General features: G+C 34.8%; 5 protein-coding genes across 9 annotated transcripts in view; 3 read left to right on the top strand and 2 right to left on the bottom strand.

The window, feature by feature from the left end:
- Window positions 1–17,476, top strand: part of LOC143402371 (amine sulfotransferase-like) — a 17,921-nt gene extending 445 nt beyond the window's left edge. The window contains exons 2-6 of the mRNA XM_076859809.2: window positions 733–941; window positions 4,131–4,257; window positions 5,125–5,219; window positions 7,521–7,707; window positions 15,806–17,476. Coding sequence (XP_076715924.1) covers window positions 733–941; window positions 4,131–4,257; window positions 5,125–5,219; window positions 7,521–7,707; window positions 15,806–15,927 — 740 coding nt within the window. The 3' untranslated portion in view covers window positions 15,928–17,476. The remainder of the gene's footprint in view (window positions 1–732; window positions 942–4,130; window positions 4,258–5,124; window positions 5,220–7,520; window positions 7,708–15,805) is intronic.
- A 20,151-nt stretch (window positions 17,477–37,627) lies between these two features.
- On the top strand, window positions 37,628–51,705 carry LOC143402368 (radial spoke head protein 4 homolog A-like). Of its 2 annotated transcripts, XM_076859807.2 has the most exons (6): window positions 37,628–38,298; window positions 42,730–42,964; window positions 46,052–46,792; window positions 47,939–48,086; window positions 48,780–48,897; window positions 50,305–51,705. In XM_076859807.2, the coding sequence occupies exons 1-6, from the start codon at window positions 37,628–37,630 to the stop codon at window positions 50,528–50,530; spliced, it is 2,139 nt and encodes a 712-aa protein (XP_076715922.2). In that variant the 3' UTR covers window positions 50,531–51,705. The 2 variants fall into 2 exon arrangements, with proteins under 2 accessions (XP_076715922.2, XP_076715923.2); XM_076859808.2 differs by lacking the exon at window positions 47,939–48,086 and having other exon boundaries at window positions 50,305–50,405.
- Window positions 51,706–53,467: 1,762 nt separating this feature from the next.
- On the bottom strand, window positions 53,468–75,352 carry LOC143401180 (zinc finger-containing ubiquitin peptidase 1-like). Of its 3 annotated transcripts, none has more exons than XM_076858318.2 (10): window positions 75,059–75,352; window positions 72,101–72,675; window positions 65,467–65,577; window positions 62,457–62,578; window positions 60,845–61,013; window positions 58,416–58,604; window positions 57,961–58,126; window positions 56,432–56,583; window positions 55,078–55,298; window positions 53,468–53,637 (listed from the first exon to the last, which is right to left on the bottom strand). In XM_076858318.2, exons 2-10 carry the CDS (start codon window positions 72,660–72,662, stop codon window positions 53,590–53,592), a joined length of 1,740 nt encoding a protein of 579 aa, XP_076714433.2. In that variant the 5' UTR covers window positions 72,663–72,675; window positions 75,059–75,352; the 3' UTR covers window positions 53,468–53,589. The 3 variants fall into 3 exon arrangements, with proteins under 3 accessions (XP_076714433.2, XP_076714432.2, XP_076714434.2); XM_076858317.2 differs by having other exon boundaries at window positions 75,063–75,352; XM_076858319.2 differs by lacking the exon at window positions 58,416–58,604 and having other exon boundaries at window positions 75,063–75,352.
- A 4,177-nt stretch (window positions 75,353–79,529) lies between these two features.
- Window positions 79,530–119,066, top strand: Kpna5 (karyopherin subunit alpha 5). Of its 2 annotated transcripts, XM_076859805.2 has the most exons (14): window positions 79,530–79,670; window positions 85,447–85,580; window positions 86,746–86,847; window positions 86,972–87,071; window positions 91,389–91,483; window positions 94,902–95,033; window positions 97,134–97,222; window positions 101,814–101,913; window positions 105,350–105,513; window positions 107,730–107,808; window positions 109,685–109,810; window positions 110,542–110,669; window positions 113,825–114,003; window positions 115,474–119,066. In XM_076859805.2, the coding sequence occupies exons 1-14, from the start codon at window positions 79,667–79,669 to the stop codon at window positions 115,659–115,661; spliced, it is 1,620 nt and encodes a 539-aa protein (XP_076715920.1). In that variant the 5' UTR covers window positions 79,530–79,666; the 3' UTR covers window positions 115,662–119,066. The 2 variants fall into 2 exon arrangements, with proteins under 2 accessions (XP_076715920.1, XP_076715921.1); XM_076859806.2 differs by lacking the exon at window positions 101,814–101,913 and having other exon boundaries at window positions 105,391–105,513.
- Window positions 119,067–119,229: 163 nt separating this feature from the next.
- Fam162b (family with sequence similarity 162 member B) lies at window positions 119,230–131,987 on the bottom strand. The gene is made up of 5 exons (XM_077109725.1): window positions 131,969–131,987; window positions 126,824–127,216; window positions 126,560–126,668; window positions 123,482–123,590; window positions 119,230–121,594 (listed from the first exon to the last, which is right to left on the bottom strand). The coding sequence occupies exons 1-5, from the start codon at window positions 131,985–131,987 to the stop codon at window positions 121,496–121,498; spliced, it is 729 nt and encodes a 242-aa protein (XP_076965840.1). The 3' UTR covers window positions 119,230–121,495.
- Window positions 131,988–144,179: the final 12,192 nt, after the last annotated feature.

Genomic DNA, 144,179 nt, shown 5'->3' with positions numbered 1-144,179 from the left:
GACATAAGAATATTTCATAGCCTTAAATGGTAATAAAAAGGGGGTAAGTAACTGAACATGCTATAATTTTGTTAATTTGTCTAAACTTCTAAAAGGTAAAGTTTTAAGAAAGAAGTTGCAGTCATATTTAAAAGTTACCATTTTTAATATGCATGTGAGGAGAAAAAGCATTCTTAAATGCTATTTACTAAAGAGCACAGAAGTACTAACAAAGACAGAAGTACCTATAAAATGTAGTAAAACAGAACTCGATATTATAATTTATTTTATGAAAATCTAGAATAAATGAAATCAAAGGATCTAAACAGAAAGAAATGGCAGAGTGGGAAGTGCTTATTTCCCTGATGTGATCAACTCAGTCTCTGTACGTATGTGGAAATATCACACCCTACATCATCCATTGGTAGAATTATTACAAGTAAATAATAAAAAAAAAGACCTTGCATGGAATACAGGAAAAAAAGAGAACGTCAAGAATTAATCCAGGTCATCACTGTCACAGAATCAGAACAATCACAACTCCTTAAGTGAGAAAGGAACTAAGACTACTTGATTTTATCTTTACTAACTTTAATATAGACAAAAAGCAAACCAAATTGGGCAAACTCATTAGCATATTTGGAGTGTTTTAAAGAAAAAAAGCTCAAGTGATTTCATGATGCATGAGATTACTGTTGATATTTATTATTTCAACTCCTTCAGGTTTGAAAACAAGATGATTTATCTTTACAGGAACCATCTGGACACAGCAGATTCTATCCTTGATTTATTTTGAGGGACATTGTAACAGAACTGAAAACATCACAACAACCCTTAGAGCTCCCTTCCTTGAATACAATAATCAAAAGGTGGACCATACCAAAAGACCATCTCCTCGCTTCTTCACTTCCCATCTACAGTATAATTTAGTACCCAAAGATCTGAAGAATAAAAAAGCTAAAGTATGTCATACAGATTAATTAACCATTTTTGGGACAGAAAAAATAAATCCCCTTATCCACATACTTTCAAATGTTATAATTATTCCTTGCTTAGGATGTTGTCTTGCACATTATATGAAGTTATAAATATATGCATACTCTTGAGCAATTGCACATATAATTTGCAGTATAATTCTATAGTTTATCGCAAAATGTCTTTCACATTGGCCATAAAATTCTTTTTTATGGTTTCATAGGATTTTATTTTACGGTTCACAGTATTTAATGTGTATTTAATCAACAAGGTAAGTTGCAGCAAATGTGTATATTATATTTTAATAAACATTCTTATGAAGATTCACATGTTTTTATTCTTGTGCCATGTTTCATTGAAGATGGAATTTTCAGATTAAAATAGCCAACTATTTTAAGTGTTGGCAGTCATTACCTTCTTTTCTTCTATAATGTATCAATTTACTCTTTAGTAAATAGCATTTGAGAATACTTTTTCTCCTCACATGCATATTAAAATTGGTAATCATCAAATATGACTAATATACTAGAATAAAAATCATTTGTTCTTGAGTACATTGCAAACCTTTTGATTTTAATGAGATTACCTTTTATATTTTCATAGGACTTTAAATAACCTTTAAATATCCATTGGCCCATTTTTCTCTAATTTGTCTTATTTACTGTTTTGTGGAACAATTTCCATAAGGCAGTGTTTTCCCAATCAATGGATTACCTTTAAAAATTGTTGAAAGCTTTTATGTAACTGATCTGTTAACGTTACTTTCATGACTTGTAGCTTTGGTGCTTTAGTAAGGAAACACTTTCCCACTGCAAAGATTATGCAAATACTCTCAAGATTTTACCTTATGAACTTCATTTTTTTTGTTCTTATTTATGATTATAAGTTATATTTCATACAGCACATGATGAAGCACACAAATATTGCATGATATTTATCCAACAGTTTTACCAATTTATCTAACACAATTTCTTGAAAGATTTGCTTTAAAAAATTTCCACTATTTTGAAATCTACATATTGACATACTAAATCTCTATTGTTCCTCTCTTCCTACTGTCCATTCTTCATTCCAAAAATAGATACTTCTGTTTGATATGTGATAATTCTTCGTTGGTTTACATATTTTAACTAATAATGCAAATTATCTCGTCCACCTTAAAAAATATTTTAAACCCACAATGATTTTTAAATGTGGATTTTTAATTTAATAGAAACAGGGATTAGTTCTGAGCCAGCTAGCATTATAATATTCCAGCATTCGTCCATCTTCATTCTGTGGCTCTATTTTATCAAGTCTACTTTCATGTCTTCTGTATGTACCTTATCTTGTTCTCAGTGTATTTTTACCCACTTTGTGTAGATCTTAAATGACTGAGAAAAGTATAGCATATTTTCCCATGATCTTATCAATTTACTCCAATTCTATGGTTTCATATTTCATTTATTCTAGAATGATGAAAATTTTATATTCTCTCCTGTTTAGAGTTTTCAGAATACAAGGTGTTTTCAATTTCACTGAGTTTCTATCCTCTGAAGAAGTTATTTCTTTTAGGAATCATAATTTAGTATTTCCTACTTTGTGATTAATGCTTTCATTTTAATTATCCTTTTCATGTTTTGTTTGCATTTCTCTTTCTACTTCTTAAATTAAATATTTAGTATATCTACTTCCAAATATATATTTTTTAATTTGAACATTTTAAAAGGATACATATCCTTTTTAGTATAGGTATAGATACAATTTTGTTAATGCTTTAGATACTCTGTCATATCAGCTTTATTTTTCTAATTGATTCCAGCTCTTTTGATTTTTTTTTTATTTGAAAGAGTTTATATAATTATCTATCAATAGATAATGGTACTTAAAGAGTTCTGATTTTGGGCTAGTCATGGTGCAGGAAGATTGTGGGTTTCAAGCCAGCCTCAGCAAAAAGTGAGATGCTAAGCAGCTCAGTGAGATCCTGTCTCTAAATAAAATATAAAAATAGGGCTTGGGATGTGACTCAGTGGCCGAGTGCTCCTGAGTTCAATCCCAGTACAGAGTTCTAATTTTAGGGACTTATTATTGTCAATAATACAATCAGTTTTTTCATATGTAACGTGTTCCACAAGTACATAAGAAAAAGAGATAACTTCTGTGTGCAGCTGGGTGCAGTGGTGCACTCCTATAATTTCAGAGCCTCAGGAGGCTGAGATAAGAGGTTCCCAAATACAAGCCATCCTCAGCAATTTAGTGAGGCCATGAGCAACTCAGTGAGACTCTTTCAAAATAAAATATAATATTTTATCCCTTGTTCTGTTTTGTTTCTCCCCTCCCTGGGGTTTTTGCCACATGCTTTTGTTTGTTCTATATTTTTAATGCTATTTTCACTACTGCATAGTTTTACAAGTTGTGTTGGTAGTTCTATCAGATCTCTACTTTCTCTTCATTGAATAATTAGGTTACTCTAATATTCTGCTATAACTACATGCTGCTAAGAATGTTCTTGAGTGTGTAACCTGGGCACATCTGCAGCAGCTTCCCTAGATTATACATCCAAGAAAGGAACTGCAAAGCCACAATGCAAGGATGTTCAACTTTATGGAGTGAGGCTGTATATTGTTAAGAAAGCATGTGTATCCAGTCATACTGATATCAGTAATGGATGCATTTTTGGTTTCTTATTTTATCCCTAGTAATTTTACATATCAGACTTTTAATTTTTTATCAATATGATAGTTGTAATCTCAAACTAATTTTAATTTGCATGTCCATACTCAGTTATGAGATTAAACATGTTTTTTTTAAACAGAGGTTTAAACTTTATTTTCTCTTTTCACTTTTTCCAGTGCTACACATCAAATATTAGATAATATCAAGGATGTTCAATTAATACAGTCTATGTAAACTAATTTAAAATATTTAACATATTTATAAATAATTAATTCCACTTTTTAGAAATTTGTCTTACATTCTTGCACACATGTGAACCATCATATAAATGATGGTATTAATTGAATTGAATTGAATTAATACCAAAAAGAATAAATTTGTAACCACCTAAATTTCCAAGACTAGCAGACTATATATGAAAATAATTATGATTCAATACGGTAATAAAATATTATGTAGCTGTTAAAAATTTGTAATAATAACCAAGGATTGCTAAAATTATTTTGTACTTCTCCTTGCAGGTTCTTTATGTCTACAGAAATCCTAAAGATATTTTGGTTTCTTTTTTTTATTTTACAAATTGGCTAGCTATATTAGAACCTTCAGATACACTTGACCATTTCATGGAAAAGTTTCTAGATGGAAAAGGTAACTAAGACTTTACTTATCAAGCAACATGTTTATGAAACAATGCTGCCAAAGGCCAAATTCCCTAATTTAGGAAACATGTTTTAGAGAGACAGGGAAGGACAATTGTAGACCATGGATGTTTGTGAGTAATTACTATTGTACATCAACTTAACCACACATGGCTTTTTTATCCTTGCCAGGACCATTGGGGATTGTCAAATTTGTGAAGCCAATTGTTTAGGAAATATTTTAACCAGACAATAAGAGGTGTAAGAATATTCTAGCAAGTTCATCTAACTAAAAATGTAGGTAGAGTCACACATTCCTGAATTGTTAAGAATCAGGAGGAGTTTCTGTGCTATGTCACGGACCTGTGGTAGGCTGTCAGGGAAGCTATGGAATTTTCACTCCACTTCTGAGGAGGATCAATAGATAAGAGAGTTGTGGAGAGTGGCATCAGGATCTCTCTCCTAAAGATTGTGGTCAGGTTCTGTATCATTGTAGATGGCTAATGTTATTATCCAGAGATCTTAAGGAATGGAAAAAATGAAAACATGTTTTCAGTGAAGGAAGCAGGTAAGAAATTTACCTTAAAAAATTTATCTTCAAACTTAGACCCTTGGGTTTTATTTCTGTATTATTGCTTTCTTTCAATATATACAACAGTTTTGCATAGGGAGGTTTCTATGAAAATCATGTGATTGTTTCCCAATACAGTACCCATTTAAAAACAGTAATATAGATGTCAGTTGGTAGGAAATTTTTATTTCTGAATAGCGATTGCTATTCAGAAGAAGAAGGAGGAGGAGGAGGCGGAGAAAATATAGTCTGCTGTTCAATAAGTGCAACATCTTCATCTATTTTTTCACTTCTTTTTTTCCACAGTGGAAGCAAACTGTTGGTTTGATCACATACGAGGCTGGTATGAACACAGAAATGACTTCAATATTATGTTCACGTGCTATGAAGATATGAAGAAGGTAAAATAAGAAGGCTATTTAAAAATATATGTATATATTCTCCTAAGCCCTTTCTTCTCTTGGTTTCTTCAAAACACATTCTTCTAGTCATTTTCATACCTAACTATTCTTTAGGCTTTTAATAGTGCAGAGAAGAGGGTGGCGTTCCTAATTTCCTGCCTGTCCCTTATTAATAGGTCTTCCTCAGGGCTGTGTTCTCACTATCCACAGTCATTATCCACAGTCACATTGCTATATCCACCACATATGGCAATGAAGGCATCTGACCCGTTTTGTCCTTCCATGATGTATCTTTCTGAATGTCCCTAGTTCCCAGTTCTGTATTTTTCTTTTAATTGGGTTTAACTTTCTAGGAAATTTATTCACTAATATCTCCATTTCAATTAATGAGCTTAGGTCTATTTTAAGTCTGAAATCCGATAGAATTAATCCATCTTTCCTATGAACAGCTATTGCATATAGTATTTCTAGTTTGTTTTTATCCCCATTGCACTTTTTAATTGTGGTAAAATATCCATAGCTAAAATATACCATTTTAACTATCTTTTCAAAGTTATTTCACATGATCTTTATTTTATTTTTATTTTTATTTTTTTGGTTGTTTGGTTGGTTGATTTGGTTTGGTTGCTACTGGGGATTGAACCCAGGGGTTCTCTACCACTGAGTAACATTTCCTGCACTTTTTGATAATGGATTTCAGTATGGCATGTTCATGTATACATATAACATATTTTGATCAATTCCAAACTCCCCCATATGCTCCCTTATTTCTCTTCTCAACTCCCTGACTCCTTTCTTCTTCTCTTCTACATTCATGCCTTCTTTTTTCCCTCTAAATCCCACATAAGACAGAAAAAAATGTGATACTTCTATTTCTGAGTCTGGCTTAGTTTGCTTAAAATGATGATCTCCAGTTCTATTTGTTTTTCTGAAAATGACGTTATTTTGTTCTTTAAGAATGTATAGTATTCCATTCTGTACATATGCCACATTTTTTCTTTATTCATTTATATGCTGATGGATATAATGCTTTATTTCAATATATAGAACAGTTTTGCATAGGAAGGTTTCTATGAAAATGAATAGCTGTTTTTCTATGTTGAATATTGTGACTCTTGCTGCTATGAACATGAACATGCATGTATCACTGCCGCAGTCTGGCTGCAGCAAAATAACCGGGGGATGATGAGCAACTTGTGTACATTGATACAGCAGGAGAGGGAGCAGTTTATTGTAGGACAGGAGGGGTATATATACATTCCACACAGCTTATCTTAATTAACATAAACTAGATACAGCAGTCAACCAATAAGGAATCTCCACACTTAATGGCTTGCTGGTGTTACTTCACAAACCACTCCCTCTGGCAAAATGCCAGGCGCCATCCTGACTTGTTTATAGACCTTAACATATCACTATATGCTAACTTTAATGCTTTTGGATAAATTCAAAGGAGTTGTAGAGCTGGGTCATATGGTAATTCCATTTTTAGTGTTTTGATGAACTTCCATACTGATTTTCATAATATCTGTACCAATTTGCAGTCCCACCAACAGTACATAAGGGTTCATTTCCCCTCTCACATTCTTACTAGCATTTATTGGGATTTTTTGTTTGTTTGTTTGTTTTGGTTTTGTTGGTACTAGGGATTAAACCCAGGGGTACTCTACCACTGAGTTATACTTCCTGCACTTTAAAAATTGTTTTTTTATATTGGGACAGGGTCTCACTAAGTTGGTGAGGCTGGCGTTGAACTTACCATCCTCCTTCCTCAATCTCCTGTGTTACTGGTACATTCTGAGTGGAGTGAAATGGAATTTCAGTGTGGCTTTGATAAAGGGATAAAGATATTGAACATTTTTAATGTAATGGTTGGCCATTTGTACTTCTTTTTGAAATGTCTGTTTGGTTCATTTGCTGATTTATTGAATGTGTTGTTTGGGTGGGGATTATTGTTCTTTGTGACTGTGTGTGTGTGTTATTTTTAATTCTTTATATTTTCTGAATCTTAATTATCTGTCAGAAGGGTAGCTGCCAATGATGTTTTCTCCTTCTGTTGGCTCTCTCTTCAGGCTGCTAATTGTTACCACTGCTGTGCATAAGCTTTTTAATTTGATGCAACACCATTTGTCTAATTTTGCTTTTATATCTTGAACTTTAGGATTCCTATTTAAGAAGTCATTGACAGTGCCTGCAAGTTGGAATTTTTCATCTATACTTGATTGTGTTGTGTGTTTACCTGTATGTAACTCATGTATCCTTCAAATACTGAATATTCTTTCATAACTATGACTCTTCCAGGACCTCAGAAGTTCAGTGCTTAAAATCTGCAATTTTCTTGAAAAATCACTGAGTGAAGAAGATTTGGATTCTGTTGTGAGACAGGCTGAATTTCAAAACATGAAGTGTAATCCACTAGCAAATTATAAAGACATTATAAAACATAAGGTTGGAATTAGAAATGATAAGGGAAATTTCCTGCGCAAAGGTAATTCTCAGGGGTTTATAGTAGCAAAAATATTGAGAGTTCTTTTGGGTCTTTGTAACCTATGAGAAAAAATCAGTGCTTCCAATATGTCTCTTCCAGTGATAATGATATTTGAGGACAGAGAAGATCAATCATCCTAACTGAAAGTAGACCTGGAGTATTTTTCAGGGAACCTAGCTGTGTTTTAGTATGCAGTCTGACAATTTAACTTGTTTAACAAATATTTCCTTCTTTTCTTATAGGTCACATGACCTACTCTTTTTAAATTTTGTTATTGTCTTATGTGAAAGCAATGGATATATTAAACCAGTAGAACAATAACCTTTTTTTCTTTATTTCTTCTAAATATTCCAAGTAAACTTAATGCATGTTTTCTTAAGGGAGAGGATGTTTGGAATATTATTTCCTAAAAGTCAGAGTGCTTCCTCACAAAAAAAGTAGTGCAATATCTTCATAGTATTGTCTGCTATGAATTTAATTACTTCAAAAAATAATTAAGATCTCTATTTTCGTATAATCTATTATATGCCAGGAGTTGTTAAGAATAGATATATTTCCCTCTTAATTGATATTCTTTAAGTTCACAGTTTTTAATTTAAACATTTAACTTACTACATTCTAAACCATAATTTGGCTTTTATTTTAATTCATATTTTATTTTGTAGCATTCATAATTTAACAATATTGTGATAAATGTTGATTTGTAAGTAATTATTTAAGTATTTTATATAAATTAACTTAGATATTTAGTTTTTATATTTTTAAAATTAATTAACTAATTTGTTATATATGACAACAGAATGCATTACAGTTCATATTACAAATACAGAGCTCAATTTTTCATACCTTGAGTGGTATAAAAAGTATATTCACACCATTCATGTCTTTATACATGTACTTAGTTAGGGTAATGATGTCCATCTCATTCCACCATCTTTCCTACCCCCATGCCCTCTCTCTTTCCCTCCCACCCCTTTTCCCTATGTAGAATTTGTTTAATCCTTCCTTGCTCCCCCTCCCAACCCAACTATGAATCAGCCTCCTTAAAATCAGAGAAAACATTCAGCATTTGTTTTGGCGGGGATTAGCTAACTTCACCTAGCATTACATTCTCCAACTCCATCCATTTACTTACAAATGCCATGATTTTGTTCTCTTTTTTTGTTGAACAATATTTCGTTGTGTAGACATACTACATTTTCTTTATCCATTGATCTACTGAAGGGCACCTCTCCTTTGGTTTCACAGTTTAGCTATTGTGAATTGTACTGCTATAAATATTGATGTGGCTGTGTCCGTGTAGTATACTGTTTTTAAGTCCTTTGAGTGTAGTTGAGGAATGGGATAACTGGGTCAAAAGGTGGTTCCATTCCCAGTTTTCCAAGGAATCTTCAAACTGCTTTCCATATTTGCTACACCAATTTGCAGTCCCACCAGCAATGTATAAGTGTGCCTTTTCCCCAACATCCTCACCCAACACTTATTGTTGTTTGTATGTATTCTTTTCTTTAGAACCAAAAGAGGCTTTTAATGCTGAAAAATACAATAACTGAAATTTTAAATGTTTTTATTAGTTGCTCAAGACAATACAATGATCTTGACATATCATATATTTGATTCAAATGGGGTATGAATTCTCATTTTTCCATGTGTACAGATTGCAGGATCACATTGGTTATACAGCCACGTTTATACATACAGCCATACTAGTGTCTGTTGTATTCTGCTGCCCTTCCTATCTCCCCCTCCGCTCTCCTCCCCTCTCATCACCTCTCTCTACCCCATCTACTGTGACATATTTCTCTCTCTTTCTTTTTTCTTTCCCCTCATACCATCATACATGTATTTTGTATAACAATGAGGGTCTTCTTCCATCTTCCTTTCAATTCCATTTCTCCCTCCCATTCCCTCCCATCTCTTATCCCTGTTTAGTGGTAATCTTCTTCTCATGCTCTTCCTCCCTACTCTGTTTTGAGTCACTCCCCTTATATCAAAGAAGACATTCGGCATTTGTTTTTTAGGCATTGATTAACTTCACTTAGCGTAATCTGCTCTAATGCCATCCATTTCCCTGCAAATGCCACAATTTTGTTATTTTTTAGTGCTGAGTAATATTCCATTGTGTATAAATGCCACATTTTTTTATCCATTCATCTATTGAAGGGCATCTAGGTTGGTTACACAGTCTAGATATTGTGAATTGTGCTGCTATGAACATTGATGTAGCTGTGTCACTGTAGTATGCTCTTTTAAGGTCTTTTGGGTATAGTCCAAGAAGAGGAATAGCTGGGTCAAATGGTGGTTCCATTCCCAGCTTTCCAAGGAATCTCCATACTGCTTTCCAAATTGGCTGAACCATTTTGCAGTCCCACCATCAATGTACAGTGTACCCTTTTCCCCACATCCTCGCCAGCACTTGTTATTGTTTGACTTCATAATGGCTGCCATTCTTACTGGAGTGAGATGATATCTTAGAGTGATCTTAATTTGCATTTCTCTGATTGATAGAGATGATGAGCATTTTTTCATGTATTTGTTGATTGATTGTATATCCTCTTCTGAGAAGTGTCTGTTCAGGTCCTTGGCCCATTTGTTGATTGGGTTATCTGTTTTTTTGCTATTTAATTTTTTGAGTTCTTTGTATACTCTTGAGATTAGAGCTCAATCTGAAGTGTGAGGGGTAAAAATTTGTTCCTACGATGTAGGCTCCCTATTTACCTCACTTATTATATCTCTTGCTGAGAAAAACCTTTTTAGTTTGAATACGTCCCATTTGTTGATTCTTGATTTTAACTCTTGTGCTATAGGTGTCCTATTAAGGAATTTGGAGCCCGATCCCATGAGATGGAGATTAGGGCCAACTTTTTCTTCTATTAGACGCAAAGTCTCTGGTTTGATTCCTAGCTCCTTGATCCATTTTGAGTTAACTTTTGTGCATGGTGAGAGAAAGGGATTCAATTTCATTTTGTTGCATATGGATTTCCAGTTTTCCCAGCACCATTTGTTGAAGATGCTATCCTTTCTCCTTTGCATGCTTTTAGCATCTTTGTCTAATATAAGGTAGTTGTAATTTTGTGGATTGGTCTCTTCATCCTCTATTCTGTACCATTGGTCTACCCGCCTGTTTTGGTACCAGTACCATGTTGTTTTTGTTACTATTGCTCTGTAGTATAGTTTAAAATCTGATATTACTATACCACCTGTTTTACTCTTCCTGCTTAGAATTTCTTTAGCTATTCTGGGTCTTTTGTTTTTCCAGATGAATTTCATGATTGCTTTTTCTATTTCTGTGAGGAATGCTGTTGGAATTTTGATTGGCATTGCATTAAACCTATAAAGTACTTTTGGAAATATGGCCATTTTAATGATATTAATTCTTCCTGTCCATGAACAAGGTATATCTTTCCATCTTTTAAGGTCTTCTTCTGTTTCTCTCTTTAGGGTTCTGTAGTTTTCATTGTATAGGTCTTTTTCCTCTTTTGTTAGGTTGATTCCCAAGTATTTTTTTTTTTGAGGATATTGTGAATGGGGTGGTTGTCCTCATTTCCATTTCAGAGGATTTGTCACTGATATACAGGAATGCCTTTGATTTATGGGTGTTGATTTTACATCCTGCCACTTTGCTGAATTCATTTACTAGTTCTAGAAGTTTCCTGGTAGAATCTTTTGGGTCTTCTAGGTATAGGATCATGTCATCTGCAAATTTAAGTTCTTCTTTTCCTATATTTATGCCTTTAATTTTTTTCGTCTAATTTCTCTGGCCAGTGTTTCGAGAAATATGTTGAATAGAAGTGGTGAGAGAAGGCATCCTTGTCTTGTCCAGATTTTAGAGGGAATGCCTTCAATTTTTCTCTATTTAGAATAATGTTTGCCTGAGACTTAGCATAAATAGCTTTTACAATGTTGAGGTAAGTTCCTGTTATCCCTCGTTTTTCTAGTGTTTTGAATATAAAGGGATGCTGTACTTTGTCAAATGCTTTTTCTGCGTCTATTGAGATGATCATATGGTTCTTGTCTTTAAGTCTATTGATGTGGTGAATTACATTTATTGATTTCCGTATATTGAACCAGTCTTGCATCCCAGGTATGAATCCTACTTGATCTTGGTGCATGATCTTTTTGATATGTTTTTGTATCCAATTTGCCAGAATTTTATTGAGGATTTTTGCATCTAGGTTCATTAGAGATATTGGTCTGTAGTTTTCTTTCTTTGAAGTGTCTTTGTCTGTTTTAGGAATCAGGGTGATGTTGGCCTCATAGAATGAAGTTGGAAGTACTCCCTCTTTTGCTTTTTCCTGAAATAGCTTGAAAATATTGGTATTAGTTCTTCTTTAAAAGTTTTGTAAAACTCTACTGTATACCCATCTGGTCCTGAGCTTTTCTTGGTTAGTAGTCTTTTGATGTCTTCTTCTATTTCCTCAATTGATATTGGTTTGTTTAAGTTGTGTATATCCTCCTGACTCAATCTGGGCAGATCATATGACTTAAGAAATTTATCGATGCCCTCACTATCTTCTATTTTATTGTAGTATAAAGTTTCAAAATAATTTCTAATTATCTTCTGTATTTCTCTAGTGTCTATTGTGATATTGCCTTTTTCATCCCATATGCTAGTAATTTGAGTTCTCTCTCTTCTTCTCTTTGTTAGCATGGCTAAGGGTCTGTCAATCTTATTTATTTTTTCAAAGAACCAACTTTTAGTTTTGTCAATTTTTTAATTGTTTCTTTTGTTTCAATTTCATTAATTTCAGCTCTGATTTTAATAATTTCTTGCCTTCTATTACATTTGCTGTTGTTTTGATCTTCTTTTTCTAGGGCTTTGAAATGAAGTATGAGATCATTTATTTGTTGGCTTTTTCTTTTTTTGAGGAATGAACTCCAAGCAATGAATTTTCCTCTTAGAACTGCTTTCATTGTGTCCCATAGATTCTGATATGTTGTGTCTGTGTTTTCATTTATATCTAAGAATTTTTAAATTTCCTCCTTGATGTCTTCTGTAACCCATTGATCATTCAATAACATATTGTTCATTCTCCAAGTGATGCAGGATTTTTCCTTCCTTCTTTTATCATTGATTTCCAGTTTCATTCCATTATGATCAGATAAGATGCATAGTATTATCTCTACTCCTTTATAATTGCTAAGAGTTTTCCTATGGCATAATATATGGTCTATTTTTGCGCAGGATCCATTTGCTGCTGAGAATAAAAGTATATCGCTTGATGATGGTTGATATAGTCTATATATGTCGGTTAAGCCTAGGTTATTAATTGTGTTATTGAGTTCTATAGTTTCTTTATTCAACTTTTGTTTTGAAGATCCTACAGTGGTGAGAGAGGTGTGTTGAAGTCACCCATAATTATTGTGTTGTTGTCTATTTGTATCTTGAACTTGAGGAGAGTTTGTTTTATGAACGTAGCAGCACCATTGTTTGGGGCATATATATTGATAATTGTTATGTCTTTTTGTTGAATGGTTCTCTTTAACAGTATATAGTGTCCTTCTTTATCCCTTTTGATTAACTTAGGCTTGAAGTCCATTTTATTTGATAAGAGTATGGCCACCCCTGCTTGCTTCCGAGGTCCATGTGAGTGGTATGATTTTTCCCAACCTTTCACCTTCAGTCTGTGTATGTCTTTTCCTATCAGATGAGTCTCCTGAAGGCAGCATATTGTTGGATCTGTTTTTTTTTTAATCCAGGTTACTAGCCTATGTCGCTTAATTGGTGAGTTTAAGCCATTAACGTTTAGGGTTACTATTGATATATGGTTTGTACTTTCAGTCATGTTTGTTTATTTATTTATTTATTTTAAAATTTGGTTTGTTTTTCCTCTTTGATTAGTTTTTCCCCCTTTGCTGAGGTACTTCCCACTGTTGGTTTTGGTTGTTGTTTTTCATTTCCTCTTTGTGTAGTGTTTTGCCCAAAATGCTTGGCTGTGCTGGTTTTCTGGCTGCAAATTCTTTTAACTTTTGTTTATCATGGAAGGTTTTTATTTTGTTGTCAAACCTGAAGCTTAATTTTGCTGGATACAATATTCTTGGTTTGCACCCATTATCTTTCATCATTTGAAATATGTTGTTCCAGGATCTTCTCGCTTTCAGCGTCTGTGATGAAAAATCAGCCGTTAACCTAATTGGTTTACCCCTAAATGTAATCTTCCTCCTTTCTCTTGTAGCTTTTAATATTCTCTCCTTGTTCTGTATGTTGGATATCTTCATAATAATGTGTATTGGTGTTGGTCTGTTGTGATTTTGTACATTTGGCATCCTGTAGGCTTCTAGGTTTTGGACATCTGTTTCATTTTTCATGTCTGGAAAGTTTTCTAAAATTTTTTCATTTAACAGATTGCTCATTCCTTTGGTTTGGACCTCTATACCTTCCTCTATCCCAATGACTCTTAAGTTTGTTTTTTTTTATAATATCCCATATCCCTTGAATGTTTTGCTCATGGTTTCTTACCAGCCTTTCTGAGTTGACTAGACTCTTTTCGAGATAATATATTTTTGTCTTCATTGTCTGATGTTCTGACTTCTACTTGGTGTACTCTACTGGTGACACTCTCATTTGAGTTTTTAATTTGGTTTATAATTTCCTTCATTTCTAGGATTTCTGTTTGTTTTTTGTATAACTTCTATCTCCCTGTAGAGTTGTTCTTTTGCTTCTTGAATTTGTTTATGTAATTCTTTGTCAAAGTGATCTTTCATTGTTTGCATTTGCTGTCTAATGACCTCTTTAAGATTCCATTCCATCTGAATCAAGTATGCCTTGAATTCTTTATCTGACCATTTCTCTGATGCCTCTAGCATCTCCTATAAATTTAAGCTCTCCTGCATTGTTTGTGTTCCTTTTCTTCCTTACTTTTTCATGACGCTCACATTTCTTTCCAGCTCTGTTAGACTGATGTGTTACTATTTTCTCCTATAAATTTGTTTTGGTTTTGTATAGCGCCAAGATCTCTCCTTTGTGATGGGAGAAAATGTCTAGAGATGTTGAGTTTAATTGTAATTTAAAGTAAATTCATTAGTTTCATAAAAGGCATATGGATTCTGATGATGTATAGAGAACTGAGGTTTGGTCTTAGACTTTATGTTTAGGTCAGATGATGTGATTGTATGGAGGTTAGTATATCTTAGCTACCTTGGAAGATTGCTCTACTGAAGGGGGGATATTAACAGGAGAATAGACAGGAGTATTTGGGGGTATCTAGGGACTTAGGAGTACTATAGACAGCCTCGGAACATTCACCTATTTGCATTTAGTGGATTACACATAATAAAAGTCGTAATTCTTGGGAGGAAAGGCAGGGGAAGGGGAAGGAAGAAATCAATAAAGTTTCTTCATGATAAACAAAAATGAAAGTTTGTGAACACAATAGCCTAATTGAGGTTTATCAACTTGTGCCCGTATCTCTTCTATCTCTGGGCACCTGGCGTTTGAACTCAAAGCCAGGAACCAATAAATGCTGTGAGCTGCACAGAATCCCCTTTGAACAGAGCATCACCAGTGACTAAGCAATCTCTATTGGTGCCTTCCCACCAAGAGTTCTCAGAAAGACATACCTCTGCCTTGGGATAAGTCAAAGAAACCTGTAATAATAATGGTTTTTATCTTCTATCAAGCTAAACTGCAATAGTGGTACGTCTGTAGCCTAAGTGACATTGACTTCTTTAGTTGATGATCATTGGGTTTCCATTTTTATAATGTAAAAATGAAGAAATATGTATCTTATAGGTTTTCATTGAGAATCATATTACATTAGATAATGGTAGCTTGCTAAGTATGATGTCTGTCATATAGTCAAAATATTTTTTTAAATCCTAATATACTCATATCTTTTAGATTTTTTTCTTCCTAAAGAATGGATAAGATTAAGTGGTGAAAGTCTAATATGGGGAACTGAAATTTAAATTTACTCAACTGTTGTGTTCCTAAAGGTCTTTTTAAATTCATTCCTAAGGAATGATAAGGTATCCAACCCCATGGAGAAGTTAAAAATTTATCTTGGATTGGAGAAGAGATTAAGATGGATTGGGATAACCTTTGCCATGAGAGTGTTCCTTATTCATAAGTGTTCTCTTTATGTGTTTATTCCATTAGGTACCATTGGAGATTGGAAACATCATTTGACTGTGGCACAGAATGAAAGATTTGATAGAATATTCAAGAGGAACATGAGAGACTTTCCACTGAAGTTCATCTGGGATATTAATGAGGAGTAGAATTGTAACCAAGTGTAAAATAATTATATAAAAATGTATTAATCAGAGGGTGAAATTTAACTTATACACTAACTTTCTACCTATCATTTAATTATTAATTCTAAAGCTATTGAATAGAATGAGTAAACTATGCTTAGATTAGTTGCCTTTAATTTGATGAATGCTTTGACATATCAAAGCTTAAATTGATTTGGGAGGTAGGCTACCTGGATCACCTGCTTTAAAACAGGAAAATAAGAAGCATAAAATGTGACTTGTTTCTGAAAGTCTTCAGGGAGTATTTGGTAGTGTGTATTTTTTCATTATAATGAAGTTAAGGATCAACTAAACATTAACAAGTCTATCTCTCACCCACATCCCACGTGGGCAGTAGAAATGGGTTTCCTCAGTGGAATGGGCTGGCTCTGGAATAAAGGCTGAGGAAAATAGATTGATGAAAAAAACTACAGAACACAGGAAATATTTTTTAAAGAGCAAGGACAGGATGGGCTAGCCCATCATACCCATTGAGCTTCCACACTAAAAAGAGCAAAATGGAACTCTTGATTGCTTTATTTATATTGGGAAACTTCAAAGGCTTTCCATGGAATGTTCTTTGCTGAAAAAAGTACAAGGTGGGCTATACAGTTTCTAACAGATTATGATCATTTGCAGAGCTACTGAGGGATCTTCCTGGTAGACTGGAGATAAAGATCATGTGCCTTTATCATGTGCCAGTTCCCAAGGAAAAACTGGAATCTCCCTGGCTTTCATACTGGGTGAAGACCCGCAAATAATTCATGGGTGGCTTCCTGCATCCATTGTTCTTGCAATTAAGCTTCAATTCTTTGGTTTCAAAAGTTTTGTGAGGTCTAGGGTTGTGGCTCAGTGGTAGAGCACTTGTCTCAAACATGTGAGGCACTAGATTTGATCCCCAGCACCACATAAAAATAAATAAGGTATTGTGTCCACATAAATCTAAAAATATTTGTTTTTTAAAAAATTTTTGTGAATATTGAAATGTAATAGTAAGCATAATATTTGAAGAAGTCATGCTGCAATCCATGCAGCAACAACAAAGGTTCTCAAGTAAGGGCAATGGGAGACAAAGAAAAACACAGACTTTTTTAAGCAAAGCTGGGGCCAGGTGGGACACTGCCCTCTGATGAAGGAACTAGCTCAGAACTAGCTCAGCATGTTTATTTATCAGGTCTCATTATCAGGAAGTCAAACCACAGAAGTTCTGTAATTGTTCAAGGCTTTTGAGTTATCAAATGGCTTCTGTGTGCACTAAAACATCACAGAGCTAGAAACAGTTTTATAACTATCCTGCTGTACCTAGAATACCTATTTCACTGGAACATCTGATAACTCTTAGTGTCAGAGCCAGATATCAAAGCCGTGCACATCCTTGCCTTTTGGCAAGGAATGTTTCCCAGGTCTGACTTTTGCCACAGAAATAGCCAATAACCGGGGCTCATCCACTCCTCAAAGTGGACTAGTTATTTACTGGTTCAGCCATTATGTATTTGGATGAAAACAAAGGTTATAACCATAGTGTATCATTCATTAAATCTATGCAACATAAAATTTAATAAATATTTAAGATAAACTTATTTTAAATACCTAGAAAATTACTTGTGAGTGTGTTTATAATTCTCAAAATAAACATAAAGCATAAAAGCAGTAAAAGAAACCAAAAAGGAAAAGTTTAATGAATTTAAAATCACAAACATTTAAGAGTAGCACCATTCATAACGGACACCAAAGGGGAACAAACTGTGTTACTCTGCTGTGCCCCTCCCCTGACTCAGGCAATGGCAAGGCCCTACTGAGGTGGATGGTGCAAGGCGTCCATCCTCTGGAGGAGCGCAGTATGTTTCTGGGAATGGGCTGGTATGTTTTTGTTTTCCTTTAATAAGTATAGTTGAGACTTTTCATATGACCATTAAGTATGAAGGAAAAAACATGACTTTCCCAATTAATGCAACTACTTCTAAAGAATAAATCTGTTTGCTCTAAATGCAATGATTCATCTGTGGAACGTAAATTGTTAATGTTTAATGGAAAACCCCCTGTAGGAAAAATGGTCAAGGAAGTTTTTGAGAAATTATATTAAAATCTAGAGAAGAAGAATTAATGTTAAGAAGACAGATTAGCGCTTAGTACTGGGCAACTTGTTCTTGTTCCTGTGCACAATGGTTTGTGCTCTTGCTCTTGTTTGATTAAAATTAGTAGCCTCTCTTCTCAAGTTAACCACTTGCCATAACCGTGGCACCAATTCTAGTCAGTAAGTCAAGAAAGAATAGTCAAGGTATAGGACAATAGTCTGGGACATTTGTAACTATTATTAAAAGCTAACTAAGCAGAAACAGCTCAAAGCAAAACGCGAATTGAAAGTAAAAATGCTTGCTTATGCCTAAGCCAAGATACATTCTTCTTATCTAATTGTAACTATGTAATATTTTGTTTCTTTGAATAATAATTCCTGTTTTGTAACCACAAAGTACTGTGAGCCTGCCAAAATGAAAAGTATATATAATTAACTTCACAAGTAAATTTTGGGATTCAGCACCTTCACTTTTGTGTCTGTGTTGTTTCTCCACCTCCCTTTCTCCGACTCCTCACCATCCGTTTGTCTCCTGAAATACCCTGTTGGAGCTGGACTCTGACATTACTCAGATTTACAATATTGAAGAAAAAAAAAAAAAACAGGGCTGGGGATGTGGCTCAAGCCGTAGCCCAGGTTCGATCCTCAGCACCACATACCAACAAAGATGTTGTGTCCGCTGAAAACTAAAATAAATAAATAAATATTAAAGAATTCATTCTCTCTCTCTCTCTCTCTCTCTCTCTCTCTCTCTCTCTCACTAAAAAAAAAGAAAAGAAAAAAATAAGAAAAAAAAGACCTTAGATAATCAACCCATAAAAAAGAAAGTTTTATTTTAGTCCATGATTTCAATGGTTTCAGTCATGATGTCTTAGCCCAGTGCTTATGGACCTGTGTCGAGGCATTACATTATGGTGGGGAACATGTAGAGCAAAGTTGTTCATCTCAAGGCAGTTGGAAAGTATACAGAGAAGAAGAGGAAGAGGCCAGGGTCCTAATATTCCCCTCAAGTACAAGCCACCATGACCTAACTTTAGTGCACTAGGCCCTACATCTTAAAAGTGCCACTATCTCTGAATATCATTAAGGGATGGGGAATAAGCCTTGAAACATTAGTCCCTGGTGGACACTTATCAAAGCCATTAAACAATGCAACATCTGTGTATACTCCAAAAAAGTAAATTATCACATTTCAAATGATGAAACTAAATATCGGTAATGATGAGTGAATTACAAATACTTGGAAGACATTAAAGAATTACAGAAACATATATTCAGTAGAAGAAAACCCTGACACAAATTTCAAGTTTCATTACATAAGACTCAAAAACACATGAAACTAATCTATGGTTTCAGAAGTCAAGAGAATATTTACCTTTAGGGGACAGTGGGGTAACTAGACAGATAAATAAGAGAACTCCTGAAATGTTAGGAATATTCTTTTCCCTGCTCAGTGCTAGACATTTTATGATTATTCACCTAACTTCATAGGTATGATTTGTGTGTTTTTCTGTATTTTTGTAATACTTTTATAACATTTACAAAATAATTCATAATTATGAAAATTTCTAAAAAATAGGAAAAGACTTTCCAATCATTAAGTGGTCAAAACATTAATTCATAGTTGGTAAAGTTTAAAAACTGGAATATTCAATGTTGAAGAGAGTGGAGGGAAATAAATATTCTCATATATTTTTGTGGATATGAAAATCACTTCATTGCTTTAGAACAAAAGCAAAAGTATCAAATAACCATATTCTATGATCCTGTGATTTCATTTCTCAGAAACTTCTAAACTACTATTTCATTAACTCAATTTTCTGTAATAATAATTTTTCTTTCACTACATTTTTTATTGTTTCAGCTATAGAATACTTTTACATATCCAATACAATTAGATTACTTTTAATTTGGAGATAAAACATCTACTTATATCTCCATGGAGAACTGTCACCAGCTGGCCAGGCTGGCAACAAAAAACCACACAAACACAGAAGTACCTTTTGGGGTTGTCAGAGGCGGCTCTGAGACTTCAGTTCCTATGTTGGAGGGAAATGGGAGAAAGGGAGGCAAGAGGCAAGAGATTGAGCACACCTGAAACCCCCCTATTTATTGAGGAAAAGCCTTTCATAGAATATTCCACCCAAATAAGACAAGGGATTGGGTGGAGGCTTGCGTGGTGATGTCTTGTGGTCCCCCAGGTTGATTGACATCTTGGGAAGCCACACCCATCTCAGGTGCTGTGTTGGATCACAGGCAGAGCAAGAGGAAAGTCATACCTGCCGTGGCACAGCCCAAGAAGCACAGAACGCCTGTCCAGTCCCCTCATAGGCTCAAATGCACATAGCTCATACATACAGTCCATGGATGGCTCGCTATAGGGAACATAAATCTTTCATTTTTGAAACTCCTAGTACAGCTTTCTTAGTCAAATACTTTGTTAAAAAAGGAATAATTTATTTCTAACTAGCTTATGTTAAAACATGGTAGCTCATTAAAATGATTTATAGAATATTAGAAAAGGATTTTTCTTGAACTTATAAAGAACTTGAACCAGGCAGTAAGAAACAATCAGTCATTCACATAGTTTTCAGCTGTTGCTTTCCTTGTCTATTGGCCCTTACAAAATGAGGCTTGATGAAACTTATCAAGACATACCTCCGATAGTGAGTACTCTCAGGTAGGACCAGACCACTGCTTCAGGCAGGAGGATGAACCCATGGGAATTTCATCTTGAACTACTCCGGGAGTTAAAACTCCACTTTTTGGCCTGTTTCTCATTCATCTCAGTACAAAGAGGTTTGTATTGATCTAACTCAAGCCACAGCATTAGGGCTCCAGTGCACAGTCTGCTTTACGTGAGCTATGTAAGCATCAATCATCTGATGGTCAAATCAGTGCATGATCGTCATCTGCTTTGGTTTGGCCTCAGTCTGCATTAATGTCAATATTTCAAGAGCATGTTTATTTTTCTTTTAGGTAATGAGGAACCCTCTGTCTTTCCAGATAGCACTATTGGCTTATACAATCATGACAACATATTGTGAGTGTAAATGTTTGAGTGTAAATGTTTACCTTCTTTTCTTGGAAAGTCGGAGAATTCTTGATCATTCTTGTTCTGGCAGTTCTGGGAATTGAACCCAGTGACTCAGAAGCACCAGGTAAGCAATTTACCACTGATCTACCTCCTCAGTCCCAGTCTGAGAGCTCTTGGTGGAGCAATTAGCTTGACTTTCTAGACTGATGTTCCCGGTGGAAATGCCTCAGCTTCCAATGCCTATTGCTCTGCGGTCACTGCATCTAGTCATCCACTGGCCATTGTCCATGAAGCTGCTCCAATTGATAAAGACGTCTTTACACAGCAAAGGAAAGAAACAGTCACATGAAAGAGAGCATAGAGAAGGGCATAAAATCTTTACCACCTGCACCTCAGATAGAGCATTAATCTCCAAGATATACAAATAACTCAGAAAACTTAACACCAAGAAAACAAATCAATCAATCAATCGATCAAAAACAAACCCAATCAATAAATGGGCAAAGAAACTGAACAGGCAGTTCACAGAAAAAGAAATATGATCGGTCAACAAATATATGAAAAAATACTCCACATCTCTAACAATTAGAGAAATGCAAATTAAAAATATCAAGATTCCATCTCACTCCAGTCACAATTGCAACTATCAAGAATACAAGCAACAGTAAATGTTGGCGAGGATGTGAGGAAAAAGGGTCACACATACACTGCTGGTGGGACTGCAAATTGATGCAGCCAAAATGGAAAGCAGTATAGAGATTCCTGGGAAAACTTGGAATGGAACCACCATTTGACCCAGCTATCCCACTCCTCAGCTTATACCCAAAGGACTTAAAAACAGCATACCACAGTGACACAGCCACATCAATGTTTATTGCAGCACAATTTACAATAGCCAAATTGTGGAACTGACCTAGATGCCCTTCAATAGATGAATGGGTAAAGAAATGTGATATGTCTACACAATGGAATATTACTCAATCATAAAGAAGAATAAATTATGGCATGTGTGGGTAAATGGATGGAACTGGAAAATATCATGCTGAGTGAAATAAGCCAGTCCCATAAAAACAAAGTTCAATTGTTCTCTCTGATATGTGGATGCTAATCCATCACAAGGGAGGGTAATGAGGGGATGTATAGAAATTCTTTGGATTAGACAAACGGGAATGAAAGGAATGGACAGGAGATGGGACTAGGAAAGACAGTAGAATGAATCAGATATAATTTTCCTATACTCCTATATGGATACAGGATCAGTATAAATCCACATCCTATTCAACCACAAGAATGGGATGAAAATTGTAATGGGTTGCAACCCATGTATGTACAATATGTCAAAATACACCCTACTGTCATGTGTATCTAAAACCCACAAATAAAAAATGCAAAAAAAACCCAAATTAATTGCTCTCCTTTCCCCTTAACAAAAACACATCATCATAACTTATAACTCTCCTTGTAAATACATGAAAATACATGGATTTTCCTTGGTATACATGGTTGTTTCTCTTATAATCTTAGTACTTTAAATTACAGATATAATTTTTAATCCTTAGTAACCATAATTTCCAGTGAAAATTAGGGAGTAATCATGAACTATCTTACTGGTGTTCTGAACATAGGATAAATTACATCATTTATTTTCTTAATATACTCTGAAGAATTTTTTGCTGCATGCAGAATGAAACCACATTCCTAAGGAAAGCATTTATCCTTGTGTAAACTACGGCAAGTAAAGCTGTGCCTAACACTCCCGTGTCTTACCGGACTTGTCTTCAAGTTCACCACACACGAGCTATACTAGTACTTAATTCTCTTCAGGTGTCCCTGCTATTTTTCAACCATGTCTTTGGCAGTAGGTGTTCCCTCTGCTTGAAGTGGCATTCTCCTAGATAGGTGCTTGGTTCTTTCTCTCTAACCTAACTCAGAACTCAATTTAAATATCTCTTAGGTTTCTTATTTCCCTGATAGCACATGTAAAATATAACTCCCAGTAACTCTGTTTGGAAAGGTCTTAAATAGCTTAAAAATATCAAACCATCTAAGTATTCCACTTTTTCTTTCTTTCCTGTTTTTCATTCTTACATTATAATTATACATAATAAAGGGATTTTTCATTATATATTTGTACATGCACATGATATAACAATTCACTTGGTTCAATATCATTTTTGTTTACCCTCTCCCTCCCCTTCTCCCTCCCTCTGGTCCCTTTTCTCTCCTTAGTGGCCTCCCTTCTATTTTCATAAAATCTCCACTAACTTTTCTTTTGCTTCTTCCTCTCTAGTTTATACATCTGAGACAAAACATATGGCCCTTGGCTGTCTGAGTTTGGCATATTTCACTTAACATAATGTTCTCAAGTTCCATCCATTTTCCTAAAAATGACATAATTTCTTTTTTTGGATTGAATAGAACTCAATTTGGGATATATACCACATTTTCCTTATCTATTCATTCATTGATGGATATTTAGGCTGGTTCTACAGATTGATTATTGTGAATTGTGCTACTATAAATGTGGATATGCATTTATAACTATAGTATGAAGACGTTAATGCTTTAGGGTAAATACTAAGTGGTGGTATAGCTGGGTCATATGGTGATTCCATTCCTAGACATTTGAGGAAACTCCATACCAATTTCCATAGTGATCATACTAATTTACTATACAACCAACAATGTAAAAATGTTCCTTTTCCTATACATTCTCACAAGTATTTATTCGCTTGTATTCTTTCTGGCTGCCATTCTAACCAGAGACGAAATCTCGGTCTGCCTTTGATTTGCAGTTCCCCGGATTGCTAAAAATGTTAACATTTTTTCATGTATTTGTTGGTCACTTGAACTACTTCTTTCTTTTGAGAAATGTCTGTTTTGTTCATTTTTGCCCATTTATTAATTGGGTTATTTGGTTTTCAGTGGGTGGTTGTGTTCAGATTTTTGAGTTCTTTATATATCCTGGATATTAATCCTCTGTCACAAGAGTAACTAGCAAATATTTTCTCCCATTATGTACATTCTATTGTCACATTTGTGATTGCTTCTGTGGCCATGCAGAAGCTTTTTATTTGATGCCAGCCCATTTATTAATTCTTGGTATTATTTCTTTTTGATATTTATTTTTTTAGTTGTAGGTGGACACAATATCTTTATTTCATTTTTATGTGGTGCTGAGGTTTGAACCCAGAGCCTCACGTGTGCTAGGCAAGCGCTTTACCACTGGGCCACAAACCCAGCCGCTTGGTATTATTTCTTGAGCTTTAGGAGTTCTATTTAAGAAATTGTTGCCTGAACCTATATGTTGGAACAGTGAACCTATGTTTTCTTCTATGAGTTGCATAGTTCCTGGTCAATTCTTAGGTCTTTATTACATTTTGGGTTCACTGTGTGAAGGATGGGAGATGAGGATCTAGTACTATTTTTCTATATATGAATGACCAGTTTTCTCAGTACCATTTGTTTAAAAGGGTATCTTTTATTCAATGTATTTTTTATTCTAATTTGTTATCTATGACAGCAGAATGCATTACACTTCATATTACACATATAGAACACAATGTTTTATATCTCTGGTTGTATACAAAGTATACTCACACCATTCATGTCTTTATACATGTACTTAGGGTAATGATGTCCATCTCATTCCACCGCCTTTTCTTTTTTTTTTTTTTTTATTGGTTGTTCAAAACATTGCAAAGCTCATGACATATCATCTTTCATACATTTGATTTAAGTGGGTTATGAACTCCCATTTTTACCCCAAATACAAGTTGCAGAATCACATTGGTTACACATCCACATTTTTACATAATGCCATATTAGTGACTGTTGTATTCTGCTGCCTTTCCTATCCCCTACTATCCCCCCTCCCCTTCCCTCCCATCGTCCCTCTCTATCCCATCTGCTGTTATTCAATTCTCTCCCTTGTTGTTTTTTTTTCTTTTTCCCCTTTCCACCGCCTTTTCTATCCCCATGCCCTCTCCCTTTACCTCCCATCCCTTTTCCCTATCTAGAATTTGTTTAATTCTTCCTTGCTCCCCTTCCCAACCCTACTATGAATCAGCCTCCTTAAAATCAGAGAAAACATTCAGCATTTGTTTTTGGGGGATTGGCTAACTTCACCTAGCGTTACGTTCTCCAATTCTATCTATTTACCTGCAAATGCCATGATTTTATTCTCTTTTATTGCTGAGTAATATTCCATTGTGTATAGATATCACATTTTCTTTGTCCATTGATCTACTGAGGGGAATCTTGGTTGGTTCCACAGTTTAGCTATTGTGAATTGTATTGCAATAAACATTGATGTGGCTGTGTCACTGTAGAATGATGTTTTTAAGTCCTCTGGGTATAGACTGAGGAGTAGGATAGCTCAGTCAAATGTGGTTCCATTCCAAGTTTTCCAAGGAATCTCCATACTGCTTTTTATATTGACTGTATCATTTTGCAATCCCACCAGCAATGTATGAGTGTGCCTTTTCCCCCACATCCTCACCAACACTTATTGTTGTTTCTATTCTTCATAGCTGCCATTCTGATTAGAGTGAGATGAAATCTTAGAGAAGTTTTGATTTGCATTTCTCTAATTGCTAGAGATGTTGAACATATTTTTCCATATATTTGTTGATTGATTGTATGTCCTCTTCTGAGAGCAGTTCCTTGTCCCATTTATTGATTGGGTTATTTGGTTTTTTGTTTTGTTTTGTTTTGTTTTTGGTGTTTAGCTTTTTGAGTTCTTTATATACCCTAGAGATATCTCTATCAGATGTGCAAGTTGTAAAAATTTGCTCCCCAGCTGTAGGCTCTCTATTCACCTCACTGATGGTTTCCTTTGCTGAGAAGAAGTTTTTTAGTTTGAATACATTCCACATATTAATTCTTGATTTTAATTCTTGCACTATAGGAGTCTTATTAAGGAAATAGGAGCCTAATCCAATATGATGGAGGTTTGGACCTACTTTTTCTTCTATTAGATGCAGGGTCTCTGGTTTAATTCCTAGGTCCTTGATCCACTTTGAGTTGAGTTGCATGGTGAAAAATAGGGGTTTAATTTCATTTTGTTGCACCTGGATTTCAGTTTTCCCAGTACAATTTGTTGAAGGGGCTATCTTTTCTCCAAGATATGTTTTTGGTGCCTTCAATGTATGTTTTGTCAAGGATCAGAAGGCTGTAAATGTGTGGGTTTGTCACTGTGTCATCTATCTGTATGATTGGTCTATATGTCTGTTTTTATGCCAGTATTATGTGTTTTTTGTTACTAGAACTTTATAGTATAATTTGAAATTAGGTGTTGTGATACTTCCAGCACTGCTTTTTGAATTATAACTGCTTGGGCTATTTGGGATCATTCATTTCTCAAAATAAATTTAGGACTATTTTTGTAATTCTGTGAAGAATGTCCTTGTTATTTTGATGGGAATTTCATTGAATCTGTATATTGTTTTTGGTAATATGGCAATATTAAGAATAATTCTGTCCATGAAAGTTCCTTCCACCTTCCAGTATCTTCTGTAGTTTTTTTTCATTATTGTTCTATAGTTTTCTTTGTAGAGGTCTTTTACCTCCTTGGTTAGATTTAATCCTAGATTTCTTTTGCCTTTTCCTTTATGTTTTTTGTGTGTATTGTGGGTGGCATTGTTTTCCTGATATCTCTCTCAGCAGATTCATTATTGGTGAATAGGAAATCTGTTGACATTTTGTGACCTATTATTTGCATAATTTGTTTATTAGCTCCAGAAGTCTCCTGGTGGAGCTTTCTTTTTTCTTTTTTCTTTTCTTTTTTTTTTTTTTTTTTTTTTTTGTTCTTCTAAGTATAGGATCAACATGATCTGCAAACAGTGGAAATTTAAATTTTGCCTTTCCTGTTATCCATTGTATTTCCCTTTCTTGCCATATTGTTCTGGCTAGAATTTCTAATTCTATATAGAATAGGAGTGGTAGGAGTGGATATCCTTAACTTATATTGGATTTTAAAGAAAATGTTTTTGGCTTTTCCCCATTCACTAAAAGGCTTTGGGTTTGTCATATATAGTGTATAGGATGTTATGGTAAGTTCCTCCTACCCCTCCTTCCTTTAGTGTTTTTATCATGAAAGGGAGTTGAACATTGTTGAAGATTTGTCTACATCTATGGAGATGATTTTGTGATTTATATCTTTAATCCTATTTATGAAGTGAATTACATTTAATTGATTTGCAAATATTAAACCATCCTTGTAACCTTGGGTTGAAATCAACTTGGTCAAGATATCTAATCTTCTCAATACATTGTTGAATATGATTTGCTAATATTTTATTGCAGATTTTTAAATATAATTTAATCAGTGATTTTGGTCTATGAGTTTTCTTTCTTTGGTATGCCCTTACTGGTTCTGGTATTAGGATGATACTAGCTACATAGAATAAATTTTATTTTTTTATATTTTATGGAATAACTTGAAGATTGTTGGCATTTTTTTTCTTCAAAGGTCTTGTGACAATCTAAAGCTGACAATCCATAGTATCTTGGGCTTTTTTCCCACTTTTTCTTGAATCAGTTTTGTAACATAATCTTTCCTATTAATTTAACAATTTTAACTAAATTTAAAACATATTAAAAATCAGTTTTCAATAACATCTTTTTTTTATTTTCTACTATATCTGTAGTTGAAGGTTCCTTTTTATTCATAGTATTATGTAGTTGGGTCTTTTAACCTTTTTATTGTTCAGTTATGTCACATATATTTTTAGGAATTTATTTCAACCTTTCAGAAATGGGACTTCTGATTATTTTAAATATTTGTTATCTATGTTATCAATTGTTGCTCTTTATTATTTCATCTAATTTCTCTGGTTTTATTCTGTTATTCCTCTAATTTTTAAAAAATTAGGTGTTTAACTCATTTACTATAAGACTTTTTACTTTTTTAAATGAACATTTTTTTAAAGCTATAAATAAGTTCAGCATTAGCTGCAGCTGCAAGTTTGACATGTAATTTATTGACATATATTCACTACTACATATGAAAAGAAATTATGATTTCTTTTTGAATATGTGGGTAATTTAAAACTTTTTTTAAAATAACTTTACTAAAGTATCTTTGAAAGCAGTATCTCATACTTGGTTTCCTCCACAATTACAGTAAATGTATGGTGCAAGCATCATGTCATCAACATGATGGTGACTAAGGTGGAGTCATAACATAGTGGGGAAATGGACCTAGGTGTGTATAGAAAGGGCCAAGGCAAGGACTGGCCTCACTTTATGACAACCATCCCTCCTGAGGCAGCATCAATCCATTCATGAATGGTGGACTCCCATGACTTTGTAGTTTGGATCTTGAATGACCACTGGGAGGTTCATGTATTCAAGACTAGGTCTCCAGACTGTGGTGCTATTGGGAGGGGGTGAATCTTCTGAGGATGAGGCCTAATGGAAAAAACATGATTTTGGGGCATGTGCTTGAAGGAGTTATTGGAACCCTGGCCTGCCTCTCTCTCTCTCTCTCTCTCTCTCTCTCTCTCTCTCTCTCTCTGTCTCTCTGTCTCTCTGTCTCTCTCTCTGTTTCTTTGTCACCAAGATGTGAATAGGCCTCCTCTAACATGCATTCCTACCATGATGCATTGTTGTGTCACAGACCCAAAGCAACATGGACTAAATCCTCTGAAATTGTGAGCCGAAACAAACTTTCCTCCTTTCAATTTGTTTTTCTTGGGTATGTTGTCATAGCAATAGAAAACTGACTAACACACCTTCTACTAGGCTCTATCTCTTAAACAAAATGGGACTAAGCCTAATACCATCATACTGAGGATCAAGAAGTAAGCATATGAACTTTTGAGGAAAAAATCCATATCCAAACCACAACAGAATTCTCCCCTAGAAGCGGCAGAGAGAACATGGCCCCACATGTCTACGCCTAAATTTCGACTTGTAGCCTCTAAATGTAATAAAGGATAAATTGTCACTGTTTTTTTCCTTGTCTTTTTTGGAACTGGGGATCAAACCCAGGGCTTTAAGAATGTGAGGCAAGTGCTTTGCCACTGAGCTGTATCCCAGCCCAATTTCTACTGTTTTAAGCCACTCGTTTTGTGGTACTAAGCTACAGAAATCCAAGGAAAATAATATTTTTGATAAAATATTTTCAATATTTTCCATGGCTTTTAATCACTTCCTGCTATTTTTCTATCCTTACTTCCATTTTGGCCATTCATATTTGCTCAGAAAAAAGGTTCATGTCATCAGTATATTATAGCTCAGTAAACAGGTATTGCAAAAGGTAGTCTCATTTAAACATCTCTGTAACTGTGGTCATATAGCATACTATTTCCTGTTTGTGTTTTTTTCATTTTAATGAGCTTACCAGGTTTTGTTCTTCACCTTTTCAGAAAAAAAAAGCAGAAGAATGTGGAACACTTGTATTTATTGTCATTCCAATTGTTAGACCATTTTCAAAATATTACTTTTAGTTCTTGTCTTTGTCAACATCATCCTCTTTTCCCATTCTCTAGCTTCTTCAGAAAAATACTTAGTTCATTGCTCCCATTCTTACATGTAAAAACTTAAAAGTTGCACATTTTAATTGAGACCATTCACCAGCAGGTCTCTCTCAAGTTAGGACCAGAAAAATTGATATAAGATGTTGTTATTTCTCTATACTCAGAATAACCATGTTTTTTTTCCAGGCAAATATGCATTAATGGGTAGGACCCCAGTGGGAACCCAGGATGCTATAGGATCCAAGAAAGATTCCCACAGTCCTTCCTCAGTTCTCCCAGCAGCTCCACTCTCCTCTACTTCACATTTGATCCCATACCTGTTGGTTACCTGAAGATACCTAGATTTTCAGAAGTCTTAACTCCTTTTTTGCTTTACTGAGCTTTGGAAATTACCTTTCCTGAGTGCATATTCTACCGGTCCTTGTCTCCTAAAGACCTAACTTTTGTGCCCTTTGAAATCCCTGTTAATTATCAATCAAATACTCTGAAATCTCTGTATGCTTTTGAAACATACCCTTGACCTTTTGTTCTGAGTCAACAGTCCACCTTTTCCCAGCTTCTGAAACTCTATCTCTTATCCCTTTGAAATCCATAGTCAATTATTAACCAAATATTCTATAATATCTATGTCCTCTGGGAACCTGTCCTTCACCTATTTGCTCTAACTTGGCCAAATTTCTACGCTTCCCCTGCTTCTGAAGCCCTATCTCTTATGTCTTTTGAAATCATGGGCAACTATCAACCAAATACTCTTTAACATCAGCAACCTTCTGGGAACCTATCCTTCAACTTTTTATTATAGGAAACATTTCTCTTCCCTATGAAAATAATGCTCCCCTTGTAGTATATTTTTTCCAATTTTGGCCATTTTCTGTCTCATGAGTGGTGTTTGACAGTCCTTCTTTTTTATTGCTAACTTCATATAATTAGCCCATTATCCTTCATGAAAGACTCAACCAGTGTTAAATGTTACATTATGTCCACATATCACCCATTATCCATTCTTACTATAGAGATCAACCAACTTGATTCAATTCTCTCATTTATTGACGATTCCACCTCCTTGATAACTGAATTGTTATTCCTATTATTTACAACTAGAAACTGATCAAAGCAACTATCAGATGATGTTGAAAGATGGAGGAAAAAAAGATGATTTCCCAGCGATTAAGGACTTCAGTAGCCACCCAGTGTTAAGTTCTATCTGTTCCCCCTTCTACATATCCAAGCCTGGGTACAAGGACAATATATACCCAGAAATTTCAATGGGCACATACTTTAAAAATTTCTGAGCCTGGCACAGTGGCACATGTCTGTAATCCCATCAGCTCAGGAGGCTGAGACAGGAGGATCTTGAATTCAAAGCCAGCCTCAGCAACAGCAAGGCACTAAGCAACTCAGTAAGACCTTGTCTCTTAATAAAATACAAAATGGAGATGGAGTTGTAGCTCAGTGATTGAGTGCCCTTGAGTTCAATCCCTAGTACAAAAAAAAAAAAATTTTTTTTCTGAGACAGGTCTGCTCTCTCAACAAGTGGATGGCAGTAAAGAGATCTTGCAGAACAGAATCCTTTTTCACCCTTTCCCAATCTCTTCTAGGCAAATACTAAGGAAAAGCCACTTACCTCCTCCACACTGGGTTCTGCAGAGTCAGTGGGTTTCAGCCTACTTATCTAGAACTTCCCCATGAGGATAAGCAGAGGTGGAATCTATTCCCAACCCTATTGAGTGCTGCATTTGCAGAAACTGCAAGGTAGAGTTCTGTCAATCATCCCCACCTTACATTAATAGGAGCAGAGGCAATACCTCTTTCCCTCCTTTCCTGTCAACACTGCAAGGAGGAGAGTGGAACTTTGTCAACTACGTTCAACCAGCATTAAGTGAACAGTGACAAAAAAGTGGCATCTGACCCCTTCCAATTGTAGAATAGGGTGGAGTATGGAAAGGAGTCTTAAAATGGGGAGGATTCATTAAATTTTTTATTAGTTTCTAAGCAAAACCCAAGCACCCATGTTTAAGATTAATAAAAACAAAACCAAATTGTGATGAATGAATTAAGTGAATACTGACCACAGTTTACATAGACCTCTTCAGAGAATATAGAAGACAGACCAGAATTTTACTCATAGGTTTTGAAAAATAAGTTGACTTTGAAACCAGAGTTTCCATATCAGATCTATACATATGTTATGAATTTAAGAAGGCTTATTGAGGGCAGGGTCATGGCTCAGAAGTAGAGTGCTCGCCTACCATATGTGAGGCACTGGGTTTGATTCTCAACACCACATAAAAATAAAATAAAGATAATTGAAAAAAAGAAAAAAGAAGGCTTATTGACTTCCAAAGTAGAAGTTTATTATAGGAACCAGAGTCTCAAAATATAAACATATTGTAGGATACAATCCAAAATTATTAGTCATTTCAAGAACTAGGAATCCTCAATTTGAATGACAAAAAGACAACTGATTCAAACAACATGATAGCACAGTGTTAGAATTCTTTGACAAGAATTTTAAAGAAGTCACCATGCAAATGCTTTTAAGTAGGAATTAATAACACCCCTGAAAAATAAAGAAAAAATAGAAAGCTTCAGCAAAGAAATAATTATGTCAAATGAACAGAATGGAAATTTTAGAAATGAAAATATAATAAATGAAATAAAAACTCACTGGATAGGCTAATGCACAATGGAAACAACAGAAGAAATAAGCAATTATATTGAGGTATATCAGATGGTGTATAATTGAACAATATAAGGAAAATAGTCCAGAAAAAGAAAATTACTAGAAACTAGGATATGTGGAACAATAATAAGAGATGTAACATTTGTAGTAGGCGCAAAAAGAGAATGAGTGCAGGTTGGGGAAAAAAAGTTTTTAAAGAAATAATAGTTGAAAAGTTCTCAAATGTTTGAAAAGCATAAACATACAGATTTAAGAAGCTGTATGTTTCTTAAATGAATGAATTAAAAAACCTAAAATTTAATAGTAACATAAAAATAGCTCACAGGTTTTTTTTTTTTTTCTCACAATTTTAGAAGTTTTAGATTGTTTGGTCCAGCTCTTTGGGGGCCTGTTATGAGGCAGCACATCTTGACTGAAGAGTGTGACAGAGAAAATTCCCAAGAAATAAAAGAAAGAAAGGAAACTGGGTCCCAAAATCCCCTTCAATAGAATACCCGCTATGACTTAAAGACCTGCCACTAGGCTCTACCTCTTAAAGGTTCTACTACCTCCCAATAGCAATTCCTCAGGACCAATCCTTTAACATGAAAGCATTTAGGGGTTTTCTACCTCTGGGTTACAAAATTCGCATTCCATTAAATGAAGGCAAAATGCATTCATTCAATCATCAGAGTCTCCAAATCCTAACTGTTCCAATATTGCTTGAAAGTCTAAATCCAATGTCTCTTTCAAGACTCAAGGCAAATTTTACCTGAAAAAAATAGATATATAACTTAAAAAAGAAAAAAGAAAAAACCTATATATTTCTAAGATACATTGGCAGGGCATAATGAGAGTAAACATTTTATTCCAAAAGGGAGGAAAAGGGAAATGAAAAGGAATCATCCCAAAGCAAGACCATAACCCAGAAGAAGAAACACTAACTACTAAATTTCCATGTCCAACATCTGGGGCAACTTGTGGTAGAATACAGGCTCCCATGGGCTTGTAGAGCCCTGCCCCTCCCTATAGCCTTACTGTTTGTAGTGAACATGGACATTCTCTCAGGCTAGTTCTGCCTGCTTCGTATAGCTCTCTCTAATGAATATCGGGGGTTGCTGATATCTTTATCTTCCTTGAGTCTCTACTGCATTTCCAGCTTAATTTCTACAGCTTCGTGCATTGCCCTTTTGGGAGCTGCTAGCAAGGATTCCAGTCCTGCTGCACACTTTATGACATCCAGGACTTCCTCTTATATCTCAGTGGAAGCCACCATGATCCTATACATCTTGCATTTAGTGTGCTTGCCAACCCAGCATCATTTGGATAATGCCAAAGTCTTCCTCTGGGATGAAGCTGTCTCTGGGCTTGCTTCAACCATAGCTGTGGCAGCCTCTGAGTAACATACCAGCTTAACATGGAAAAATGATTCCCTTGGCAGTCAAGGAAAAACAGTGTTCCCTGGGAATCTTTTCTCATATGATTCTTCTCTTGAATGTTTTTCAAATAATTTTGCATTTTCACTTCTCAGAGCCCATGATGGCTGTAGTCCTGCCAATTTATGAGATTCTTGAGGCATCCAAGAGCAAAGCATTTGCCTTCTTTTTGGTTGTGCAACATCTATACCCTTCTTGGTCCAAACTTTCTGTGTGCTCTTTCCTTTCTGGCCAAGTTACAATTTTTTCAATTTTTTTTTTGCTTTGTTCCTTTTTTTCCTCCCCATTCTCATGAGCTAAAATCAGCCTACAATACCCATGCTGTAGCCTGAATGCTGTGTTGCCATGAAATTTCCTCTCCCAGATAAACCAGTCCATCATCTTTAAGCTCAACCTCCCACAAAGTCTCTCACAAAGACATGAACAAAATGTTTCCAGATTTTTTTAAACCATCATATAACAAGAGTGCCTTTTAGTCCAAAGTTTCAATGGAATCCTCATTTCCATCTGAAACCTCATCAACATAGCCTTTACTATCCACATTCTTGTCTTCTGAGCCCTCAACAGAATTTATCTATTAAGTTTTGCATATGTATTTTAGACTGTTTCTATCCTGGTTCTCCAAACATTTCCAAACTTCTCCCTTAAGCAAATTCCAAAAGTTCTTTGTATATCAACAGGTGTACAATAATGGCAAAGCTAGTTCCACTTCTTGTTATTATTCTGTCACTATAATAAATAACTGAGGTAATCAATCTGTAAAGGAGACTTTGGTCCATTATCAGTTGGGCCTGTTGCTTTGGGGTTTATGGTGAGTCAGCATATCATGTCAAGAGTGCAAAGTAGAGCAAAACCATTCACCTCATGACCATGAAATGCAAGAAAGAGGAAGGGAGTCATGTACCACAATCCCTCTTTAGGGCACTAACCCAGTGGCATAAAGACCTGCCACTAAGTCTTGCCTCTTAAAGATTTCACCATCTACCAACAACACCTCCCTGGGAACCAATACATGGGTCTTTGGGAGAAATTTAAGATCTAATATAGCAGATTCATAAATAATTTATGGATCAAAGAGAAAATATCAAAAGAAATTCAAAAATATATATTGAACTGAACCAATAGGAAATAGGATATATCAAAATCTGTGTAAATCAGCTAATGGAGTGGTTCATGGAAATATAGAGAAAACAATGTTGCTAATAGAAAACAACAACAACAAAAAATGATATCTCAATCAATGATCCAATCTTCCATCTCAAGATAAATCAAAAGGAGAGCCTAATAAACCCAAAGTAATAAGAAGAAAAGAAACAACTAAGAACAGGGATCAATTGTATTGTCATGAGCAGCTAATAAAAAAGAAAAAAAATAATAGAAAATAATAAAACATAATGCTAGTTTATAAAATATGCAGTAAAGTTGGTAAACTTCCAATAAGTCCAAGAAAAAAGTAGAGAAATTGTCATTATCATGAATGAAAAAGGAAATAGTACTGGAGACTCAACAAAGTTTAAAAAAATAAGAAAAGAGCACTACAAAGAACACAAAATAACGTGCATGGTAGTGCATGTACATAATCTCAGCTGCTCTGGAGGCTGAAACAGAAGGATTAGAAGGTCAAGCCTAGCCTCATCAATTTAGCAAGGACCTGTCAAAAAAAATAAAATAAAATAAAAAGAGCTGGGGATGTCTTTTAAAATTTAAACTACGAATATACATCCAAGATAAAAGTGATATTTGAACAGTCCTATAAATATACTATAAAAGAAATTTAATTTGCAATTTAAAACCATCTGAAATACACTGGGCATGGTGGTCCATACCTGTAATTGCAGTGGGTGGGGAGGCTGAGGCAGGCAGATTACGAGTTCAAAGCCAGCCTCAGCCAAAGTGAGGCACTAAGAAAATAAGTGAGACCTTGTTTCTAAATAAAATACAACATTAAAAAAAGGGCTGGGGATGTGGTTCAGTGGTTGAGTGCTTCTGAGTTCAATCCCTGGTCCAAAAAAAAAAAAAAAAAAAAAAGAAGAAGAAGAAGGAGGAAGGAAGGAAGGAAGGAAGGAAGAAATCCGTCTGCAATACAAATCTCCAAACGCAGAGTTTCCCTATAAATTTTATTAAACATTTAAAGAAATGGTGCCACTACACAAGCCACTTCAGAGAATGGCAGGGAGTGGTTCTCCATTCATTTTACGAGTCCAGAATCTGTGAGAATTGCTCAAGATGAAGTTGGGAATAAGCAGGCTAAGAACTTTGAATTTTATTCCAAGAATGATGAGAAACAACTTTGGGATTATTTAGAGTCAAAGTCTAGATAGAATTTGGGGCTGAAGCAAGAATAATAATGGACATTTTCTTAGATTGTTCCTTTCATCAGCTCTTTTCTCCTCAAGTGGAATGATAAGCAAGATCTAAGTGTTCCTTCATGTTTCCTTTCTCCTGACTTTACCATCCTGCTCTGTCTTGTTTTTCAAAGAAAAAAACCTTCATCATATCTTGCCAGCTCTAAGGGAGAAGAAAAAAGATCCATGCAGGAGTAAAAGACTTACTCCAAACCTTGCACCAATTACATAGAAACCGGTTTATAGTTCTAATTTATCTTAACCTTTGGTTTCATTTTTAAAGTTCTAAATGTTCTAAATCTAGAGTATCTAACTTTAAGGAATCCCTGAATCCGCAGGAATTATATGGAACATTTTTTTAAGTGTGCTTTATTGTGTATTTTGAAGGCAGTGCAGATCCACAGGGGAAAAGATCCATAGATACATCAAATTATTGAAGGATTTTTGATTCCCCCTCTAAACTGGGGGTGGAGGAGTAAATATTATGTTCTTACATGAAGGTAGAATTTATCATCATTGTGAAATAGAAGTCATGTCATTGTAAAACATTAAACACCAAGTACTGTTTGGTTTATTAAAAAGAGCAATGTAGAATTAAAACTATTAAATTAATGTATGGTTAATAGTCAAGACAGGATAGTACAAGATATGGTCCAGTCTTGTACACCTTTGCATATAGTTGAAGACTATATACAAATAGTCATAATCATGATCTAAAATCATTTGCAAAATTATGAGTTGGTATTTATATTATCAAGTAAAGATTTATTATGTTGACAGATTTTAGGGTTAATTTTAATTTCAATTATTAGGCAATAGGTAATCCATGAACTGTATTATATAGGGTGATTTTCTGCGCTGCCTTCTCCTTGAAGACAACATTCTGTGAACTCACAGGCAGATTCCTAATAAAACAAAAGAGCAAAACTCAAGCCTTCTTTGTTTATTCTCCAAAAGTCTCCAGAGTTGCTCGGTTGGCACAATGAGTCATCTTCTATGCGTTATAAATGTGAGTCTCAGACTAGACATCCATGCAGTCTGCGTCTTGGAATTCCTCCGTCTACACCGCAGGGTCTCATTGTCACTTGCACCTACAGGATTCCCAAAGACCCTCCTACCTTTCCTTTCCTTCTTCCCTCCTTCTCTGCCCCCCTAATTTCCTACCTTTCTTCCGTTCTCAGTCTCTCTCGCGCATCCCTACGCACAGACTAAATGCAAGGTCCCTCCGCTAAAGCCTGTTAACTCCTCACAGCTATCAAACTATCAGACCTTAAAACCCTCCTTCCTGCACGGCACCTTCAATCCTTTCATTAAATGATCAAGACACAGAAGCTGGAGTTCTCGGGTTTCCAAACAGAGTCCAGGTCGGATTGGCTGAGCTAGATAGAGGGGCAGGGACTCCATCAAATCACAAACCTAGGATTTTCATGTTTCGTGGGCTCCTCCCTAGAATCCTGGCAACTGACTTGTATTGTTTTTCTTAAGGAACCCTGCCCGGGGTTGCTATGGAGACAGGACGCTGCAACTTACAGAGCAGCTATGACCCAGAAATCACATAAGAGACCACAGCAAACACCAGCCTTGCATTGCCTTCTTCCATATCTTCACACCCATTTCATCCAAACCTTTTTTCCTCTTGTCTCCTTCCATGGAAGACTCGACTTCCCTGAAGCAAGAAAAAGAAAACCACGAATTGAAGGAAGTAGAGGGGCCATGGGAAGAAAAGACAGCAGCTTCTCACCAAGACCCTGACCCTCAGTCATCTGAGCCTTTGGAGACAGAGCAGGCACCAGAAACTGGACCCCAGCCCAGCAAAAGCCCTCCTTGGAGCCCCGGGTCCAGAGCCAGCATGGTTCTGGGAGACTTCACAGACCCAGGGGCATTACCTCCCCATTCCCCTCCTCAGCAGCCTTCTTCCACTCCTCCCTTGACTCTGGGGGAGCAGGATCTTGGAACCCTACTGCAGTCAGACAGGACCACTAGTATAATTCCTAATGCTGGGACACTTCTTTCTGATCCTTTGGAACAACCATCTGACAAGAGAGAATCCACTTTTCATCCCACAAGACAATTGGAGGAAAACACCTTTCCACAGTCCCCCAAATCTGACCTGTATGTGCCAAAGGACCCAAGCTATGATACCTCTAAACAAAAAGAGCTGAGATTTGACATTTTTCAGGAGGAAGATTCAAACAGTAATTGTGATCTTCTGCAGCTGGAGCCTGGGGCCTCAGAAGAGGCCCCCAGCATGCTTGAGATTGCCATTCAGAATGCTAAGGCTTACCTACTGAGGACCAGTAGCAAGTCGGGCCTCAATCTGTAAGTTTCCAAGAGGAAAAAAAAAGTTTGTCAAAGCAAAAGGGGGTGTGAGTATCTCTGTGTGAGAGTGTGTTTCTGTGAGTGAATGGAAATATACTTGAGAAGATTTTATACTAAAAGGGAGTTAGTGACATAGCTTTGTATCGCAGGACTCAGAACAGGTCACCTGTCAGGATTCTTCAAATTTCTTTGAAGAACCTAGGCACATATAAGCCTATAAATGTGTATGAAATTATAATGGGATGTATAATGTAGGATTGTTGGTCATGGGCTTTGTCAGAAACAAACAAAAAAGCAATATAGTAAAGTCTAAGCATCTTTCCAGGATTATTGTAATAAATAAGTGTCTGCAGAGATACAGAGAGAACATGTCTGTAATCTAAGCATTCTAGTGCTTGCATGGCTTGGCTCTGAGTTCCTTCCCAGCATAGTTTTCTTGGGACTGCCCTGATTTGAACACTGAAAGTTCTTTATCCTAAGAAACTGCTCAATTCTGAGCCCACTAGGAAAATTGGTCACCATAGGAGACCTTTAGGGCACATGCTATTTATCCACTTTTCTCTTAAAATGTGATGGCCAAATAAGTTCCGGGAATCCCACTGTAGTTTGAATTTCAGAATTCATGACAGCAAAGCTCTGTAGAGGATCTCTGTAGAGGATTACAGAATAATAGCTGAATTTTATGGCTTGAAAGGAGTTTAGAAAACATCAAATGAACTTATCTGCTTTTAAGTGGAGGAAATGACTGTGAGAGAACAGAATTTTCTCGTTTCCACTGGCTCACATCTCTCATATCTACCTCTCTATCACTGTGCTCCAGTCACACAGCCTGGTGAGTTTCATGTTGTTCTCTCTGCACAGAAGTTTCCTTCCCTTAGTCTTCTGGCAGACTCTGACCCTTCAGAATTCAGCTTCCATACAACTTTGTTATAATAATCTATTCTTTTCCTTCATTGGACTTAATGCCCATTATAATTTCATACACATTTATAGGCTTATATTTTTTAAAAATATTTTTTAGTTGTAGATGGACACAGTGACTTTATTTTATTTATTTAGGTTTTTTTTTTTTTGTAATGTGATGCTGAGAATTGAACCCAGTGCCAATCACGTGCTAGCGCTCTACCACTGAGCCACAACCCCAGCCTCATGGGCTTACATCTTAATGTCTTCCTCTTCTACTAGAATGGAAACCCTAAGAGTGAAGGGATCATGTGAGTTTTGTACACCACAGTGTACTTAGTGCCTAGCACAATGCTGTCAACTGATGATTGAATGAGGATGTGTGAATGAATGGCAGCTCAGGACTACAGTCCACGCCCTCTGAATCAATTTCAGTTCTCATCATAATCTGTTGAGATGTCTCCTGTTTTGCCTGTAAATTCTGAGTGCTTACTGAACATACAATATGACAAATAATTGCAGCTGTTACTAAGCTTTAGAAAATGTAAAATATGATTTTAAGGTCTAATGAAAAAAAGTATTTGCTGTGAGAAATCGTCCATTAAACTTGAGATTGAACAATTTAAAATATTATTTATAATCTATCATTTTAGATACAACTTACTTATAGAGAATGTAATTTTGCAATTTAGTAGAAGATTATACTTGAATACCTAGGATAAATTTGTCATAATCTGCCAGGTTAAATAACAAGCATGAGTTGATAAATGTTTTACAATCACAAAAGAGCTTCATAAAAATACTTGTGAGTTTACTAACATTTAAAATTGAATACAAAAAGTAAAGAAAATTCTCTTAATGAATTATTTTCTAGCTGATATTACTTAATATTTAAATTTATTTTATTTTCAAATGCTATTTCTGAGTTAATTGAAAACTTTCCAAAGTATTCACCATTATCCTCTTTAGAGCCTGCAGTTAAAAACTGCTTAGTACTGGGCGCAGTGGCACACGCCTGTTATCCCAGCTACTCAGAAGGCTGAGACAGGAGGATCCTGAGTTGAAAGCTAGCCTCAGCAAAAGTGAGGGCTAAGCAACTTAGTGAGCCTTGTCTCTAAATAAAATACAAAATAGGGCACTAGAGATGTGGGTCAGTGGTTAAGTGCCCCTGAGTTCATTCCCTGGTACAAAAAAAAAAAAAAATACTTAGTAAAGATACCTTTAATCCCCATCTTTCATATGCAGATCCAATTTGGCAATCATAAAAACTGTTTTTGTAGCAATGAAAATCTGTTATTAAATACAGAATCTAATAAATTTTTTTGCTATTGAACAAAAAGCCTAGAGGAAAAATTATTTCCTCTTTTTCAATCATTCTATCAAAACAAATTATTAATACTGCTTAATTGAAAAAATGCTGACACATGCCTGTAATCTCAGCAACTCAGGAAGCTGAAGCAGGAGGATCACAAATTTGAAGGCAGCTTCAACAATTTAGCAATACCCTAAACAATTTAGTGAGACTCTGTCTCAAAAAAATAAATAAAAATAAAAAGACTGGGGATGTAGCTCAGTGGTAAATACTCCCCTAGTTCAATTCTCAGTTCAAAAAATATATATTTATTATATAGTTAGATTTAGTAAAAGCTGGGCATGGTGGTGCTTACTTGTAATACCAGTGACTTGGGAGGCTGAATCAGGAGGACTACAAGTTCAAAGCTAGCCTCAGCAACTTAGGAAGACCCTGTTTCAAAATAAAACATGAAAAAGGCTCAGTGATTAGTGCCCTGGGTTCAGGCATATGGCTCAGTGGTTAAGCACCTTTGGGTTCAATCCCTGGTACAAAAAAAAAAAAAAAGATCTAATAAAAGTACATCAGATATGTACTTAAAAATTTTTTGTAATACCTGACTGGAGAAATATGGATAAAATACTTATGGACATTATATTAAAACTTAAAACATTATATTGAAAAATAAAATGAAAATTTTGACTTGGATTCTGATTTCCCTAGCCCCTACTGGAGCAAATCAAACACTCTAGTTAAAAACCTGCTATTGCCCGGTAACAACCATCTTTTTAGTCTAGAGAGTCCTCCATGAGTTTCAAGACTAAATGGAAATTAGGCAAGCTTGATGAAGTTTTAAAGAAACTCCTAGTCAAAACAATCTTGTTCACTTACAAGAACAGCAACATTTGGGCACAGAATAACATATTCTCCAAACATAATATTTGTGAATGGCCTTTCACATTGGTTGTGCATAGCATCTACATGTTTTCTTGTGACATTCTTAAGGTCTAAGATAAATACATTAACAAAGAAAACTCAAAAATATATCAATTAATAGGAACTATACACTTCTCGATTTATTGTGTTTCTTTCTAGCAAGGGAGGAAATAAATAAAAAATAAAACTTCAATCTTGGCCATGGAAAAACCTAATGCAGTTTCTAGATAGGAAACATATAATGTACAGTATTTCATAGCAGCATTTCAGTGTTCTCATAAGGGGCTCAGTATTGTTTGGGGAAATGTCTTAAAGTGGTGTGTCCTTGAGCATGAAAGGGATTTTATATTATTTTTTAAAAGGAATGATGTACTGGGGACAAACAAAGGCTCTCAGCTGGGACTTAACTACGTATGAAAGTGATTTCTGTTAGATTTATCTCACTGGACAAAAGGTCAAGTAATTAGAGACAAATTTGAGAGATACATCCAGCAGAGAGGCAATTTATGCACCTTTCCACATTGAACAGGAAATTTTCTTTCCAATATGAAAGCAGTTTTGATCAGTTTTTGTCTTCTTAAAAATAAATCCACACTGCAAATCTGCTATTGGAAAATCATACCCTAACAGTTATGAATAAAATGCAAAGAATTCCTGAGAGGGTAGGGATAGCTTCATTAATTTGGTTGTCAAATAAAAAGCAGGGTTTTTGATACAACAAGATATTAGATATGTCACTTTTGAATTAAGGGATAATACTTGATGACAGTTGTCTTTTATTTGTGTCTGAATGGAGATTGCAATACGAAATGCATTTCATGTAGGTCTGAAAATACTGAAGTAGATAATTGACTTTAAAAACAAGGTAGAATTATTAGGATTTAAAATTGAATTTGGTGAGGGCAGAGGAAGGGAGCATGGAAAATAATTTAAGGTAAATCAGTGAAAAATGTTTATCACTTCAAAGTATGTAACCAAGAGATTTCAGTTTCAGAAATGAAATGTAAAAAATGTACCTGATATAGAATATGTATCTTGTTACAATGTTTTTCTTTAATAACTTAAGCATCAAAATTGTATCAGAAGCATTTTCTAAGAAAGTTGTAGGATAGGTTCTTTCATGGTATAAATTATCTTCACTGAAAAATCTTTGAAGACTTCAAGTTGTTGAAATTCCCTAAAATGCTACTGAGACTGCATCAAATGCTTGTTTAAATGCTCTTGATGTGTGTGTGTGTGTGTGTGTGTGTGTGTGTGAATGTGTGAATGTATGTAATTTGGAATCTTCTCTCTTTGGGCAGATACGATCATCTTTCTAATGTGCTGACCAAGATATTAGATGAGCGTCCCGAAAATGCTGTTGACATCATTGAAAATATTAGCCAAGATGTGAAAATGGCTCATTTTAGTAAAAAATTAGATACACTCCAAAATGAGAATGAGCTGCTTCCAATGTATGAAATAGCTGAGATGCAGAAGACTCTTTTTCTCCAGGGAAATTTAGAAGGAGCTGATCAGGAATTAGAAGATGAAATAGTGAGTCACTATTATAATTTTTTAAAAACTTGTTCTAATTAGTTATACATGACAGTAGAATGCACTTTGATACATCATTCACATATGGAGTATAATTTCTCATTCTTCTGGTTGTACATGATGTAGAATCCCTCTGGTTATATATATATATATATATATATATATATATATATATATATATAGAGAGAGAGAGAGAGAGAGAGAGAGAGAGAGAGACAGGATAACAATGTCTGATTCATTCTACTATCCTTCCTACTATTATAACTTTTGATACTTATTTGAATTGAGTGTGGTATGGTTTCAAGTTTTTTTTTTACTAATTATCTATTTTATAGTATTCACACATTATTTTTTCTTAAATCTCCTCAAGCTTTCTCCAATCAACCCCACTTCTCACCATGTTCTTCCTGAGTCATTTTTTACAGTTTCATATCATGTTTTAGTGCTTTTCAATCCTCACATTTTGCTAAATGTTTGTGGGATACGTTTCTGGAAAGCAGAGTGTAAAATAGTTTCCTCCTATTTTTTGTTCTCCAAGTTGCTGTTTCTTATTAAATATTTGTTGAATAAGAATCAATTTCAGATAGAGTTATGCACCAGGTAATGACATTTCAGAAAATAACAGGCTACATATATGGCAGTAGTCCTTTAAAATTATGATGAGATGGATAATCTCATTATAGGGGTTGGGGAGAAACACAAATAAGCCTGAGATCCTGAGGTAGGATTAGTTTTAGAACCTGGAAGAGTTAAATCATCAGGTGCAGATGAAAAGCTCCATCTCAGAGTGGAAAGACTCCCGGAGGAAAGTCTCTGAAGCAATGAAATCTGAGCAACTCTGTCCCACACAAATGTTACAGTGCTCATGGTTTTATTCCTGTTTGGGACCATACCATGATTCCTGTTCTTAGTTCTCAACTTTGATTTGTTCATTCACTGATTCACTTACAAACTCTGTGACTGTCTATTGCCTTCCAAGTCCAGAGATATACATGTGAAAAAGACTTCTGATTTTGAGTTGCTTAAAGTTTAGTGAAGGAGACAACAAAAACTGGATGAGTACAGTAGATAGTTTAATATGATGGAAAAACTTGGGCTTTGGAATTCCATCTGTGTAGCAATGCTATATCATTCACTTTGTAGTTGTGTGACTTCGGCAAGTGACTAAATTTCTAAGTGTCAGGGATAATCACTCAGCAGTAGAGGTAGTCAAAAGGTATAAAATAGGTATAAAGTTTGGCATATACTAGAAATGTATTATAGCAGTTATTATTATATTGTTTTGACAGCAAGCTACAGGGTCAGACGGAATGGAAAAACTAACTCTGGTGTTGGAAATTAGGCAAGACTTTGTAGCGCAGGTGATATTTCATTTGTAACATGAAGGATAAGTAGAAGATTACCAAAGTGAAGACCAAAAGAAATAAAATTCTGAGGGAAAAAGGGACAATAGTAAAGTCAGGAAAGAGTATTTGTTATGGTTTGGATATGCAGTGTCTCGCAAAAGCTCAGGTATGAGACAATGCAGAAATGTTCAGAGGTTATTTGATTAGATTATATAGCTATAGCCTAATCAGTGGATTAATCCGCTTGATGTATTAATAATTTGAAAGAACTACTGTACGGGGTGGTAACTGTATGCAGGTTGAGTGTGACAGGAAGTAGATCACTGGGACCGTGTCTTTGGGGTTGTTTTGTCCCTGGCAAGAGGAGTTCTCTCTCTGTTTCCTGGCTGTTGTGTCCTGAGCAGCTTTCCTGTCACACCTTTCAGCCTCACCTGGAACCCAGAGCTTTGGAGTCAACCAAACATAAACTCCCTATGAAACCATAAGCCCAAATAAACTTTTCCTCCTCTAATGTGTTCTTGTCCAGTATTTTGATCACAGCAATGAGAAGCTGACTAAAACACTATTCACATTTCAAACAGCCACATATCACTTGAGTTAGATGGGCGAACTCCTGCAAGCAAAAGGCAATGAGTGACACAAAATGACTAAAAGAAGATTTTGAGAATAATAAATGTAGGGCTCAATAAAGAAAATGGGAACCATGGCAATAGGCTAAGAAGAAATTATATTTTGACATAGAGTAATAATACAAACGAAAGTAGATCATTTGTAAGAACAGCAAGTGCTCTCGATTTCTCTATCTTATGGGTCAACATTTTGTCTTACAAGTTATATTGATCTCAGAAAATGCTCTTTCTAACTTTCTTAAATTTTCTGAATTTTCCTAATTTTCTAATTTTCCTAAATTTTCATAAATGTTTTACTATCGTATACTTGATATTCTGCATGTTCATTTTTCTGTATTTCTATAATAGAATTATTTATTTATGTTATCTTCATTATTTAAGTCCAAAAGTATGTGTCATAAGTAGGGGCAAGCATCTGACTATATTATGTCTTTAAGTATAGGCAATGTCTGAGCACTTATGATGTTTTCTTTTTATTTATCCTGATTGTTACCCTAAATAGGTTAATGTATTGATTTTTATTTAACACACACATACATAAAACCATGTATTTAACAAGTATTTTTATGGCAATATAAGCATATATGTATATATATAACTATGTTCTTTCTAAACACATCAGCACATACATAAAACCATGTATTTAACAAGTATTTTTATGGCAATATAAGCATATATGTATATATATAACTATGTTCTTTCTAAACACATCAGCACATGTTATATATATATATATATATATATATATATATATATATATATATATTATTTTAGGGTAGTAAGAGTTGCTTAAATATGTTTTATAGAACAAGGGTGTTGAATTTTTATCATTGATAGTAGTTATTAATTTTTTCTGCCTAAAAGCACACACAAAACAGGGCCACTGTAATATATTAGTAAGTATAAGACATAATGAATGTAAGAGGTTACACTTACAAGTAAGGAGAAAAGAATTTAAATTCAGAATTATCATAGTTTGAGTTAAGTATTTGAAGAAATGTTGAAGAAGTGGTGGAGACATAAAGTAGCACTAATATCAAAATGTATAAGGAGGAAAGAGAAGTGAACATTCCCTTATGGATAAAATTTTAACCACAGCATTTGTTTCCCAGGCAGAAAGCTCTCTTCCAAATGTAATGGAGTCAGCTTTTTATTTTGAACAAGCTGGAGTTGGTCTGGGCACTGATGAGACTTACCGAATCTTTCTTGCCCTCAAACAACTTACCGAAACCCACCCAATCCAAAGATGCCGTTTGTGGGGCAAGATCCTGGGTATAGAAAGAAATTATATTGTAGCCGAAGTGGAATTTCGTGAGGGGGAAGATGAAGAGGAGGTGGAGGAGGAAGACATAGCTGAAGAAAGGGACAATGGAGCAATTGAAGCTGATGAAGAGGAGGAAGATGAATTACCAAAGGCCTTTTACAAGCCCCCACCAACTATACCCAAAGAAGAAAATAGAACAGGCGCCAACAAATATGTCTATTTTGTTTGCAACGAATCAGGAAGACCTTGGGTGAAGTTACCATCAGTTACGCCTGCACAAATTGTGATTGCAAGAAAAATCAAGAAATTTTTCACTGGGAGATTAGATGCTCCCATCCTAAGCTATCCGCCTTTCCCAGGAAATGAGAGCAATTACTTGCGAGCACAAATTGCCAGAATTTCAGCAGGAACGCACGTCAGCCCTCTAGGATTCTTCCAGTTTGGTGAAGAGGAAGGAGAGGAGGAAGAAGAAGTGGAGGGTGGGAGAGATAGCTTTGAGGAAAACCCTGATTTTGAAGGCATTCAAGTGATGGATCTAGTGGAATCTCTCTCCAATTGGGTTCATCATGTACAGCATATTCTTCCACAGGTAGGGGTATTTGCCAGGTGATGTACAAATTCAATATAGCTATGTGCATTCATTTTAAAAACAGTTCTTTTACTCTATCTCCAAAAAACTTGAATCTTTATCCCAAGAACACTATAGGATTATAACAAAAATTGGGGGGGGGGAAGCAAACAGTGATATAGGACACTATTACATAGAACCTATTGTGCCAGGTGCTACTAAGAAAAATATATCTATCAAGTACAGTGGAACACACCTGTGATCCCAGCATCCCAGCAGCTTGGGAAGCTGAGGCAGGAGGATCATGAATTCAAAGCCAGCCTAAGCAACAGCAAGGGGCTAAGCAACTTAGTGAGACCCTGTCTCTAAATAAAATACAAAATAGGGCTGGGGTTGTGGCTCAGTGGTTGAGTGACCCTGTATTTAATCCCCAATACCCGCTCCAAAAGCATTTTATATATAATAAAATATAATTAAGGGGCTATATATAATCTCATATACATATAATTTAATCTTCATAAAAGCTCTATGAAAGATTGAATATTATTATCTTTATTTTATAGATGAGGAAATTGAAGCAGAGGGTTTAGGAAACATGACAAAGTAATATAGCTAATACATTACAGTCAGATAGATGTGAATCTGTGCAGAATAGACCCAGAGTCCCCCTTCTTAATTACTCTGCTATACTTCCTTGTTTGTGGGTAGAAAAATCTTCATTATACTTTTAACTAGATAAGAGATACACTTAGAGAGCTCTAGATAAATTGAGAAATTATAACTGCCTACCTACCTTATTACCTCACTTAAACTTTTGTTGTTTAATAATCATACCATACTAGCTTTACTTCATTTATATAAATCACATATTACAAACCAACAAAAAACATTATTACCTTTTCACTGATAGTTTTAAAGCATCCATAAACCTTCAAATTCTGTAACTTCAAGAAGTGGACAAATTACTGGAATAAATAATACATTTTATTCTTGAAATGACCTAAATGGAAATAGCCTTTGATAAATAACTATAGAATGAATGAATGGATAATCGACTGATGTCCCACACAATGAAAACTCATTCTGATAATTGTTTTAATAGGAACAAATATTCTGAAATGTTAAGGTCCTCATGAGTCTATTAAATAATGCAAAATTCATTTCCAGGGTCGCTGTAATTGGTTCAATCCTGTGCAAAAAGATGAGGAAGAAGAAGAAGAAGAAGATGAGGAAAAAGAAGAAAAAGGCGAAGATCCTGACTACATAGAACAGGAAGTGGGGCCCCCTCTTTTGACACCAATCTCTGAAGATTTAGGTAATTTAGATGACTGTTAACCCAGAGTCATATAAACTGCATAACGTGTGCATTCTATGGCAAATATGTAAGAATTCAAATCTCTAAAAGTGAACTGGAGCCACGGTTTCCTCCCCTTCCCCTTCATGTGTTCCAGAATGGCAGGAGAGAAGAATGCCGTTGTCCATGCCAATGTGCTCTGACAGAAGCTGAAAGAATGATGTAGGGAGGGAACACAGTGGGCCGTAGCTCTTGCTAGAAATGTTCACAGGGTCTTATTCTTCATTCTTGTCTTGCTCTGCAAACTTGAACACTGGTGCTGCTGTCTTTACAATCACTCTTGTCCCATGTTCTTGTTTTTCTCATCTGCTTTGCTTGTGCTTGCAACCCTTAGTCTCTTCCACAGTAACAATTTGACCTTTCATTTGGTTATGAATAGTACTCCCTCTACCACAGAAATCCCTTCTCCGTTAATAAAGCCTGTGTTGCAAAAATGAATATGTGTGTGTATATATGTACATATATTTGAAATTTTATTATTCCAAAACATTCATAAATTCTCTCCTGATTTTGTTAAGCTGCTGTCTTAACTTTTCCTTCTCTATCAAGTGTGCCTGTATCTATGTGTATAAGATTTATAAAAATGACTTTGGTTATATAGTATCTTCTTGTCTATTTAGGAGTTAAGTTTTCAAATCTCTCCTTGGGTTCCAGAGATTCAGAATATGCCTGCTTGGACAACACGGCTGTCCTCAAATCTCATCCCACAGTATGCTATCGCAGTCCTCCGATCCAACCTCTGGCCTGGAGCATATGCCTTTTCCAATGGCAAGTAAGTATCTGACCTTTACAAACTCATTGTTGTGACTGTTTAACTCTGGAAATTATGTTCTCACTAGCATATTAATCTACTATTGTTTTAACTCATCTTTGACGTATCAGGTACCTGTGGCCTAAGATTTATTCAAATAGAATCTCTATTAAACAGTAAAAGACATTAGAACAATTCAGGCTTTTGCCCTTTTATCTTAGTTATCTAATTAATTGAATTAAAATATGGTTTTTCATCTATGAATCCTGGGGTAATTTACTTATACATTCACTTAGATTAATGGAAATAATTGTAAGCAGTGTTTAAATTAGTTTAAGACTCAGATCATTTTTATTGAACATCTCAGTAAAAGATAATTTTAAATATGTTGTATGTAGGCTGTCACTCTCAAGGAAATTAAGATATAGAGGATACTAAAAATCCTTTAATCCCTCACCAACACGTACACCTCCATTTGTCTCACACTTCCACTTCTTTCCTAATAACCTAGTGTTTAAAGCTTGACAGAGCAGGAGAGCACTGAGCTGCCAGGTGTCAGAGTAGCCCTTGTGGCAGCAAGTCAACATCAGAGTTGACTAAGCCTTTCATCATTACTGTGCTAGCATGAGTAAGAGTCATTTTTGTCTTCTCCCTGTTCCATTTTCTCCCATGTGATGTCCGCCAGTGGAGAGTCAGATAGGAAGGTGCCATAGATGTGGGTGGGGTTCTGGCATCATCTCATTGACAAGGGAGTCTCTAAAGAAAAGGCTGCAATATGGATGGAAGACGGGGTGGGGGAACTAGGAGGGGATGGAAACGGTTGCCTTCAGGACTCAGCTGGAATCCTAGAAACAAGCTACCTGGGCTAGGAATGTGAACATGTGAAGAGCAAGACCAGCCAGAGGGGTCACAGTCCTTGGCCACAACTCCCTTAGACAAGGCAACACATTGATTGAGCCCCTGTCTGCTATGGGAAGGGCAGTTGTCCAGTGAGGGCAACCAGGTGAAGCTTTTGTAATTGCCTATGGTGAAACCTAAAAACGGACACAGGAGTTTTTAATGACAAGTCTGACTCCTTGCACAAGCCATGAGCTTGTTGGGTTAGCAATGTTTTGAACTTCTTTAACTTTATGCAGGGTATTAAGTGTTTTTCTGAATAATTAAATAAGGCCTTTACTTGGGGTCTGGGTATAGTGTACATTTTGACAGGGTCTGGCCCCAGGGTTTCCTTAACCAGCTTAAGCAGTTGGATCAAAACAATTCCTTGTAGTAGAATTACTGAAGGATATTTTACTTCTAGCATTTAAAATGTATTGTTTTTTAAAATTATGGGACCATGATACAATAATAGCACTTCATTGCTATAGAATGGTTATTTTCTTACTGAACAAAATATATAGACTTATTTATATATTTTTTTACTTACAGAAAGTTTGAAAATTTCTACATAGGGTGGGGTCATAAGTATAGTGTGGACAATTACACACCCCCAGTTCCACCACCAGTCTATCAAGAATACCCTAGTGGACCGGAAATTACAGAAATGGATGACCCTGGTGTGGAAGAGGAGAAGGCTTTCAGGGCTGCACAAGAAGCAACTGTATTTGCAGCTGAAGAAAATGAAGAAACTGAGGAAGATGAAGATGAAGACTAGTAAGAATAAAATTAGCTGACACCTATGTTTCATGAATGTAGACAAACCCCTTATGTGAGACTGATTATATACATGTATGCACATATATACAAACATGTATATAAATTGGCCATTATCTGTGTGCATGTTATTTTTTAGAAATAGGAAACTTGACATTTCATGTGTAGAACTATTAATGGGTATATAAAAAGATACTCAATAGATCTTCCAGAAGCTAAATAATGTGATCATATTACTCTTCTGACGACCCTGGCTAATAGAATATATGCTTATGTATTCTTGTTTTTAAAAGGTCTGATTTAATTTCTAATACGATAAACATTGAAAGTCTAATCCACCAGGTTCCTTGGAAACTTCTATACTTTTGAATGTCAAGGAGTAAGGAGAACAAAAGCACAAGTAATCAGTAAATTTGAGCATGTATTTCTAACCTTTGTAAAAACTGACTCAGGGCATGTATTCTTAAACATTTGTAATTGCTGGTGGTCAAGCCTATGATATTGAGTGCAAATACCATTTATGTTCATTTTCTTTTTGTAGGGGGAATGTTCATAATTTCATGACCTGCTCAAAGACTATTGGAACATTTTGAGTTCTTTGTATATTCTGGAAATTAATGAGCCAATCCCCCAAATCCAAAGGTCAAATGTTCTCTCTGATATGTGAATGCTAACACACAACAAAAGGGGTGGAGAATAAAAGTTCAGTGGATTAGATAAAGGAGAATGAAGGGAAGGAGTGGTAGGAATAGGAAAGACAGTGAAATAAATTTGACATAACTTTCCTACGTACATATATGAATACACCACAGTCAATCTCAATAATGCGTATATCCACAGACTGGGATCCTAATTAGAATAAGATATGCTTCATGTTCGTATAAATATGTCAAAATACTGTATAATACTGTCATACAATATATAACTGAAAAGAACAAACAAAAAAGACTATTGGAGTGCTCATGCAATTGCCCACCCCATTTTTTGCTACTGGTGATTGAACTCAGACACTTCACCACTGAGCTACATTACCAAACCCCAGCCTTTTTTTTTTTTTTGCTTTTTTATTTTGAAATGGAGTCTAAGTTGTCAAAGCTAACCTCAAACTTGTGATCCTCCTGCATCAGTCTCCCAAGTCTCTAGGAATGTAGGTATGAGCTACCTACCAAGCTCAGCAAGTCCCTTTTGAACTTCTCAATTTCCTTAATTGTAGTCCTTGTTCATCCTATAAAAATTGATTTAAATTTGGAAAAAATGATTTGAAAATATGGTAAACTGACAGATCCAGACATTTCAAACATACATTCTCTACCCCTATATTTCTAAAATATTATGAATCAATTAAAAAGGGGGGATTTTTTAAGTCCAGCTGTATAAGTCACCCTGAATTATGAATAAGAACTAGGTGCTACTCCTGAAATCACGGCTTTCACTGAAGCGGAAATATGAAAAGGTAAATATAAAGTTAGAATAGACTGTAATTTAGCAAGTAGCATAATGTGACCATTACAGGGTCCCATAGAATAGTGTCTCTCAAATTGTGGTAAAGGACCAATTAAAAAATTAATTCCACTATTAATGCTGATGTTTGTAAAATTTTAAAAAATCACAGCAATCCTTAATTTCTAAATTTAACTTGTCATAGACTGGAAGTTTATGGATCACTCATCTACACTGAGTTACACTGCTTCGAGTACCTAGAAAGTGCACTTACTCTAGATTTGAGCAGATTAAGAAGTACCTTTAAGAGCCACCAGGTAGAGCAGTGTGGGCGAACGGTTCTAGGCAGAAAGAGCTGGATTTTGGCAATAGTCTTGAGTCTGAGTGAACTTGCCTTGAAGGGATGAGAGAGGAACCTGGAGAGGTAAGCTGAGGCCAGAGGGTAGAAAGGATGGATTTTTACCCATGAACAATGGGGAGGATTAAACTAGAAAGTCATACAACTTATTTGTATTTTAGAACACTTTAGCTTCAGTTTGGAAAACAAATAATAAAAAATGCATACAGGGAAACTAGGAGGTTATCAGATTACCTTGGTTAGAAAAAATGGTGGCATGAACCAGGACAATTGCAAGAGGATGTAAAATAGAAAACTGGTTACTAGTCTGCAGGACAGAACATTAGAAAGGGTGGCTCCAGAATTCTCTAATTGTCAATACTATTTCATTGTTAGAGCACAAATTTCAGTCTTTGCTGGAATACCTAAAATTCATAAATCTTTATTCAGTAAATTTCTGTTCATTGTATGGTACACATTGTTTTTGCTGCTTAATGTCCATTTCTTCATCCACCTTCATTTCGTTCTGAGGACCTCTGTCCTGTTAGATAGTCTCCTGTCAATCAAATCAGTCCTGTCTAGAATCTGAATTCCGAGCAGACAATGTACTGTGGCTCCTCATCAGATTGTTCCTGCTATAAATTTCACCATGTTAGCCTTCAATTGACTGATTCCAGCCCAGTTCTCTAGTTAACCATGGATTCTGAGAACTTGTGATAATCTCTTGATAATTCCCTTCTGCTGATGTTGACCAATGCAGCATTCTTGCTTGGAATCATACAAGACATTCAACCAGAATTTGGAAGTCCCTTTCCTATAGGACACATTAAACACAGGACTTGGAGACAACCTGTGTTTATATCTTGGATCACGATAATTTTCTTGGGCAAACTGCTAACCTCTCTGAGCTTCAGCTTCCTTGTAGGCATAATAATAGTACTGTCTCAAAGAACTATTCTGAAGACTAACTAATTAACAGATTCAAATACTAAGAGCACCTAATAGAAGTAAAGACCTAATACATATTAGCTTATAACGATAATACAAAGTAGATTTCTGAAACATACATAAGAAAAACAAAACTCATAATGCAAACGAGACATTTTATTGAAATAATTACTAAATAAGAAAGTACTACAGGTATAATTTAATAAAGGCATTTTAGAAATTAAATTATATGTTGAGTACTTAGAGAATTCAGATTCTTAAATTTTATTAAGGAGTTCAATATCTGAATTAGGAAAACGAAGTATAATTCCACAATCATTAAAATACTCAATTCTTCAAGGAATCTTCTCTGCTGTGAAGACTTGAGAAGCTTGTCTCCTGGCCTTGAAAGGGAATTTTAAAATGTATTAATTGTAAGCTAGAAATTAACTAATTATATTATATATTAAGTATTATTCTAAGATAAAAATAAAATCTGAATCTTCTTCAAGTAATGAAAATTCCTAAAGGAAAATTCCAGCCTCAAACTTATAAAATTAATAATAAACAGTTTTTTAAAAAGCCAAGCCATAAAGGAATTCAAGAACATTCAAAATAAAGACAAAACAGAATGAAATAAAAAGAAAATGTAATTATTTAAGGCATAATGAGTTAAAAGTAAAAGTGCTGGCTCACAGCGGAAAAAACAGGATGGGGAGAGGGGAAGAGAACAACAAAAGAGGAGAGCAATAGCGAGTTATAGAACCAAGAAACTTTAAGAAAACCGTTTCCCTCTACCAGGGGTAGATGAAAACTAGTATAGGTCTGTAATTCCAGTTACTTGGGAGACTGAGGAAGAAGGAGTACAAATTCAATGATACCCTAGGCAACTTAGTGAGACCTTGTCTCAATATAAAAAATACAAAGGGTTAGGGTTGTAGCTTGGTAGTTGAGCCCCCTGAGTTCAACTCCCAGTAAAAATAAACATATATATATACATATATATGTGTATATATATACACACACACACACACATATATATGCATATACAAATATAGTAAAATAGGAAATACAAGAGGGTTATGTTCTTCTATAGTTCTCTGTCTCCTCTGCCTTTAAAGAGAAGTAAAACAACATAAAGTACTCAAATAGGAGCACCTTTCTTAAGATTTTGGGGCCTGTGCATTTTCTAAATTTGATGTGCTATAATTTAGCTTCAGTTCATAATACATGCAGGTTTTTCCATTTCTAGAAATTTTTTTCTGTAACACATCACACATCACTTAAATATGAGGTATAAAAGCAAGTGGCAAGTCTAAATTCTAGAACTGTGTATCAATAACAAGCTCAAGTTCATAAAACAGAGCCTCAGGAATCCTGCAAGTCATATTTTACTAAAGAAGAATTATAAAACCACTATGAGTTCGGTCTATAGATTAAGATATATTTTTACCAAATTTATTGTTATGTTCATAACTCATATATTAAAATTAAGCTAAATATTATGAAATTAAATATTTTTATGAAGCTGTATAAAGCAATTGAAAGTTGCTTTTAAGTTTAAAAGAGGGACTGGGGCTATAGTGCAGTGGTGGAGCACATGCCTTGCGCGCGTGGGGCACTGGGTTCAATCCTCAGCACCACATAAAAATAAATAAGGATACTGTATGTTTATCTACAACAACAACAAAGTTTAAAAGATATCCATTCCAGAAACTCAGTGATATAGAAACAAATGCTTTGTCTACTTAATGAAACAGAATGAGATGTTAGGAGATACAAAGGGATAATACTAATTTTAACTAGAAATTTTAAAGTTTTTCCCATTCAAGCATCATACTTACAACTTTTTCCTCTGAAGAAAGAGTACCCTCTACTGCCACTATCTGGTATTGCTTATGCTTTAAATTTCCCACAAATTTCCGAAGTTGCTTGAGACTGCTAGCCTCTATGTCTTGCTGTAATAGTTTCTGCATTTCTCGAGAAGGACATCCAGGATCAAATATCAATAAACATAATGTTCTGTTTTTTCTCTCTTCAATTCCAACAATTGTCCGACTATGACCTATTAAAATATAAAGTAACCAATATATGTCACATCCACCTTCTGCTATACACACACAGATATTAATGTATATATATTCCTGTTCTCTGTATATATGAATATTGTATGGACATATATATGTGTGTTTAGAATATAAATACGGTCAGCCATTAACGTGTCTATACCTGAGACCTCTCCTAATGCACAAAGTAATCAGTTCAACTTGCTTGTTCTTTAGGGGGTTTTTGTTCAATTTTAGTTTTCTAAAGGCTTCATTACAAAAAAATTCTGCTTCCACTCCACCAATTTTCCTTTCCCTTTCCTAGTCTTTTGATCCCCTTTTCTTTCCCTCTTCTTTAATCAAATTATCTTAAATAAAATGGCTTGAAATTGACTTTCCCAGAACAAAAATATAGTTCCTAAAGGGAAACAGAAGTAAATTTATATATACTAGATATCAATGGGGAGGGCTTAATCTCCTATGGTTTGTATTCCTATTCAATGATTATGTCTCTTTATTCTGTCAATTCAAATCATCCATTTAACAAACTTGATCAAGTATCTCTCTGCCAGGCACTATTTCAGCAGCAAAGAACATAACAGCAAACAAAACTGACAAAAATGCCTTACATAATAATAGACGCTGTAAACAAGGTAAAGAAGTGAAGGAAATACCAGTAGTGGGTAGTTGGGAAAAGGAGTTGCAGTTTTAAATAAGGTGGGGCCAGAAAATGCTTCACTTAAGTGACATAAGAAGAGTGAAGCAAAGAATGCTTCACTTAAGTGACATAAGAAGAGTGAAGCAAAGAAAATGACGAGCTGAGGATATGGCTCAGTGGTAGAGTACTTGCTTAGCATGCACCAGGCCTTGGTTTCTATCAATGATACCAAACAACAACAATAACAACAAAAAGAAAAAAGAAAGGAAAGAAAAGAAACAAAATCCAAGAAATGATGAGTTCCAAAGACCCTTAAAATGCCAGGAATATGATCCTTCATTACCCAAAAATGTACTGTAATGACCCAGTAGCTCTGAAAACGAGAGTATTGTCACAATATTCTCCCTCCTCCCTATTATCGGAAACTTAAATTGTCCAAAAGTGATAGACAATGTGTTGTCTTCCAAAGAACATTGTTTTATGAGTCATACTAACCTTGATGCTGGAGATAGATAGGAGGTTTAGATGTCCATACTACCTTGGAATTCCCTTCTCTCTCTGAAGAATAATAGTTCAGGATCCATTCAAATAAACGAGGGTGTGTACCTGAAGGACCAGTTGACTTGTGAAAATCAATAATACGGCACCTAATAAAAAAATTGACAAAATGGACTTTCACTGATGTAATTATCAAAGACAAAAAAATTTTTAGATCTGCTAATTCTTTCTAGGAAGGAAGAAAGAAGATGATAAATTTTTATTATTTAACTGGAAAATTATTATCTTTGTGGGAGAAACAATTATTTAAATAACTATTCACAACAAGATTTATGTCTGACCTAAAGGTTACAATATTTGCTGACATATAAAATCTCCTTGAATAGTAAATGAATATCATGCTTGATTTTTAAGTAATCAACACATAATCAGGACACAGTTTTTATTCTAAATTCTTTAACCCTGATGATCAGTTTAAAGCTGACTTCTGATTTTATTTCCTCAATAGCCATTTGTATGCACTAATAATATACAGAATACTTTTAATTTTCTCAAATTCTAATAACAGACAAGAATATACGTAAAGATCATAGGAACCTGTGTGTGAACCCACATCTGTCCTTTTATCTATCTCCTACTTGGCACCAGTTAATGATGGTGTGCCTCCGTCAAGAAAGGTCACCCTTGAGTAAATACTGGTTATAATATTCAACAACTATTTTACAAAGATCAAGTATAACCCAAAGCATTAACAGAATATCACTTCAAACCACAGCACAAGACAGCCTATTCTTGTCTCTCTTGGCAATAAATTTCCAAAATATCCAAATTGTACTGGTTGCTAACCTCTGTCACATTAAATTTAATGCTAAGAACTTGCAGCTAATTACTGAGTTTCGGGTGCTCAAATAAACTTATGGATAAACTATTTAGATGTAGGAACAGTGCTTTGGGGTCAGCAGTCTGATTTCATATTTAGATTTAAAATAGTGAATAGTACCCTACAGAGTATAATTTTATACAGAAGAAGACATTTAAACAGAAATTCAGAATGTATTAATAAAAAGGAATATGTAACTCAAATAGTAAAAGGGAAAAGGAAAGGCAATGATTAAGAAAAATTTCAGAAATCTTTTCAGGAAGGGAAGAAAATCAGCAATCAGCAATATTTATGCAATTATAATGTAAACTCTGTCTTTAATAGAAACCAACTAAGTCATGTTAGACTAAGAGTGAGCAGGTAGAACAATTTTTAAAAAAGCAATCGATACTGTCTACAACTGATAAAACAAGAAACAGCTAAAATGCACGTTATTTAAAAACAATGGGAGTAAAAATTGCCTGTGAAAAATTGGACTTGAGAATACAAAGAGCATGAGACCTAAAATAAGGTGCTGGTTTTCCCTACCTATATATATCTCTTGGATAAAAACAAAATTTTGGGAAAAAACAAAACAAAAAAAAAAAACTACCAAAAAACTAAAAGATATAGCAATGGCATTAAACTGAAATTTTCAGGTACATACTTTACCCTCAAGGAGGTCAGGAGTGTATATACTTCACATGCTCCAATCCAGGCCTTTGTTCCCTGTAACTTGTTATTAAGTTGAGAGGCCCCATGAGGATCAAAACCTTCCTTCCACGCATCTTCAATCATAGACTGAATTTTTGGAATGCAAGGAACTGACATACCTAAAATTATTTTAGCAAATAAAGTACATGACAGTTAATAAAGTACTGAACAAAATCACTTGGCAGTATGTCATATACTGTGAAGGAGTCCACAATATGAATTTAAGACAGTTATTCCTAATATCCACTACATAATTCTGTCCCTTCAATCAGATTTCAAGTTTCTTACGTAATATCCACTAAAGCACCACTTTGTTAAAGCTATTAATTATGTATGTTACATTTTAATTCACTCCATTTCATATGTGTATTATATCAGAGACAAGCTCAGAGTTCAGTATTTTCATACCTTTCAAGCATTCATCATAGGCATCATTTTGTAATAATGATGAAAGTAGCATTTGGAAATTTCTGTAACCACAACCCCAACCTTTGTCCCCTAAGGATGAATGAAAGTGATCCACTGCCGAAGAAAGCCACACATGCCTCACATCTGTGGCAGCATTCTGATAATATCTATGAAGGGCTTCAATAATTCCTAAGAAAAGAGAGAAGATGTAGAAGGATTTGTTTCCACCATCATATGGCTCTATACCAACTCCATCCTCAAACTACATAGCTAAATCCTAACCATTCCATATCTTTCTTTATCTTCTTACGGATACAACTTTAGTTCGTGACCTTGCTTATTACTACAATCCAAGTTTCCTGACACTAGAAAATTATTTGTTACACTGAACTAAAGTTGTTTATATTTCATACCTCCACATCCGCAGGACTCAACACATAAAAGTAGAACCGTTGTATGAAAGCTTTCCTTGCGTCATTTTATAATATATACTGTTGGAGACCATTCGGTTCTCAACAATTTGCTCCCAATCAAAAACAATACCTCTCTATAACCTACAAAATAGTATTAGTTGATGGTACATGAAGCCTACTGCAAGCAATCCTTAAATTTACCTTTATTTCAGTATATTCTCCTTGTGTTTAGAATCACACAGATCCTTCAAGGATCAAATGGTACTGTTCTCAAGGATCCTTTTTTGGTCTTGTTTTTCTGAATAATCACTGCATTTATTTTTTGTGCCCTCTAGGTACTAGCCACATTTTGTCACAGAATACTACAGTTCTGTGCATATATTTTACATACTGTAAGGACTCTATAAAGTTTATGGGCAGGGATATCTTACTTACATAGCCCATACTTTCTTGTTTTTTTCCCCATACTTTCTTATAACATGTGGCACCAAAATGACAAGAGCCAAATGCTTTTTATTTGAATGATGGATATCCTAAAAGAAGATGAACTTTTGTCTTTAAGAAGGTAGATCAAAGGTTTAAGTGGTATAGAATTCATATAAGGAATACTATACTGCAGCTAAAATTAATGGAGTACAGCTATAAGAATCAATATACTTGAGTAAAGCAATTTGGAGCATACATTTTATATCCCATTATTATGAAGATTAAATGCATATAAATAGTATGTAATATTTATGGGGATGTACATATTTAGTAAGAGTAGTAAAACATCCATCAGATTAACAAGCACAAAATTAATGATAATGATTCCTTTTGTTGGGAGTAGGAATTAAAATCAGTGAGGGGTACACCAGGATTTAAAATACAATGAAAGAGTTAACAGCTTTAAAAATGTTAAAGAATGTGACAAAACATTCAGATTAAAAAAAAAAAAAACACTGAGGGGAATAGTTCATACAAATATATTTTTATACAAATTTTTTTACTACCCTAACATATATACAAAAAAGCAATTTAAATAACCACTTGTCAGGAGAAATACATGCTTTGGAATAAGGCTGACTTGATTATGAATACTGGCTGGGCCAATAACAACTATATAACCTTGCCTTCAGAAAATTATTTAACCTAAGCGAAATAATCTCATGCAGAATATGTAACAATACACAAGAGGATGTTTGTTTCAAGGTAAGTGACATAATGTATAAAAAACTTTTAGAATCCAAAAAAATGTACTGAACATAGACTAGCTATTAGCTACAGGTGACTACTAAGCATTTGAAATGTGACTCTTCTAATACAGGTGTGCTATAAAATAAAAAACACATACTGGATTCAAAAGAATGTAAAAAGAATGTTAAATATCTCATTAATAGTTCTTAATATTGATTGCATGTTACAATAATATTTTTGGTACACTGGGTTTAAACTCTTAAAATGATAGAATTATGATGGTGCAACACAACTTTTTGACTACCATAGTACACTTTGAATTTTACATAGTGTACTTTAAATTTTGGTCTTTCCCTGAGCTGTGGATGTGGAGTAAGATATTCTCTCCAGATGCTGGGTAACAGCTGTGAGCTACAGTTCATAGTCAGTCATGACATTACAAAGATAAACTACTGACATCCTACAGGGTTCTGTATTGCTAAGCTATGATGTTCGGCAACTTAGGTGTATAAAATGCATTTTCAACATAAGATATTTTCAACTTACAATTCGTTTGTCAGGCCATAACCCCACTGCAGATCTAGGAACCTGGGCTTCTATAATTTTACCTGTGTCTTTTTACTTTTTTTTAACATGGCTCTGAAATATTTAACTCTGAATATGGCTCCTACTAGGTTTCTATTAGCATTAGTCTACTAGATGATTAGCACACTATTTGAACTTACTCTCACTTCATACCATATAACCTTGGATTGCGAAAATCCAACAAAATTAAATGATTTTATTACCTCAGTGGTATATGCAATATTAAAACTATGATTTTGATGTAAAAGTACCCACCAGAAGTTTTTGTTTTTCCATCATCAGTACCAAGAGCTAGCGATTCCATCATTTCAGCTCTTCTTCTGTGAAATTCAGATGGAAGCATCCTACCCTTATTTACTTCAATCTCCATATTTCGTAACTGTTGTTGTTTGTATCCTCCAGAATTATCTAAACCGTATTGTCGCTATTGAACATAAAAACAAAGGGCATAATTTTTATGTTCCTGTACATTAATGAAATGGAAACTTGCCAGTTTTATTTATTTGGAAATGTATATCAAAACATTCTGGTTTACAGGTTTTTACATAAATCAACTTAAAGATTTTTATGAGAACTATAGAGCACATGTGTGCGCCTGTGCACACACATGAAATTTTCAACTTAATTATTGAACGACTACTATGGCCATTCTCCATAAACAAACACTTTGTTTCCTTATAGTAGGGAAAACAGAGGTTCCGTCCTTCTTCTAAAGATACTGTAAAAGGCAGAAGAGTTGTGAACACACTACTGACGTTTTCAAGGAAATTTGTCAGTTCTTTTAATTTGCTGCCAAGCTGATCCGCAAAGACCTACTTAATCAATAACTCATTCTCCCAATCATGTTACATAGTAGTTATATAAGAAACCTCCATAAATACTGGAAGTTTTTGGTACTGATAATGTTGAAAAGGTATTTTGCATTTTATATTATCCCCAAAAGACTTAGGAAAAGCCATTTTTTTTCCTCCTCCAAATCCTGGTGGAAAAATGTTTTGTGAATAAATGAATCACTAGTAGAAACAAAATCTGAAATTAGATTTTTCCAAAGCACATTTCATGGAAAAATAGCCATGCGTGAGATATTGCAGAAAAAAGACAAGAGGTCAACAAATCTGGGAAAATTATATTTATAATGTATACTGGTATATTAAAGGCTTTAAGAGGTGTAGTCAAACTAGTTTAATTGAATACTTTCAAAACTATTTGATTATAAACACTTATTATTTATACATTATTCTAAAATACATAGGAAAAAAACTCTGTGAGCATTATTAGCCCAAATAACACTATGGTTCACAAATTAGAAATTTTAAAAAACTATGAAAAATATAAATCCATTAAAAATGTAACAGTCTAGCTCAACAAATATTAAATTCACCTAAGGTAAACACAGTTTCAATATCATTAAACTGCACTTTGTATTACAAATGGTTCTTTCTAAATGCCTAAAATTACAACCTATAAAAAAATCTAGAACTCAAGAGTCATTTTTTCTAAGTTACCATTCATGTCTAAGTATTTATACAAGTATTTAAATTCTAAGTCTCAAGTTTCATAATTTCTCTATTGACCTACACAGGTTTGAATCAAGACTTTACCGCCTAATAACTGTCTAACTCTGGGCAAATTACTCAATCACTATATTTCCATTTTTTTTTTTTCAATCTGGAAAGAAAATTGTGGTGCTGAGAAATGAACCCAGTGCCCCCAAATGCTGGGCAAGCGCTCTACCATTGAGCCACAATCCCAGCCCAAAAAATGTTTTTAATAAGGGCAAAAATAATAGAATAAAGTGTTGAAAGCATATTTTAGAAATAAGAACTCTACCAAATCAAAATATTATAACTGTTATTAATCTTTGCACCTGCAGTTTCTGAAATTCTTCCATTTCTTGTCTTGATTCTTCAGATCTCCTCTTACTGTCTTCTTCTCGTTGAAGTTGGTGAGCCAATTCTAGATCACCAGAACACTGGACTCTATCCATGCCTATTAGATATTTAGTAAAGTAATGTTAAGAATAAAATAACTGGCAGCTCGGAAGACTATGGCAGGAGGATTACGAGTTCAAAGCTAGCCTCAGCAAAAGTGAGGAACTAAGCAACTCAGTGAGACAGGGTCTCACTATATTAAAATACAATATAGGGCTGAGGATGTGGCTCAATGGTCAACTGCCCTTGAGTTCAATCTCCAGTACCCTCCCAAAAAATAAAATAAAAAAATAATAAAACTGCCCAAATCAAAGCTTACTATCAATTATTTTTTAAAAAGTTACTGATATTGTTTGTCATTTATTCATGACTGTGATATTGAACCATGGAGTACAATTCTGGCAGAACTCAGAACTGCTTTTGCTAAGGAAATAACCTCTATTTCATCAATACCTAATAGTCATTGACTGTTTAAGCTGTAACAGGTGTTTTTCATTATCTTTATGACAACCTTATGAAGTAGGTTATTATCTACTGAGGAAACCAAAATTTGAAGAAGTAATACTCTTCATTAATGTTCCTTAACATAAACAAGGCAGATTGATTTTTCAAAGAAATAGTAAGGATAGGGAGAGAGGCAGTAATAAAGAGCATAAAAATTTACATTTTCAAAGTATAAGTGCTAAATAATAACTTACAGTTTGGCCTCAAACAAATTATATAACTTTTCAACATCTTGCCCTGCCTTCCTCTCTCCTAGTTTCCTTCAGATGCCTTGGAGCCAGTACCTTGTCACCTTGACACCATGTTTTTAGTCAGGGTTCTTGAGAGAAATGTAACCGAGAGGGGAGGGAGGGAAAGGGAGACAGACAGAATGAGAATATGTATGTGTATGTATACATGAAGGGATTGATTACAGGATTAATTCACATGATCACAGAAACTGAAAAGTTCCACAATATTTTGTAATCTGGAAAACTAGAAAATCCAGTAGTGTGGCTCAGTCTAAGAAGCCAAGAGGCCACCTGTTATGGTTCAGATCTGAAATGTTCCCCAAAGGCCATGGGCTAAAGACTTGGTAATATTAGTTGTGATATTTGGAGGTAGAGCATGTCCCAGTTGGAAAAGGAAGGAGGTCAATGGAGGTGGGTCTTTGAAGGGTATGTTTTTACCTCTGGCCCTTCCTTTCATGCTTTCTTTCTATCCACTTCCTAGCAGCCAGGAGGTGAGCAGTTCTGCTTTACCTCGTGCTCCCCACTATAATGTTCTGCCTCATCTGAACAATAAAGCCAAGTGATCATAAATTGGAACATCTAACACTATGAGCCAAAATAAATCTTTCCTCCTTTAAGTTGACTTTATTAGGTATTTTGTCACAGTGATGGAAAGCCAAGTAACCCACCATCAAACCTGGGATACTAAGGGTGCAAGGTCAAGTTCAAGGCCAAAGGCTCAAGAACTCTAGAAAGGCCACTGGTGCAAATCTGAAATTTGATGAACAAGGGCAGCAGATGGACAACTGGCTCCAATGAAGAAGAAAAAGGCAGAAAATTCCCCTTCTTCAGCTTTCCTGGTCCATCCAGGCCCATGGTCAATTAGATGGTACTTGCCCACTTAGAAGGCAGGTGTTCCCCACTCAATTCATTGACACATGCCAATCTCCTCTGGAAATATTCTCACAGACACACCAGAAGAAATGCTTCACCACTTGTCTGTGCATTCCTCAATCCAGATAAGTTACCATCTCCCAACTTGATGGCTTAATTATGTAGCTGAAAAATTCTTTCTTTTCAAACCTCTCAGCCACTGCTATATCTTCCTATTTGGTTCCTCTTTCCATTCTTGGAATATGCACTTGGTGATTAATTTTTAGTCTACCTTAACAAAAGATACAGTGATTTGCTTGAATCATATCTTTATTTTATTACCCACAACAGGCTTACATAATATATGTAATCATAGAAAGCCTATCATAAACACAATAAGAATTACCAGATAGTCAACTTCAAAAGGGTATTTTTTTCCCAGTATTCCCTTACAATCTTGTCTAAGGGAATGCAGATCACCAACTGAAATAAGTGGTACAGAACGATCAGGATAGCAGACTATTCTATCTGTACTCAACTAACTTGCACCTAGGGGCTGGGCTGACTGAACAGATTTTGCTGTGCATGGAAATCATTGATTCTGGTACTAGGCTCATGATACTGGTTACTAAGAAATCTTCCTATTACTGGGAATTATCTATAATCCTTTAAAAACAGAAATAGAATAGAATACAATTGATTTCTTTTAGGGTCTACTTTATGTTTTCCTTCAGCAGGTTTGAGAAACTTATATAAGATACCTTCATGTCTAAGGCACCATAATAATTACTTAATGTCACAATTAAAAGTGACAGAGAACAGAAGAAAACTTTTATAGAGTCATTATTAACCACTAAATAATTTTAGAAGCTGGGGTGAGCAGCTGTAAATGTACTGGAAATGACTTTCAGGTTACACAGTTCATAAACATGTTGAAAATTATTATGTGCCATGTGGCAGCTTCCTAGTTGACAATTTCTGGTGGCCAAATGCTAAGTTTATTACTTCTAGCTGATAAAAGAATGCCATCAACTTGTAAATGAAACACTTTCTAAATAACAAAGTTTAATATTCATTCTCTCAAATGTCTGAACCTTCTAAATATTGTTGGCCCTGAGCAAAATCCAGGATGCACAACCCTAGTTTGGATGTTGGTCACCATGGTTCATTCATCCTTTACAACATTTTGTGATATATTTCTAAGGAAAAAGTTACAGACAGATAAAAATTATTTAAAGGAACAAATTTATTTTTAAATATTATGATTTCCCTCACCCTATATAACTAATATGAAAATTAGATGTGTCCCAGGAGGCAGAAGTTAAATCAAGACATTTTTATCGTTCACACATAAACATACCTTGTCGAATGCTGCTTTCTTCTAAATGCAGGTCAACATGTTCCTGGAGAATATCGTAATTTGTACAAATGAGCCCACACATAGGGCAGTCATAGAATGGCTGAACACAGTCTGTATAAGAGACATAATCCAGTTTCCTTTTTAAAACTTCAAGATTTTTCATTCCATGTTAAAGACTATATACCACTTACTAACCATATAAATAAAAGCACTTTGTGGTTAGGTTAAACATGTCTAAGTCTATTCCCTACTACTCTCATTATATAAATAAAAACCATCTGTAATTGGATTTAAAAGTTATTTTTCCACTTGCAGGATCAAGATGAAGAACTGAGCATAGTACAAACCTTTTATCACTCCAAAAAAAAAAAAAAAAGAAAAAGAAAAATAGTAATTAGCTCTAAGATCTTTAACCAAAAGAAGAAACATGGAAAGGAAAACCAAAGCTTAAAGCAGGGCCAGTCTAGACATAGAATTTGGGGATAAATTATCAGCACCAAAAGGTGAGATGCTGAACTCAAGCATCCAGCAGAAGGCTGGGAAAAGGGATAATACTGTCTACTTTGGAAGAGATGAAAGAAAAGGATCCACCTGACAGCACTGGAGATAGATAGGTCTAGCTTGCCCAGAAGAGATGTAGAAGAAGTACCTCTGTAAGACTCAGACCTAGAGGATAATGGGCACAAAAGAGGAAATGTATTTGTGTATATATAGAAAGAAATCACTAGGCAATCCATAAATATAAGGCCTGGTTTGAAAGTGGTGATTGTGAAATACCAAGGTGAAAGAACCATGAAGCTGCTTCATGGGGAGGGGATCATATGAGGGAAAACCCTCATTAAGTTGAATAATTAAATGTGAATTACAAAATATATTCATAGGTCCAACGTTATTAAGGTTTGGGTATGAGGTGTCCCCCAAAAGCTCCCATGATAATGCAGAAATGTTCAGAGGGGAAATGATTGAATGGTGAGAGCCATAGCCTAAATAGTCCATCCTAGTTTGAATGGACTAGTCAGTAACTATAGGCTGGAAGGATGTGGCTAGAGGAGGTGATCCTTGAAGAGTTCATCTTCTTTGTGGCTCCTTACCCCTGCCCCCTTCCTGCCTGTCATGAGGTGAGCAGACTTTCTCTGCCATCCTCTTTGGCTATGATGTTCTGCCTCCTGTTAGGCCCAGCTCAATGGAATCAGCCATCTGAGACCTCTGAAACTGAAAGTCAATATAAACTCCCTCCTCTATGTTATTCCTGTCAGATATTTAAGTAGACAGTAAAAAGCTAACACACACAGATAGTGATACCAAGAAGTGGGGCTTTTGCTGTTGATTCCCCAGAAAATGTGATTTAGAAGCCTTTGGAGCTGGTTTGCAGAGGAATTTGGAAAAGTTTAGAGATGCGGGCTGAAGAAAGAAGCCTTAGAATTTGTAAGCAGACCTTAATGACTAATTCTGGTAGGAGCTAATACCACCAGAATGCCCATAGGAATGTAGACTATGTCCATGAGATTTCAAAGAAAAGTGAGGACTCTTTTGGGAACTAGACTAGAAATCATTCATATTATATTCTGGCAAAGAACTTGTCTACATCTTGCCATGTCCTGACACTTTGAGTAAGACTGAATTTAAAGGTGACAGCCTAATTAATACTGTAATGTCCACAGAAAATTTCAAGGCAGCACCACATTCAGGCCACGACACGGATATTGCTGACAACTTTTAGCCCGGTTTACTGTGAAAACTGGGAGCAGAAAGCAGAGCTAAATTATTTTTAAAACTTGCAGTTCAGCTAGAAAAGTGCATGTAAAACTGGGGCCAAAGAAGGTGTGATGCTTATAGAAATTACAACCACTGAGATGCTAATTACTTTGCACAAAAACAAAAGAAAAAATGGCTTGAGGGGCACCTCAGAAATTTGCAAGACCACATCCACTGGAAGCTTGAGGATATAAAAGGGACTAATCCTTTGAGAAGAATCACAGGAATGCTCTGCTTGTACAGGGGGGGCTAGGAAGTTGCTGCACTGTGTTCAACCACCTGGGAGCCAGGCAAAGTGTAGTAGGGTTGGTATCTCATGGACTGCCCCTGGGGATGATAATGTGAAAGTCTGAAGGTGAAGCCAAAACCATTATAGAGACCCCGAGAATTAGGAGATGCTTTTATCTGCAGAGAAAAGCTGCAGTTGAGATGACATCCAGGCTAAAAGAGAGACTATGGTCACTAAAAAAAACCAAAGGTCAAAGAGGCAAGACTGCCCAAGCCCTCTGAAGAGCACATTACATTGTCATGTGTCCTACATGCTATACCAGAAGTTCTGGGATATTTGCCTGGTTGGGTTTGTATTCTGGTTTGTCCATATTCCTTTCTATGCCTTTTGGAATGAGAATATTTACTGTGTCACTGTATATTCAATATATGTAACTTTCTTTTGATTTTTACAGGGGCTCATAGCCAAGAGTTTACCTTGAGTCTCAGATGAGACTCTGGACTTGGACTTTTAGGCAATGCTGGAACTGTAAAGACTACGGACTTCTTGGAGATAAACTAAATATATTTTGCATTGTGAGATGGTCGTAAGCTTTTGGAGTCCAGGGGAGTAATGTTATAGGTTGGATATGTGGTGTCCACCAAAAGCTTGTGTTAATGCTGTAATGTCCACAGGTGAAATGATTGGACTGTGAGAGCTACAGCCTAATTAGTCCATCCTATTTTGAATGAACTGCATGGTAACTCTAGGCAAGTGGGGCACTATTAAGAGGTGTGACATTGTGGTTATACCCTAGAAAGAAGGGTACATCTTTCCTGTGGGGTGCGTCTCTCTCTGTCTGCTTCCTTGCTGCCATAGGTAAGTGGTTTTCCTCTGCCATGCCCTTTGGCCATGATGTTCTTTCTGCCTCAAGAATGTAAAACAATGGGGTCAGCTGTTTATGGACTAAGACCTCTAAAACTGTGAAGCGAAATAAACTTTCCCTTCTTTAAGCTGTTGATCAGGTACTTTGGTCTGGGTTATGAAAAGGTCACTAACACAAATGCCATGAAAAACAATTTGGAAATCCACAAATTCAAGAAATCATCTGTGAAGAAATGGAGATAAAAGTCATCTACAGAGCAAAAATCTAATATAAGTATGTTTAACAGGAGGAAAGTCAATCTTTAAAAATATTCTCCAAAACAGCACTAAGAAATAAAAGTATACAGTTTCCACAAAGGACATTAAAAAGGTTGTAGCTAGGACATAAAAAAAAAATTTCTTTCAGTCAGTTCTCTATGATAAAATGTCTCAGAACCAATGCCCAAAGGAAGCTTTTCCTCATTTTTTGGGCATCACACTCACTATGGCAAGCCAATCTCTCCATTTCTTCTAGTATGAACTCATCATCAATTTTCCTCAATGTGCAAGCACTACACTTCATATCCCTGTATACTAAACCACTAAAAGTCCATGTCCCACAGGTTAGCTGTCATTGGCCATCCAGGGCTGATAATACCTCTGTCACTATTCTAACAATTAATCCATTCAAATTAATCAGAGGCTGTGCCTTAAGGCTCTAACCATTCTTAGTACATCCACTCATTTTACTGAGCTATTTATCATTTTTATTCCCTCAAAGTTTCCTATTATACCCTCCAGAAATCACATTCTGTCATCAGTCTGCCTCTTATATCCACAATTTTTCTCTGAATATTCATTTTACCTTCTTGCATTAACTGAAATCTAGTTGGTTCATTTCCCTGACAGCTCCTGAACACACACATAAGCAATTTTTCTTTCACAATTCAGGGTCCCAGAAGTAGAAACAGTGTCTCTTTTGTTCCCTTTCATTATTTTCAAACCAGTTTTCTTCCTTGTTTCTTCAAAATCTCCATCTTTCACTAACTCGTTTCACTAGAATATAGAATTCCATACCCCTTCTTAGTAGTGAATATTTTCTAAAATTTTAGACATGTCTTTTAGTTAAAGATTTCAGCCCTTGAATGACAATCATCTTTTTCTAGCCCCTATATTGTGATTATTCTTAGCAACTTCAATATCCATAGGAATGGTTCTTTACCTTCATTCCCAATAATCTTTTTCTTTACCCTGAGCCATTAATAAGAATAGACACTTCATTTGTATCTCCAATAACTGACCCACCTTTGAAATCTCTATTCTAAATATTTCTCTTCTCATCCTCCCACCATTTTTTTTTTTTTTTTTTTTTTTTTTTTTTTAGTTCTACCAGTCTAAAGTCTTTGGCTTAATTAAAACTGCTAAAAAGAAGTTACATGCAGGCCCTATGTTTTTATCACTCATCACCTCTCTCTTGACTTTTTATTTTTCAGCCTAGATTCCATGCCTCCTTATATGACTATTGCTCCTTTAAACCAACATCAAACTCCCTTGTTTTATTTATTGTACCTGAATATTAGTTAAATCCAACTACCTAATTTTGCAATTTTTGTACCTTTAATGACAATCAGCTTGTTTTTCACTCAACTACACATTCAAACTCATAAGGCTACCATAAAAAAAACTTGGCACTAGCTTGCTGAGAAACTTGTAGGAAACAGTATACAACAGAGTAGTATCAGGCACTTATCATCAGTGGGGGCCTTGTCCCAGTCCTTAGTTCTTTCATTAGTAGATAATAAAAGCATTTACTTAGAACACTGGCAGGAATCAACAGACAACTATCAAAATTAGTAAGATTTGAACAAGACTAGATACCTTAGAAACTGATGGTGCTTCTATAAATGGGCAAGAGTTAATTAGATAAGAGAAAAACTCCAATTTACAAAAGCAAAGGAAACTGAACTACAGGATAAAGCTAGCACAAATATGCAATGAAAAAACAAACAAAAAAATTTATTAAGGGATATAAGATGACCTAAATTCACGTGGAAATGTACTTTGATATAATTTCAAATATTTCAACAGAATTTTCAAAGAATTTGACAAAAAGATTCTAAAACTCAAAAGTAATGAGAATGTCTAAGTTAATAATGAAAAGAAAAAGAAGAACTATTTTATCTGATATCAATAACATGTTATAAAGCCATAATTATGAAAACAGTGAGAAAGTGAGGTCATAACAGTTAAGCAAATAAATAAAATAGCACTAAAAGAACAGATACTGAGCCATACATATATGAAAATTTAATAAAAAAGACAAGATAAAATCAGTGTTAAACCTGGTTTCTATAAAAGGAAAAACTCAAAACTTAGATCCCAAATTCTCACAACATATACAGTACACTTGATACCTACATACACAATCCAGATGAAATTTTAAAAAGGTGGGAAAAAAGAACAAAGAATGAAGAGTTTTAGGAGAAAATATAGAGAATACATTTACAAACTCAAGTCAAGAGCATGTTTTTAGACAATACATGTAAAGTGTATATAAATAAAAGTTAAATTCTGAGCAAAATTAAATCATAACCAATAGCCTATTGAATACAGCTGCAGTAAAGAACTAGTACTGAGAATATATTTTAAAAACAACTAAAAAAGACAACAGATAATTGGACAAGAATATAACAACAGTTGGAGAATGCACTTAACTCAATTGAAAAGTATACAAAAAATGTAACATGTACCTTGTAATAGAGGAAATTAAAATATATATGTGAAAAAGATATTAATTTCACTGACAATTAGGGAACACATAAAAGAGAATCTAGACACTGACTATGCCATTTACTAATTCAAATGGATCAGCAATCTAACTGTGATATGCAAAAACTCTAAAACATTTAGAAACTGGCATTGTGTTGTTAGATATAGCACCACAAGTATGAGTCATAAACAAATGTTAAGTTCTGCTTAACACTTCCTTCTGTGAAAAACAAACTATTAAAATTAAAAGCATCACACTGGGAGAAATAATCACAAAATACATATAAAGCACCTGTATCCAAATACACAAAGAAATCTTAAAGCTTGACAATAAGAAAAACGCATAAATCAGTATGTACAACTATAATGCATCAATAAAAATATATGGGGAAAAAAGACAAAAGATCCTAACTGATATGCACCAATGATAAAGCCTCAAAATACATAAGTAAAACCTGACAGAGCTGAAAGGAAAAATAAGCAAATTTACAATTATAAATGTGGATTTCAACAATTCCTTCTCAAAAATTTGGTAGTCAATACTAGACAGGAAATCAGCAAGAAAATAGATAATCTAAACACAAACAATAGGATCTTAAGTAACATGTATAGTAAGTACCCTCTACCCAAGAAAGCAGAATATACTTTTTTCCTCAACCACCCATGAAACATGAGCCATAAAATAAGCCTCAAAAACTTCAAAAGAGCTGATATCATAATGTATTCCCTGATGATAATGTAGTCAAAGAAGAAATTAATACAAAATCAGAATCTAAGACAGTCTAGATGCCAATGGGCTGGGGGAAGTAAAACACAAGTTCCAAAACTAATCTCAATGGAACATTATATATAAATCTGCATCAAAATCCTTCTTCATAACTGTATTTCTGTATTGCAATAATGGCAATACACATAATTTTATACACATAAACTTGATTGTTTTAAAAGTAGTCATCTCACAAACCAACTTTAAGACCCTTCATATTAAACTGAGATTACTGTTACTTATAATAATTTATAATAAAATGAACACTTTACCTTCTAATGGAGTGTCTAAAAGACTGGCATGCTTTGTTTTCACATGAGTTTCCATATCTTGACCACATTCCTCTATTTTTCCACAAAATGGACATTCAGGAGGACTATACATTGTTTCATAAATTGGTTCTTTTATTTCAGATAAGCCAGACTGTTTTCCCCTATTTTCCTGGAATTTTCTAGATTCACTTAAGTTCTCTGAATAAACTTCTTTACGTTTTAAAGTATCATCCTCAGGCAAGCTTTGAGCTGAACCTTTTGGATGATTAGATGCACAAGCTGAATGAATATTTGAATTAACTCCCACTGTACTCTGTAGACTGTTGTCCTTGTTATTTGAAGTTCCATTCTGCATTGTATCTATCCTCTCAAAGTTTCTTTCCTCTAGTGTATTCTGCTCAAAATGAGCAGTTTCAATATGAAAACACATTTCATCATAATTTACACCTGACAACTTGCAAAAAGGACATATAACTTCATTTTCCATGTGGACAACTAGCAGGTGAGCCTTCATATCCGGTTCTGAGGTTACTGTTTCACCACAAATGTCACAGGAAAGCATGGTATGGCAGTAGCTAGAATAAAGAACACAATATTATTTTAGTGTCAAAGTAGGAGTTGAAAAAAAAATGCCTTTCATAAAATGATTTAGGACAATTCTCTGGTAGTTAGTGCTGTATTATTATGATGAAGAAATTTTCAATGTACTTACTGTTCCTCAAATACACAAACTTATTGACATCTCAATCAAAATTTCTTTACAGGTTGGGCATCCCTAATTCGAAAATCCAAAATCCTACACAATTGAAAACTCTGAGCATTGACATGTTGCCTCAATTGAAAATTCTGCACCTGACCTCAAAGGATGGGTGGCAATTAAAATACAAGCACATTAAAAACTTTCAGACTAGGTATAAAAGTTGTTTCCTTTCAGACTGTGTGTGTGTGTGTGTGTGTGTGTGTGTGTATATATATATATATATATATATATATATATATATATATATGTTGTTTATGAAACATAAACAAAGGTACACATGAAACAAACATGAATTTTATGGTTAGATTTGGGTTCCTTCCTCAAGATATCAATCTCATTATGCATTTGTAAGTAGTCCAAAATCCTAAAAAAATCCCAAATCTACAACATTTCCAGACCCAAGCACTTCAGATAGGAGATGTTCAATACGTACTCTGTTTCAAGCTGTCCAAGATAATAACAATGAAAACAAATAATTTTAAAAATAAAATATTTCAAAAGGTATATCTGGTCCAAGGCAGTAGAAAAAAATATGTTTAAGAAATTGTCTGGGGGAAAGGCTCAGTAGTAGAGCCTTTGCCTAGCATGTGTGAAGCCTCAGCATAAACAACAACAACTAAAAATTTCAATTAAAAATAAATTTAATTTCCAGGTAAAACAAGTCAGGTAAAAGACAACAAAGAGAAGTAACCTAGGGGCTGTGGATTTAGCCCAGTGCCAGAGGGCTTGCAAGGAGGAGGGAGGGGAAGTCACCCATTGAATGATTGACCTAAATATAGAACTTTAAGGTAGGTTATAATGGGAAGGAGAACTAAACATATCTTAATGGCATTTCAATAACTTTAGATATATCACACTAATTTGCTGGGAGCCATCAGCCAAGTAGGTATGACAAATTCCTTGCCAGCTTACTCCCATGCTGTCTAGTGGAAGGACTTCTGAAAGGTGACCTTGCTCAAGGACCAGGGCAGGATCCGTGTTTAGGGTGTTCCCCCTTTAGAATAGGGCAATTTAGCATAATAGGAGAGTAGGGTGTTTCCCCTTTAGAATAGGGTGGTTTAGTAATAGGAGATTAGGGTGTTCCTCTTTTGGAATAGGGCGTATCCTGCTGCTGAGTTCCTCTTGAGTGCTTAGGGTCAGACAGTATATTTTTGAGAGACAGAAGCCCATGCGGTGTGGATTTAGGCAGGAGTGGATTTGAGAGAGAGTGGATCAGGGCAGAGTGTGGATTTGGGAAGAGAACGTGGATTCCCCCAGAACGTGTTTGTAGACGGCCGGTGTGAGTTCGGGAATAAAGAATTGCTGTTTGAATCTACAAGCTGTGTGGAGACTCGTGATTTGTGCCCAGCCGAGAGACTGCGGCACTAATTGAAGTATTATTTAATATCTTTCTACACATAAAGAAACCCACGATAGGACAAGGTAGAGAGGAAAGGTGGAAGCCAAAAAGCTAACCTGGTCATGCTCCACCACCTGTATTCAACCCAAAGAAGAAGAAACAAGAGGTTCTAATAGAAACTTATTTCCAAGTCTAGAAAACTGTCTTACAGTTTCGGGTTTCACCATTAAGTGGTGTCATCTCTTTGAGGTTCGGTCTGTAAAATGGGTTGTATTAACAGTTACTTTTGGATTTTATGAAGTAATAAAGTACTGACTACGAACAAGGTAGTGTTAATAAGTAATTTGTAAACAATCACAGCCACCACCCTGCTTCTACAGACCATTGTTCAGTTAAGAACTATTTTTATAACAAACAGGAAAATAAAAATAAGGACATTATTCCCTTCATCTAAATATATTTACAGGCCTCCCACCATGTCCTCCTTTTCCTCATTTCTCTACATGCAAGTGAAAACAAGTCTCTGATTTTAGAAGGAAGTTCTCTTGGTTCCCTAGTGCTAGGAACACCACACTAGAGTTTATTCTAGCGGCTAGGACATGGCACCGGATACACTTGACGTGACAAGGCTCAGAAGTGAGAGACTGAAGGCCAGTGGCAGGAGTCTCCCAGGGTACCAGGTCAGGGAGGGGGCGGGGCAAGGTGCCAGGTCAGGGAGGGGGTGGGGCAGGATTTCCGCCAGGCGGAGTCTGTCCAAGTTCTGCGCCAAGGTCCGGAGCTAGAACACGAAACCGATCCAGACCCTAACTGGATCACAACTTGAAGCCGGAGGAATCAGACGGGGGCCGTCATTTCTTACCGACCCGGGGTCCAGCAAGTGCCACACTGCGTTCCGCTCGGCTTCCTCTTCGGGTCCGGCGCTGCAGTCCGGCCGTCGGTCCCGCGGGCAGAGGAGCGAGCGCGGGGAATCCACTACCTCTCCCGGCCTGAAAGACTACGGCCAGACTCTCCAAATCTTCAAATACCAAACATTCACAGCTGAGAAGTAATCAGCGACACCCCAAAACCCTAGCCCCAATACTGCCTTCAAGAAAGAAAAAAAGAAAAGAAAACAATTCCTCATTGCCCGGGAGGGAAGGAATCCCAGCGTTCCCTGCTCCGCGCCGGTCTGCGTTGCAGTGCATTCTGGGAGTTGTAGGCTTTGGCGATTTTTTTGTTGTTGTTGTTTTTTGTTTTCTGTTTCGTTTTTGGATTTTTTGCATCTTTCCCGTTAGCAGATTTGATCCTGTCATTAAGATTTGAACACCTGATCTGCTAAAAAGAGAAATCAGACTCTAAGGATTTGAATACCACATTTGAGCAAATACATTGGGTGGGTCTTAGAGCAAATAGGAGCCTAAATTACTCATCGTCTCGAGTAGTCCTCTATTCTAGTATCAATAACGGTCTGTGTAGGTGTCAAGCTAAAAAATGTGTACCACAGTTTTGGAGAATAACCAAGATTTTTTTTCCTCATTGTTAAAATATCACACATAGCTAATATTTGTCTTTCAGATCATATTCAACAAATATTAAAAAGCTGTACCTTAAAAAGTCATTCTACACTAATTTAAAAAATATGGGGGAAAAGGCATTTTGAAACTAGAGCTGCAGCAGTAACCAAAATACACAACATCCGGGACAATGTTTACATTCTGGTGAGGCATGGAAGATAAATAAGTAAATAAACTAATCTTGACAACTGCTATGAAGATAACTAAAATTGGCTTAAAGAGAAATGAATGTTAGGTCTCTGTGAGGAGGGGAGGATGCAGATGAACAAACCCATCAACTACATGGGAACATTTCAGTCAGATAAAATGACAACAATGAAGTTTTAAGGCTACAGTCAAAACAAAACACTTTGGAATTAGAGCAAAATGTGCTATAGAAAAGAATAATTACAAGATAAAGCCAGAATTGTAGATGGTGATCAGATCATTGTAGGACCTTAAGAAAGTTACTGGGATATTTAAATAGGTGGATACATTATGTCATATCCAAAGCCTAGTTGTACAAGGGAAGTAGGATAAGTTTGTAACAGTGGTCCATTTTATGATTTCAATATAGCCTTATTGCTCTGCCACTGTGACTTATTTTTAAAAGAACATGTTTCTCTTCCTTTCTTCTACACCTCCCCAATCCCTTCCTCCTCCCTAATCTCAGAGGAAATAGGATCATCTTTCTTTCCCATCTGTCCTTGAGTATACACCACCTCAGGAATGCAGTAATTCAGATTTTTGTGGGTGGCACCAAAAGAGCTCCCAAATTAACAAATGAATTACAACTCTGGACAGAACACGTGAAATGTAGTTTTCGAATCACCTCTTTAAAAGTCCCCTGCTCCCCTTGAGGGACAGAATCATAGCCTCCGGGACAGGAGTCCTCTGTGTCTCTCCATTGATACCAAAGCAATAAAACTTCTTTTTCCTTTTTCTCAAAACTGTGTCCTCATTGTTAGGTTAGCATTGAGGACAAGGATTGAACTTTTAGTAAAAAATATGGCAACCCAGATGGAACTGAACAGCAACCTCTGTTTCTTGGGCAGGCCTGACTCTCCAAGCAGCCCCACTTCGATGTGCTGAGGATGCAAGGTGGTTGGAGAACTTGTTGAGGGCCAATTGCAGGAATTAGGAAAGTCTGCCTCAGGTGAAATCAGAGGAACTATTCCTGTGAGTAAGGGGAGGGACTGAGAGACTCTCCCAGCAGTTGCCTGAGCTTTTTCTGCATCTGAAACCCCAGTCTTCCTTCTCTCCTGAATTGTAGGGTTGCTCCATCTTGGGCCACTTTGAAAAAAAGGAAACTGAACTTAGTAAAGTAGCCACATCGTTGGCCAACTGGTGAGTTCCTCAGGCATTGAGACCCTCGATTCCACACATCTGGTTCCTCTTCATGAGAACATCTGATCCCTTTCTGTGGGGACATCTGTGATGCCACAGGTGTAGGAGACATGGTCAAGCAGGACTTGAGAACCTAGATATATTTACTTATTTCAGGTCTGTTCTAGGTTCTCATTGGTTTGTTGGTCTTGAATTTGGGAATTCCTTCTATATGTCTGTTTTTGTTTGTGTCTGTTACTACCTCTTTTAAGACATGTTGATTTTATGAGTAGTCTAGGGAAAGTTCTTGGCTGGTCTTTAAAAGGTTCCCATCTGTCAGTCAGATCCTTTCTGGCTGTCTGTTTCTTTTTTGTACAATCTTACAATTGGAGTTGGTCTGTCAGAGTAAAGTGAGGTGAAGAAAGGGCCACCTATACTTATAAGCCTAAGAAAAAGATAATATTTTACTGTAACAATCTGGCTTTGAATAGCTTTCCAAATTATACAGTCTTGCAGTTGGAGTTGAGCTGTCAGATGTACTGTAAGTGGAAGAAATTCTGTATGAGCAGATCTGTCTGTTTTAAAGGTTCCTGTCTGTCAGCCATGGTTTCAGGGTTCCTCTGGTTCACTGTTTCTGAGTTTCTTTTTCTAGTATCTGTTACTGGCCCTTTAAGTTTGGGCCATACTACATTGGTCTTACCACCAGTGTCTCTTGGGAAGAAAGATCGTCCTGAATGGGCCACCTATTGATAGATATAAGCCTAATACCTGAGGACACAGGCATAAGGCTTTATTGATAAATGCTTAAGGGGAAGATCCAGAAGTGACAGACTGAACAGATAGCACCTGTCCCTGAAGGTGCTTTGCCAAACAGTGTCTCTTCTCCCTCAGTTTTTTGTCCAGCAGTGACCAGTGGGACGAATGATATGTGTCCTTTCCACAGTGCCTTCAGTTCTCCTTTAGTCACCACTGAAAAAGGGGTTTTATATGTTATCCTGTAGAAGCAGTAATATAATCAGTATTAGCTTGTTTAGTTTGTTTGTGTGACCAGCTTCCCAAGGAGCAACAGTCCTGATGTTAAAACAAGAAAATAACTTTATACAGATAACATTAACTTGCCCTAGTTCTCAGAGTATAAGAGAAAGAGTGAGCCAGTGTTCTGTGTGATAATAGGCATTTAGACATATTTAGCCCAGGTACTGTCATTGTTTCCATAATTTGGGAAGGTTTGGGGGAATTGATAGGGGGACATTCAGGGACATGGTGTTGTGTGGTTCACTTTTCTTTAAGGATGGATGCATGATCTGATGATGAACAGTTTATTTTTTTAAAAAGTATTCTGGGGATTTTGTGGGTAAATGTGGTAGATTGAACATGTACATTTACATTTCTCTGCCTCTCCAAATCTAAAATGACAAGAATTTGCAGATATAATTAAGTTATGGGTCTTGAAGTGGGGAGATTATTCTACTGGATGAAATGTAGTCACAACAGTTTTATGATGAGGCAATTACCAGGTCAGTGTATTTTGTTTCTCTGGAGGGAGCAGAAAAAGGAAATAGAAAAGGGGGAGAATTGCTAAGAGATTAAGGTAGATAAAATCCTATTAATACTTCAAAAGCCCTGCCCAGGTTTCATTTGTCAATCAAGCAGCTCTCTTTGTTTCTCAGCCACACATAAGTACAGTTAAATAATTTGCTTATTTTTCAACTGTTGAATATAGTAAACCTAACAATTTGTCATGTTCCCCTTCACCCTCCTAAAATATTGCAAATGTCTTCAGGATAGGAGTTATTGCTATTTATTTTGTGAATTTTGTGCCTAGCATCACATCTAGAATTTAGTCTGTTTTCAGTACTGGTTTTTGATCTACAGGGTGGCTTAAGGGCTGTGTATTTGGGATAGATTTCTAGAGCATTTGATCTGGAATTACTATTCATTACATACATCAGGGACTACATATTTGTCAAAACCTTGCAGATATTATAGAACCCCAGATTATATATAAATGGCCAATTAAGAAGCTTGAAACAAATGAGCATATAGGAAGAAGTTCATGAAGGTGAAAGACCTGGTGTAAATTTCATGTGGCTGGAATTTTTGCCGTTTTGTTTTGTTTTTAGTAGTGGATCCCCAATACCTAAAACAGTGGCTGGCACAGATTAGGCTTTCAATCAACACTAGGTTGAAGGATGGATAGGTGAATGAATGAATCAGAGCTCGCCTCCTTAACACGTATTAAGCTAGGGACAATAGCGCACAGCCTGGTCACCGCAAGCGTGAAGAACCCTAGGTTTCCGTCAGGCCACTTCTCCTTGAGTGGGCGTGGCTGAGGCGTGCACTTCACCCCGCCCCTCTGCTAGTCTGTGCGGCCACACCTCCACTACAGTCGCCGCCGCCGCCGCCGCCGCCGCCGCCGCAGCCGAGCGCAAGGGCTTCTGGGAGCCAAGCCCCGGGGTCTCGGGGAAGGGGCTCAGGTGGCCGCCATCTTGGAATGCGAACCGGGTCTCTACGCTCGCGCTAGGTTAGGAACGACCGCCACTCTGTTACCTGAAGCCGACCTTATCTCCGCCCGCACTGGAGTCAGGGCACCGGAGAATATTACATTAATGGGTAAGTGGGAGTGACACAGGCCAGTTTGGGGAAATCCAGGCTTGGTCCTTTTGAATTCCATTAGTTCTTGTGGCCACTGTTTTTATTGACTCGTTTCCTTGCGAAGGGTTCTGGACCTGGCCTTAACAGGGTGTTTCTCAGATTTTCCAGAGGGTGACAGCAGTCGTGGGGGCGTGGCAGCCCGACTTTCCCTTGTAGATAAGAAGGCGCCGTGAGAGATTCTTTCTGACAGCCAGGCTGGTCCTTGGAAGGAGCTTTAGGCAGCGGATCTGATCCTCACACCTCAATCGCTCACCGTTTCTGGGTGGTTCTTCTCAGTACGTGGTCTTGCCAAAGGTTGCTGCTCACACCTGGTAACCAGTGGCTGGGAGTTTATGGAAATGCCGCAGTGCAAGAGACAGGATCCTCGGGTTACCTAAGTGAAGCAGTTCTACCTCCTCCAGCTGCCCTTCTTCTACCAGCTGGCCTGAGAGCGCTCAGTCCAGGGTTCCACACGTCTCCGTTCCAAGATGAAAAATTTAATATTGTTTAATCAATAATGCGTGTAAGGATTTGAAAGCATTAAACGCCGGTGGTACTTCAAAAATATGGAACTGACATTGACTCTTGACCTTTTTGAATACGTCGAAGAAAGATAAAAGACTTCTGACTTCGTCTCGCAATTTCGGTACTCAATAATGACTCGTGTTTTATAGGAAAGAGGATTTCCTGGTGAGCAAGGAACGCCTCTGTCTTCAGAACTAAGTACTGCTTGTTTGGTTGTAGGGGCCCCAGGTGGGTGCTTAGCTCTTTGTACAGTTTTGTAATGTTTCTAGTGAGAAGGTCAGATACGTGGAAATGAAGTCTTTACTGGCAGGAAAAATTCAATTGACAGATATCAGAAAAAAAGAAAATAATAAGTTCAGATTCTAATTATTTGCTTAACTTAAACATGATTTTTCTAAGAACTGGATAAAAAATTAAGCTTATGAGTGAAAAAAATTTCTCTTGTTTTGCAAATTTAAAGTGATTGTACAGCTTTTATATATATACATATATGTATATATATGTATGTGTATATATATATATATATATATATATATATATATATATATTTAAAGTAACTTATAATGCCCCAGCTTTTTTTTTTAAGAATGATTGTTTTAAGTTGTTGTTGTACCTTTATTTTATTTATTTATATGTGTTGCTGAGATTCGAATCCAGGGCCTCACACATGCCAGGCAAGTGATCTATTGCTGAGCCACAACCCCATCCTCAAATGCCCCCAGTTTTTGAATCAGTCTTTTAAATTGTATTTTCCCGTGAACAAAACAATTTCATTGGATGGGACATCTTTAGAGATTATTTTCCTTGGCCTTCACATCACCTTTAAAGCAAGACAGGAAAACGCAGGCATTAAGTAAGAAGCATGCTATAGAAGAAAAAGGGAAAAGTAATATATGAATTTGGGGGCAATATTTTATTTGGATAACAAATTTATATTGAAACATTTCTGTTAAATGTTTTAGTCTGGTTGCCTAGGTTAGTGGTCTCAGAAGTAGCATTTAGATTGTGTGTGTGTGGTAGTACCAGTTTGGGGACACAAAAAGATCCAATTAAATGTAGAAAGAAAACATTAGAACCATCTTTTTAAAAATTTCCCTTTTGGGGGAGGGTACTGGAGATTAAACTTAGGGCAGTCGACCACTGAGTCACATCCCCAGCCCTATTTTGTATTTTATTTAGAGACAGGGTCTCACCAAGTTGCTTAGCGCCTCACTGTTGCTGGGGCTGACTTTGAACTCCTCCTGCCTCAGCCTCCCGAGCCACTGGAATTGCAGGCGTTTGCCATGGCACCCAGCTAAAAATGTCCTTTTTAAAAAAATAAAATTTTTTGCAATTTTATGATGGGGTAGCATATTAGCATAGTAATAGATGTTTAGAAATAAATATTGAGGATGAATACACACACATTTTACATAAGTAAAGATGTGTGATCAAAAAAGCTTAGAGGTGGTCTAGAAAATGTGATATATATAGGTGCTAAATATCTTGAGAGATTTATTGCCATGAATATTCTCATTACAGTATTTTCCACTTGTTGGTCATATTTCAGCAACTAATGTTGAGGCCTAGTTTGCTCTGTAATAAACTCTGATCTCTCTTTTTCCTTTTGGAGCTTAAGCTCTTAGCGAGTTAGAGGATTTCTTTATATATAAGTTATTAAAAAGTTAAGATTGAATAGTTTCTAAAGATGATTATTTACAAGTGCATGCAATATTGCTAAAATCCATTAAATATTTTAAAAAGGAATTTTGGCCAAATATAAATGCATTTTAATTTCCAGAATACACAGGGGTTAACTTCAAAGACACAAACTAGCTTCTTTTCTTGGGTGCTATGAATTGAACCCGGGGCACTGGATATGCTAACGCACACACTCTACCACTGATCTATACCCACAGCCCACATTCTCAAATCATTAGTCCATTCCATTCTACCTCTAGCTCTATCACTACTGAAATTTGTCAAACTTTACTGGTGACCTCAAGTTTTCTCCGTTTTTCTGCTAAAATGTGAATTTCCTCAAGAGTTCTTCTTTGTTGATTTTTTTTTATAACTCTCTATGATATTAGATGATCAGTAAGGACCCATGTCAAAGTATGTACTAGAGTCAGTATATAATTATTACAGTGGCTACAATTAACAACAATACCAACAGTCTTGACAATACCAAGTGGAGACAGAATGCAGAACATTTGGAACTCTTTCTCATATATTGCCAATGAGAAGGCAATATGGTATTGTAGCTTTGAAAAGCAGTTTGGCAGTTTCTTATAAAGTGAAATACACCCTTACCATATTATCCTTCAGTTCTACTCCTAAATATTTACTTGAGAGGAATCAAAAAACTTATGTTTACAGAAACACTTGTATGTGAATTTTTGTAGCAGATTTTTTTATAACCTCCTAAAACTGGAAACAAATCAAATGTCCTTCAGCTGAAAACCAAATAGCTATGTGATATATCCCAACAGTGAAATGCTCCTTGGCAATAGGAAGGGACTAACAATAATGCCAATAACAGGGATGACGCAAATAGAAGGTGTATTCAGAAGACTGAATGCTATACAATTCCATTTATGTATAATTCAGGAAAAAGCATAAATATACAGCTACAGAACAAATCAGTGGTTCCCAAGTATGAAGCATGGTGGCTGGGCTAGGGAGAAGGTTAATAGGAACAGCATGAGGCAATTTTTTTAGGGGTAAAGGAACTCTTTCGTGTCTTGACTGTGATGGTTTTATGGCTATGCATTTGTTCAATTTAAAGAACTCAAAGGCAAAGTGATCTTTACTTAATGTAATTGTAAAAATGAACTTAAAATAACTGAATTCATCATTATTCTCTCAGAAACAAGCAGGCAAACAAAATAACCACTCCTCTGATCCTCTTGATCCTTCAAGTTTATTCCCTGTTTTGGGTTATTTTATCATAATACTGAAATGGCTCAAGCTTAAAAACTATGAAGTCATACTCCAATTCCTTTTAGTCCTTACTACATATCTGTTAAATTTGGCTTCTAAATCTTACTGAATCTGTTTCAGAAATATTTCTGGAATCTAACTTATCTTCTATATTTTTATTTTACTAATATAGTTTAGGTCTTCAGCATCTCTCTTTTCTCTCCCCATACTACTTGAGACAACTTTTTCCTTAATCTCTTTGATTTTATTCTTTAGGATCAAATCTAAATTTCCGAACTGGATTTCAAGAACCACGTATGTTTTACCCTTAAAGCTTTGTTTCTTGTCCCTTTTCTCTTGCATCCTTTTGTTCAGGTACACTGGATTTCTTCCTGTTCTGAGGCTGTACAAGGCTTCTTTTTATTATCATTATTATTTATTGGTACTGGGGATATTTTATTATTTGTATTTATTTAATTTTAAATTTTGAAACAGGATCTCCCTAAGTTGCCCAGGCTGGCCTCAAACTTGTAATCCTTCTGTCTCAGCCTCCTGAGTTGCCGGGATTATAGGCAAGCATCACAGCACCTGGCTATGCCAGGGTTCTTCCGAAAACATTGCTTTTGTGTATAGTCCTGTTTGAAATGCTTGTTGCTTCTCTTTCCTTTCTATCCTCTTCCCTGGAGAATTTGTCTCATCAAGATAGAATAACAGTGAAGCCGTTCAGAGTACCTCAAGATGTTCTTATAGGATTTAATGCATATCTATTTTGTACTTTATTATACAATAAAATCTTCCCCTTTATTAGTCTGTCTACTCTATCTGGGATGCCAGATAGAAGCCAGCCTCTCCTTTTGTGTTTACTTCATAAGCTGATTGATAATATCATCTGGTTAGGCCTAGTTGTTAGCCTCTGAATTCATCAGAGTAACATATTAGGTAGTAACTATCTCTCATATTTAACTTAAGTGAGAACACTGCTTTAAACTGATTTTTCTTCATATGTAAATTCAGAATAGGATACAGTATCATTATTTTAGTATTCATATCAGATAAAGCAAACTATCAATGTAATGTTTACTTATGCAATTCATTTTTAAAAGTAAAAGTAGTACATATACTTCAAACATGAAATTTCTTTTTTTTAATTTTTTTAAAAATTTGTTTTGTAGTTGGAGAGGGACAGAATACCTTAATTTTATTTATTTATTTTTATGTGATGCTGAGGATCAAACCCAGTGCCTCATGCATGCTAGGCATGCTACAACCCCAGCCCATTTCATAGTAGTACATATACTTCAGATATAAAATTTTATATTATATTTTTATATATACTTAAGTATATATATTTTGAAATACAATTGTAGCAAAACTTTAAAGATAGAATATATAAATATTGAGAAAGAACTAATTATTACTGGAGGACTGAGAACTGACATTGTAGTTATAACTCAGGTTATGAAGCTTATAGCCTTAGTATTTAATTTAAGACAGTACCTTAAGTAAGTGAAAGAAGCCAGACTCCAGTAAATATATGAGGTATGCTTATTGAATCCTGCTACTGTATTTCATTGAAAATAAGACTATTTAGTGCTGGCTATTTCTTGATTTTGTCAGAAGCTATAATTTAGAAGTGTTTTTTTTTTCTTGATTACCTAAATAGTTCATTATTATTTCCTGACTTACAGCAATTGTAAGATACATCCTACTTCAGAAAGGTCGAAGTACCATGGGAGGTAAGAGAGTAAGGAAGTTGTTGAATCTTAATGAAATAAGGGTAATAACTTTGTATTTAGATTAAAATTTGTTATTTGTCTAATACTGTTATGATTTGTACATGATTTGTCCCTGTTAAAACTCAATTTGGAAATTTGTCAATGTAACAATCAGTGTTCAGAGTTGGGCCCATTAAGACGGATTAATGTCTTTTTGTGGAAATGCATTAGTTCTCATAAATGTGGATCTTATGAGCTAGTCAACATCTTTGTTCCCTTCCCCTCTGCACATGTCTAACTTCTTGCCCTATCCACAAGCCAAGCAGATTCCCGTACCTTCCCAGCCTCCATAATTTTGAACTAAATAAACCTCTTTTAAAATAAATTACTCTGACTTCAGGTGTTTTGGTAAAGTAACAGAAAACAAACTTATGACAAACATGTAATTCCTAAAATATTTGCTCATTTTTCTCTTTGGACATGAGTTTCAGAATGATCTTTGAGATCTGTGTAATCCGTGAGCCTGAATTTAGTTGCTCTAGAGGAAATATCTTATGTTGTTTTATGTTGTTTTGAGAGTTATCCATGTCTGTTTTTTTTTTTCTTTCTTTAAGATTCCATGGCTAGTCCAGGGAAAGATAATTATAGAATGAGAAGTTATAAGAATAAAGCCCTAAATCCTCAAGAGATGCGTAGAAGAAGAGAAGAAGAAGGAATACAGCTTCGAAAACAAAAAAGGGAAGAACAGGTCGGTATTTTTAAATATTTATTTTTGTTTGAGAAAATTTTTACAGAGGTTGAAAAGTTTAATTATTGCTAATTTTTAGGTAACTTTAAGTGGAAACTTAAAAATTGATTATAAGTAAATCTATTTTTTAATTTATTAGATTCCAGGAATAATATTTGTAAATTTATGAATTAAAATCCCTGTGCAATTTTTAGTCACTTATAGAAAGGATTTTTCATTTTATGGATAAACCTTTCATATTATCATATTTCTACCCCACTTTATTTTTACTCTTGACTCATTTAGATCACTGCCATTTTTCATTTAAAATGTGCTTCCTAGAAAACATTTATTATGTTTATTTACTGCTTTGTGGTTTTCATCTTTTAAGTTAATTATAGTAATCGTCCATATTATTCATTCATTCTGTTCCTCCTATAGTTTCATCAACCAGATCTCTTTAAGTTTCTTTTGTTTATATTTTGCAGATGTGACATAAAGAATAGAAAATCATTTAGAGAGAACTTCTCAGCATTTTTCATTCCAAGATCTACTTAGATTTAGAAATAGATACAAATAAATAGGAGGGGTCTGGCCCTTATATTTACAAATTAAAACTAATTTTTTAAAAGATTGGTGAAGAAAGTAGAAAAAAATGTCAGTTGATGATATACTCTGTAATCCAGGCAATTTGGAAGGCTGAGACTGGAGAATTGCAAGTTTGAAAACGGCCTGGACAGCTTAGCAAGATCCTGTCTCAAAAAAAGAAAAAAGTGGGAATGTAACTTAGTGATAGAGCTCCCTTGTGTTTAACCCCCAATATCACAATCAGTTAATCAATTAATAATATGATCTATCATCTCTCACTCTGTGGTGTCTTTCACATCTTAATATTTATAGTAGGCACTTAAAAAAAAATCCTGTTGAAGTGTGTACAGATTGAAGAACAGCAGTACTAGTTAGGAACCACAAAGACTATAGCCAGATTTTTTTCTTATTTTTGATTTAAGAAATGTAGCTATAAATCTACGTTCATGGCTTCACCCTGTTTCTTTCTTTCTTTCTCCCCCCCATTTCATTTTTATTCCTGAACTAATAAACATAGGGATATTAACTCAGTTAATATGCCATCTGTTATCTCCCTATGAAATGGATTTGCTTTTACATTGATTTCTCTTTATTGCAGTTGTTCAAACGCAGAAATGTCTCTTTGCCCAGAAATGACGACTCTATGTTAGAAAGTCCTATCCAGGATCCAGATATCAGTTCTACTGTACCCATTCCAGAGGTATATTTTGAAAAAAAAAAAAAAAAAAAAGTATTTTTAATTATACCTCAACAATATTTCATAAACAGTGTTTGCAAAAGATACTAGTCATGCAAAAAATTAAATTTTCTTTTGTGTGTTTTAGGAAGAAGTTATTACCACAGATATGGTTCAAATGATTTTTTCTAATAATGCTGAACAACAGCTAACAGCAACACAGAAATTTAGAAAGCTGCTTTCTAAAGGCAAGAATTATTTTCAGTATGCTTATTTGATATTATAGGATTTTGTGATAGAATTTTGTTTTAGTGGGTTGTTTTTTTTTAATTTAAGATACCTTTGCTGGATATAGTAGGTCTTCATTTCTCTGTAAAATATCTTTCAAAATAATATCTATCTTTTTAAAAATATTATGAAAGTAACATTGATTGTGGAAAAATTGCAAAATATGAAAGAATTTTAAAAAGCAACTATAAAGCTGGGTTCAGTGACACACACTTGTAATCCCAGCAGCTCAGGGGGCTGAGGCAGGAGGAGCCTGAGTTCAAAACCAGCCTCAGCAAAAGTGAGGCACTTAGCTACTCAGTGAGACCCTGTCTCTAAATAAAATACAAAATAAGGCTGGGGATGTGGCTCAGTGGTTGAGTGCCCCTGAGTTCAATCCCCCCACCAAATAAAAGCAAATATAAAAATGATCTTGGTAGGGGCTGGGGTCATGGCTCAGTGGTAGAATGCTTGCCTAGCATGTGTGAGGCACTGGATTCGATTCTCCGTACCACATATAAATAAAGGTTCATCAAAAATTAATAAAATATTTTTTTAAAAAAAGAAAAAAAGATCTTGGTACCAAGAAATAAGGTTGTATATTCTTGTAAAAGTGTTTTTCAGACATGATTTTTTAAATGGTAACATGACATTATAGAGTGTGAATGTTAAAGTAGTAATTTAATCAGTCAGGCCTTACATTTCCCCGAAGTTTTTGGTTATCATAAATACTGCTATAAAAATCATTATACACTCTAAAATTTTCTGAACATATATTTACAAAGTGAAATAGTGGATGAAAGGGAATAAAGTTTATTAATTTGCACTCTCATTTTCAGTTTGTACATGTATTCTTTTTAGTTTACTTTTACCAACACAATTATTTTTTTAAAAGGTATGTTAATATAATAGCATTTTGTATGGTCTTTTTCTGATAGAATATTTTGCCTTATTTATTGACCCTTTATAATTCACAATAACCTATATATTATTTATACAATTTTATATTGTTTATAAGAATTCATCATTAAATAAAGATATGTCTTAATCTCCTGTTTTATATATGGAATTTATAGAATTAGTAATTCTAATTAGCAATTCTAGTTCTATAAATTCCATATATGTTGATAAGATTTTGAAAATGCCCTTGGATCAGCTACTTTATCTTCCTAATAGAGACAGAATTGAAAAGATATCTCATGGCGAGGTCTACATAGAATCCATGACTTTTACTTGTGCTTTCTACATTTAAGTTTTGTTTTCCATTCTTCTTCCAAGCTTTAGCTTAGCGATATTAAGAAATCCTTTTACAATCAAGAATGACTTCCTTTCTTTTTATACTCTTATAACAGATTAATGAAATTAAATAGTTTTATATTTTGCCACTTTTTGTTTGTTTTTGGTACTAAGGATTGAATCCAGGGACACTGTATCACTACCCACATCCTCAGCCCTTTTATGTTTTGAGAAGGTCTTCTAATTTCCCAGGCTGGCCTTGAATTTACACTTCTCTTGTCTTGGCCTCCAGAGTTACTATGATTACAGCTGTGCACCACCTTATTTTTATAGTCAGCTACCAGCATTTTTATGCTACAGCTTCACCATTACTGAATTCTATATTTTGATTCATTAAGACAGGGCGTGGTTTGAAGGATTTTTTTCTCTACAGTCCCTACATGTTTGCTTTGGTAAAAAATTCTTTTAAGCCTTGTTTGCCTGTGTAATACCTTTCTGATGTCATTGAGCAAGTTGTCTGGATTCAAAATTCCTTGGTCAGAGGATTCTATCCTTATTCTCTCTAATTACTCAAAGGGTTCTGTTTTTGTTAATCTGTATTATCTTTTCCTTAGTGGGAATCACCATTTCTTCTTGGTAGTGGGATTTTACTTGCACAGATTGGGCATACATCAGGAATTATAGATGTTTTCTTTTACTGATTTTCTGTCAGGGCTATTAAAGTATTAGATTTAATACAGTTTCACTTGATCCACCAAGTGTAGGAGAAATGGGAAAGCAGAATAACTAGAACAAAAAGAGGCAAAAACAAGCGAAAACTTTGCCTCTTTTGGAAGCATTTATTTATTGTAATGAATATTCTTACTCTTGATCTTAGAGACATCTAAGTGTGTCTCTGGCTAATCCATAGCCTACCCTTAGCTCAAGTTTGTACCCCTTTAATATAAGTCATAATAATGCTCTTTTCCTAAAATCACCTTTTCCCCTAGCATGACCAGTCTTGTAGATGTAAATCACAAATCATCCTTTTTTCAAATTCATTTTTGTAGAAATTTGTGGAAGCAGATAAGTCCTCTATTTTGCTTATGTTTATATTGCCATAATGAATAAAGGTCTTATAGAGTTCGTTAACCTTTACAAGTATAGAAACCATTATTCTGTCGATTCATTTAATACTGGTAACAGTTCATAATATGTTAGATTAGCTGCTGATCCAAGTGCACTTAAATTGTTTTATTTTAGATGGAAGTAACCATAAATGTGTTGGTTTTAATTCTCCAGGAAGAGACCATATTTAGGTTCTTATCCATGTATATGTTATATACCTATGTCTGTATTTAACTGTAGAGAGAGAGATAGCTGATTGTCTGGTACCTACCTCTCTCTACTCTCTAATCAAAAAATCCTGTTTTCTATTGCTCTGTGACTCACACCTAAAATCCCAGCAACTCAGGAGGCAAAAGGATGGCAAGTTTAAAGCCAGCTTCAGCAACTTAATGAGGCCTTAAGCAACTTAGTGAGACTCTGTCTCAAAACATGGAAAGGGTTCAGCAAGTTAGTAAGGCCCTAAGCAATTTAATAGACTATCTCAAAATAAAACATAAAAAGGGCTGGGGATGGAACTCAGAGGTAAAGCCCCCTTAAATTCAATCCCTAGTACCAAAAAAAAAAAACAAAAACTTAAAACACAAAATTCCTTTTTTTTTCTCCTAATCTCATTTCCCATGTACCCTCAAAAAAAGCAAAGCAAATTTTCTCATAAATTTAGGGAAAAAAGGATAGTAAAATTAGAATTTTCTTTTGGAAAAATAGAAAAAACAAGAAAGGTGAAGGTGCAAACTATAACTGTATAATTTAGTTTTGATTTTTTTTAATGTGGAGGATAAAAGGATTAAAAATACATATTATTGTTTTATCCTATTGATATAAGTATAAAAACAGTTTAAGCTGGGGTCTCAAATTAATAATTAGAAGAACTTGGATTTTGATTTAGAACACCTGAACAAAATCTTATTCTATAGCTTTATTAACTGTAGTATAAAGAGTAAATGAAAATTTTTTCCTGGGTGATTAGGTAGGTAGATAACACAGTATAAGACAGATTTGGGTGTTGGATGAAGGGAAAGGGGCAAGAGTAAGTAAGCATAGTGATATGAATTTGGTTTGGGTTATGCTACCTGTTAAAGAAGGTGTGAAAACAAAAACATTAAAGGCACTTGTAAGTATTATCTGGAATATAGGAGAGAATAATTCAGTTAAGGAGGTTCATGAATTTTCACAAATCATAATGATAAGTAGCAATTGAATTAGCAAAATAGACTGATTTTCTAGGAAGAGAAAAGTAAGAGAAGTAAGACGGATCCAAAGGAACACCAACAGAGAAGTTACTGAACAACCGCAGAGGGTATTTTTACTAAATCGAAGGTTGAAGCAAGATTTCTTTGTTTTTAATTGTTGTCTACCTGAAATATCTTTCTTTGAATTTTTCATGAATTTCCTAGAGATTTTATGATTCTAAAAACGTTTTGCATTTCCTGAAAATTTATTAAGAATATTAGATAGTCCAACAGCATTTCTGTAAAAAGAAATATCCATACAAAACAGAATCTCATATGTTAAGCAAATCATTGTTGGCAGTAAAGAAGATGTCCTTAAAATTGAGAGAAATATTGGAAAGAATTAGTAGGCCTTTTATCCCTCAGTTGGTATTTTGAGTATTGGATTAAAATATTTCCATGTTGTAAAGGTGAGTTCCTTAATAGGTTTCAACTTAGCTGTGTAGAAAATATTTTTTAAATCTCCTATCACTGCAATTAATTTTTGCTTTGCAAAAAACATTGCAGTGGGATTGGAGATATAGCCCAGTGGTAGACTGCTGCCTGGTTGACTCCCCAGCACTTCAATCAATCAATCAATCAAATTGCAATTATGAGAAAATTTGTCCTCAGTTATATCCAGTTAAAGTTATTTTATGTGCCCTGATAATTGAAACAGGGCCTAGATAAGTGTGTTCTTGTGTCTATATATTAATTGATTTCTTTTTTTTTTTTTTTGATATTTAGAACCTAATCCACCAATAGATCAAGTTATACAGAAACCAGGAGTTGTACAGAGATTTGTGAAATTCCTTGAAAGAAATGAAAATTGTACCTTACAAGTGAGTCTGAAGTTTTCTTTCTTAATCTCTTGTAGAAATGACTTTAAAGTTTCCATATTAAAATTCTTCAATACTGACTATATTATAAGCATTCAGAAAGTACTTGGCAATTAAAGGAAAACATTCTTCTCATCTGTCTTGCCCTGGGCATGATGATAATGCTTGTTTCTTCTAGGAATTGTTATTTTATTAAGCAATATTTTAAAAATATATAAGATTTAATTAATGTTAATAAAAATTCTATGGTTGTTATCCTTCAAAAAATATTTTTTGTTTTAGGAAACCTCAAACTAAAATGTTAACCCAATGGTTAAGTTAATTTTGTTTCTTAGTAAACCACAGTTATAATTTTTTCCCATTAAACATTTTAACTAATCAATTAGTTCCTTTTTTTGAAACAAAGAATAAATTAGTATAATCTAGTAAAAATGTGACTAAAGTTTGTTTTTTCCCAAAGAGCATTACTTTTCAACCATGTATGATTTAAGATGTCTTCTATATAATTTGCTACTAGTGGAAAATCACCAAAGTTTGCAAATATTTTAATTTTTAAAAGAACCAAACAGTTTATCCTTCCTGACTTTATTGCTAAGTAAATTCTTAAGTAAGAGTACAGGGTGGAATTCTATCAGTTTGAGGAATTCAGTTAACCTTTACCTAACTGTCGGGTTTCTGTTCTCAAGACCAAATGGCTCAGGGGTTACTCCAGTTGAATGGGGCTGACTGGGTGCGCAAAATAACCACACAAGAGACACAAGTACCTTTTTGTTTGGAGTCACTGTGACATCTCCTCTGACCTTAAGGGTTTGCAGAAAGAGAGAATGAGAGTATGCACTGACCCCTTTTATTGAGGAGAAGAAGCTGTTCAAATGAGGCAAAGGGTCAGGTTTTAGGGAGCTGAGTCTGTCTTCATGATGTATAGTGTCAGCAGGTTGACTGACACCTGGGTAGGCCACACCCAAGGGCACAGTAAGAGAAGGGGACACACACAAGGCACTTCCATGGAAGATTCTATCCTAAACAGGGCAAGGGGTTATATTACAAAGGAACAAGTGAGCATAGCTTCACCCATGGGGCTGTAGCAAGACACACCCATGCACGAGACACTGACCCTCGAACCCAAGAAGGATGGGGAAAGCTCTGCCACATTTCTGTGACTGAGCGCCTCAGCACCTAGCTGTTTTTGTCACTGATGAGGGAATGTTATTTGACAGTTGTTGGATTTACAACTTAATTACCTGAATAATTTGGGAAAAGCCCTCACATAGGCAGAGGAATATAGAGCACATGTGAATGTGAAAAATTGTTGAGAATGTGTATAATAAGGGTCTTTGAGGAAAAGGCTACTTTATTTTCTGGTTTGATTTTTTACTCTCATTTATTTTTGGATCAGAAATCATGAGATCTAGTCTCTTGACTTTATATAAAAGCCCAGATTCCAGACATCTGAGTATTCTGATATCTAGTTTATTATATAGCTCTTTAATTGTAAGGTAGTGAAATGAAATGAGTGATATGAATAAATCATTCATTGTGCTGGGTGTGGTAGTGCACGCCTGTAATCCCAACAGGTCAGGAGGCTGAGATGTTCAAAGTCAGCTTCAACAACTTAGCAAGGCCCTAAGCATCTTAGGGAGACCCTGTCTCAAAATAAAAAATAGAAAATGCTGGGGATGTGGTTCAATGGTTAAGTACCCTGATCTTAATCCCTGGTTCAAAAAAAAATGACTAGCTGAGTCAAATATTATATGAGATTATAGTTCCAAAATATTATATGGTATGATAGTTCTCAAACACTGTGAACTTGGCAACTTATTCTGTATGGGGGGAATCAAGGAAGACTTCCCAAAATAGTCTTGAAGGCGAAGGAGAGTTTGGTGAACTGAGAGTAGGAAAATAGTTTTAGGTTGAGAGAATAGCATAGTGTATTCAGGACTTAGGGAACTTGATATTTATTAGTTACTATAATTAATACCTAATGAAATACAATAGTGTAACCTTGGGGTAGCGCCATACCATATATGTGAATATTACTTCAGGCTATTAGTCTGTCTAAAACCTGTGTGGGGTGTATAATCCAGAATGACCTGCAAACATGTTTTGTTTGCCTGCACACATGTTTTAAAACATGTGAATTAGACTTTTTAAAAATTGGGAAATTTCAAATGAATATCCAGATTTCTTTTTATTTCTTTGACAAATCAGAAGAGTTAGCATTATTGCCACATAGTAAAAGTGAAATTGAACTGAATAGAAGTTCTTTTTTCCTTTTTAGAAAGTTCCTGTTTCTTTCTTTAATCATACATATGCATTCTAATTTTTCACAGTTCTTCAGTAGGTTTATGAATGGAGGATTTTGTGGAGTAATCTTTTGTCTTCTTAAAATATATGTGTAGTTTTTTAGTAGTAGATGGATACAATACTTTTATTTTATGTATTTATTTTTATGTGGTGCTGAGGATCAAACCCAGTACCTCATATGTGCCAGGCAAGTGTTCTACCACTGAGCTACAACCCCAACCCCTTAATTGTCTTTTATTTATTTCATTATTTACAACTTGTCACAACTATGGTCTCCACTACTTTTTAGTATAAATTTTTTCTTAGTCTTGCACATAACAATAACTATACTTTTCAGTATTTCAGTAATGGTTTTGTGTGCAATTTCTGTTAATGATGATATTTCTGTTAATGGTGATATCTACCGTAATATGAAAGCTGTCTCTTCAATGTTTTAAGCTATAGTCATTGCTTAGTTTTCCTGTGAATTTATATGTTGCCTTCTGTATTTACAGCTTTATTGTTTGAGATCCATGGGTTCAATTTTTCTTAGTAGCTGCTGTTAAATTCTATCATAATATAAATTTATCCAAATTCTAATTGAATTGATGTGAATAACTTCTTTGAAACTCTCCTGCTTAAAAGATCATCAGAAATCCTAGTACTGTCTCTGCTAATAATGAAATCTTGATGTTGAACAAATACCTCTAACTCCCTAAAATTCCATTTTCTTATTTTTTATATAAGGAGGTTGGGGCTACTTGCTACCTACGGAAACAAGTTCCTTTTATGATTCTGTTGCTCTATAAAGTAGTGTTTCATTTATTTTTGAACTTTCTTCAGAATACTTCTCAAACATCAGCAATTTTATTAATTAAAGTGTGTTATATATTGTTGGTTTTGTAAATTACCATTTATCCCTTCTCAGTTCTTGTTTTTACAGATTGAAGAATACTATTGTTTTTCTTAATTAAAAGTTTTCATCTATGAAATCTGACTTCACAAAATGGATCTTATTAATCATGTCAGTCTTTCTCTCAGACTTGTCCAGTTATGTTTTTACTTCTTCTCTTCTTCCTTTTTTTCTCCTTTCTGACATTTTTTTCATGGTTTTATTTATTTTACTCTCTTACCTTAGTTTGAAGCAGCATGGGCACTAACTAATATAGCATCTGGAACTTTTCTGCATACCAAGGTAGTGATTGAAACTGGGGCTGTTCCAATTTTTATCAAACTTCTTAATTCAGAACATGAAGATGTTCAGGAACAGGTAAGCTACGTTTCTAACTTATTATATATTATGTAAGTTAAGTTTCTAACTTATTATGTATATTAGGTATTAATTTTATCTTGAAAATGCCATTTGTAATTATGATTTGTAATTTTTTTTTGACTAATTTCTACATTGCACTTGTTAAAAACAGTAATTTCTTTTCAGTATCAGATTAGAAGGGTAAAAGAATGAACTGTCTGGGGCATAATCCTAAATTCTTAGTAAGAGTGATATCAGCTAGCATAGGAAGCACTCTTTTTATTTACAAAACAATGTACTGAGACCCAGAAAAGTTAATAGTTTACTTGAAATCATGAATGGCTGGTAGGTTTTAAAGCTGGGTCAGTCTAACTAGTTATTTTGTGAGCGGGGGGAGTGGTTATTATATTTTTCTGTTTTTAATTATTACATTGCTTTGAATAGAACCATTTTTAATGTACTTCATGAATATATTTTCAAGATTTTCTTGTAAGAGGAAAAATTTGATCAAATATAATTGTACCATCCAAAGAAAATAAATTATTTTGGTATTTTTGTTTCACATCATTTTTATGCATGTTGATCTATAGATCTCTCTACCATTCCATTCATCACCTTTTTAAAAAAAATCTACTTAATATGAATATTGGGAGTTTTTTCTTATAACATTAATTATTCTTCCAAGAAAATTTTCCTGATTACTCAGTATAAACTCAGATATTTTCTATAATTTGCTATCAGTTACTTGATTGTACATTTATTTCCAGTATTAAAATTATTGTGATGAACATCACTATATGTAATTTTCTTATACCTCTCAATTTTTTATTAGAGAAAATGACTACTCTATCAACAGAACTAAAATTGCTAAGGGTCTTTTTACATATTTCAAAGTTGGTCTCTAAAAATAATATCTACATCAAGAGAATATAATAGGGCTGGGGATGTGACTCAAGTGGTAGCGCGTTCGCCAGGCATGCACGGGGCGCTGGGTTCGATCCTCAGCACCACATAAAAATAAAAAAATAAAGATGTTGTGTCCACCGAAAACTAAAAAATAAATATTAAAAAGTTCTCTCTCTCTTTTAAAAAAAAAAAAAAGAGAGAAAATATTATACTTCCTAGGATGAGAAATACCTTTACTTTAAAGGATTTTTTGTTTGTTTTTTGTTTTTTTTTTTTAACAATTTTATTTTTAGTTGTAAATGGACGCAATACCTTTAAAATTATTTATCTATTTTTATATGGTGCTGAGGATCAAACCCTGTGCCTTGAATGTGCTAGGCAAGTACTCTACCACTGAGCTTCAGCCCCAGCCCTGTTTATGTTTATTTTTTTACAAGTTTTTCTTTCAAAAATTTAAAAAATATGTATATCTAAACTAGAAGTCAGAAGTCTTAATTCATGTTTAAAATGTTAAATTAAAATTTTCCCAATTGAAAAATAGTGTGTACTTTTGTTTTTATAGGAAAAATTCAAAGTGAGAATATAATAAAATAATAATTTGTATTTGCATAATTTCTCATCTAACTAAAATTTAATGAGTGAATAATTTGATCTTTGCCACCATTTATTTTTACAGTGATAATAAAATCTGACTAATATTAAAGTTTATTTTCAGTGATTCATCTAATTCTCATGTTACTACTTTATTTTTCTATGCATTGTCTCTTTCTTTTTTTTTTTTTTTTTTTCCTTTTGTGGTGCTGGGGATTGAACCCAAGGCCTTGTGCATGCAAGGCAAGCACTCTGCCAGCTGAGCTATATCCCCAGCCCTATGCATTGTCTCTTTCTTTTCCTGTTTTACAGATCCACTAGTTAGAAGATTTCTTTTCATAGGAACAAACCTCTTGTACAAATAATTGGAAAATTTCCTGAGTAGATATCTTTTGTCTTTCCATACAAGAACTTTTAAAATTCCTTCATCTTATAATTAATTTGTTTAAAATTATAAACTTGAATTTCTAAAATGTTCGTTTCTTTCTGACATTACTTTTCATTTTCACATGTTTTAGAAAATTGTGATTTTGTTCATTCTGTACTAAAGTATCATTCTTAAGGGAGTATTTTAATTAACATATTATCTTAAGAGTATAATTTTTTTGTTTTTTTTTTAAGGCTGTTTGGGCACTTGGTAATATTGCAGGAGATAATGCAGAATGCAGAGATTTTGTTTTGAATTGTGACATACTTCCACCTCTTTTAGAGTAAGTGCTTTGTTTAAACTTTTTCCAATTAAATTAATTCTACTTTAAGAAAACTATATCCTCTACTTTCTGTGTGTGTGTTTGTGTGTGTGTGTTTGTGTGTGTATGTATGTGTGGTGCTGGATTGAACCAGGGCCTTGTGCATACAATGCAAGCACTCTACTGACTCCTACTATATTTTACAATATACAATTAAGTTTTTCAGCAGTGTTTTCTAATTTTGTTTACTGATGCCCACAGTGGCTTGAAAGTAGGTTAAACCAGAAAAAAATTTCAAATTGTATAATTTCTGTATCTCTTAGGTTCTCTTAAATCAACTTGCAAGGAGGAAACATTTATTAGACTCATGGTTTCAGAGATTTCAGTCCATAGTTATTTGGCCCTATTACTTTGAGCATGTGGCAAGACAGAACATCATAGCAGGGAGCATATGTTGGAGCAAAGCTGCTTAATTTATAGCTATTGGGAAACAAAAAGAACAAGATCCACTTCAAGGGCATGCCCTCCACTGACCTAACTTCATCCACTAGACCCCATCTCCTAAAGGTCCAAGTACCTCCCAATAGCACCACAGGCTAGAAGCCAAACCTTTAGCACATAAACCTCAGTGGGCAATGTGGGGAGGATTTAAGGTTCGAACTATTAACAGTAGGTTAGGTGTATTATATGCATTTTCGCCTTACAATATTTCCAACTAATGATGATCTATCAGGATGTTACCCCATCATAAGTCAAAGAACATTTGAATTTTATTTGTTTTGATGCTATTGTAAATAAAATTGTTAATTTTTTTTACTTGGTAATGTAAAGAAATACTACTGATTTTTGGTGTCTATCTTATGCCTAGCAATTTGGTTGAATTCATAATAATTTTTCATGTATAATATTTTAGAATTCTTCATATAAGGTTTTATCATCTGAGAATAGATTTCACTTATTGCTTTTCAATTTGAATTTCTTTTTCTTTTGTAATTGCTCTGGCTAGAACTTTTAGTACCATGTTGCAAAGAAGTAACAAAAACCACTGTCTTGGTTCTTGTGTTGGAATAAAAACTTTTGACTAATTATCATCAAGTATAATAGCTCTGGGTTTTTCATAAATGTCCTTTATCATGTTGATGTAGTTTCCTTCTATTCCTAATGTTGATTTTTTTAACAAAACTGAGTTCTTCTAAATATGTCATTTGAAATGATCAAGTTTTTGCCTTCATTTTATTAATGTGGGTTTATGTATTAATTGATACTTATTAATTGAACCATCCTTGCATTCCTAGGATAAAACCCATGGGATATATAGTTATTTCATCTTTTTAATATGCCAGTGGGCTAAATTTCTTAGAAATTTGTTGAGGAATTTTGGATGTATATTCATAAAGAATTCAAAAATTATAAAAATTTGTAAAAATTTCAAAAGTCTGTGCTTTTATTGTACTGTCTTTGGCTTTGTTATCAAGGTAATGGTGTCCTCCTAAAATTAATTAGGAATTGTTATGTGTTTTGGAAGAATGAGAAGGATGTAATTCTTTGTAGAATTCACTAGTGAACCCATTCTAATGCTGAACTTTATTGGGAAGGTTTTAATTAGTAATTTAATATCTTTACCTATTTTAGGCCTATTCATATTTTTTTATTTTTTCTTGAGTCATTTGATTGTTTCTAACCATTTTCTCATTTCTTTTTCATGACCCAGTTTGTTGCCTTTGATTGTTCACAATATTCTCAGATATCAGATAATTCTTTTTATTTCTGAAAGGTCAATAGTAATATCCTCACTTTGATTTCTAATTGTAGTAATTTGAGTCTCTTTATTGGTCCAGACAGCGATTTGTCGATCCTTTTTTTTTTTTTTTTTTAAGAGTTTTGTGGCTTTGCATTTTTTTTAAACCTTTTTTTAGTTATACATGGACACAATGTCTTTATTTTGTTTATTTGTTTTTTTATGTGGTGCTGAGGATCAAACCCAGTGCCTCACATGTTCGAGGCAAGTGCTTTGCCACTGAGACACAACCCCAGCCCCAGTAATTTTGGATTTTATTGACTCTAATTTTTCTAGTTTCTTTGCAGGCTGGGTACTGGGGATTGAACTCGGGTACTCCACTGAGCCACATCCCCAGCCCTAGTTTGTATTTTATTTACAGACAGGGTCTTACTGAGTTGCTTAGCGCCTCACTTTTTGCTGAAGCTGGCTTTGAACTTGTGATCCTACTGCCTCAGCCATCAAGCCACTAGGATTACAGGCTTGTGCCATCACGCCTGGCTCAGGAAACTTTTTTTTTTTTTTTAATAATTTTTAGTTGTTGATGGACCTTTATTTTAATTACTTATTTATATGTCGTGCTGAGAATCAAACCCAGTGCCCCACACTCACAAGGCAAGTGCTCCACCACTAAGACTCCAGCCCCTCAGGGAACATTCTTTACATAACTGCTTTTCCACCCTGGCAGTTTCCAGGTAGGCAAAACAAAGACAAAAGATTCCCCATTTTTTTTCAGGGAATCATCACACAGGTCCAAGTGCAGATACAGAAGTCCAAGGAAACTAGTCTGCTCTGTTCCCTCTGGAACCAGGAACTCACAGTGGGAACAGACTGCCATGTTAAACTCTGCTGTCAAACTGAAAGGGGTTTGAGCTAGGATAAATTAAAATGTCAGAAAGCTTTCCTGTTGTGAAACATATTTCAGCCCTTTCCTGAATAAAAGTTCTTTTAGTTACTATACTCTTTTAATTATCTTTCAGAGTTCAATTTGATTTTGACCATGTTTGCAACTCTTTCAATATTCTTCAGGAGGGACCAGTTCCCTTCTTTACTCTTTTTACTGATGTCTCTCCAAAATGGGGATTTTTCTTCAATCTATATTCAATATTTCTTTTCTTTTTTTTTTTTGTGGTGCTGGGGATTGAACTCAGGATCTTATGCATGCAAGGCAAGCACTCTACCAACTGAGCTATACCCCTAGCCCTAGAGTTTCTATATTTCTGTAGCAGGTTTGTGGAGGTCCTCAAGAGGTTAACAGACTCATGGAAAAGCAATCCAAATTTTGGTATGTGTGCTTTTATTGTAAGTTGTAAGGATCTGTCGTGGCCTTGGAGTTTACACCTTCCTAAAGTTTCAATGACTACCACTTCATGGGATCTCCTATTTAAATATAATAACTAGGATATATAAATAACTAAAAAGAACTTATTCTGTTTTTGTGGGGAGCTGTTATTGACTTTTTTTTTTGGTACTGAGGATTGAACCCAGGGGTGCTCAACCACAGCCACATCCCCAGCCCTTTTTTATATTTTATTTAGAGACAGGGTCTCACTAAGTTGCCAAGGCTGGCTTTGAACTTTAAATCCTCCTGCCTCTGCCTCCTGAGCTGCTGGGATTACAAGTAAGTGACATTGCACCTGGCCCCTGTTACTAACTTATTGGGAGGCCGAGAGGAAAAATTCTTGTTTTAAACACTCAGTTTCTTTAGTCATTGAAAATCAGATAAGAAATATTTAGAAGAATAATCTATTAAAAACAAAACAAAGAATCCCCTTATCAATAAATGATCTTCATTTAATTTTACATTGTATTCCTTGCTTCCTGAATTTGTATAATGTAGTATTTTCACGGTTAAAAGTAATCTAGTACTCTTTAAAATATATAGAAGTAATTAAGTTTCCCACAACACCTACTATTTTCAGAGTTATTTATGATTTAAGAATTTGTTCAGATCTTAGAGTCAAGATTTAAAATATATAAGACATCATCTCCCTCTAGTCAGAACGGCAGCTCTTATGAAGACAAACAACAGTAAGTGTTGGTGAGGATGTAGGGAAAAAGGTACACTCATATACTGCTGGTGGGACTGCAATTGGTGCAGCCAATCTAGAAAGCAGTATGGAGATTCCTTGGAAAATTGGGAATGGAACCATATTTGACCCAGCTGTCCCTCTCCTCGGGCTATACCCAAAGGACTTAAAACAGCGTACTGCAGGGACACAGCCACATTGATTGATGTTTATAGCAGCACAATTCACAGTAGCTAAATTGTGAAACCAACCTAGATGCCCTTCAATAGGCATCAATAGATGAATGGTTAAAAAAAAAATGTGGCATATATACACAATGGAATATTACTCAGCAATAAAAGAGAATAAAATCATGGCATTGCAGGTAAATGGATGGAGTTAGAGAAGATAATGCTAAGTGAAGTTAGCCAACCCCAAAAATCCAAAAGCCGAATGTTTTCTTTGATATAAGGAGGCTGATTCATAGTGGGATAGGGAGAGGGAGCATGGGAAGAATAGAGGAACTCTAGATAGGGCAGAAGGGTTGAATGGAAAGGGAGTGGGCATGGAATTAGAAATGATGGTGGAATGTGATGAGATATGAAAAATTATGCTCTATATGTGTAATAAGAATTATAATGCAATCCACTGTCATATAAAATAAAATTTAAAAAGATTTAAAATATAGAGCTGTTTATTTTTGTTTTTGAAAATATAATGAATATCTTAAAATATATTGCAAAGAGTTTGTATATCATGATAGAAAATAGCTAAAGAGAAAAAAATGAAGATAAAGTGACAGTTCCTTTTTTCTTTTTTTTGACAGGTTATTAACAAATTCAAACAGACTTACTACAACCAGAAATGCTGTATGGGCTCTCTCAAATTTATGTAGAGGCAAAAACCCTCCTCCAAACTTTAGTAAGGTATGAAGAAAATACACAAATTAAGAAATCTGTCTCCATAAACTTTTTAAGTTTCTATTGGTAGATTTTTTTGAGGTTAGAATACTAATTTTTGTTAGTATTTATGTTTATTATTGACTAGACAATATTTTCACATTCACAAAATTCAAAAGATTTACCATAAAAGGGAAATTTCCCTTCTTTTCTTTCCATTCATTTAATTCATTTGCCCATAGGCAACCACTATAACCAGATATTTAGGTATCTTGGAGTTGAATTTAGGAATCTTTTTGGAGCTAAAGCTTCCAAAAAAGATTAAAGTTATTCTCCTACTATTGGTTATGAAATTGGGAATGTAAAATAGCATAAATACTTCGGTATTAATTGAGTAGCATTCTCATTCTCTGATACTTACCCAAGAGATATGAAATAGTATGTCTTTAAAAAAAAAAAGTCCCATATGCAAATCTTAATGCAGTTTTATTCATGATCATCAAAAACTGGAAATGGTCTAAATTTATATCATTTGGTGTATGGATAGTACAATGCATTCATGTGATGGAATACAACTCAACAATAAGAAGCAACAAACTACTGACACATGCAACAACATAGATTGATCTCAAAAGCATTAAGCTAAATGAAGGAAGCCATGCACAAATGCTGCATTGTGCATGATTACATTTAGTATTTTGGAAACAGAATCTATATGAATGAAAATCAGATAGGTAACCAGGCATTGTGGTACCAATCATCAAGGCAACTCAGAAGACCAAGGCAGGAGGATTGCCTGAACAACTTAGTGAGACCCTATCTAAAAAAAAAAAAAAAAAAAAAATTTAAAAAGTAAATAAATAAATAAAAAGATGCTGGAAATATAGATCAGTGGTAGAATACACTGGGTTCAATCCCCAGGAAAAATGTTGGGGGTGGGGGTGGAATGAGACTGGTGATTACCTGAGGAAAGGAAATTGACTTTACAAGTAGACAAAAGAGAACTTTTCAGAATGATAAATATTCTGAATTGTTATTGAATATTGGTTATACTGATATATACATTTGTTAATATTAGTTTACAAAAAGACATACTGAAATTGTATAGCTAAAAAGTGTGTAATTATGTTCTATATAACTACTTTAATAAAACAGATTTTTTAAAAAATATATCTCTTAAAGAAACATAATAAATGAAATGTTTAATCCCTGATTAATTCATGGATCACAATAAATTTTTAGCTTAAAAAATTTGACTGTGATTCCTACCTTAGATATTGTGACAATGTTAAAATCTGGGTGTGATAATCATATTGTAATAGAAGAATGTTGGATGACCATTTTCTTAGGAGATCCATGTTAAAGTATTTAGAGGTGACATATCATGATAATGTTTGCAATTGGTTCTCACATGATCCAGTAAAAAAACAAGAAAAAACACATGTGCTCATGTATGAATATGGAGAATGTACAAAGTTGATAATGGCTAGAGCTGGGGATGTGGCTCAAATGGTAGCGCTCTCCCCTGGCATGCGTGCGGCCTGGGTTCGATCCTCAGCACCTCATACAAACAAAAGATGTGTCCGCCGAAAAACTAAATAAAAAGATAAATATTAAAATTCTCTCTCTCTCTCTCTCTCAAAAAAAAAAAAAAAAGTTGATAATGGCTAGATCTAGGTGAATAGCCTGTGGGTATTGATTGTACTTTTTTTTAAACCAATTTTCTGTACACTTGAAGTTTTTCAAAATAATTTATTAAAAAAGGAAACACATCATCTCCCTTGATACCCCCTAGTCTATATTACTGTTTGTCACTTGGGTTATTATAGTAGCATCTCAACAAATTTTGCTTATCTTCTTACCCACCCATCATTTTCTTTTTTTTTTTTCAGGAGGGTGGGTACTGGGGATTGAACTCATGGTCATTCAACTATTGAGCCACATTCCTAGCTATTTCAGAAATTAAAAAAATCATGAGTTTTACATTGTATGTCTTTTGAGAACCATCCTGAAATCTTGGATCATTCTGCTCTGGATGTGAATCTTTTCTTTGTCTAGTATATCCATGCTGTGTGCTTGAGGTATTGTAGTGCTTGTATTCCAGAACCCTTATTTTACTTAATGATACCTTCAGAATTCAGTTTGAATTCTAGCACTTCAGATATGCCAAAGAGAAGCTGTAAATTGCTTCTTTTAGTGAAGAGATGAAAAGTGTTTACCTTAATAAGGAAGGGGAAAAAATGTGTTTTGACATTGCAAAGATCTATAACAAGAACAGATCTTCTGTCCATAGAATATGAAGAAGGAAAAAGAAATTTGTGCTAGTTTTGCTGATGTGCCTTATGCTACAAAACAAAAGTTACAGGCACAGTGCTTGGTGAATGCTTAGTTAAGTAGAAAAAGACATTAAGTTTGTGTCTTTACAGAAAAAAAAGCATAGAATATATTAGATTTGGTACTATTACATGATTTTATGCTTCAATTGAGAGTCTTGGAATTTATCTCCTATCTGTAAGGAGTGGGGGAGACTGCTATAGTTCTTAGGAAAGACACTAAGAGATACATTCGATTGCCAATTAAAAAAAAAATCAACCTTAAGGAATATAGAATCAGTACCTATCATGAGAATAAAAAGAGCTGATAGTCAAGCAGTTACTGAATGGAAGGTATTGATCTCATATGCTACATGCATTCTTAAAAATTTAATTGTACCACTTACTTGTTTTACAAAGATTTTGAGGTTTAGAGATGTTAGGTAATTTTTTCCATGGACACTCAGCTAGTAAGCTATGTTTTGACCCCAGATCTGTCTGACAAAGAGGAAGAAGGGCCATAGAATTTATTTAATCTTTTAAACCCTTTTCCCCACAGATTTGTAAACTGAATCTCAGAGAGATAAAGTAGCTTGCTACTCTGTACAACTAATTGTAGTGTTAGTGCTAAAGGGATTACGAATCTGTTATTGTCTGTTTAGTTTAGTTTTCTTAGTTGAAGATCTTATGTACATATACATATATATATATATATATATATATATATATATACACACACACACATATATACTTATATTTTCTATTCCTTTGTATCTCAAATGATTATTAGATTTATTCCCAGTAAATCACCTGTAATGAATAAGGCAAAGTTCATGTAAGTTAGACCATCTTCCATGTTCATTATAACAAACACTGAACTGAAGCGTTTAGACTTCTCTCAGTTTTACACAGACAGGAGATACCAAATACATATTTATTATTTTTTTAAAAAACTTCACTTCTTATTGAATATAAGTTTAATAGCAACCATTAGTTTCATGTTCATAAATCTGATCATAATTTTAAAACAATAGGATGTTTTGATTTCTCTGGTATTATTATAGGATTGGTTTTTGTTTTAAAATAAATTTAAAAGAAACTTGGTTTTAGATAAATAAAAAATTAAAATTTGATTCTTTCTTCCCTTCCAGGTTTCACCTTGCTTAAATGTCTTGTCACGATTATTGTTTAGCAGTGACCCGGATGTGTTAGCAGATGTGTGCTGGGCCCTTTCTTATCTCTCTGATGGACCCAATGATAAAATTCAAGCAGTCATAGATTCTGGAGTCTGTCGAAGATTGGTGGAACTTTTGATGTAACTATAATTTATGCTTTAGAATTGTATGATTATATATTAAGAGTAGCAATTGAAATAATGGCCTTGTAAACATCTTAAGAGTCACTGTCTTCAGGAAGAATTTAAAAGCTACCAACCCTACACTTTGCAAAGTACCAATAGTTCTAAAAAAATTGATCCTTAATTCATGTCTTATATCCTGAAATATTTCATAAATGAATTTTTTTTGTTTTATCTGATTTTTTATGAATGAGTGCTCATGGCTATTAACTTCTGTGGTGGTGCATGAGACATTATTAATGAACTAAGAACTAAGAACATAGTTCCCGCTCTTCAAATAACCAGTAACCTTGTTTATTATTCATTATAGTAATTAATTGTTATAAAAAGCCATGTAGTGAAAATCCTTTATTATTTTACTTGTATTAAAATAATGTTTCTCTTTGCTGGGTTCTTATAATTGCTGTCTTTAAAAAGAGCAGCTTTTCCATTCAAAGATGTTAAAACTTTTTCTTTTAAAGAGATAGCTTCTTCATCCTCCTACCTCCTTGAAAAAATGTTATCTTCCTTCCTTCCTTTTATAAAAAAGCCATAAGTAAGCTTAAACAGGGCACAGGTACCACAAAGAATAGAGGTCTAATAAGGGGTTGAGGCCCCAACATGAGTACAGCATCAGAGGGGAATGAACAGGCAAGTCTAATAGAGAGATCAGGGCCTAGGTTTGAGAATGGCATTCACCATACTGAAAAGGCAAGCAGGCTAAAGCAGGGCTTGGAGCCAACACGTCGTGAGTTAGCAGCCTATCTGGGTCAGAAGATTGGCCATATATAGGAAAATTAATATCAAAGCAGCTGGTTTCTTGTTATCAGAGAATGGAGATATGAAAATTAAACAGGGGAAAGTCTGAATAACCCTTATGGTGGTAGATTAGAACTGGAACTATCAATGTAAGCTCATGGCTTTCAACATAAAAAGACAATTGTGTGTGTGTGTATGTGTGTGTGTGTGTATGTGTGTGTCTATTCTCTCAAAGGTCCTAGAAGGAATGACACCCCTATACTTATAAACTGAGCACAGTGAATGGTCAGATCTTGGTTTCTCAATAATACTTTCCATTCCAAGGAATCAGGATTCTTAGAGAAATGATAGTTCCAGAACTGGCACTGAGAAAAAAAATAAGGTGAACACAGAAGGTAGTTAGTGCTCAAAGAATGGAGAAATTTCAAAGATACAGAATCCCACTAGAAGGGGGCTCCCACTGTCCAAAACTGAGACAGTATGAATTTCAAAGATAAATTATAGTAATAATGTATTTAACTTATTGAATAAAATAGAAAATCCACAAGTCCACACTAACATAAGTAGATTAATATATAGATAAGGCATATAGTTGGATGATAGTAGTAGAAAATCACCATCTGTAAAAATACTGATAGTTACTCATTACTTCAGACAATAAACATCAAGAGATGCTAAAACTAGTGGTAAAAGTATCTTAAAGAATAAGATTTTTAGCCATGCAGAGTGGCGCACATCTGTAATCCCAGCAGCTGGGGAGGCTAAGGCAAGTGGATGCAAGTTCAAAGCCAGCCTCAGCAGAACTGAGGTGCTAAGCAACTCAGTGAGACCCTGTCTCTAAATAAAATACAAAATAGGGCTCGGGGTGTGGCTCAGTGGTCAAGTGCCCCTGAGTTCAATCCCTGGTACAAAAAAATATATAGGATTTTTACAGAGTCTTGGTGTATTTCCTCATGAAATTCTAATTATAAAGGGGGGGTCAATAATGGTAAAGTAGAAAAATCTGGCAGATACTGTTTAGTGACCAGAATTCAGTGCCACTATAATGGGACAAAAGAGATACCATATGCCACCTCACAGGATATAATGAAAAAACTATAGCATTTGTGGTTTCTAGCTGAAAATATATAACCTGAGACTTAATCACAAGGAAACACTGGATAAAAAAAAAAAAATGGCTAATGATCTTCAAAAATCTTAAAATCATGAACATCAAGGGAAGGCTGAAGAACTGTTCCAGATTGAAAGAGACCAAAGACACATGGCAACTGGGTCACACTAGATGTCATTATAAATATATTACTGAGAAAATTAGTGAAATATAATGGGATTTGTGGTGTGTAGTATATAAGAAAATGGAAGGTTTTTGTGCTGTTTTTTGCAACTTTCTGTAAATTTTAAATTCTTAGTATGTAAGTTCCTATTTTTATTTTTAGGCACAATGATTATAAAGTTGTATCACCTGCATTAAGAGCAGTTGGTAATGTTGTGACTGGTGATGATATTCAAACACAGGTAAGTTTAGACTTATTAATATGACAGATTGTTATTGTAATGGATTATAGGTTTATTGTGTTTCATATCACTTGATTACATATTAATCAAAATTTTAGCATTAGTATAATTGTACAAGCACCCATGACAGTGTGCATATTCCTGATAATGTAATTAACTCAGATATCTATTTAGGAAAGTATTATCTTAGACCTGTATCAATGCAAAGAAGTATATGATGTGGATTCTGCTTTTGAGGGATTTATAATAAAAATATGGAGAAAATAAATATTAAAACAAATTATTTAAGGAAGTAAATATATGCTATTAACTGTCATATAATAGATGGTATAACCAGGTATGGTGGCACACATCTGTAACCCCAGTAACTTGGGAGGCTGAGATAGGAGGATCATGTGTTTAAAGCCAGCCTTAGCACAGTGAGGCATTAAGCAACTCAGTGAGACCCTATCTTTAAATAAAATACAAAATAGGCCTGGGGATGTGACTCAGTGGTTGAGTGTCCCGAAGTTCAATCCCCAGTACCCTCCCATAAATGAATGAGCAAATAAATGTTATAAAAATTTGAAAAAGAGATCAGAGTGCTGAGAATCTGTTCAGGTTCCATAAAACATTAGAAAGCTAGATCTTAAAAATTAAAGAAGTACTTATGAGACTAGAAGAGAGCTATGTAATCCTAGATATAGCGGTATAGAGACCTCTGTGAGATATGTTTTAGAGGCATTGAACTTAACTTGAATAGAAACTTTTAGTGAACAGGTGATTGATTTTAAATAGGTTAGAAATGGGGTTATAAATGGGAGGGGGTTTTGTACTAGATTACAGACACAAATTATGAGACAGGAAGGATGGTAAGGAATAACTGTATATGCGTGTGTATCTTTTTGAGAATTGTGAAATGTCAAATAAGGTATGAGATCAAGGTTGACTCCAGATTTAGGGTGGAGTTTTTTTTTTAAAAAAACTCTCTAACACATTAGATTCTCCCTCTTTTACTACCTTTCAGTAGGTTTTTTTCTAACCTACAGGATTTTTTAATTTTACTCTTCTCAAGTCTATTTAGATAACTACAAAAGTTATTAAACAGTTGATAGTTCATTTAAAGTAACTCTCTAAATGAAAATGTCTATCTAAACATACACTGTATTTTTTAGCCAAAATTTCAGAGCACTGTTTGTACATTCTTCCTCAAGTAAATTTAATGTGAATCATTGGGAATGATTTTGATATAGGAAAATAATTAATATTACCATGGAATAAAGAAATACAGAGAATATACTTATTTACAAAAGAAAAATGGAACAGGAAAAATTTTAATGAAATAGCCTTATTCCATACATTAAGATTTCTTATTATAAAATTAAATGCTTTCAGACTGATAAATATTTTTTTCACTAATTTCATTTTGAAAACTAGAGGTTAGATCCTGACCTCAGTCGCTAAATCTTTAAGCAGTTATTTCAGTTGAACTCTGAACATATTCCCCAAAATTGTGACTTTTTTAAAAAAAAACATTGAGTTTGAATGAAGACTCCTATACTTGGTTATATTTTAAAAACAGCATTTTCATTGATAATGCTACAAATTAACTTGCTTTAACTTGTAAACTCGCTTTAATTTATAAACTTGAAGGAAGAGCCTCTGATTTGCATTTTTGTAAATTGAGAATATGGCACTTCCTTACACTGGCATTAGACAAGTTGTGGCAACAGCAGGAAGGAAGAAGATAGCAAGTACCTAAGTTTTACTTTGAGAGGAATTTCTCTGTTTTGATTTTGTTTATTGGAATGATTTTTATACTTAAAAGTAATATATTAGATTTTTGTATGGGTTAATTATTAAGAAACTTTTTGTTTCTATTTCTTACTTGTTTTAGGTAATTTTGAATTGTTCTGCATTACCCTGTCTCTTACACTTGTTGAGTAGCCCAAAGGAGTCAATTAGAAAAGAAGCCTGCTGGACTATTTCTAACATCACTGCTGGAAACAGAGCTCAGATTCAGGTAAATACTTTCTAGATCTGAGATTAGAGCAGGAAGGTCTAAGGTGCCAGTTTGGACAAAAGTCAGCATTTTATCAGTGATGTGTGTGTGTGTGTGTGTGTGTGTGTGTGTGTGTGTGTTGCTGGGGATTGAACCTAGGGCTATGTGCATGTGAGGCAAGCACTCTACCAACTGAGTTATATCCCCAGCCCATCAGTGATGTATTTTAGTGAGTTACTAAAAGAAGGTTAAAAAAATAAAAAAAAAATCTGAAAAGCAGTTTAAAGAACTTGACATGTCCTCCTCTAAAATGTTAATATTTATTTTTCATTATCTAGTGAGAAATGTGCATTTGTATACATAAAAATATCTAATATTGTGCCTGACACACAGTGGTTAGTTTCTAAAACAGGGATTTTTTTTTTAATGTTTTAAATAAGTTAGACAGTGATCGTCTTCCTCTTATAGCTTTTAGTGGTTTACTAGAATTCTATTAAGCTCAAGTCAGTGATTACTTATCCATTTTGATGAATCATATGCCAGTGCTTTATCATTTATATTCTGCTGAAAGCTTCTCTATTCTTTTAAAAGCTTATTTCCTTTTAGAAGAAGAAAGTACCTGAAAGTTTATTGATAGATGAGAAACAAAATATTTCCAAAACTTTGACCATTGAGTTTCTTTACTCCTCTACTTGGTAATATTTTAAAAGTATTTTGCACTAATTATGCTATATTATTTTTTCTCCTCCCAGGCTGTTATAGATGCAAGTATTTTTCCTGTTTTGATTGAGATTCTTCAGAAAGCAGAGTTTCGCACCAGAAAAGAAGCAGCTTGGGCTATAACTAATGCAACATCAGGAGGCACTCCAGAGCAAATAAGGTATGATTCAGATATTTAAAAATTGCTTTTTAAGTGTAAGTCAGAATTCGAAAAACACATTTTTTATTTGTCAATGAAACTAACATTATTAGTATGTTAGTTTGTTAACATGAAATGGCAGCATTTGCTGTATCTTTTCATTCACATTGTTTTTTTGTTTTTTGGGTTTTCTTGTACTAGGGATTGAATCCAAAGGTGTTTTTTTGTTGTTTGTTTGTTTGTTTGTTTGTTTGTTTGTTTGTTTTTACCACTGAGTCACGTCTCCAGTTCTTTTTTTTTATTTTTTATTTTGAAACAGGGTTTTGCTAAGTTGCTGAGGCAGATCTTGCTAAGTTGCTGAAACTGCCTAAGTTGCTGAGATCCTCCTGTCTCAACCTCTAAGTTGCTATGTTACTGGCACAATGGTTGTTTTGTTTGTTTAATTAAATTAACACCATATTTCTTGACAGGCTGGAGATTAAGAATCTGAACAGGAACAGTTTACATTAATTTGCAAAATACAGTGTCATGAGCATTAGAAAAACATAACACCACAAAAATTTAAGTTATCAACTTATTTAGAGTAAAATAAAAATTGAAAGAGTCATTTATTTAGTGATGTTCTATTCTGTATCAGTTGTTTGCCTTGCCAAAAGATAGTATTATTTATTTATTTATTTATTTATTTATTGGTATCAGGAATTCAATCCAGGGGTGCTTAAGCACTGAGTCACATTCACAGCCCTATATTAAATTTTTTATTTTGAGATAGGGACTCACTAAGTTGCTTAGGGCCTCACTAAGTTGCTAAGACTGGGTTTGAACTTGGCATCCTCCTGCCTCAGCTTTCTGTGCCACTGGGATTACAGTCATGTACCACTGTAGAGCTATTTTTCTACACTAGTTATCTTTTTTAAATGCACACTTTTAAAAATCTAGATCTTTATTTATTTTATTGACAGTAAAATGGTTGGTACAAAGGACTCTTAAGTCAGTCTGATTTCAAGTTCTGCTCCTTTAGTAAAAGTTATGTGACCTTTACAGTCATTTAGCCTTTTTAATCTAGTTTCATTTTTTTTAAATGAATTCAATAACTGTACCTTAAGTTAAATTTATGCATTTAAAGTGATCAGCACAGTGTCTAATTATCAGCTTCTCAACATCTAATTATCAGCTTCTCAACAAACTACTATTGTTATTTATAATCATTAGTTTTGTCAATATTGATTCCTAAATCTCTTTTTATCATGTACTTTCAATTTTTATCTCCTGTAGCAAAGCTCCACTTTGTTCCTTTAATAAAAGCCTACCTTCCTGCAGAATCTGCTTACTCTGAGGATTCCTTCATGAAATTCAAGACGTCTTAGATTTCTTATAAGTGGCTATTTAGGGAATATTTTCTAGTGAATGTTTGCTTTGTTGTTGTTGTTTTTTTTTTTTAATTTATAAAACAGGAGTTAATTGTGATGCTGTTTTATAAAATAGAGGATTTTCAAACTACCTATTGAGATCTTTGTCTTTCGGTGCTTTCATTATACTATGATCTTGTTCTCTCAGATTCATACTTATGTACAGTGATAACATGTCTCTGCTTTTTATATTTCATTACACCTCATTGTTTTAGTATTCAGTAGTAGTAAAGCAAGATTATTTCATTGTGCTATCTTGTATTTTTTAAATGTTAGTGTTATTTTTATCTGCTTTGGTCTGAAAGTTTGTTCATCTCCAAACAGTTATATATTTTTTTCCAATTTATTTTCATTATTATATCCATTCTGGATAGTATTCCTTAAAGTTATTAGTATGGTTTAAGTGCCCAATGAGATCATTATTTCTCTAACCAGTTTCACCATTTCATTAACTCTACATGTATGGGAAGAGAAATTCAGGATCTCAGATTAGGTTCAGCATGCATACATTCCACTAGCACTTGTTGAGTGCCTACTATTGCCAATTGTTGCACTATGTCATTTAGTTATTCTACCGGCAAAATGTTAGGTGCTTTTATGTAATGCTTTCTCTTTTTCATTTTTTTAATATTTATTTTTTAGTTGTAGGTGGACTCAATATCTTTATTTCATTTTTATGTGGTGCTGAGGTTTGAACCCAGTGCCTCATGTGTGCTAGGTGAGCACTCTACCACTGAGCCACAACCCCAGCACCCCCATAATATTATCTCTTCTAACCTCATAACTGTGAGATAATCATTCATTCAACAAATATTTCTGATAAGTTACAATATAGTATTATGGTAAGTGAGTGCTCCAGTGACGGTATACACATTTTTTTTTTTTTAAGAGACAGGCACTTTGATTAAATGCCATACTGTTCTCATAACTTTCTAAGGTTGGTACTATTATTAGCCACATTTTAAGATGGAGAAACAGAGGTATAGAGCAACAACTAAAGGTCACACAGTTAATAAAGAATAGAATTGGGTCTTGAACTCATGTAGTCTGGCTTCAGGGCCTGTTTTTAACTTCTGTGCTTAATATGAAGTTTTTGCCAAGTAAACAAACGAGTTACTTCATTCTAGAGAATGGAAAAACAGCTAACAACAAGGAAAGATCAAAGCATTAGGAAGTGAGTGGAATATTTTTTGACTATTATTTATAAATATTATTTATACGATGACTTCTTGTATTCCTAGAGGTCTTCTATAGTTCTGAAACATAGTATGTATACATATAAATACTGTGTATATATACTGTGTTTTAGAAGATTAGCTAGGATTCTTTTTGTGAGAAAAGATTTTTCTAAAATTTAATTTAGATGACCCTTCTCCCTCTCCCTGTCTGTCTCTCTCACCAAATGACCCCTATGTGTATACATAGACTTGCCCTTTTGAAAAACAGGTTGAACATATGATTCTTAGTGCTCATATGCCATGCAAAAAGAGATGTAAGTGCCAGTTTTCCCATGTGTGTACTTTGTAATTTGCAATACCATTTACTGCTAATTATAGTAAATTAAAGACTAGAAGAATAAAGGTTTTTAGATTCGTTTGTAGATAAAAATTTAAATGTTTGTAATATTTGAGTTTCACAGGAATATGTTTCTTAATTGCTTATATACCATTTCATTATGAAGAATATTTTTGTGTTATTACAGTAAACAGTGTTTATTTAAATCTTTCGAATCTTCCCTCCATTTCTCTTTTTTAAATTATTCTGAAGGTATTTGGTAGCCTTAGGCTGCATTAAGCCACTTTGTGACCTTTTGACTGTTATGGACTCCAAAATAGTTCAAGTGGCTTTAAATGGACTTGAAAATATTTTACGTCTTGGAGAACAAGAATCTAAGCAGAATGGCGTAGGCATTAATTCATACTGTGCTCTCATTGAAGAAGCATATGGTAAGCAATTAGTTAAAAATTTTCAATTGCAGTTAATTCTTAATTGTCTGTCATAGACAATTTTCCCCTCTACTTGCATACATGTTTTTTGTTGTGAGACCAGTATATTTTAAAAAAATGTTTAAAAAATGTTACCCATAATTCTATTTTCCTAACAACTTATTTCACTGTTTACCTCTTTTTTACATTGTCCTATGCACAAATACTTTAGATCAATTTAATTACAGTGTGTAGTTTTGTATTCTACTTGTTAATATTTTAGAGAAAGTTTATACTTCTCCATAATATTTACAATTATAATTGCCATATAATATTATACGAGTGAACAGTGTGTGTAGTTTCAGTCACACTCTTGCAGTTGACCTTTAGTTTGCTTCTGATTATGCCAACATAAGCATTTTTCTGCATATAAATTTGTGTCTTCTGTTGAATTAGTTTCTTGGGATACATTTTCAGGAGTATAGAATCATAGATAGAAATTTTGATTTAGCTTTTGATATGTCTTTTCATTTTGCTTTCCAGAAGCCTATTACTTGAGAGTGTCACTAGCTCTTTGTGAATGTATTCATTAATCTCATGCTTATTTTATAGATTTGTTGATTTAACAGATGCAAAATGTATCACTAAGTTGTTTTCATGGGTATTTCTTGGCCTATTTCACATAGAGTAGTCTTGTCCATATGTATTTTCTTTTCAAAATGGCATCTTTATAGCACTTTGTCCAGTTTACCAATTTGGCTCTTCTTCTGTAAAACTTTGAATTAATTTTATATTATAGTTGTTTATTTTGAAATGGCTTTCTCCCAGTCTTTATTTTTTTTATTTTAATAAAGCAGACTGTGTTGATTTATATTCAATGAATGATTCAACTTAATCTCCTATTTTTTTTTAAGTTTACAAAATTATTGCCCCTTCTTGGAGGTTTGTTAAAAATTAATTTTTTGTTGACCAGATTTTTCTGATTGGATTTTTAAAATATTTAACTCATTGGAATTTATTTTATAATAGATATGAATCCAAATTGTTTTTTAGAAATTTATTTGTTTTAATATTCCCTTGCCTTTATTACGTCTCTTTATTTTATGCTGATTCAAGTTTTTATTTAGGATTCTTAAATGAAGCTAGAGATGTTACGTTGCCTTTATGTCAAATTACATAATGTTGCTGGTGAAGACATTACATCAATACAAGATAGTAATCACTGATTTACAAGAATATTTCCTTACTACAGTCATTATTTTGACCTTAAGTTATGAGTTTGGGCTATTCCATTACAATAGTATTATTATGATATTAGAAAGAGTATGCAAAATAGGCATAAATTTTGGCTATCATTATGTGCAAAAATTAAGTAAAAATAGCAGCCCTGTTGCCAGTGGAGTTATGTGTGTTATTGGTTTATTGTTTTGTATAAATATATACTGAAACTTTAAAAACGATTTGTTTTTATATATATGTTTTATATAATAGGTCTGGATAAAATTGAGTTTCTGCAAAGCCATGAAAATCAAGAAATTTACCAAAAGGCCTTTGATCTGATTGAACATTATTTTGGTGTAGAAGAAGATGACCCCAGCATTGTACCTCAGGTGGATGAAAACCAACAACAGTTTGTATTTCAGCAGCAGGAAGCACCAATGGAAGGGTTTCAACTTTAACTTGGTGGAGAAAAAACTTAATGGCCAAGAAGGGTAGCTTCAGATATTTCCTCTTTGTTGCCAGTGTCAGGAGGAATGTTTCTTGTTTGTTTGTTTGTTTCTTTTTTACATAGAACAGAAAAGTAAGAATTTGACACACTTTTAAAAAGAAAAATGAAACAAAAATGTCTATTCAGATGTAGTCTTTTGTTATAAGTATTTTGTTGTTTGTTTTGGTGTGACTATATATGTTTTTGTTATTTGAATTTTTGTATCTGTGAACAATTAAATACATTATGCAATTATTTAACTGAAGCTTGAAAAGGAGAACTTTGTTGAAGTATTACATAGTGATTCTGAATTTTTTCAAGTATTCTTGGAAACTGCACAATAGCAGTATAGCTATTGATAATTGCATTTTGGCAGTAAGTCTGACACATCCAATCTACTAAATCTACCTCTGTCTTGAAGCAAAAATAAAAACAAAAAAGCTTCAGAAGCATGAAATCATGTAAAAGCTAAATTAGAATGTGAAAATATTTATTACCTTACCTTAAGTTATTAATCACTGTGCTCTAGGTTATACTTTGCAAGTATAAATTGCAACAGAAAACCTGTAAAATTTATTTATAAAACAGAAGAAATATTGTACTGATAATCAATTAAGGTGTCACAATTGTGAAGAGAGAAGCAGTTCTTCATGTTGTGCACATTAAAAAGATTACAGAACACTTAAATATTTGTTTTTAACATATATATGCTATTATACTAGTATATTTTATATTTTAACCAAATGTGCTACCATTTTTGAAATAGTGTTTTATTATGTTTTCACTGTTCATTTTAAAGAGCATCATGACAGTGATGCCATCATGAATCTAAAGTTGTGCTGCATACCTAAAATGATACTGTATTATTTCTCTGACTTTTCAGAGCAGTAATTGAAAAGTTTTATTCTCTTTGTGATGATGAACTTAAGTACTTGAATGACAAAAGTATCCTGAAGAAATCACCTTGCTACGTATTACATTATATTAAGTGCATTTAATATTTGGGCAGTAAGTGATGATATTAAGGAAAGTTGGTAAGGATTCTTTAATATGATTGGAATCTATATTAGAACTTTTTTGTTTTGTTAATAGTCATACTGCTGCTTATTATGAATTATGTATTAGATTACATTTGTATCAGATTGGTCACTATAATGTGTGTGTTTGCTAAATTAACAGCAAAAACCTCTTTAAACTCTGAAAATTTAAAAGAAAGGTTTCACTAGAAAAATTACATATATATATTTATTGTATATATATATATATATATATATATATATATATATATATGTGCGTGTGTCTATTACTCTCCCAGTCCATTGCATGGAAGAATTTTCTAAGCAGTTGTACTGTTGAATTATCTTTTAATTTATTGTTATATGCAGTCTATTTAGATTTCCAATTATATACCTAGAAAAATTATTTAAAACGTAATTTGCAACTCTTTTAAGATGGGAACTAAAGCAATTTTGATATGATTCATAGTCTATTCTATAAAGAGAAAGATTTCATTTATGATAGCATTTATAATGTTTCTGCTGGAAATCAGAGGCATGTTACAAAAGGAAGGTGTATATAGGAGTACTTTTAAGTAGTATAATACTTTGTAAATTATATATCATGAAACTAAGCTTTTGGCAAAGATACTTAAAACCTACAGCTATAAAAATCCAGGTTTAAATGGTGTCCATAATGCTAACTTCATCTGCCAATCCCATTTTATACTGTTAAGTAGGTTGTATCTGTGCCATTTTTATTATGGTGGATGTTATGTAGTTGCATATAAAGTTTCTTTTGCATTATGCGTATTCAAAAACAGGGTAGTTATATTAGATATTGCCAAATTAATGATGAATTTATTAGATAAAAACTGTTTTGTGGTGCCAATGGTTCTTGCATCAGGTGACAGGGTATTCTGCTCTTTCTATTCAATTGAACTTGATAATGCAGCATAATTTATAAACTAACCAGCTGTGCCTGCTTTTGAGGACCCCATAGTCAATATAATAAATCTCTGAGCCAAATCTTCCAAAAAGACTTTCTTCCTTATAGAAAGAAAAATAATATATGTGTGTGTATGCACATGCAGGCACACATTGAATGACCTATCAAGGGAGATTTAAAATGTTTTGCCAATAAAACAAATGTTATATTTCTAGGAACAGAATATGACATATGTTAACCATTTAAATATAAACTTATATTTAGTTTCTTGGATATGTTACTTGGCTAGTAATTTGTTTATATTTGAATGCAAAGACATTTAACTAAATTTAGGCCTGGTGGTGAGTTTATGAGATCAAAACTGAACAAGAGTTTGTTTTTAAAATTTGTTAAAATATTACCACTCAGACTGTCTTAAAATAAAACATAAAAAGGGCTGGAGATGTAGCTCAGTGGTAAAGTACTCCTGGGTTAAGTCCAAAAGAAAAAAGACAAAAAAATATGTGAAAAAAATAGAACCACTCTTTTCAAGTGTATCATTTAAAATGCTCCAAAATGTATTTCCATTAATTTTCACTGTCCCTTGTGAAAAAAAAAATTAAATTTGCTTTTGTAAGATTCATTACATTTATATCCCAGAGAAACTGTGCCAAATGAAATTCAATGAAATAAAAAAATGTGTTGTAAAAGAGAATGTATACAACATTAACACATATATCAAGAAGATACTTTTGAAAGAGTTCATTTTATTAAATTTGAATTAAATATGGTCTTTTATTTTGTCTGAATTTAAATTTCTACTAGTTAATCTATGCAATCATGCTTACTTATTTTGTAAGTATTTGACTCACTGACCAGTTTTATTCTGAAAAGTTATTCTAACTTTTAGTGTCCTTAATTTCAATGTCATTTGTTCAATTATTGGTAGTACCAGAACAAGAAAGAAAGCGGGGGGAAAAGGAATAAAATCTGCTGGCACAAAAATAAACATGTAATTTAGTAACTGTAAAACCTGTCTGCAGTTAAAGGTTGATTTACTGGGTAAAAGAAGAATTTATTATCTTTGCCTTTGTATTTTTTTCTTAAGAGGGAGCATTATAGAAAAAAGTAAATATAAAAAAGCATTATTGGATTTTTTGTTGGTATTCTAAATTTGGCAATCTATTGGTTGCTTAATTGTGAAACTGAAATCAAATTCTTGCTAACTTTTATTTATTTTAATTAATAGTATTGTTTTATGAAATGTGGTCATGTTAGGAGCCAATATAATAGGATTCTAAAAGAATAATATGTCTTTAAATTCTGATTGGGGGTCAGTTGAGGGGGAGGATATTCTTACTTAAATAAATAAACCAACATATGAGCAGTATGCAATATTATGAAATGTTACAACACTATATTAAAAATAATAAAATGCTATTTTACAATTGCATTTATGTAAATGTGTCTCAATTATTTGTTCTCATGATTGTTTATTCCTAACAGGGAACAAAACCAGATGCCATTATTGGTTAATATTCCATCTGCTTTATACAACTATCAAAGAAGATAAAACGGAATAAAAAACATTCTTGATTAATCCAAAATTAGGCGCAAGAAGAGGAAAAAGGAGACCAAGAAAAATTAGCAAGATGGTAGATCTAAATTCAGTTACATCAATAATCACAGTGATTTTTTAAATGATTTAAAGATTTCAGTTAAAGAGCAAAGATTGTCAGAATAAAATAGTAAGAGCCATATGTTAAATTTGTTTTCAGTTTTTTGAGAAACTTCCGTATTGTCTTCTCCACATCCCTAACAGCATTTGTGATTTTTTTTTTGTCCTTTTGATAATAGCCATTATAACTGGGGTAAAATGGTATCTCATTGTGGATTTTGATTTCCATTTCCCTGATGGCTAATGATATTGAGCCCATTTCTAGTTACATATCCAAGAGAAATGAAGTCATACCAAAGAGATAACATACACAAGTATATTTTGCAGTATTGTTCATAATAACTAAGGTACAGAATCAGCCTAGTTGTTTTGTTCTTGAACTTTTTTATGGAGTACAGTTAAGTCACTTAGGAAATACTTGATTTTTTATAGGTTTCCTTTTAAACTTTATGAGGCAGACACAGGACAGCCTTTATTTTACTTCTGAAGCAGTTACATTCTGAATACTGTGATACTCCATGAATTACAGGTAATTTGTTTCTCCATATCCTTTCAGATGGTTATTTTGATGGTCTTGGGTAGGTAGTGGTCACGTGTGATCAACTAAACAAACACTCATGGACCCTCTGCATATCTCCACTAGTCTGTATAGCTCTGTCACCTTGGGGATAGCATTCTGAGAACTCCGTTTGTCCTGGCCTCCCAACTCTGCCCAAAGCTCATCCTGGATCTCCCTTCCATGTCCTACAGTCTCCTCTTAGAAGTAAAATGGCAAGTAAAAAGGACTCAGCTAATTTTTCTTTATTTCACTCACTGCTCACTATCTGATATCTGCTCTTGGTTTCATATTTTTGTCTCATGTTTTAGTTGTTTTCAGGCTAGAGGTAAATCTAGTCCTTATTACTCCATTTTGGCCAAAAACACATAATAGCATAGTAATGCATAATGTTCTTTTTTAAAAAGAAAAGTGGGCTTTAATCCCTTTTATCATTCCATTTCTAATATTATTATGGGGTTTTTGTATCTAAATAATTTGCCAGATTTAGTTACATTGTTCTTCTGTAACCTTTAACTTATTTCATTAGTTTCTGCCCTTAATCTTATAATTATCAATCTTTATTCCCTTTGGATTTTTTTAAATATTTACTTTTTAGTTGCAGTTGGACACAATACCTGTATTTTTATTTTATTTTATGTGGTGCTGAGGATCGAACCCAGGGCCTCACACGTGCCAGGTGAGCACTCTACCACTGAGCCACAACCCCAGCCCCCTTTTGAATTTTTTATAGTTTTTTTTTTCCTTTAGGATATTTAAGACCTTCATTCTAAATATTTTCTAAGAAAAGTACCTTGTGAGGATAAAAATTTATATTCATGACTTTAAAATGTAGATGCCAAATTAAGAAAGTATAGGGATGATATATATAATTTTAAAAGTTAATGGGCTGAGGTTGTGGCTTAGTGGTAGAGCACTTGCCTAGCATTTGTGAGGCACTGGGTTCGATTCTCAGCACCACATAAAAAATAAATAAAGACATTGTGTCCATCTATAACTAATAAAAATATTAGAAAAAAAGTTTAATTAGTGTTATTCAAACAAGTTTAAAGATCACTGACATTTTGATTTTAGAGAGCCCTTAATGGTTTAGTTTAAAGCTAATTTTAATGACACAAAGTGATCATTTTAACATTCTCCGGTAACCAAAAACTAGACCAAGTATCCAGGTAAACTGGCATATTCATACAGTTGAAGAGTATAACGCAAATAACAGGAATGAACTATATACTATTTGTGTATGAACACAACATAATGTTAAGAATTCACAAAGGTGTATACTTTGTACTCCATCTATATAAAGCTCAAAAACAGGCAAAACCAATGTATGGTGGTGAAAATCATTGTTACCTTTGGGAGTGACGACTTGAGAAAGAGCACAGAGCCTTCAGAGGAACTTAAAATATTCTACTTTTTGACCTGGGTAGTGATTATACAAGTGTGTTCTCTGAGACTTTTATCAAACTATATATAGTCTTTTGTGCACTTATTTTTTCAATAAAATTTACTTTAAAATATGAATAAAAAAGACTTTGTGTTTCTTGCTGCAAAAATAAAACCATGACATATTTTTAACATGTTCTATTTGACCTATCTTTTATTTTTTCTGATAATAATGATGTATTCAAGTGAACGCTCTGTCAGAATGTCATTTAGCTTTATCCTGAGCAGCCAACGCAGCTTCTTCACGCCACTTCGCTTTCTTTGCCAGGTTCCAACTTGTTAAGGATTCATGCCGTTCTGCAGCCTGCACAAAAACCAAAAGAAAGCACTGTCACTCTCTGGAGTACCTTATGTTTTAGTAAAACATATAGAAGAGACTTTGTAAAAAGAAAAAGAGGAAAATAACCTAGAATGTCTGTCATGAATAATATTCAGGAACAATGTTTCTTTGGTATGAAAAAAAAAAAAAACAAGTTGCTAAACTTGTAGTGGACAGAAGAGCTGATGTCAGAAATCTTTCCCCATCCTCTCACTACACATAGACAGATTTGTTGGATAGAATATAACAAAGACACTTTCAAATAGTTAACCTCCAAATCAGTAAAGGGAATTCCTCAGGTATCAGAAATGAAAGTAACTCAAAGGATGAATTGGTGGGGAATGGGAGAGGCTGAAACCACAATGGAAGGAAATGGTTTTAATCAGAGGCATTGGGGGAAAATATTAGCCTTGACAACTGTGGGCTAGAAATTTAATCCAGGATTTGGATTCTGAGCATGGAGTTGAGCTACTTCTACAAAGCTGAAGAAATCAGGAAGAGGGAAGATATGACTAAAACTCCTTTCACTATCCCAGGAACAGGCAGAAAAAGTAAGCATTTATGTGAAGGGAGTAAAAAATGAAAGCAGTGTTTGTCTTTTCATTATAGAAGTCTCAGTGTTCTGACAATGTAAAGATTTGTGGAAACTAGAAAATTAATTTAGCAGGCTGTCATTTATGAAGAATAGGTTGAAAACAAGAGATAGTTGCATTTCTTTGTATTAGTGTTCAGTCCAAAGTGTTTTTTAAAGTTTCCCATTTGATAAGAAAGAAATATGTTTTTTTCCAAGCTAACAGGAATGACTGGATAGTTACATAAAAGTATGTTTATGGGCCCTAGTTCCTATATGAAGTGTGGGCTCAGATTCACTTGAGAACCTAAAAGGTAAAGGATGGAACCATAGGATTGGGCAGATTAGCTAAATGTATCCAGAGTACATGTAGGGAATAGTAATAGTAAGAATGGATAAATATACCCAGATTTAGGTATCCAGGAAAGCTATTCCTTGTGGTGTGGCTGCATGACTGAAATGCAGTGTACATAACTGGTGGAGCCATCATCTGTCCCCTGGGTTCAGTTTCAGGTGACAATGCAAAGGGATTCTAGGATGGTAAGAGTCCAAAGAGAGCTTCTACATGGAGACTGGCAAAGAGAGAGAAGTTAAGACTGGAGAAGGGAGACCCAGCAGTGTTACACATCTCCCAATATTTTGGGGACTACTCTTGATGGTAAAAAGTGACCAGCAGATGGAAAGATTTGGGAAGGCAGAGAACGGAATTCTAAAGTTGTCAGCTCCTAACTTCTCTCTAACCGTATCAAACATACACCATACATTGAAGTTGGCAAGCAGGCACAAACAGGACACAAACAATCTAGATGACCTTGGCAATCACTTCAACTTGTATAGTTCTTTTTCTTAATTCTGTGCAATAGCTAATTGAGTTCATAATGTAGGAAACCATCTATCTAGTCTGCATAATTTTCACACGACAAAGTTCTTGTGCAGATTTTCAACTAGGTTATAAACTGTCCTGGTTTTGTTTCTGCTTATTTTACAAGTGGAAAAAAAGTCCCCACCCCTGTCTTGACCATATAGTTAAATTACTGGCCCAAATTTCTATGCATAAATTTGTTTCTAGTATGACAGATACAAGTGGATGACACCAGATTTCAAAAGACAAATTTGTCTTATAGTAATGAATGGCCATAATCCTGGAATTGAAAATATGTCATAACATTCCTTAAAATTCAGTCTTTTTTCTTTTTCTGTAGTGCAGGAGTTGAACCAGGGCCTCACATTTGCCTAGCATGCATTTGACCACTGAGCCACATCCCAGCGCACAACAGATCTGTCTTTAAGCAGGCACTCACCCTTTTGGCTGATGCTATCACTGCAAAGCAGGCAATAATTGTGAGTCCTATCATTATGTAACAAGCTTTCACTCGGGCTTTGTTTCTTGCAGCATCTATCATTTCAGGCCTAAACCAAGATATGAATTTTGTTAATTATGTTAAAGTAATACAGTTTTCTGATAGTCATGATAAATAATTATTTGTTAAAGGGATATTCAAAAAATATCCCTGAATGCAAAACAGACATGAAAATCTTTCAAATGCTAGTCCATTAGTATTACCAATTTTAAATTAGCAGTTATTTATTCAGATCTTAGAATAATTAACCACTATGAGATCACTGTCTAGTATATTTAGTTTCTAATTGCTCAAAATATAAATACAAGAGATTATGGTCCAACTGTGGTTTTTATTCACCAAAAGGAATAAGGGTTACAGCCTGTGTATGTCTATGATTCATATTAATTTAGCTTATATGTTCAATAGGCCTTGGGTTTTCATTTTAAATGGGTTAGTCTTTAAAACTCACTTTCAACACTTTGCTTTTTTCACTAGCCTTCCAATCAATCTCTCTCTCTCTCTCTCTCTCTCTCTCTCTCTCTCTCTCTCTCTCTCTCTCGCTTGCTCTCTGTACTGGGGATTGAACCCAGGGATGCTTAACCTCTAAGCCACATCCCCAGCCCTTCTTCTATTTTATGTACATACAGGGTCTTGTTAAGTTGCCGAGGCTTACTTTGAATTTATGATCCTTCTGCCTCATCCTCCCTAGTCACTGGGATTACAGGTGTGCACCACCACCACAGTACCCAGCTCCAATCTCTTCTTGCCCCCTCCCATCCTACTACCCAAAGACACTATTATATTATGAATGACTATTAGAGAAAGGGTGTTTCCTTCATGGCTTTTGCAGGAAGTTTAAAAGAAGTTACCCAAATTATAATAATTTGTTAAAGAAAAAAACAAAGGCACCTTCATTTTTTTTATTATTCTGAAGTTTGATATACTCATTAAAGTACTGGGCTATCTTATTAATAGTTACATTCTAGTTGTCCAGGATTTTAGCAACACTAATTACAAAGTAATGTTACAAGAAGAATCATAGATAGAGAACTTTTATATTGAAATTAACTGTAAACTTTGAAATTTGCAATAATATGAAGTGGCAGTTTATAAATATGCATAATCAAAGTACTTGATTCTTGAGAATATGTTCAATGACATTCTTTTCTACCTAATGTCAAATTTAAATACAGTGCAGTTACATTAAAAATTCTCCAAGAAGACAAGTTACAATTTCTCTTTAAAATGAAAAACTAACTTTTCTACTAATTGAAAGGTTACAGAAAGCAATATGAAGCTTATTTTCCTTCAATTTCTGGGCAGAATAACATAAATTTTAAGATGTTAGTTGTGAACAGGTTCAATTAGTGTCTATGGAGACATTATTAGATTTTATTTCCTGCTACCTTTTGTTCCAGATGGAACTTAAAAGATCTTATCTTTTTGACCTATCCATCTGGCTTTGATCTATTATATCAAATTAGTTTAACACAGCAAAAATTAAAAAAAAAATAGCATGGTTATTAAATAGAATTAGTGTATGGTACAAAAATTATAGGTCACTTAATTACATGTCCATTAAGAGCATAAAAAACGGAAAGTTGTTTATATTTCAGAACTAAGGGCAGGAATATCCCTCCTAAATAGCAAGACTTTAAAAATTTGTTTAAAACTACAAACATCTACAACTACAAACATGGCACCTTGTTCATTGTTAAATGCTCCTGTTCATAATATGTCTTTTGACTGTAATCCTTAGGAAATTAAATTATTTTGGTAAAATGGGTCTCTTCCCACATTTAGCTATGTTAATTATGAATTAAGCATAGGATCTCTTAATAAGCATTAATTTACAGTGGGTTGCTTTTTTACAATCTTCATACCAAGCAAAACAAGATTTGTTTTATAATAACAGCAAATGTCTCTACTGTTGAATAAATACAGAAATAGGCTCCAAAAGCCATGTTATTTCAATTTCATGTTCATTTCCTATTTAAAAAAACTCTGAATCCAAAAAGGAATAAAAATGCTTCAGAATTCATTGTTGAGAATACATTTTTCCTCCACATGTTTTTTTTCTCCCCCATTTATTTGAGGTGCTTTGAGTAACTGGTAAATTAAAGAGCAACAAAACTAAAAGCAACATGTGAAGAACAAGACACAGGCCCCGTTTCCATCATCTATGTATTCTAATGAGCATTCTAATGAGTAAAATACAATATATAGAATATCTCTAATTCTTTTCAGCATTGTTGCTTCAGACTTCCTATTTTTTAATGATCAGTTTTAAAACTAGCAGATTGATTTTATTCTTAGTTTCCTTCTCTTTTGTACCCCTTCTCTTGTAAAAGTCCTGTAAATTTGGCGGAGGTAGGATGGAGTGGTGGTGGCATTAACTGAAATGATGTAATGATGGTTTTTTGCAAGTTACATGTACTTATTTTTTAGAGGTTACATTACCCTGGCTGGGAAGTTTCTAGTTTTGAGTTTTATCATTTAGCCACCGTCTTGATGGGCTTAGGACAATGAGGATACTTCTGTGTGTCCCAACTCCAGTAAACCTGGTACCAGAGGGCTGCAGAATCACGTTCACCACAGGCAGTCTCCCTCCGCAGAGGAGGAGACTGGATGAGGATTCTTCCCAGAGACCCTCCAGCAGCCCCTTAAGCCATGATCAGGGAACTTTTTCCTTGATTTAGCGGGGACTTGTCAAGCTCAGGGCCCCTTCTTGCTCTCCAGAGCCCCGGAAGTCACCAGGGTGCAGGCGAGAACCGTGCCTTGTGTTTGGCTTAAATGATCTGGCAGCTCTGGGTATGTGGACATAATAGAAGTGTCCAGTGGTTTTCCGAAATCTGCAACTTCTGCAATCTCCCTATAAATTTAAGTGCCCACTGTCCAGTCAAGGGATTTGATGCATCGGAGGTGGGGGTAGTAATTTTCTTAAGGTGGCGGGTGTGAGTGTGAAAAACTGGCCCTGCTCCTAGGCCCCAGGGTATGGCCTCCCGAATACTGGGCCGAGACACCCGCCACACTTACGGAACCCGAGGCGGGATCTCCTCTATCGATTTGAAACGACCGGTCCACACCAGGATTTTCTTGTCGAATTGTGTGGGCTTGTGCTGGGCGAGGACCCTGTGAACCTTCCCTGCAGCAAAAGCGACAAAGATGGACAGAGGTAATGACGGACCCAAGGCACGGAGGATAAGCGCGACCAAGCCTCGACCCTCAGCCCTGGGCCCCTCGCCCAGCCGCCCTTAGTCCCCTTTTCCCCAGGACAGTCCCTCCCTTTCACGGGCTCACCTTGACTTCGGGCATCAGGATCGCTGCGGGTCTCACCACTGGAGTAGCGAGGGAGACCACAGAGCTGGAGAGCGGTTACCCGCAGCCGAGTGGCTGCTGGAGACGCCCCTGGGGCGCAGTGGACCGCGCACCCCGAGCCCAAGCGCAGGAGGCTCCCGACGGCCGAGAGCATGCTGCGTGCTTTTCCTGTACCGCCAGCCGCACCCGCACCCACTGATGCACCAGAGCGATCTCCCTCCAGCCGGTCCCGCTCCACCCCACCCGCACCCCGACCTGGGGAACCCGGGATCTGCAGCTGGGACTGACGACTTGAGCTCCCTCTGGCTTGCTGTCCCCGCCCCGCGGGTGACCCAGGACCAGGGGGCCAGGGGAACTGATTCCCCAGGGAGCGGCCTGGTTGGGTTTGAAAACTCTGAAGTGTGCAGGCTCACAACCTCCTGAGACAGCTTGTGCTGTTCATTTATTAAATATCTCTTCGTATCAAGATTTGTGTTTCTATCAGGTTTTGGGTCTTTGCTTCCACCGTTTATGCAAAAGAGCTTAAATCCATCTAAACCCTGTCCTCAAGGAAGAGAAGTCAGTTCTTCAAGTGCAGGAAAGTTCAAATATTTACCAAGGAAGAGTAGGGGCACTCACCAAACTTCGACTGTTCCCATAGGGAAGCTGTTTGAAATTAGAACTTCCCACCCCGACCTCCACGTTTTTTCTCTTTTTGGGGGCAAAACTATCTCAATTCCTACAACAGTTTTTCTCTATGTTTCCACTTCTTGGTAAGCCCATAAACCTTCTAACTCCCTCCCTAACGTGCCTTTCTTCTGTTACTTTCCACTGTCTCCCCTCTGCTCAAAGTGGGGAGAATTACTCTACTTTAGCACTAAATGGGAAGAGGGACTCAGGGATGTAGATAGTCCTATACTTTGAAGAAATATTTATTGTATTCCTCAAACAACAGACTCCGCCAAGAGAAAGCATTCCTCAGCATCCCCTTCTTCCCACTTATGGCCCCTGAGTTTCCTTCCACACTTAGATGCTGCTTGGTGCTCTTCACTGGATTTCCAGAAATTTTCTTCCTAAATAGATCAGGCTCTTGAGGGTAAGAACTTCTCTGTAACTCTGAGCTGAATGCCTTTCACTATCAGTGTTTATCTAAAAGACTGATTAGTAACTCTGTAAAGATATATGCATCTATAGGACTGGCTGTAGAAAAAACTTCAACATTGCCGTCACACCTAAATTTAAATCTCATATTTGTGGCTTAAGAGTTACAAAATCATGGACAAATTATTTAAGTTATAAATCTTGGTCTCATTTAGTAAAATTAGAATTCCTACCTGTCATTCATTCATGCAATGACTACTCCAAACCTACTATGTGCCTGCTACTACTCAGAGCTGGGGCTAGAGCAATGACAAGGTCAGGGGGGGCTTAGAGGATTAAGAAAAATGAAGCATGATGGGGGGGAGTGAGCAAGGGTGTGATAAGGGGTAGGAGTGGATGCTATTTAGAAAGAATAGATAGGGATGCCCTTCTAAATGTGTCTGGCACATAATAACTAGTCAAAATACATAGTTTCTCAGGCCATGGTGGCACATGCCTATAATCCCAGAGGCTAAGACTGAGGCAGGAGGATCTCAAGTTCAAAGACAGCCTCAGCAATTTAGCAAGGCCCTAAGTAACTCAGTGAGACCCTGTCTCTAAATAAAAGAGAAAAAAGAGACTGGGCTTGTGGCTCAGTGGTTAAGCACCCCTGGGTTCAATCTCTGGTACAAAACAAAAACAAAAACATTTAGTTTCTTTCCTTCACATAGTCCCAGAACTCAAGGGCATTTTAATTCTCTGACCTGAAGAAAGTGTTATTTATTATATTCTCAGAATATATCTGAAAAATTGATACTTAGTAACTATTTAATAATTATTTAATTGATGATGAGATAAATGCAATCTTCACAAACTGACTCTATCCACACTTTAAGCAAAGACTGAAGTACTTGACAATCTATGTCCCTTTCAACTTGGTATCTCCAGTGACTATTATGTTGCTTAGCACAAAGCAGTCTCTAAGTAAATATTATGGGACAGAACTGAATCAATTTCTGTTTTAGAAAGTATGTTGCCATCAGTGATATCTGATTGTTCCACCATTATGCTAACTTACTATTCAAATATGGGTCTTTTTCTTTTTGATATTTTACTTGTCTTTACATCACTGGGAATATTCATAGAGTTAGAGAAAACTATCTCTGAGAAACAACTAGTTATTAATAGTTCACCAAGAAGTATTAAATTAGCTAAATAAATTTGTTTCTGTGGAGACAGCCAGATGTCATGCGGATATATCCAGGCATCTCTAGCACCAGAGACCTACAGGGCTAGTGAACAAGGCCTCAAGTCATGAGAAAGAGAACTATTTGCCTTCTGTTCTCTATCCCTAATGGGATTAAAATATCATGTTTTGGCAGTGCTCTGCATAAAATAAATTACTTACAGCTGCACAAGAGATGTTTTCTTTAGTGCTACAATTAGAACATGTTAAAAAGAACTCGAATCAACTTCTAATAGAAGAAAAAGATAATTGTATTCTTTTATTTCTTTTTCTAACAGGACAGCACATTTATTCATTTAATAAGTATTTATGTTCTGGACAATGTTGCAGACTGTGAGGTTGGAGCAGATAATCAAAGGAAATTCTCTGCCTCTCCAAGAGCTTCTGATTAATCCAAGGCAGTTTCAGTTTGCTCATAGTGTTCTATGTTCTTTTTCAATCCAAATCTCCATGCAATTTGTTTGAATATACTATTTTTAGTATTGTTCCTTCAAGACCTGCTTTTTGGTATGGTTTATATTTCCAATTCTTTCAGCTACTGTAGTTACTTTTAAGATACACTTTCCTAACTAGGAATGGATTTGATGCAAATAGTTTTTACTTTTTTTTTCTTTTAAAAATTATTATTCAAAAGCTGGTGTATTCTTTGCTTCTGATTTGAGTATCTAACTTACTGTATCTAATTGTCATTTGTTAGTCTGTAGTTGATGTTAAAAGTTAATTTATGAATTCATGAACATCCCATACTACACCAAAGGCAGTCATAAGAGAATTCCAGTGCTCTGGAGCATTTATTGTAAGGAGGCTCCTTTGTGTGCAGTGGGTATAGTTGTCTTCATTGTCATGTTACTTTTTAATATTAAACACCTAAGCTGCCATGTATTTTTTTTCCACAGTTTTCAAGGAAGAGCACAGAACAATTTCCCATTTCATACTCATAGTATGAAAGTGAATTCTATTTTGAAAAAAAAAAAAAAAGCTGGTGTAATCTGTGCTGGGCTAAGAGCAAGGGGCCCAGCTGCCCCTAAGGAGCTGTCAGTCTGGCTAGAATGATGTTCCCTCATCAGCAAATGTTCTACTCCCAACAGAGGATTTAGAAGGAACCTTAAATAACTTGTTTTCCCATTTTCTACTGGTCCTTCCATTGGAGAAGGTTCTAGAGAGGCAGTTTACCTGCAGAGCCAGCTTACAGTGGTCTCCAATGCTTTGGACATCCTTGTCAAGTTTGGGCCTGATAACCCACTAGGCACCAAGCGTCTACTAGCAACAGAAGGAGAAAGAAAGAAAGAAAGAAAGGGAGAAAGAGAGAAAGAGAGAAAGAGAGAAAGAGAGAAAGAAAGAAAGAAAGAAAGAAAGAAAGAAAGAAAGAAAGAAAGAAAGAGAAGTGAGTAAATGAATGAATAAGGGAGAGAGAAAGATGGGTGAGGAGGGAAGAAGAGAGAAAGAAAAAAAGAAGAAAAGAAAAAAGAGGGAAAATTTTGGAATTATTCTGAAATTTAAATTATTCTTTTTAAAAAATATGGAATTATTCTTTTTTAAAAAAAACTTTAAGAAAATATCAGAAGTTTCTTGAAGGTCCTTATACTTACATCTTAAATATATATTAGCTTACAAATTGGGGAAGACCATACCATTGCAGCACCTGAGGATGGATGTCAAAGGTCTTAATTTGACCAAAGCTGATAACATCAAAACCTGATTATTATCTTTTGAAAAGTCCAAATCTATCCAGGTAAAACCTTCCAGTGGTTCCATATCATACTTAGGACAAAATTAGAACTCTTTATTAACATCTAAATGAACTCTCCAAGTTCAGTTCTGACCACTGTCTCCATTTTCCACCTGTTCCAGTCACACTAGGCCCAGCACACTCGAGTTTCACAAACAGGACTAACTAACTTGCATCTCAGGGCCTTTGCTTTTGCCTCCTGTGTTTGCCTCCTTTTCAATTTTTAGGTCTCAGTGCAGCTGTCACTACTTCATAGAGGCCTTTCCTTACAAACGTAGCTCCCCTCCCCACCTCCCTTTCATAGAGCTCAGAGTTGTTCTCTACTGCATTACCTTGTTTCTGTGTGGGAGTTGCCATTCTTTGTACCTTACTATGTATTATCTGTCTGCTACCAGAAGGCTATCTCCATGACCAGCATAGTGATATAGCATAGTGCCTACCACATCTGGAGGTTCTCAGATACACATTGGATAAAGGAATGCCATAGCCACAGCCCCAAGGAATGCATTCATGAATGACACCCTCTGCTGCTTAATCTCATTCCATTAAGATTCTCAAAAGAGGGGCTGGGGCTGTGCCTCAGTGGTAGAGCACTTGCCTCGTACATGGAAGGCACTGGGTTCGGTACTCAGCACCACATAAAAATAAATAAATAAAATAAAGATATTGTGTCCATCTACAACTAAAAAAAAAAAATTCTCAAAAGAGTGCTGGGGTCGTGGCTCAGCGGTAGAACGCTCGCCTACATGTGTGACTCCCTGGGTTTGATCCTCAGCACCACATAAATAACTAAATAAGATAAAGGTATTGTGGCCTACAACTAAAATAGTTAAAAAAAAAAAAAAAAAAAAAAAAGATTCTCAAGGAGGAGGAGGAGGAGGAGGAGGAGGTCGTCCAAATATCAGTCTGACAAATACATTCCGAAGAAAACAGATTGGATTATCTGCTTCTGCAGATAAAAACTGTTCCAAGTCTTTTATATTTTCTGTAATATGTATTTTTTATTTGTTCTAGAAATAGAAAACGTGAAATTCTTGCATATTTATGAAATACAATCTATGCAAACAGGCCACCAGACAGCAAAAAGTCATACATCCATCTGCAATGACCATGTTCTTCACCTTCGTTAGGTGAAGAACCTTTACCTTCTAGCCGAATGATTGTGTTTGTAGTCTGGTTTGATGGTTATGGACACTCTTTTTTAAATTTTTTTTATTTTTTAATTTGTTTTAATTAGTTACACATGACAGTACAATGATCTTGACATATCGTACATGTGAATCAGATGGGTTATAATTTCTCATTTTTCTGAGTGTACAGGTTGCAGAATCACATTGGTCATGCAGTCATGTATATACACACAGCAATTGTAAAGTCTATTTTATTCTGTTAATGGTTATGGACACTCTTTACATGTCAGATTGTATACAATCGTCTAATTACTAGGATGAAGCAGTTTCTATCCCTGATGATTGATTTTAAGCCCCAAAGCTCTTAGTAACAACCTTGTATGACCAAGTTGGCATTTTATGGTTCCAATTTCCAGTATGAAGTGTAATAATGTCTAGGCATAGCTGATTAAAAGGGCAGAGACTAAAGTTTTTTATTTGTTTCTTTTTTGTCTTTGCATGTTACCATTACATCACTATCTACAAAACAGAAACCTTATTATTACTTATGATCACAACAATGAAGATTTATAACAAAATTTATTAAATATAATTGACAGAGCACTGTTTGCAAAAATCATCTAATTATGGGTGCTCTCAAATAAGAGGTCTAAGTTGAGCTAAAGAATCAAAATCTAGGGAAGTTTTTTAGGGTTGAAACTAGATAACCTACAGTATAGAATGTTATGGAAGTTAAAAATCAGTTATTTCATTTTGTTCACTTATTTTCTCTTTTATTCACTTGAAAAGCATTGAATAAGCATCTATACACAGAGGCCCAGCATAACTAGATCTTTAAGGACTATCCATATTATGCTATCCAAAACTCAAATCTTAAAACTCTAGAAATCATCTGTCTCCTTAAACATATACTTAATCGTTACTTTGATTAAATACTAACTCTAAAGAGAACAGGATGTGATGTATAGGTTAAATAACAAGGTTCTGTTGAGATCACACACACACACACACACACACACACACACACACCAAAAATAGGGATGGAGACTTATGCATGTCTATGTTAAATAGTCTCTTTACTTCTGTTATGACAGTTATGTTATGAATTTCAAATGTTTCCTAACTTCCTCTGGTACTCATCTATAATGCTCAAAGTTGCTTCATAAAAAGCTGGATTATTCTAAAAGACCATTAAAGAAGTGCTTGGAGTGGTTGCTATTTGTATAAGTGTTTCATTTAAAAATTGAATTGTAAGGTCATTTTAATATATGTTATAATTGCATTTGAGGGCTGGGGCTACAGCTCAGTGGTAGAGTGCTTGCCTAGCTTGTGTGAGGCACTGGGTTCAATCCTCAGCATCACATAAAAATAAACAAATAAAATAAAACCACTATGCCCATCTACAACTACAAAAAACATTTAAAAATAATAATTGCATTGATAAGTTTAGTTACATATAAGTGAAAAATATCCTGCCTCATATAGTAATTGACTACAATTAAGCACAACATGAATATTTATTACAATGTATAAAAGGCATAAAAAAGTACACAAAGAAGAATAATATGAAACTTTAAATCAAGAATAAAGGCAGATCATGTAATAAAATATGTAAAAGGAAAATGTTAAAGTCAGTAGCAGATTCCTAAAAGCATGCTTATGACTAACTGCTATCAACTGTGTAGGATTTGGGTATGTGAAGAGATATAATAAATTACATATCTATTTCTTGCCAATTTTTAAATCAATTGAGAAATAAAACAAGCCTGCTGACAGGAGACCATGGTTTTACCTACATTATTCATGAATTTGGTTGGAGGATGTCGCATCCACCTGTAGGCAAGTTGCCTTCCTGATAGTGAATACTAAAATTAAATAAACAGACTCATCAAGTCCCAAACTACCTGGTCCCACCTTGTGCCAGTCTGCCTGTGAAATGGATGGTGTGGGAAACAGACCAGAGTGTGTTTACTGAAGGCAGCAAGATACATAGAAGAAGAAGTAAGACTGGGCAGATTCAGTCCTACCCCGACAACCTCCCCACTAACTGAGGAGTTTCTCCTGAGGTGAGAGATCACATAGGACATCATCTAACAGGTATTTTCATTACTCAACCATGTCCTTGAAATGCCTATTACTATCTGTTGCACTAGTTCATTCATTTTACCTTTGCTATAGTCTTATTTTTTATCCATTGTTGATCAATTCTATAGTTATCCACATTTTAATTCTTATATGTTATGCTTCATTGAACATTCTTCAGATATTTTGTTGGGTATATGGGCAATATTTTGTCTGGAGGTATTTATCTAGGAGTGGAATTTCCAAATCAAAATGAATGTAAATCTTTACTGTATCCATTTTAGGTTAAGAGTGAAACTTGATGGAACACAATATTAAATTAAGTTCATTCTCCTATTTTCCTTGCATTCAATCCCTATGCTATCCTTTTAAGCCTTCTGTGGACTATTTGTTCTCTGCCCCTTGTATACAATCTTTTTATACAAAAACATTTTTTTAAAAATTTTTATTATTAGTTGTTCAAAACATTACATAGTTCTTGACATATCATATTTCATACATTTGATTCAAGTGGGTTATGAACTCCCATTTTTACCCCGTATACAGATTGCAGAATCACATCGGTTAACAAAAACATTTTGGACTAGTCATTTTATTGCTAAAAATAATGCCACTTTTAGAAATTAAATGTCTAAATCAATGTAATAATAAATATTATGAGCTTTATTTAAAATTAAACTTGACTTCTTCCGAACATAGATCTCTTTCAAAGTGGAAGCTTGACATGGGAGAGTGGATGTATGGTCAGTTTCTTTTCTGTCATCTCCCCACTTTATGCTCCTCTGATTCACTCTGGCCTCTGAACCTTCAGTAGGTCATCTCTGGTTCTCTTAAATTTGGAAGAGAGATGGATCCAGAGAAAAGGGGCAAGAAGTTTTACTTGACTGATTTCTTTGTATTCTGGAGTTGCCCTCTCTGTCTTTGGTAGGTGCTAGATGCTGACTCTTTCTTGGGGGCTTTTTGTGGGTTCAGAGCTTGCTTCCTGAAGCTTCTTATATTCTCTGCTGCTGGTTGGCTGGTTTTGTTCACAGTCTTTTGGCTTTAAATTGCTGGGTCAGGGGCCAGCCTCCTGAGGAAAAGTGCCAAATTCTCTACATAGATCTTTCAAAGCTTCTCTCCTTTGCTTCCAAGTAAAAGAAAAGGATCCTTTCTCTCCCCCAACCAACCCAAATCCCAGAATGGCTATGACAGACATTTCAAAATGCTTCTGTAGTTTTCTCCAAAAATGTCTCTCTTAAGCCATCCTTCTCTCCTGGCTTTTCCAACATCTTAAATATTTGTATAGTTGTCGTTAAGTGAGGTGGGCAAGATTGTAGAATGTAAAAGATTTTGGCTGCAAGACTATAGTCGAGTTTGGGGTATTTTGAGTTTGAGATATTGTCTGGGTTCTCCAGAAGACAAGGTGTGTGTGTGTGTGTGTGTGTGTGTGTGTGTGTGTGTGAGAGAGAGAGAGAGAGAGAGAGAGAGAGAGAGAGAGAGAGAGATGGGGAGAGAAAAAGAGAGACACAAAGAGAGAAAAAAATCTGTCTGCAGGTAGGACTGACTCCCTTTTTCTCAAGAGATCTTAGTTTTTTCACTTATAGGGTTCAATGGGTAAGATGAAGCCCATCCACATTACGGAGGACAATCACTTTACTTGAAACCTACTGATTGAAATGTTAATCTTGTCTTTTAAAAGATCCCTTCACAAAAACATCTAGACTGGTATTTAGACAAATATCTGGGTACAATAATTTAGCTAATAGTGTTTTGCTATAGCAAAATACCAAAAATTGCATGGTTTAAATATCAGAAATTGATATCTCACAGTTCCAGAGGCTGAGAAGACCATGACCAAGGTGCCAGCTGATTTATCTCCTGTGAAAAGTCTCTTCCTGTTCTGCAGATGGCTGTCTTCTTGCTGCTTCTTCTTATGATGGATAGAATTCTAGTGTCTTTTCCTCTTCTTATAAGGCAACCAGCACCACAGGATTAGCACCCAGCTTTATTATCTAATTTGATCTTTTTTGGAGGGTGGGTACCAGGGGTTGAACTCAGGAGCACTCTACCACTGAGACACATTCCCAGCTCTATTTTATATTTTATTTAGAGAAAGGGCCTCCCTGAGTTGCTTAGTGACTCACTTTTGTTAAGGCTGCCTTTGAACTTGAGATCTTCCTGCCTCAGCCTCCAGAGCCTCTGGGTATACAGGTGTGCACCATCACGCCCAGCTCATTTGATCATTTGATCTTAATTATCTCTCAAAGACCTATATCTCCAAATACAGTCACAATGGGGGTTAGGAATGTAACATATAAACTTTGAGTGGACATTATATGATTTAGTCCATAGCACCACATTGATAAAAAAACATTAACCATGACAGATGTCTATTGGACATCCAAGAAGTGAAGTAGGTTTTGAATATAAAGCATGGAATTTAGGAGATGAGGGTGAGAATTTTCATCCATGAAGTGTATCAAATCCAGGGATCACCAAAGGAGTGAATACAGATAAAGAAGAGGACCAAAGACTCAGTCCTGGGCTCAAGAATTAGAGGAGGAACCAGCAAAGAAGAGGAAACAAATATCTACTTTAACTGTGGGAAGAGGGAAAGAGAGTGTGGTGTTTTAGTCAACTTTCTTTAGAAAGTATTTTCAGGAAGGTGATCAACTGTATTCAATACTGGTGTAGGACAGGTAAAATTAGGACAAAATATTGATGACTGTATTTAACAATGTGAACCCAGCCTAATTCCATCTTAAGATTGGGAGCCATCTCTTCACAAAGTCATGAAAAATTCATTTCTGTTTTACTATAAAATACTGAGATTTCTAAACTTGTTTGGAATTCCTCCCTGTGCTCTGAGCTCACCCATGCCTGGTTCTCCTTGACCAAATCACAACCCTCCCTAAAATCTTAGTGGCACCTCATAAATCCTGGCTGTCCAGGACCAGATAACAAACCTCTCTGAGACCTCAGTGGCACCTCATAAATTATGATGTTGGGATCTGAACTTACTCCCTATCTTGAAATATCAAGTTATATAGATCATAAATCTGCTAACTTCCCTTGTATTACGTTTTCCAGAACCCTGCTAGCTGTAAGTTCCCAAGACACCCCCCCTTTGTCACTTTTGTTCTATAAAAACCTTTTCTTCCTTGAGAGCTGGGCTGTTCTCTGGCCTGGCTTTGGGTGAGACAGCTGCTGGCCAGCTCTCATTGTGTACACAGTATAAGCTTGCTTTAATTTTGCTTAAAATTGGAGTTGGTGGTCTTTTCTTTGCATTGTGGTTTAACAATATCTTAGCAAGAAAATTTTTGGTGCAGTGTTAGAGGATAAAACCTCCCTGTTTTATCCTGAAGTGGGTCCAGAGAAAAGGGGAGGAAGGTGAGAGTCCTAGAATTCCCAAAGGCTTAATATGCTGACTATCCTTACAGTGATATTATTATATAATAGTGATACTACTGTTATAGAATGATGATATAATAATAACTTATTGTTTTGAGAGCACTCTTACTCTCAAAAAGTTCCTGTTTGGATGATACAAAATGTGTTTATCCAAAGGACGGGAACTGGAGACAGAAAAGATAGATGTCTCTTTCTCTTTCTCTCTCTCTCTCTCTCTCTCTCTCTCTCTCTCTTTCTTTAATTTTTTTTTAGTTATAAATGGACACAATACCTTTATTTTATTTATTTATTTTTGTGTGGTGCTGAGGATTGAACCCAGTGCCTAACACATGCTAGGTTAACGCTGTATCATTGAGCTACAACCCAGTCCTGATAAATGTCTCTTTAGAGGAAATTTGAAAAACAGGGGACAAGGCAGAAAGTTCTTTAAATATTAAATAAACAACTGCCAATTTTTATTTTAAACTTTAGTACATAATAAGAAGTGGATGCTTGGTTTAGTTTTTTTTCCTTCTCTTTTTTAGCCTGAGAAAAATTCTAAGGTATATTTATTTGTTCATTGAGAACCCAGCTATAAATCAGTTGAGAATATATACTTCAAACACCTCTGTTTTTCCATTTGTTTATGTCCCATACTCCTGTCTTTCTCATCTTTTAATACTCCAGAAAGGGTGGAGTTTGCATTTGGGGAAATGGAATCTACCCTGTGCCCACAGCATCTTCAGCTTTCCTGTTCAAAACTTTCAAGGAGAGCCATACTCAGATTCAATGACTTAGCCTAGCCTCTGTAGCATATTTCTGACTTGATATTAAGTAAGTCTCTTTTCCATCTAACTCTTCTGAAAGACTAGATGTGATTTGTCTCTGAAATCCTAGCAGTTCATGTGATTTTCTAAAAACTATGAAAGCCAGAGATAGCTATGGTCAGCATGTGGCAATTAAGGCTTTGCCCCAGGAAATCAAATTTACAGGATGCATACATTTCCAACAAAGATTTTTAAAAACTTTACAATTTAAATTTTTATTTCATTTATGTTTACAACACAAGTGCTCTGTTAGTGTCCCGTTCCCCACTAGTTTAGCACAGAGTTAAGCTAGGAATGACAGGTGATACTCAATATTTTTGTCATCATCAGTAAGCAAGATACAAATTACAGAAAACATTTGTGTTAGGCTTCTCTAGAGGAACAGAAACAATAGAATACATATGATTATAAGGGTGTTTATTAAATTGGTCTACATGAGTAAATGTTGAGTGGTCCTACAATGGCTGGAGAGGCCAGGGAAAGAGCCAGGGCAGTTGGGCACGGTGTGAACACTGTAATTCCAGTGGTTCAGGAGGCTGAGGAAGGGGTTCAAAGTCAGCCTCAGCAAAAGTGAGGCACTAAGCAACATAGTGAGACCTCGTCTCTAAATAAAATACAAAATAGGGCTGGAGATGTGGCTCAGTGATTGAGTGCTCCTGAGTTCAATTCCCGGTATCACCCCCTCCGCAAAAACAATAACAACAACAACAACAACAAAACAGCCAGGGCAGACAGTAGCTGCTCAGTCCAAGAAGTTGGAGCTCCAGAGCGAGAGGGACCAATAGTGCACCCTGGTCTGAGCCTTCAGGGCTTAAGACCTTTTGGAGAGCCACTGGTGCAAGTTTGTGCTCAAAGTGATACGGTGGGTAACAGTGAGGAGTCCTTGCTTCACGGAATGCTGAAGTATAACACCAGAGAAGCATGCAAAGCAAGTGTAGAGTAGAAAGTAGAAGGTTTATTAAAGGACCGCAGAAAAGACTTCTCCCCAGAGGAAGAAGGGGACCTGAAAGGCGGAATCTGTGGGACCGGGAGATCTTTTCCCTTTTATATCTAAGGTCTTCTTTTGTCCTCCTACATTTCTGTCCTTTATCTTGCTTGTCTCCCTCTATCCTGCATGTGATGGGGGATGCAGGTGGGAAGGCTGAAAGACGGAAAACAGGTGGGCCTATGGGTCAGGGGAGGAGTGATCTGGGAATGAAGGGCCTAGGGTGATTTGATTAACACCTCCCTATTTGCTGGGAGCTGCTACATTAACTGTTTTTTTTTAGGATGGGCGTGGGCCTTGGGGACATTAACATTTCAATCTCCCAGGTGTAGTTCTGATTCCCTGGCTCAGATTGGACTCCATTTTCTTTATTAGACTCAATATCAGGCCCAATTTACCTAGCTACACTACCTGACTTTAAATCTGGCTTCAAAAATCTGGAGTCTGATATCAATTGGAACAGCAAGCAACAGCCCAAAACCACAGAGCTTAAGAAAAGTCAAGTGTCTGTAGCACAAGTGAGCTTCCCGCTTCTTTCACTTTGAGTTCAGCCCAGGACCCCAGCCTATTGAATAGTGCTGCCCACCAGGGGATGAATACTGTAAGCAAAAATGTTGAATGAATGATAAAATGGCAAAAAAGTTAAAAAAAAATACTCAATGAGGATTATATTATAATTAGATTTGGAAGAAATGATGATTTCTATAATTACTTTTCCCTAAGGAAGCAAAATGTATTAAAATTTAAAATAAAGAAATATTATTGTCCTGTGTTTTCTCTCCAAAAGATCTAAAAGCAAATAAATATATTTTTAGCTTTATGATTTATATTTATAGATATTGTAGTAAACTTAAACATCATTTTTGGTGTTTATTATGAAATTATTCTAGAAGTAATTCATAAGGGTCTTCCAGTTGTATTGTCCATAAATATTAAGCAAGAATATAACTGTCCACCAGGTGGCAGTAGTATCTTCAACTTGCTTTACAAACTACAGACAAGGGGCATTTTATTGGAATGTGAGGAGTTTTCTCTCTGCCTTCAAATTACTCCCCAGTCTGTGTTCTGTAGCTCCTGAACATATTTTATCTTTTTTTCTTTGTTATTTAAAAAATCTTAACGAGGACTATTCTTAGAAGAAAAAAGAAAGAAAAAAAGTGAAGCTTACTTTAGCTGTTTTGCCTGGAATTGAATTATGAGTTTAATGGCACTTTCCACCACAGAAATAGTCAATCTAGTAGGCATTCAGAAGTAATGTTTCTACTAAAAATATGTATGTTTTCAGGTATGTGGTTTTGCATAATGGTTTTCAGCTCCTGAAATTGAAACTACTTTTTGTTTTTTAAATTAAAAAGTGATTGTGCTAATTGGGTCAAATGGTGGTTCCAGTCCAAGATTTATAAGGAATCTCCATACTGCTTTACAGAGTGGTTGCACCAATTTGCTGTCCCACCAGCAATGTGTAAGTGAACCTTTTCCCCCACATCCTTCCCAACATTTATTGTTACTTGTATTCTTGATAGTTGACATTCTGACTGGAGTGAGATGGAATCTCAGTATAGTTTTGATTTGCATTTCTTGAATTGCTAGAGATGTTGAACATTTTTTCATATATTTGTTGACCATTCATATTTCTTCTTCTGTGAAGTGCCGGTTCAGTTTCTCAGCCGACTTATTGACTGGGTTATTTGTAGGTTTTTTTTTTTTTTTTTTTGATGTTAAGTTGTTTTTTTAGGAGGGTGATAGTGTTACTAGGTATTGAACTCAGGGGAACTCGACCACTGAGCCACATCCCCAGCCCTATTTTGATTTTATTTAGAGACAGGGTCTCACTGAGTCGCTTAGTGCCTTGCTTTAGCTGAGGCTGGCTTTGAACTCGAGATCCTCCTGTCTCAGCCTCCCGTGTCACTGGGATTATAGGTATGCACCACTGTGCCCAGACTGGTGTTAAGTTTTTTGATTCACCATTTCACCCAGTTATCCTGCTCCTCAATTTCTCCCCAAAGGCATTAAAATCAACATATTATGGTGATGCAGCAACTTCAATGTTTATAGCAGTTCAATTCATAATAGGTAAGTTATGGAACAACCTAAGTGCCCGTCAATAGATGAATGGATAAAGAAAATGTGGTAAATATACACAATTGAATATTACTCAGCCATAAAAAGAGAATGAAATTATGGCTTTTGCCAGTAAATGAATGGAACAAAATATCATGCTAAGTGAAATAAGCCAGTCCCCAAAAGCCAAAAGCAGAATGTTCTCTCTGATATATGGATGCTAACCCACAAAAAGGGAGGGAAAGATTAGAAATTCATTGGATTCAACAAAGGGGAATGAAAGAAAGGGAGAGGAGAGGAGCATAGGAAAGACAGTAGAATGAATTGGACATAACTTGCCTGTGCTCATATATGAATACAGAACTAGTATAACTCCACATCATGTTCAATGGCAAAAATAAGATCCTAACTGAAACAAGTTATAATTATTCTATATATGTATATTATGTCAAAATACACTCTACTATCATGATAATCTAGAAATAAAGAAAGAGGGAAAGAAAGAAAAGTAAATTGTGTCTCTAGGGCATCTAATTCACATCTACCATATTTACATTATAGTCTGTTTTCTTACCAATTAGTGGCAATCAAGCTACAAGTTGATGGGAGCATCTTACTCTTATCATTTACATTTTAATACAAACCACCAGGTTATTTAAATATATGTAAATAACATTAAAGGTAACATAAAATTGTCATCTATTCCCACATCTGCAAACAAAATGTTTTCTATGCTTTTTTTTTCTTGGAGATTTATTTAATTGAAGTGTCTATACATATTAATTTTTTTTTTGTTTTATTTATTCTTTCATAAACCATCTCCATTTTACAGCATGATCTTCATGTTCATCTTTTTTATGTAGCATCTTAATATTAAGTCAAAAAGGTAAATTTTAATTTATTGTAGTACTAAGGTGGACACTTAGGATATTTCTAACTTCATCTGTTCTAATTAATTACAGGATGATCTAGATAGGTTGAGTTCAGGTATTTTGTTTAATTCTGTATATCAGTACTCATATTTTTCAATATAGATGTTTTGATTGTGATTTGCAACAACTGCCAAGAACCATGTATGTTGGGGATAGGGGACAGTGAGGGGAACCAACAGTTTTACTCTGGAAAATTGACTGAACAAAATAGTTCAAAAAAGAAACAATGAATAATATGATGTTTCCTCATACCTCACATAATTTCTAGAAATGTTTGCATTTCTTCATTTTTTGTAACTTTGCTTTTTTTCCCCTTTAACATTTCTATGTCCAAAAAGTAGACATAGCATTTATTTGGTGTATAAGTTTTAAATCAAAATCAATTTCCTCTATATTGCACTGTAACGTCTTGCACTATTGATTAAAAAGTGTTAATTTCCCTGAAATTATGTGATTGTTGTTTCATCAAACATTTATATAAAGTATTTAAAAGAGCTTGATTTTTTAAAAAAATCCACTTTATGGTTATTTTTACATCAATACTGCATCATTTAATTATTGTTATTTTATCTGAACAAACAGTCCCACAGGGCACTTCTGTCACCTTTATTATTATTATTATTTTAGAATATTCCTTAGCATTTATTTCTCTATTTTTATTATATAAATGCCATATTATGGATTTCATCATGAGTGCACTGTTAGTAAATAGGCAGGCTGAGAAATTACATTTTATTTACATTTATATTCTGAAGTAGAATATGCTTTTTGTAATGAAAATTGAAATACTACTAAAATATAGAAAGTAAGTCTATTCAATCATTTGATCTTTGGGGAAAATCAATATTATCCCTTAGATACATGTCTTTCCAATCTTTATATATATTATATATACAAAAATTATGCTATTCTGCAACTGTTTTTTTTTCTACTCATAATTCAGGGTTTTTAAGACCTATTCATATTAACTTACTTTACTTTTTAAAATGCTTGAACATTCTTTCATTTAAAAAAGTGTTATCATAATTTATTTTATTTGTTATGGATATTTGATTATCTGAAGTTTTAACAATTTCATTATTTTGAGGATATTACAAAGAATATCTTGTAAATAAATATATATCTGTATAATAGAGAACTTAGGGGCTTGGGTTGTGGTTCAAATGGTAGAGCTCTCACTTAGCATGCGTGGGGCAAGTGGGTTTGATCCTCAGTATCACATAAAAATAAAATATTGTGTCCACCTACAACTAAAAATATGTATGTTTAAAAATAGAGAATTTATTTCTGAGATCTAAATTCTTAGCAGTGGAATTGCTGAGTCAGAGATTATGTGTTCCTTCATAATAGCTATTGATAAAGTTGCCTCCAAAAACATTGTTCTGACTTATCCTTGCACCTCTGATATATGAGAATTCCTATTTTCAAGATAGCAAATTTAACTTACTTGGAAGGTCCGAGCACAGCTGTCTCTCTACAGTTGAGTAAACATTCTCTGGAATCTACCCTTTTCTCTTTTTTCATATCTTTGTTTTGATTGATTCACTGGAGAAACAGGTTTACAATTCTAATCTGATCTTTTGACTTGGATGTCTGTAAGATAATTTAATCCCTCTCTGTCTCTGTCTCTATCACAAGTTTAAACAATGTAGGTCAGGCATATGAAGAAAAATGTTGATATAAAATCCTGAAATCTCTTGTTTTCCTGATTTTCATTTCATTACATATGATCTGGCATTGTTCTAGTGGCAAGCTGGGGTGTCTGAATTTATTTTAGCTTGGCCACTAAATAGATGTACAACTTTAAGTAGGACAGTCAGTGTTATCATTCCTTAATTTCCTCCTTAGTAATGCTTATTAACACACCTTACAAGATTGTTGTGAAAGCAAATACTAACAGTGCTGGGGAGAGTAATAA

The sequence above is a fragment of the Callospermophilus lateralis genome, chromosome 6, assembly GCF_048772815.1.
Source record: "Callospermophilus lateralis isolate mCalLat2 chromosome 6, mCalLat2.hap1, whole genome shotgun sequence".
In the NCBI taxonomy this organism is placed as follows: Eukaryota; Metazoa; Chordata; class Mammalia; order Rodentia; family Sciuridae; genus Callospermophilus; species Callospermophilus lateralis.
This window is presented reverse-complemented; position numbering and strand designations above follow the sequence as displayed.

Bases quoted from the DNA above. Each gene is read 5' to 3' on its own strand.
- LOC143402368 (XM_076859807.2), top strand. From the start codon at position 37,628: ATGGAAGACTCGACTTCCCTGAAGCAAGAAAAAGAAAACCACGAATTG. The intron at 38,299-42,729 runs GTAAGTTTCCAA...CTCTTTGGGCAG, and splicing joins AGCAAGTCGGGCCTCAATCT to ATACGATCATCTTTCTAATG. The intron at 48,898-50,304 runs GTAAGTATCTGA...TTTTACTTACAG, and splicing joins TATGCCTTTTCCAATGGCAA to AAAGTTTGAAAATTTCTACA.
- Kpna5 (XM_076859805.2), top strand. The intron at 101,914-105,349 runs GTATGAAGAAAA...CTTCCCTTCCAG, and splicing joins CTCCTCCAAACTTTAGTAAG to GTTTCACCTTGCTTAAATGT. The intron at 109,811-110,541 runs GTAAATACTTTC...TTCTCCTCCCAG, and splicing joins GAAACAGAGCTCAGATTCAG to GCTGTTATAGATGCAAGTAT.
- Fam162b (XM_077109725.1), bottom strand. The intron at 126,669-126,823 runs GTGAGCCCGTGA...CTTTTGCTGCAG, and splicing joins TCCTGATGCCCGAAGTCAAG to GGAAGGTTCACAGGGTCCTC. The intron at 123,591-126,559 runs GTAAGTGTGGCG...ATCTTGGTTTAG, and splicing joins GAGATCCCGCCTCGGGTTCC to GCCTGAAATGATAGATGCTG.
- LOC143401180 (XM_076858318.2), bottom strand. From the start codon at position 72,662: ATGCTTTCCTGTGACATTTGTGGTGAAACAGTAACCTCAGAACCGGAT. The intron at 61,014-62,456 runs GTGCAAAGATTA...TATGTTCAATAG, and splicing joins AAGAATTTCAGAAACTGCAG to CGACAATACGGTTTAGATAA. The intron at 55,299-56,431 runs GTTAGTATGACT...ATATTTTAATAG, and splicing joins TATCTATCTCCAGCATCAAG to GTCATAGTCGGACAATTGTT.